Genomic DNA, 144179 nt, shown 5'->3' on the forward strand with positions numbered 1-144179 from the left:
AACCGTCTTTATTTCCATTCACAAGAATACTGGCTTTTGTCCTTCCAATTCTCTCCTCGATCCCACTGGTGGGAGTGACTTTGTGATGTTTGGTTGCTGGCTGGGGTTAGAGCACAACAGGACCTGAGATGGTGAGAGCTGAACTGTGCAGCCCAAAGGCTCAGAGAAAGCTTCTGGTAGCCAAAAACCCACACCACCTCCAGTTGTGGTCTGGAGCTGGGGTCATAAAATGTGTCTGGCACATTCTCGATGACAGATTGATTTCTCAGAACATATTGCCAGGCAGATTTGGAGAGAGGATATTTTAGATAAAAGAAGTATTCTGAGATGAACATCCAGGGGTGTTCTGTAGCTTGTTTTCCAACAGTTTATTGAAACACAAAGGATAATGGAAAAAAATTAAAACTTTTACTGCCGGTATGACATTGTATTTCCTGTTACGCTCAATGTTTTGATGAGATGTACTGCAACTGAATTTTAGCACACTCTTCAGCATGTTTTGGTAGGGACTAACTGATGCTGCTAGCTGAGGCTGCATGTGCCTGAGCTACCACTGCTTTCTGCTGGAGCTGCGGCCGCAGAGACCGGCAGGGGAGGAAATATTCCTCTGCTTGACAGACAGTTTATAAAAACTGGAAAAGTCCCCACTGTTTTAGAAGTCTTCCTCATTGTTCCTCTATCACCATTGTAAGAAATCACTTGAGCTCCTTGGGGAGGGGCATTTCAAGACCTTCCTGTAGTAACATAAGTTCACGGAAAAATTTTGGCTTTGGTTTCACCATAGGCATTTATTTCCTTTGCGTGTTTCAGTTTATGGAAAACTGGGAAGACAAATTTAGACCATCCATTTTATTCTTTCCTGGGGTTTATTAATCACCAGACAGCAAGCAATACTTCCTGTAGAGTGTGGTTATTACTGCTTTGTTCTTGCTTCTAATATAAATATTTTCGAGATGTACTTCTAACTGAATATGTTTGCGTTAAATCAGCAGTTCTGTTCTGTTTATTAAAACCAAACTTCTCCTTATTGAGTATTGTTGCAGAATTAATTACCAGCCTGTTACTGAGTTCCTTTCTTTTCCAACAAGGGAGGATTAAAGTGGCAGAGGCTGGGAATGCTTCAGCCACAGCAGTTTTCATAAAGCTTTCCCTGAGGACTTGAATTTGCTGTTCTGTTATGTACGTGTCTTGACCTGGAGATCAGATGAAGGCATTAGAGGATACCCCTCATATTTATACCCAAGAAGTCCCTATTAGGAGGGCCTGAAGACTGTGCAATATTCTGCAGGTGGGGCAATTTTCTCGCTGTCCTCTCTGATACAGTAAGAAATAGCCCAACCTTTTGCTTCATATTCTCTTTTCTGAATGCCCTACAAGCTCCAGGCGTGATGCAGACCTGCTAAGACCTGGCTGCCCAACTTCTCTGATCTGTACCTTGGAGCTACAAAGCACATGGAAACCCATTAGTAGTTCAGCTAAAGCCAATGGCTTCTGGTACGCCAGGGTAGGTTTTCTTGGATGAGAAACTTCTTGCAGAAATGGCAAAAAAAAAAAAAAAAATCCTGCAGTTGCTTTGGCAAAAGCTTCATGTTTTTTCAGATGCCCCCTGCCATGCAGATTTGTATTTTCCCGTTAGTTCTGAAGTTTTCTGTGTGTCTTTCAGTGAGCAGCCATTCGTAGCACTCGTTTTCCTATAGCAGCACTGGAGGAATTAATGATGTAAGTTAGTCTTGGAGGGGATGGCCAAGCCAGTGCCTCGAGCTGGGACATGGCACAGCGAAGGAGAGCCAGAGCCTCTCAGCCAAGCAGCCTGACAGTTTCTGGGTCTGGGCCAGACCATTCTTCTTGCTTGCAGACACATCCTTGGTATGTGCTCACATGCCCAGGGCGAGTGGCGGCTCCCTTTGATCCGAGGTGATCTCTGGATGTTTGACTTTGCCTGGGAAAGGAGCCTGGCTGAGGCATGAGGCTGCTGCTTGGGTATGTGCAAACAGGGGGGTTGGGGTTCCCTCTGGCTTAGGGGCTCACAGTAACCAGGCACACAGCTTGGCCTTCCTTCAGACCCTGCTATTTTTACCCTGCTCTGCTCCAAATTTATTTGTCGTTTGCCAGCTCCCCGAGGTTTGTCTCCTCAATTCACCTCAGCAGCAAAGCCAAAGCCCAACCCTGTGGTGCTAACTGGGCAGCACTGGGGCGGCAGAGTGTGGGTTTGAATCACAGATGCAAAGCTCACACTTAAAAGTGTTTTTAAAAACATCTTCCTTCCCTTAGGGCATGCAGATGTTCCTGGCTCCCTGGAAAACAGAGGGAAATGCCTCATTGCCTGGTGATGGAGTGAGGCAGAGAGTGGTGGGGCTGGAAAACCACACCTGCAACATGGGGAGACCTGGCAAAGGGAAGGGCAGTGTTCCAGGGATTGTGCCCTGGAGGAGAGGACAGCACGAGGGACTCTGGGTCAAACCTTGGGAAGTGGCCATGCAAAAGTCTGCCCACAGCATCAGGCTGCAAGTTTTACCCAGCTCTGACAGAGTCTTTTCAGAAACAAGGCTTGGTCCAGAGCACACCGGACCTCCAGCATGGGCTGGTGTTAGAAATGCATTTGAGAGCCTCTAGGGACTACACAGGTTTGGGCTGCAGCAGGGAATGGCATTTTGCAGCTGGTTAGGAAGGAGCAGAGTCCAGCCAAAATACTCTTTCTTTAAGCGCTGCAAAGGAGAAGTGAAACAGGAAACTTGATGTGCCCAAACTGTCCATTCCCGCCAGCAAGGAATGCTTGTCTCTGCAAAAGGTGGCTGGAAGCCTCAGTGCTTACAATCCTATGGTTGAGACGAAAGGAGATTTCTTAACACCAGTGGCTCTCCCATGGTCTTCTTTCCTGCTTTCTGAACACTGGAGATTGGGGGGAGGAGTTGAAAGCGTGTTCAAGCAGTCCAAGTATTCCCGTTTTCATTTCTGTCCTGACACAGTTCCACTTCTGGGCACTTCTTCTGGATGTTTGCGGTTCCTCTTTTGTCGGTGCAATGCTGAAGGACCTGAGGCAAAGGAGCAGGTGCCCAGCTGCCTGGCTGAGCACAGACACCTCCCTGCACAGACTGGGAGGGCCAAGGCCTTAGAAGGTGAAGCTGCTGGTCCTTGCAGGAAAGTCTTTGCTTGCTGAGGGCCGTGAGGCATGGCTGGGTCCCAGGGAGGGTGGGAGCACCTCCAGCAGTGCAAAGTGCTCCTTGTTTATGGGCAGGGTGGGGAGAAGATGTGAAAAGGAGGAATGATGAATGCAGTGCACAAACAGAAGTCATCTCCTGTGCCACTGAGCTACAGCCTAGAAATTCCACAAAAATGCGACTGTGGCTTAAGCAGTGCCTTTTATTTATGTGGCATTTCTGCGGGTAGTATAACAAAACAAAACCTGTGAGACTCACAGTACTGCATGATTTCTTTCCTTAGGGTTTGGGGCTTTTAAGGTTTTTTTTATTAGCTGAAAATTATTTCTTTAACAATCATCCATGCAGCTAGCAAAGGGGGAGAGGCTGTGAAATGTCTTTGAGCTCCTCTATCTGCATAATAATAGCAGATCCAGCAGAGGGATGCTGTGTCTCCATGCTAGATAAATTCCCAGCTGGCTTTTTCTGGTGGCTGCTGGGAGCACATTCACTCAGGGAAATAGGAGGTGGACTGTGTGGTTAAAATAATAATGGAGTTTATACAGCAAATCCCAGCTATCACTGCCCCACTGGAGGTGGCACTTCCTACTGCGCTCTCACTCACCATCCCAGCAGCATTTTGCAACATAAATCCTTCCAACAAAAGGCAGGCATACTTGAGGAAGGTGGCTTTGCAAGGAACAGTTTGATACTGCACAGTGGTAGTAAGTAATGATGCAGTATTTTAATTCTCAGGACAGCAAGTACTGGAGGGCAGAGGAAGCAGGCCTTATGCTGGGGAGCAAAAACCTTAAGGTAAAATGGAACACAGCCTTTCAGCTGTTTCAAAGTTTCAACTGTTTTCAGTAGCCCTACATGGAAAAATGGCATTTTTAAGCCACAACTATGAGGCAGTCAAAACAAACAAAAACCATGTAATGCACAAAAATGCCCTAAATTAAATCAAATCTGTGTAGCTGGCTAAGGGGAGAGTATTCCCTAATGTTAATGTTAATAGTCTCTAATGATCCAGCATTTTTGTTTGTATGTTGTCAAAGCCAAGGATTTAAACCTGATTGTCACTGCTAATTCTCACTACCACAAAGCAGCAGCAGTAGCTATTCATACCTAATGTATTGGTATGTTTCCACCTCATCCCCCCAGTAATGGTGTTTGGTTTTTTTTGTTGTTGTTGTTGTTGTTGCTGTTGTTTTTGTTTTTTTTTTTTTTTTTTTTTTTTTGTTTTTTTTTTTTTTTTTTTTTTTTTTGCAAATTAAATTAATTGTTGGGAATAGCTTGGGTGAGTGACAGAGCTTTGTTTTCTTGGAAATAAAAATCAAATCAGCTCTCTTTTCTCTCCTTGTCCTTCTGTCCATGTGAACAACCAGCAAATCAACAAAGTCTCTGCTTTCTAGTAAGAAAATCAGTTTAAAGGAACTGGCTGTGATGCTCCTGTTTGTTTTTGACTTGGTGATAATGTCAGCCTGTAAGACACTATCAACATCATCTATGGAAATTCCAGAGGTATTTAATTTGCTGCTTGGTACATAAAAGCTGTTCCTGCTGAGGAAAATGTGCTGAATATAATCCTTACTCAATTACTAGAAGCACACCATAAAAATTGTTGAAACTTGGTGAGGGAGCTGTAACACACCCAATCCATCGATTTACTTTGTCTTGTATATTTAACTGTTCTCACAATTGCAGGCACAGTTTGAGAAGGGGACTGGGTTGCAATTATTTGTAATTTTACAAATTTATGTATTTTTAAAGCTGCTTTTGTTCTCTTTCTTTCTGCAATACGTTCCATGAATTTTAGCACAGTGGAATGCAATTGTAGTCTCTTACAGTTGCAGAACACCTAAGAATGACTGAAGTGTTGCTTTAATGAAAATGATCCTTTTCTACTTTAGAGCTGATGTGCTCTGTTTTAGAAGCTCCAGAAATGCACTCTGGCACATGAAGTAAGTGACATTACAAAGGATTTCTCACCCTTCCTTTAAAATTTGTCTTTAAAAATCTGTTTTTGACTGTTTAGGTATATTCAGACAGTCACTAGTCTGAAGCTAGTGATCTGATGCTGAAGGATAATTTCTAATGTGAAAAGAATATATATAAAGAGTATATATTTACCTGCTGTGTATAAATGCCAGGACTTCAGTTGGATATCAAGGATTTGGGATGGACCAAAGAGGACAGCAAGTGCTGGACAGGAAAACAGCTGAAGGAAACTAAAGCTTGGGGGCAGCATGACAGAGCAAGAACTCTTTCTGTAAAAGGCAGCAATCCATCCTGAGAGGTAATGTCAAAAATACTCCCTTTTACTAATGGGAGAGTTGAAATTTCAGCTCAGTGTCCTCAGTATTTTGGGAACATTGGCAATGATGCCTCCTAAACAACAGGTGAAAAAGAGACTTGAGAGAGTGTTCAGAAAATCTAAACCTTTCTAGGGAAACCGTCCAGATCCTTCAGCCTGGAAGCAAAGAACAAACTAAGTCTCTTTTCCCTGAGAATTGTTGGTCCTGCCTTTTTGTACAGAGCAAACTAAACTGTGTTTGCCTCAGCTGGGGAGGTGAGCCATGTGGGACACAGTACTTCATGTGTGAAAGTCAAAATGTGGCTTTCTTTATGCTCAGTTTGCAGTTTGGCCTTCTCAGCTTGCCTTGAGTAGTGGAAAGATTATGTTTACTCCTTAGCAGTCTCTGTTCAGTGTCCCACACTTCCCTCTCAAATATCTGGAAATGTGATGCAGAATAAATGGAACATGTATTGATTTATGCAATGGCCTTAGTGGGGTTTTTTTTTGTGGTGTGGTTTGGCTTCTCTTCCCCCATCTCTAAATCCAGTTTTTGGGTTAAATACGCTCTCTTCATTTTACCATTGTACAGACTATGGAGTTCTGGGGATTTCCTGCAGATGGAAAGGAAGCCACGAATTTTGAAGCTGTTGAAAAACTCTGAAGCTCAAATCTCTACAGCTATTCCAGACAGCCTTTGGAACACCAAAGCAAGTTTTATTACAGAGATTGGTTTGCGTTACACTCATTTATTAAAACCTAAGGACATCTTTATAAAAACTACTGTATATAAAGACGAGAGCAGTGCAATAGCAGTGTAAAACACATTTTTGGTTTACTTGGCAATCACCGTAGAAAGACGACATGATTCATAATATGAAGTCAGAGAATGCTGCAAAAAATAGGACAGGATTAGACCAGAAACTAGATTAGCAAATCACTGGACACTGGCACGTATTGATTTCAAACATCAAGTGTTATGTAAACAGTATTATCATTGATGTATCAATAAAGAGAAATCACTGCAACCCTAGAATTTCTAGTTAGCTTAATTAGCCTAAAATAGTCTGCTGACTATCAAAATAGACTATTGTACTGTATATATATGATCTTCTTAGTAATTTACTACTTTTGTAAAAGGAGGACTAGAAGAAATGCCTGTCTTACAGAAGGGAAATTCTGAGGCTGAGAAAAGGTGTTTCCTCCCAGCCAGGGGCTGAGGTTTTGTTTTTGTTGCTTTACTCTCCATACACAATCACAGGCGGCAGAACAGAACTGACTTTAGAAAATCATTTTGACGTGTTGACTTCACCGCTTCTTGAGCAGACAGTCCTCATACAGAAATCACAGCTGTAGTAAAACTATAAAAAACAGGTGTCTAAAATAGCTGCTACAATATGCTGAATTATACATTAAGAGGCCAGATTATTTTCACTCTGTTTTTTGTAAAATCCATAACCAGGCACGAAAGATGGTTAAACTACAACACCAAGTCCTGCACAAACTTTACAACTTATCTTTTGATGTCCTACGTTATACACAGCAATTACTAAGGAGTTGGACACGGTTCTCAGTGAAACAGAAGAGAGGAAATTATTTGGACAGAGGAAGAGGCTTCTGGAGCAGGAAGGTCACTAATAGCCACTGAGATAGCTGCCATTGTCACATAGGGGGTATAAAGTATTCACTCTTGTGAGTGTTTATTTCAGATCCCTTATTTTTCCAAACATATCAGGATGGACATAGAGGAAAATACAATTATTTTAGTCCAGATCATTTCTTTTTAGAGAAGGATTGCATTTGAACCAGTCTCTCTGCAGAAAAAACTGAAAAACTCATTGCAGTTTATCTGGGCCATCGTAATTTTGATCAAGTAAATGCAGGGGGATATCAGAGCAGAGCTACAGAGGTGGCTGAGATGTTCAGGTGGCTGTTTGTGTAGCCAGTGCTCTTCTCCAGTGTCCCAACACCAAGGAAGAAGGGCTGATAGAAATGGTTGTAGGGAAATATGTAGTACACTATTTCCCTTAAATTTAAGGCCCAGCTAGAATTAGTCTTATTCAGGATCTTTTATTCTGCCCAAGTAGAGAGACTATCAGGTGATTATAACAACACAAGTGATGAAAAATTCCTCACCAGCTACGACATGGATTTATCCATAAATTAATTGGTAGGCAAATTCAGAATTTCAGCCAGAGAGTATCTACCTTATATTAACTGGCTCTGTATAGAGAATAAAAGAAAACAAACAAACAAAAAGCACATCCATTACAAGGTATACGTGTACTAGAAGTAAAGCATAAAACTGCTCATTAATAACGCACAATTCCCAAAGGGAAAAAAACCCTTACAAAATACAGTAAGTCACACAAACCAGTATCTAATACAAATTCCTTTATGAACATAAGCTTTTTCCAAAGCTCTCTGTGGCAGTCATCACCTCACAATGAAAGCAGGTGCTGGGAGAAGGTAAAAGGACCAAGCAGTTACTGCACAGCGCCACACTGGTGACTGTGGATACTTTTTTGGGGTGTCTGCAGGTGTTATAGATCTTGGAGCCAACGAGGAAGTGTGGAGGAGGCAAGATGCTGGCATGGGTGTCATCACCTCCAGCTACTCGGTTTCCTTTGCTTTTCTTGGAGAGTTCTTAAGGTGTGACACAGGTGTAACACCCCAGCTGCACTGCGGCAGCTCCCTACAGGCTGGCAGGGTGTGCAGGAGCTTCTGTGATGAGTGAGAGTGGGCCAGGTTCAAGCTTTCAGGATGGAATTTAATGCCTGCAGGGCGGCACTCCTGCCTGTGAGTTCGTTCTTTTAGGCACTGCCTGCCCTTACTCAGTGTTACCCAGCACGTTTAGTTGTTCGTTTACAGAGAAAAGGGGGACGTGCATGTTGGTATGCTGCTCATATTGAGATTTATTTGAAGACTGGGCTTCCACTCCTGTGGTTTTCAGCCTCATTGGGTCCTCCAACACTATTTATTCCTTTATAGTTTTAGTTACATACCATCCTGAACTCCAGTAGCTGTGAGCTAACTCAAATCACTGAGAAGAGTGTCCCCTTTGAGTTCAACAGAAGACTAAAATTCATTCAGCCGAAGAGCTAAAAAGGGAACATTTTATTATTCATTAACGAGGTGTTCCTCATGTTGTGGTTATGGGGTAAAATGTATGGTTATTTTAAAGTTACTGAGATTTGCAGGACAAAATATTAGACATGAAGGATTAAATTGGCATTATCATGGCCTTGTGTTATGATTTCCAGATGAACTCCTCTGTCTGGCTGTCATTGCCAGGTTCTCCATGCAAATATCTTAAATAACCAAATTTCACAGGATTTGTCTACGTGGTTGATACTGTATGATTTTAAAACAACCCCATCCTGTGGAAAGTTACATCAACCTATTGCAACCCAGTGATCAAGTGCTCCACATACTGGTGTGGCAGTCATTGCCTTTCTGGCTTACAAATGGATTCTGAGACTTGTATGGGGTAAACTCTGCAGCCAGTCATTGGCAAGGGGACAGTGGCATTATTGCTTTTGAAATACAGTTTGTTTTTTGTTCTGTTTTTTTTTTCCTGTTTCTCTTTCAGCTTCAAAGAGTATGGGGGTGGGATGGTGTTGCATCCTAATAAAGTTCTTCAAGAACCTGAATTTAAGATGGACTCGGATGTCTTAGCAGAATCATTGCCAGTGATCTAAAAATGTGCATTATGGTTGAAGTGATTGCTACCCTGCAGTCTGACTCACTGAAAGGGCTCTGCTGACCTTTGCAATGCATAGGACAGTATGGTTAACAGGGATATGGATTGCCAGCATCTACCCTGCTGTGACAAAATGTTCACCAGAGAACTTTGGGAAAACTCACATTCAGGATTCTGACACTTAGGCTGAGATTAGGCTCAAATGGCAATTGATGGATGGGGAGGCAAAGAAAAGTTATCTACCAAAGGTTTGTCTTGTGGTCATTTTTCAGCTTTGTGTGGATTTGCCAGAGCAACTTAATTTTCTTCCTATTGAGCATTTTCACAAACATGATGCTTCCTTTCAGAGATAATAGTGTCAGTCTAGAATTAAAATATTGCTTACAGACTACTTTCTCCTGGAGACTCTTTCTATATCATTTGCCTGTAGAAGTTGTTTGAATGGTGTCCGTCTTCAAGTGACTTGCTCAGTCTTCCTCTCATAGTCCTTCTCTCTCCTGCTTATCCATAATTTTTTCAGCTCTTGTAATTTCGTTGATTTTCTTGAAAGCTGCTCCTTGAAGTCTGGTCTTACCTCTCCCATCTTGAGGCACATCAATATAATTTTCTGGAAGACACAAAGCACAAATGGTTTCCATAATGTTTCAGGAGCACCCAATGCCGAAGTATTTCCTGTAATGAAAAGCTTTTAGTGTTCTCAGCTGCAGATTTAATTTGTGGAGGCAAGACAGAAGAAGGAAAAGCATAAGGAAGAAAGAGGAGGTGTTAAGAGGTCTCTGCCTTCCCTTGTTAGTTCTGTTTGGTCTGGTATGACCCTGTGTGTGCTTTGGATGGCGGAATTCTCCTTTTCATTTCTGATTCTGCATATCCAGAGTGGGAGGTTAAGCTTGTTTCTCCCTGTTCAAATCAAACTGGACCTGGCTGCTTACTCTGACCCCTATTACTATGAGAAAAATGTGCTTTTATTTCCACACATATATGTGGGGAAATAATATATTTATGTGCTTTCCTCACAGAAGTGTTGCAAGTATTACTAAGCTTTCTGCTCGCAGAGCCTTCTGGACATTACAGCTGCTTTAAATCTGCAGCTTTAAATCTTGTGCAGAGTGTGCAGCTGGCTGTGTGAGCCATCCACAGACAGCTACAGCAGGGTGCAGGGCACTGAGCTGAAGGTCCAGCTAGGGAATGTTTTGAGGCAGAGTTAAGATCACTAATCATAGTAACAAATTAGAGAAATACATCTGTCCACCAGGGAGGACCTCCAGACAGAAATATGTGATATTCTTAAAACTCTGAGTGTTTAAGCGTTCACCCAAAACTCAGCCACATGACACCTGCCAAGGTTTGACAGCTAATTTCTTTCTAATAATAAAATAGCCTACACAGCCTTATTCATGTTAGAGTTACAAAAAAAAAGTGTTGTTTTGTTCTGTCACTGTCCTTTTTTGATACTGGTAGAAATGCGTATTTACACCTTGTAAGGTCTGCACACAGATGAAGTTTAAAATGAGTTGTTCATATCTAGTAGAGAGTCTCAGGAGGCTTAGCTGTAACTAATTTTAAAAATGCCTGGGGAGAGAGAAGCTGAAGACTATGAGTGCATGTCATGGCTTGCAGGCACCTCTGTCCTTCACAGCACCTTCAGTTGTTTCTTTTCACTCTTTTGTAGATTTCCACGTGTGCTTCCCCTCCTGTGAAATGCTTTACTAATCTGTTATCTCCGTAATTTACATCACTAGGCTGTTTGACAGGATGCAGTTTATTTATCTATCTTTGCTTTTAAAGAAACATTTAGAGATGAAGCAGATAGAGCAGGCATTGGTGTGTCCCAGGACAGTGTGCAATTTTAAATGTGTCTGACCTATCAGCCAGTTACTCTTTACCTGGGTGTCCCAAAGTTGCTGCTGGCCAGGTCCTTCAGGTTAGTGTAAAATCAAGAGTGTCATCAAGGTGGTGTAAAGTGAGAGTTACTGGAGCTCCTGGACCCAAAGACCACGGCAAAGTTCATGAATATTTGTATGCAGCACAGAAGCTAAAACATTACTCCTGTGAGTAGCCTGGATTTCCTGCCAATTCCTCTCATCTGTCTAAAGCTATGGGAGAATGAGTGGGAGGATGTGGACAGCAGAGCCAGCAACATACTCAGCTCTGAAAGCCTCTCACAGCAAGTAGGAAACCCTGCATTTTCCAAGCTGGATGAGTCTGAGCCAAATCCACAGCTTGTCCCTGAAACCAAACCCTGACAGGACAGTTGCTAGGTTAAAAGGTCCTCTTCCCCTACGAAAAACGAGATGGGGTGTGTGATTGATTGATTGATTGATTGACTGGGGGCTGGACCAGTAAGGTTGAGAGGCCCTGCTTCATATCATTTTGGAATAGCGGGACTCTGTAAAAATACCCGCCTTTTCCTAAGAAAGGCAAATGCTTACTTCCACGTGCAGGAGTGTTATATTCCAGTCTCCTGACATGGCATGCTCGGCAACAGAAACACTGCGTTTGTCACTTCTGTCAGAGGTTTTAATGCACTTAGAGCTGAAGCCTGTGCTCTGCAGGTGGCTCAGGTTGCTCCTTTTCCCTGGCAGAGGCTGTTGTCACTGTACAACACCCCAGGCTGCTGCTCTACCTGGCTGCTCAATGAACAGCACCCAGCCAAGCCACATCAACAGGGGGGAACCGTCGCTAGAGGACACAGAGAAAATGATACTCACACTCCAACTCCAGAACAAAAGAAGGCTCACTTTATTTTGATTACCTTGTTTATATAGATTCTGGACAATGACTAGGGATAGGAGAACAAGGTTACCGCCTCTCCATCACTCTGGCCAGGCTAGAAGTCAATCAATTATCCCTCATCAGAGAGGAATGTGAAAAATAACCACTTGTTTATGTTACAAGCATGAGAAGACTCTACTACAAAAACGTAAACATTCACAGAAGGCTAACAGAATACCGCAACAGGGAATGATGAGATGAGATACTGGGAAGAAATTCTTTACCATGAGGGTGGGGAGGCCCTGGCACAAACTGCCCAGAGAAGCTGCGGCTGCCCCATCCCTGGAGTGTCCAAGGTCAGGTTGGACAGGGTTTGGAGCAGCCTAGGATAGTAGAAGGTGTCCCTGCCCATGCAGGGGGTGTGACTGGATAATCTCTAAGGTCCTTTCCAACCCAAGTCACTCTGTGATTCTGTGACTTTCGTTGCCTGACAGCCAACTAAAACACTGCCTCTCTTTGACAGCAATAATTGCTTGGTGGCTCCGTTCTGCTGGAATGAAGTGCCACCCGTTATTAATGAAGGAATGATTCAGAGCCTCTGGAGACCAAGTTTTTCCAGAGATTTCTGACATATTTCCAACAAATGAGGTAGAGTTGCCACATTCATCATTACAAGGCCGCTGGTTAAGTTGGTGTTTTCATAAAAGCTCCACTGATCAGCACGGTCCCTTCAAGCCTCAGATCCACCCTGGATCCATGACTTACACAAGGTGTGGCTCACAGCTCACATGAAAGAAACCACTGTCTGCATCTGCTCAGGTTTTACTCTGGCATAAAACGGCACTACACTGATCTGAGCAGGCCTGCTGTGGTCTGCATCTGTCGAGGTTCTGCTGCAGTGCCTTCCACTCTGGTCAGTGGGATTGGGAGAAAAGCTTTTGCTCTCTCTGGTCCCAGGCAGAGCTGGGATGCCAGGCTAACAAACAGCCTTCTGCAGTAAGAAGCCCTTGGTGGCTACACCGATTGTTACAGGAAACAGGAATGTGCCCTCCTCTCCCAGAACGGGAAGAATGAGGGAGAACAAAGCACAATGCACCAGACTTCGTAAAAGCCCCACCAGTTTGAAAGGAAAGACATGAGAAATTAATTGCAGGACTAGCACTAAATGAAAAGCCATTCAGTTGCCTAAATATATTGCAAACAAACAAACGAACAAAGAAAAATAGAATATAATCTAATCCCTCTGCCCATGAAGTCTGCCAAAGAGCAGGGAAATAATTTTCATAGTTTGGCATCTGTTGACTCCTATGGCTGTGTTATACAGAGCACGTAACATTATATCCAAAATATATACTGAAAGGTTGCTTGGGTTACCAATACTAATTCTTACAAGTTACAAAATAAGGAATGCTGCTGGTTCCATCTCAATTTGACCATCTTGTTTGCGTGAAAGAAAGTGGAAAGTCTCAGACTTTTTAGGTGGGGGTCCTCTTTTTTTTTTTTTTTTTTTTTTTTTTTTTTGGGAGAACATCAAAATAGCTGCATGATTCAGGTTTTTCCAATGCAGAAGAAACTTCAACAACAAGAAAAATTTGTTTCAGGCCCGCTCAGTACTGAAGAGATTGAATGTTCAGGGTTTTTTAAATTGACAAGGAGCAACTCAGCATTATGCAGTGGCCCTGGGTGCTGCCATCTTACCATAAAGGAGCATTGGAATTGCCTCTATTTTCATCCCCAGGCAGAACTACCTCACTTTTGATGGATCACAAATTCTCCTCTGGTCTAGCTGGGAAATGCATCCCAGCACCTGCACGAGGTTCAGATGAGAGGAGGACCTTAAGTGGTGGCAAATCGGTTCTGTCACAGCCACTGCATAAAATGACCATCACTGATAGCCACTGCCAATATTTCTAAATAATAGCTGGCTCAGGGAAGATAGACATCTGGTGCTTAAGAGTTTAAACAAAAGTCAGGCACTGGAAATGTTCAACTTGAAAAACAGACTGAAATTCCAACTCAAGTACTGTTTCCTACCACAGCTGACAGTTCCACAAAAATTGAGAGAAATGCCAAAATGTTTGAAAGCAAATACCTCAGGACGGTGTTAAGGTTTAAACGGAATAAACGTGCAGTACATGCCTGATTCACCAGAGTTAAACAATGTCGCTTTGCAGGTGGGAAGAAAGCATTTGGATTATTTAAATTTCCCATGCGTTATGCTTACAGCAGCCTATCAGCTCACGCTGCAACGAGCTAACACCAGCACAGTGTCTGTGAGGCCAGACACAAGGTGCGAATGTCACCTGTCAGGCTGTTCTCCTTTCCACCGAGGAAATGCAGGTGGGAAATGGGCATGTGCTTACTTCAGCTTACTCCTTCACAGCTGGATCGCTTGTCCGTGTAATGGGAGCTAATGATCACCTAAGGGCATCATGTGTTAAATAGGCGATCGCTGTCAGCTGTCTCAGACATCGCAGCACTGACCGTTTACAATGCATTACTAGAAATGCTTATTAGAAATAAAACACCTTGTGAAGCAGCACAATTTTAAAGAGGTTTCCATCTGAAGAGTTTGCTATGAGTGCTGGTAAGTCTGCTTTTTAAATTGCTCACCACATTTCTTAAGAATCTCATCTCTTACAGACCAGTTTAAGCTTGTGCAACTCCTGTAAGGGCTCAGGGGATGTAACCCGAACTGCACACAGCATCACATCACTTCTGAGAGCTGCTCCCTGGGTTTGGAGGAACTTTAGACGCTTTGGGAGGATCACGTGTTCCCAAGGGTCAGGCTGGTTCAGGCAGAGAGCTGCTGGCAGGTGTCAGGCAGGTACCCACCAGCCAGGTCGTGCTGCTGTCCTGCAGAGGAAGGTTGGTGGGTCAGGGGAGGTGCAGGGCTGCTCTCCGTGTCAGAGGGACAGACAAGAACTTGAAAGATTTAAACTCCAATGCTGCTTTTTTGCCAGGTAAATCTGAAACCAATGCTAAGGCCTTGTAATTAACAACAGCTGTGTACCCACCACTGGTGTGCACTCACCCATGAGACTGGGTTATCACAGCAGTGGATGGGCTTTGTTTGCCTCTCTGAATTACTTTTAAATTTGATTCTGTGACTTTTTGTTGCTACTACTGAGCTCAGAGATGGTTTTCAGAGGAACACTTTGCTAGTAGGATATGTTTGGGCTTCACACTGGTAGGCTCACTGGTTTGGACTTGTGTCTAGGGCACTGCTGTGATCTGGAAGGCAGAGAGCTGGGAAATAAATTGCAACCAGTCAGGAATAGGTTCTGTTACAGCACTATGGTCACACTATCAAAGATCTGGCTGCTCTTTTGGTAGGTGAGGCTTAGGATCTGCTTGGATCCAAGGCTTATGCCCTACCAATGGGTGCAGGAGATTTGGCACTTGGAGTCAGCCTGGAGAGGTGCTGCAGGCAAGGACTGGCCTGTCCAGCTCCTTCCCCTGAACTGTGGGTGTTAAAGCAGCAGCTCCTTAACTTCTGCTGTTAATACAGCTGCCTGGCCAACAGACCAAAGCTAAGAGGGAAAACTGGTTTCCTGTAGAGTTTCTGGGATTTCTATAATTGTGCAAATTAAATACATCTTTTGTCCCATCGGCTGTGTTGGGTGGGAGAGGAATGAAACCACACAGCATACAATTTTTTTTTTTTTTTTTTTTTTTTTTTTTTTTTTTTTTTACTAATGGCCATATTTTACAATACTTGCTAAGAGCAAGTGAAACAATTGGGTTGCTAACATAAACAAACATTACTTACTGTAAATAATGGTTTCTGAAGTAATCCTACGCTCCTGAAAGTCAAGTATATTTCAATTAGTAGCAGTGTTTTTCATTTGGTAGTTCCTGAATTGGTTGATACTCCTGAACACTGCTCTGGAAAGTAAAAACATCCAGGAGAATTTCTGAGGTTTGTTTTTATGTTAAATGGAAATATGAAGCATTCAAAGTTTGATTTACAAGTTTTGAATGGAGGAACAGATGAAGGTTTGAGGACATAAACTGAAAGATGATCACTGAAAAGCTGTGTTTTTCCTCCCTGAAAAGCTGCAGTCTGACTTTTCTGAAATGATTTCTTTCTCCTCTGATTTCAGAGAAATACTCAAAACACCCCCGGCCTTCCAAAGTGTCTTAAAAGAGTGCATGGCCAATTACAAGTAAAACTGAAAATTAGTTGGACTTACTAATTCTGCAGATATTTATGAAACCCTCATATCACTACCAGGCTGCCTGAAATCAGATGTGTCGCCTGAGGCTGAAATTCATCCTGTTAATTGTTGAATAATTTTCCTGCTAATAAGTGACAGTCCCTAAACAGCTGATACACCTGAACTGAAATTTCTTTGTATGATTCACAAAAAAACACCCCAGCCCTGGTTTTGCTATGTAAACAGTTCGAGCTGCTTTTAAGTTTTTTCAAGACCCCAAGACATCAAAATGCCAAGCTGAATGTGGGCATCATGTGAGGAACTTATTATTCCACTTGAGACTGTGCTCATTTTCACATCTTTTTCATGTAACTGGAGTGACCAAATAGCTTTAATTGCACTCCTGTCATAAAGGAAGATATTTAAGAACAGAGGAACTATTGCTAGAGGCAAGAGAGTATTTTTTTGTCAGCTTCTTTAATGTCTAAGCATGTTGCTTTGGAAAAAATTATTACTGTGTGTAGTGTAATTTAATGGCATAGATACTCCAAGCGGGTTTCATCACATCTACCTGCAGACATCAGAATGGTAAAATGGGTTAATTTCTAGAAGAGTCACCTCAGGGTCCTCTATTGTCAACAGAAATCAACTCTGCAGAGCTCCTTCGCTCTTCCTCAGACAGGATCCAAAAGAAACTGATAGGCTTGGGACTCTGAGGTTCCTGCACTAATTTACAAAATGAAAAGCCCCACTGGCCCCAAAACTGAATTATAGAAATGTGCAGCACTAGTACAGATTTCTCTTAACATCATCTTCACTCTCACACAGCCACAGGCAAATACACAATTTCTTATTAAATATATGCAACTCTGCTTTACAGTCCAGGACCACAAAGTGGAAGGGTTTCTGTAACCTCCTTGTTCTGGTCTCCCTCACCTTTATTCATGACCAGATCTGATGGACACATATAACAGACCCGTAACATCCTAAAAGATTCTGATGGAAAACCCAGGGCCTGTAGGTATCTCCTCAAATACAGCTACCTCTGGAAAGAGAAGCAGATTCTTATCCTACATCTGCATGTGTAGTCCTAGATTCTTTCCCCCCATCTCACAAACTCAGTGGCAAAAAAGGTGAATCCCTGAGGCTTATGACATGCCAAGAGATGCTGCATGTTCCTGTGGGTGGGGTAATAGAAGGGCACTCTCTGGGGCTGATCTTGATCTTCAATTTGTTCTTGGTTCTGCTGTAAAAAACTCTTAAAAAAAAAATAAATCTGTGAACTTGAATTATTTCTGCATCAGTGGTAAGGACTCTGGTTTCAGCTCATCCCAATTTCCCAAAAGCTGATGTCACCAGCCTTCAGAATCTGCTCCTAGAGAGTGGCTCTGACATGCCTCAGACACTCAAATATTCTCCATGTGTGCTGAGCTCTTATACAGCAATGCCAAACCATTTGTCTTAGATCCAGGAGAGCACAGTGGAAAGTACGGGAGGCATTACAAAAGCGTGCCCTTCTGTGTTAAAATTCAGGTACACGATAGGAGAAAAAGGCCTCCTTTGTGCTGACTGACTATTTGAATTTAATAGATCCTCTAGAAATTGCAAGTGAGGTTTAAAAAAAAAAAAAAAAAGCAGTATAACTTGGCATGTGATTTATGATGTAGCTTATTAGGACACTGCCCTTCCCTGCTTACACAGTCTCCTAATGCACTGAAAATACTGACAGGGATATTTTAAAAACCCACAAACACCAAAACTTTGCTTGATTCAGATAGAAGAGCACTTACAGAGCATCCTGGTAACTTTCAATCTTTTTTAATCAATTTATTTGTAAATGAAGGACATAATTTAAAACGCTGGCTGTGCAAGCTATACTCAGTATAGCTCAGAGTATCTTTACTTATGGGGATGGTCAATTCTAAGTGTTGTAACAGGTCTTTGCAAGTTACAGCTGAGGGTAAATGCAGCTCACTTATACAAGACAATGTGGTTTGTACCTTGGCGTAAATTATACAGAAAAGTTAGTGAGTAGAGGAGAAACGTGGCCAGATGTAAGGAATGCATGTGTTTGTTTATGTAGCTATTCATCTGGCTCACAGTTCCTGTATATAATCTCTGACATTTTTTATATAGGTAGCTTAGTTTCTGTAAAATTCAAGAACAGTCTGCTGAGGTAAACAACAGCTCAGGCCAGCCTCCATCAGGCGAATATCCTGCTCTTTTTGCCCTAAAATCTTGGCATCAGCAAAATTCAATCTATTAAAATTGCTGCCTAGCATGTCCTGATGTCCGACAGAGGCTAATACCCAACCACTTTTGTGGAAATTGAACTGCTGAAACACACTGCAAGGGAAAAGGGGTCAGCCAAACATTAGATTGGAATGTTCTGGTACCATTTGCAGAGCTCTGAGGCGCTGACTTCTTTCAAGGCCCACAGAAGTCAAGAGAACTGAAAACCACTGAGATTTCAGGGGACTCACATTAGAAGCAGGACAAGAGTTTCTCTCAGATTCTCTCTGAAAGAAGGAGGCAATGTTGGTTTACAAAGCAGATCAAATGAGTGTATTGCTTGAACTGGATCCCAGCTGGATGAGGAAGAAACACTCCAGGATCTTGTTCCCCTGGTAGGAGGGTGGGTGCTGCAGGGACACGGGGGCAGAACAGTGGAGGAGGAGGAAGGTGCCCAATTCCTGTGCTGGCTTCCAACAGCCAGGCAGCCCCTCTGGGTGCTCTTCAGCTTCTGCACTTCATTTGACTCAGGAAGTTACCCCTCCCTTTCTTTCTTCCATTCCCATCTCTCTCTTTTGAGCATGAACAATCTTTGGAGGCAAGATGCATGTGCTGCTTCCCTCTGCCTCGCCAGAGGCTCAAATTGCTCCAGCTGCACAACCATCTATTTAGGAGGGAGGAATCCATTTCAGCACTTGAGTTTTGAGCACCAAACCTGTGGCTTAGCCCAGAGCTGCATATTTACTCCAAGTTAAATTAGCTTTTTTATTTAGTTCTGCACAATACAGGAGATTCTGTCATTTCTGGAAATAAAATGCCTATTAATGACATGTGAGAAAAAGTATTTTTTGAAAGAGTTATTCCTTTTACCAAGAGCTTTATTTTCTGCTCTCACTTTTCAGTATTAAGCGGGCTAGTCTTCTGAGTCAAAGCTCAAGAGAAAAGTATGTAGTAATTATTGTGTTGAGAGCTTTCATTGTAGGATGAAACCAGTCATGTTTCCTGCAACTGTTCTGTGTATGTTTTTCTCTTCACAACTGAATTTGTGTGGCTTTTCTAGCACCAGGAAAATTTCAACTATTTCTTTTAAAATACGTTTCTGAAGATACTTCAAAAAAACAACACAGAACAGCTTTTTAACATTAACAAAAGTATCAACAGCTAAAATCAATAGGAGTAAAGCCTTTGAAATTTAATCTAGCTCCTTTTTTGGCTTCCTGTTGTAGATACACTATATGTTTCCTTGCACATAACCATCCAAGCAATAAATAATTTTTAACTTTGGTTCTTTGTAGTTAGGAGCAGAAGGGCAACACCCACAACACCATCACTGGTAACAGCACTACATACTGGAAATGATGTTAGAAAGGCAATTTTATGCAGAAATGCTTCTTCCCTCTTTCCTCCCTGCCTTTCCCACATAAAAAAGTGATAGGAGAAACTGAAGTGTGCTGTGATGTGGAAAGAGAAGAGGCCAAGGACTGTGGGCAATTTTAGCAGAGTGCAAAAGGCAAGAAAACAATTTCTTTCCTGTGGTTATCTGAGCTGTGTGGCTGGTTTTACACAGAAACATGTTTTGACGCCAGTGCTGGAACTGTGACTGGTTTATTATTTTTAAATTGTCTCACAGCTGCATCTAGATATGGGTGTGCTGGGGCAGCAAATGTCCTTTGGCTGCAACAGGAACTTTGTGCATGGCTCAGTGACAGTGTATGACTCCTGCAGAGCAGCATTTCTTGGGTCACAGAGAAAGAAAAACAGTGCTTGGTTGGTGCCACAGGACTGAGGAATTCCACTTGGCATGGCATGGTTTGAATGATAATTTATGAAGTGGGGAAATTTTTTGTTGTGTACCATTACGGCTGCCAGCTGGTGGGTTATTCTTGTTTTGTTCTACGTTACTTTTCATTGTTTGCTCCTCCCCCCACCCCCTTTTTTTTTTTTTTTTCCATCTGTGTGCACATTTCACATTGTGGATCTGCTGCATGCTCATTTTTTAATGACAGAAGTTTAAGCTTCTTAGGGCTGCCCAGTGATAACTGCAGCTATCATGTGCGTGCCTTAACATTAGAGGAAAAGCAGAAAGGCTGTAAGAATTCAGGATGATTAATTCCACAACAGCTTTTACACGCACACACTGTAACAGACCCCACTGATTGATGCTCTCCTGTCCACTATAATCTCACAGCATTTCCACACAAAAAGTTGGAAGCCTGCTACGTACAAAAATAATTTTCACCTCTACAGTGCTGCTACCACCAGTGGCTCTCTGAGCCCCCAGGACCTGAGAGACGAGGACTGGGCAGGTGGTGCCAGGATGAGGCTTTGCCCAGAGATTCCCATTCTTTGGAGTGATTATGCAATCACTGCACAGCCCACTGGCATCAGCAGCGATTATGCAGCAGCTGCATAATCAGGCACTTATTGGAAGAGGTGGGGAAGGAAGAAGGTCACATCTTTGTCCCCGGCAGTCCTGAATTCCAGAGGGGGATACCACTGGAGAAGAGCGTTGTGTGAGTTGTGATGTGCAGCTGTTGGTTTGTTTTCTGACTGCTCAGGGAGCACGATGTGCTTGCCATGCTGGGAAAATCTGATGCTTGGGTCACACCAACCCCCTGCAGCTCCAGGCTGGGCAGAGGGGCTGGAAAGCCAGGAAAGGCCCTGGGGGTGCTGGGACAGCGGCTGGACAGGAGCCCAGGTGGGCAAGAGGCCAGTGGCACCTGGGCTGTGCCAGCCATGGTGTGGCAGCAGGGCCAGGACAGTGACTGTCCCCTGTGCTGGGCACTGCTGGGGCCACAACTCGAATCCTGTGTCCATTTCTGGACCCTCAGAAGACAGACATTGAGGAGCTGGAGCAGCAGGAGGGGCTGAAGGAGCTGGGAGGGCTCAGCCTGGAGTAAAAAAGGCTCATGGGGGACCTTGTTCTTTACCACTACCAGGAAGAAGGTGGAAGTTGATTTCTTCTCCCAGATAACAAGTGATAGGGTAAGAGGAAACAGCCTCAAATGGCACCAGGGGAGGTTTAGATTGGGTATCAGGAGAAATTTCTTCACTGAAAGAGCTGTCGAGTACTGGCAGAGGCTTCCCAGGGCAGTGGTGAAGTCCTCATACCTGGAGGGATTTCAAAGTTGTGTGGATGTGGCACCTGGGGACAGGGGTTGACAGTGCTGGTGGAATGGGTCGACTCAATGACCTTAAGGGACTTCTCCAGCCTAATGATTCTACGAAAACTGATGTTGGTGTGAATGTTCTGGGACTGCAGCCTCACCCGTTCCCCAGATAAATCAGATTTTTGAAGAGCTGTTCTCTTAGGGTCCTCAGCTTGGCCAGCTGTGCAGACCTAGCTTCCCATCCTTCCCACTTATGTTCCACAAGCTCCCTTGCCAATTTTAAAATCACAAGTAATGGGTGTTCTGCTGCATCTCAAGACATTTCCTTGATCAACTGCCAACTTTAAAAGAAATGCACATTTTGGAGGAGATGAATCCCACTGGAAAATTTCAGCTGGATAAATGACTTCTATAAACTCATCTTCCAGCATAATGTCAAAAAAAAGTTAATCAAGCCAGGCTTTCAAGCAGTTTCATCCATCTTCAGATCAGTGGAATGAATCACCCCCTGGAAATGCCTCTTTCACTGTGGTAGTGAGGATTACTAGTAGATACAGGGCTTTTAAATGGCTAAATTGACTGAGTTTAATCCTTCTCTTTATCACCAGTAAAGATTTGTATAATTAGATCTTCCAGGTATTGGATATTTTTTTCTGTCTTTGTACAGTCCTCTACTATCTGAAATCTCCTTGCCATGAAGAATTTACAGAACGAGCTCAAATTGCCTTTTAATGTTCTCTCAGCCTTGAGCTTCTTAAACTCCTTAGTCTGACAAACTTTCCAGAAGTCAGATAAGCTCTGCAGCTCTTCCTGAACGCTTCCCATCTGTCAGTAGGATTTTTCCTGCTGCAGGCCCTAGGGAAGGTGGTGTTTCCCTCTGGCAATCTCACGCTACTCATGAGACAGCAGTTCCCTACCTCTAATTGGCACCTACTCTCCCTGCACTCCGGAATTCCGTTTGCGTGTTTAGCCACCACACTGTGTGGGAAATTGATGGTGGGGGGTTACCTGTTGTACCACTGGGTATTTCAAATAGCTCTAGAATATTCTCTATCAGCAGTGCCTGAGACAGAGCACTGGAGAGGGAGCTGTACTGCTACCCAAACCAAAATTTTACATGAATTAGAGCAACGGCAGCATGGCCAAACAGTTCCTGCATGCCCTCAATGCCCAGACAAGTTTTCCATTTCCTCTGCCAGATGGAAGCACCAGGAGTTGACTGGCTCACCCAAGCACTGTGCAGATAAACACACCACAACCTGCTCAGGACTCACAGGCTCCTACAGTAACAACAGCGCTAATTCCAGCTACAGCCAGCAGCCTCAGAGAAAGATAAAGCCAGACAATCCCCCAGCTTATTTTTACTAATTTTTTTAAACATTCCTGACCATGTTTGCACTTATTTAACTAGAATAAAGGGGGAAAAAAAAATAACTGAGGCAGCTGTTGCCCCCACAGGTGAAATTTATTAGTGTAGTGAACACTGGAAGATTAGGACTCAGAATGGGAAGATGGGGATTACTCCTCACAATCCTAATGCTTAACAAGGTGGGGTTTTTTTCCTATTATCTCACTGGTCTCTAACTCCTTCAAAACCTGCCCCTTGCATCCAAGTATGATTGTTGAACTGCTTCAGGTATTTCTATTTTTGCTTTATGTATTTCCAAGGAAAAGACAGGAAGAGTTAACCTGAGGCAGAACCGACCTTCTTTTTTATTTTTCAATAGCATCCCAATTAGGGTAATATTTTTAACACATTCACAAAAATATATCCCCATTTTTGTCTTCTTTTTGTTGTTAATGCAAACACTGGGGCTCTTTTAAATTGGGATGCCTATTTTTGTTATGCTCTGGGAGGTTTCAGTGAATTAAAAAAAAAAAAAAAAAATGGAGTCAACTCTTAGTCCATCATGTAATTTTCTTTAAAATGCCTTAAAATGCAAATCAGGCAGGTGTTCTTCTGGCTGCTGTTAACTTCAGCAGCATGAGAGAAGTTTGGGAGGTTTTTGGTGAGTGAAGGGCTGATCTCTGGCTGCCTTCCAGTCACAATTTGTTCAGAACGTTTTTGGGGAAGCTTTGCTGGCTTTGAGCAGGTAACAGGTGCTGGGTTCTGCAGCTCCCTGTGACTCACCACTTCCCAAAGACTGTGAATGCAACAGAAAATTACTTTGCCTCCCTCCTCTCCGTGAGTGACTAAAATCTGTATCACTAATCAACACAGAATATAGTTAATGACTGTTTAATTAATTTTCTGTAATTCCTGGTGAAGCTCACTGCAGCTCCTTTTCCATGTGACAGCTGTGATTTCCAGCAGACAGGAGCCAGCCTGTGTGTTGTGTGCTCAGCAGAACTCAGCTCAGGGATATGATCAGCTCGTTAATACACACAATTTCCCTAACTAGGACAACTCCTTTGTGCGTAAACTCCTCTCAGAAGTACCAGAGCACCAGTTCTTCATGAAGGAAAATTGTGGGTGGAGCTTGTTCCCTTTCCAGATTTGAGTCCCCCGGTCATTTTTCTTTCCCAAACTGCTGTGCAAAAACCTTTCCATTGCTGCCTTTTACATTTACTGTCAATAATTCTGTCTCCCCAGTCATTCCAACTGTGAGTTTCTGAGGAGCCTAAGTAAATGATTCCACTACATAGAAACCCCAGAAAGCAGATAACCCTATTGGGAAGTGAAGTGAGGTAGCTTATTTCCACACATAAGCACTTTTTAGATTTTTTTTTTTTTTTTACCTTCTGTATATTCTGATGGGTGCTAAGTTCCAACTAATTATTCCTCTGCTGCTGCTCTGTGTGGGATATATGGTGTTGTGCTGATTAAACTCATTTCCAAGTTGTTTGAAGCAATGTGCCTCCCTTTTTCCTTTTGGGATCACGTTGTCTCCTGATGTGGACTAACTTTAATAGCGTTTCTAACTGTGTTCCACTGACATGTCATATTCCTGCCATTCCATGTCTTAAGCTGGTTTTATCTCCTCAGCATTGCAAATTTCCCAGAAACTTTCTGTGAGGATTTCAAACTCTCCTCAGAGGTACAGCTTTTTTTTCTGCAGTGAACTGTAGGTGTCTTTGCATATTTATTTATGACAGTGTTGATCATATAACTTCCCCAAAACCTTTCAAGTTCCTGAAAATTGTTTGCTGATTGACATCAGCCTTCTCTCACATCTCAATGAAGAGTTTAATGTCACAGATTTCAATGCTTCTTGATCTATTTTGCTTTTGAGACTTAAACAGCCACGATATGCCTGGTATCTTGCTAATAATGAAAATCTGTGTCTAATTTCTGGTTCTTTTCTTGAACTGTTCAGTGAAACATCATTATAAACCCGAGGTCATATAGACATGTTTTAGCACTTTTCTGCTGAAATGACTACTGTGGTTGTTTTCATCACGATCTCATTAGGGGACAGGGACAATGAAAGTAATGATGTGGTAGATTCCTGACCTCAGCTCTCACTGAAAATAATTGTCTGACACTGCTACCATTTATGGTCCTGCCTTCAGCATTATCACATAAGTTTCTCATGATTTCACTAACATCTGGTATCCCATAATATGCCATAATTTCACACAGAAATTTTAGCTTACTTAAAAGATCTTCTTCTACCCCATAGAAGGATTATTTATGACGTATGTCCTTTTGTTTAATAATACTGAGAATAAGAAATAGGTCAGCAAAAGGATCTTCAGCTCTATTACCTGCTCGTTCCTCCTCGACTTTAGGGAGTTACTTGTTCTTCAACATCCAAAATATACACTGGGAGTTCATTTTCCAAGGCGAAAGCAATGGCATCTTACTTCAGAGACTCTTCTCTTGTTTTATCTTCTTCTTCCTTCCCAGTTCTGTTAAAAGCACCAAGTGTACAGAGATAGGTGTTCTGCAGATATTTTAAGTAGTTCTCCGGGGCATAAACTACTGAAGATGGGCAATATCCTGTCTATATATATATATATATATTTTTTTTTTTTTTTTTTGAAAAGTGCTTTCTTTCAGTTCAAAAGAATGAATTACACTAAATCTCCTGCTTACAAATCCTGTTGCCACTTTTCATGAAAAAAGGATGGTCTGTTCAGAACATTACCTCCAGCTCCTCAACACCTTCCCTTTTATTCTTTCCAGCCCTGGAAATATCTTTGGCTGATGCTAAAGTTTGTACTGTTGTCCTTCAGAACTCAAGTGAGGATTTATTTTATTTTTTTCCCTGCATATTTAAAATGTGTAAAACATTACTCAATTATTCAATTACTCTTGAGCATCTCGCACCTAAGAGGATGCCAGGGGTAGGCCTTCTGTAACTACCAAAATATTTATGGAGTTTTTTAAAGTTTACTCCTTTCTATTGTGACAGAGGAGATGGAATTGGCTGGTACAGCTTGGGATGTCAGCTCCTTCCTGTGCGATGCTACAGTGTTGTGACATTATGCAGTGAAATTTTGGGCTTAATTGGAGTGTTCTGATTTCACACAGATTTTATGCTGCTATCTGCTGCTTCAGTAGTGTCATTCCATATCCATAAAATGGAGATGAGATAATGATCTCAGTGCAAAAAATTCTATCCTGAAAAAATGAGAAAATTTAAATATGGAAGATGTTCAGATCTGGTTTCCAGTAATTTTACTAGATTTCATTTCTCAGCATGGAGAGTTCATTCAGCAATAGTACTCAGATAACCTTTTAACCACTTGCTTTTTGCCTAATTACTATTTTCTCACAATTCGTGATCATATTTAAGTTAAACTGCTTCAACTGTACAGTCCCTTGAAAAGATTTTCTTGAAGTTGATGAATGCAATAGTCCCAACTCAATGAAAAGGCTGAGAAACAGCTGAAATAGGGAGTATCAATCACCCCACAGGCCATGAATCTGAAGTTAAGAATGCAGAGAAATCAATATGGGGTCTATAATTTACAGAGCCAAAGGAAAAGGAGAATATGGCATGAAATGAATGATGTGTACTACAAATGTATCAACAAAAGATGCAGTTTGTGCATATCAATGTACACAAAGATTTAGATTGAACTGGACAAGACCCTTGCATATTGGCTTAACTTCACATGATAACAGTGAATTTCCAAATGCAAGGAAGAAAGGAAGCAGGCACTCAGTAACTTGAATTATTTAAATGCAAATGATAGAACCAAAATCTCCCAATTCTTTGCATGTTGTATCAAGGCAAGCAAACAAGACTTGGAGCACTGCAGATTTCGAGGTGTTTCATTCCAAGCCTGCTGTGTGTTTGTGCTGTTGGTTTCCTGCCCTGATGTGCTAGTTTGGGCTGGGGTAGAGCTAATGTCTATTTTTACAGTTATGCAGTTCCCAACAAGCAAGGTAAGACTATCTAGAAGAAAATTCATTCAGCAGTATGGTGTTCTAACCCAATGTATTCCAAAGGCACTGGAGAGCCACTGGAGATAATGGTAGATACAGCCTCACACACCTAATCTTTATAACAAAACACATTTTTCAGGTGATGTCGCTTCCCAGGCAGTTTTTTCAAAAAAGCACAATGTAAGTATTCAGTTTTATTTCTTTTCATCTTTTTAAAAACCCCAAATGACTGGTGTTCTGACTCGCCATCTTTAGCCTAACATAAAAGTGTAGGTAGGGGGTCTAAATAAAAACTGTGCTTGGCCCTATGAAACAAAATCTTGCATTTTTAGAACAGCACTATTCTATTCCTTTTCAATGAAATAATCCTGCAAATGTGAAGTTGAGATCTTATTTACTTAAAATGTAAGAAGGCAGCATTTTTTTCCCTTGCTTGCTGTAGATGACTTGTATCAAGAGCAGCCTCTGCACAAACTCCGCTGTCACCACCATGGGTCATGATTTTGGTGGTCTGTGTGCACAGTGACCTGCTGCAGCACCAATGTCCCATGACACAGATTAAGACTGCCCCACTTAAAAGTCACTGAAGGAAGCGCTGCAGTGATTGTCTACATCCCGTTTCAAAATTTGGTATCAAAGCAAATTCTTTCACATGGTCATTCTAGCCACCAGCAAAATATTTATGTGGTTTTTGTACAGTTGCTGTGGACATGCTCAGTTACCTGCTGGCTCCTAAACTCTGCCAGTATTTTTGTAGGTTTTATTCTCTCTGGCGCTTTGGTAGTCATCTGAAGTGTCAAGTAGCAGGTGAATAGCAGCAGGCTAGAAACTATTCTATTTGTTGTCCAAAAGACAAAGTGCCCCAGAGAAATTCACAGCAAAAGCAGATTCCAGCCTTTAATAAGGGAAAATGAAATAGACTTGCCTCTGCCTAATCCATTCCAGCTGTGTAAAGGAAATAACACAGGCTAACCCTGCAGGGCTTCTCCCCTTCCTGATTCTAGAGGAGCAGCAGGTTCCTGAAACCGTGTGTGATCACAGACAGTGCCTCTGCCTGCTGTTGTGCAGAAAGGCAGGGAACACAGAAGCAAATGCTGGACTTCAAGACAGTATTCCCTGTGATTTGCATCCTTGATGGAGGTGAGTAATTTAACACGAGCAAAGCAAGGCTGGAGTTACCATGTCTCCCTCTCACACCCAGAAAACAACACAGCCACGGAGGACCTGGAGGAACTCTGCCAGGCTGCTCTGGCCCACTCTTCTTAATGTGATCTTCCTCTTTAGTCAGGCCACTTTAATTACAATTAATACTTAACAGTATTCCCACAGCTGTGAGAACAAGTCGTTTCAGCAGTCAGGATTTCGATTCCCCAACTGGCAACATTTCATTTTGCTGCCTCCCTGGCTTTTACTTTGCTGAGCAGTAGAAATCATTTGCCTGCTGCAGTTCCATTTCCAGCTGTGAAAGCTCTCTCGGGTAACCAGACTGCAGGTCCTCCCTCAGGCCAGGGGCTGTGGAAGGGCCCAGCTTGAGACCCGAAGGAAGCACCCCGAGAGAGACCGTGGCAGTGTCAGCCTTGGGCAGCCCTCAGATGGTTTCCATGCTGAAGAAGAAATCAGCATTAATTGGGCTGCAAAATCCACACGCTGCAGGATGAAACAATGTTAGTCCAAATGGGGTTGGATGCTCCTGAGATTAATGATTTTCCTTCCTATCCTGGCACAACGCTACAAAGAGCAGCCAGCAGCTTGCCTAATGGATCCCAGACCTCTTCACTTATAATAATATTATAGCTATACATGGTTCTCTGTGTCTCAAGTAAACAACGAAGGGATCCTCTGTGACAAAACATCACAGGGATGGTTCTACCCACTCTAAACTATCACTTGCTTGATGTTTCCCCCTGACATACTCAATTCATTGCCAATTCATAGCACTTAAACTAGGGCAAGGAAAGAAATGCTGAAAGAAAGAACAGTTTATATCATTTTTTTTAAATCCAGGAAAATCTGAAAACTGCTTTACAAACTATAGGTTAATCCTGACATCCTTCTTGGGACAGCTCCTTACACTGTCAGTTCTCTGCAGTACTTGAGGGATTTGCAAGAATCACTTTCCTATTATCATCATGTATCGTCTTCTAGAATGGGCGTATTTTTAGCTGTGCTCAGATGAATGTAGTACAGGAAGTTAACAACCTCAACAACATCTGTCATCATGAAAACTTGCAAACTGGTTTGGAAAATGTTTTTCATGTTATTTAAGTGTTTGTGCCTGGGGGTATATTCATATCTGTCAGGATTAAAAGATCTATTCTGCATTTTCAAAATGCTCAAATGCTCATCTGTACACAGGAACCATTCTTATGGTATGATATCACCTGTGTGTGTATATATATATACACACAGAGTGTGTTTGTGAGGTGCTGAAGAAAAATGCTTGTTTTCCATACAGACAGAAAAGCTGGGATAAGTTTAGGACACATTAAAATGGCAACATAAACTGAAGAGCTGAATTTTTTTTTAGACTGGAAACCTGGTGTGTTACCAAAGCAGATGTCATAATCTAGAATAATGGAAATTCAGGTAGAAAATTTAAAACCGGTCTTTTAATAGACTCAGTAATTTTAAAAATGGAGATGGAAGTTACAAATCCAGTAAGTGTTCACTTTTTCACTGAGAGTATGGTTACATTTTGAGAAGACATTACTGAGGTCATTCATCAAATATAGACTTCAGCAAAATGTCAGACCCTGAAACTAAGCTAAATTTCTGTAGGGCAAAATTATCATATTTTCATCTATATAACCTGCAGATTATCTAACAGAGAAATAAATAGCCAGGCAACCCACTCCCCACTGTTTTAGCAATTGCTGTAGTACACAAATCTGTCATTTTCTGAGGGAGCTGTTTACTCAAAATCCTCTTTTGAATGCTAAACATCTTGCCTGCGATCACCAGTGCCTATTGCTATTTTTTCTGTACCCAAATCAGACTGAATCATCTGTGCTCTTGGTTCATGGGCTCTGAGTCCAAAGAGCTGCAGGTTACAAGAATGAAAATATGGAAGCTCGTGTAGTGTTTTACAAGCTGAAATACAGGGGATAAATAGGGTTTTGATAAGGGAGCATCTACTTATTTCCTCCACTGAGCAGGGAAAGGACTAGGGGGGAAAAAAAGGAACAGTTTTATGGGAGCTGAGGGGAACACAAACAGCTCACTGGGGAAGAAGTGAGTGTTACTGGAGTGACTTATCAGTGGTCATCTCCTGCCAACACAGGACAAGGAGCATTTGGGACATGCTCACCTGATCCTAACATACATTGTCCACTTAACGCTTTGGGAAGAGCAAAGAAACAGAACAGTGTGAGTCAGCTGTGAGAGGTGACCAGGAATCAAGCCTTCAAGAATATTGAATAGATTCAATTTATAATGTTAGGGCAGACAAATAGTATATAAATTTGCAGATGCATCATTTTTGTACATGTACATACACATATTAAGTCAGGATGCCATTACTGCACTACAAATGTAGTTCTTAACACACAGTTTTAACTGGAGACTGGGAAACCAAGGTGCAAAAAACCTGGAAGAATTAGAGGAAGGAAGAAGGAAAGAGGAAGTGAAAAGAAGGGTGCTCAGAGCAAAGCACAAGCAATTCTCTCTCTTAAGTAGCAGCCTCAGACTCTTCTGTTTGAGCAAGCGCTGCTGGAACGGTCCTTAAGTCTGATCTGCACTGGATACATCCAGTATTGGCTCCAGTGCCAAGCAACCTCCTTTATCACTGAATTAACCATCACTTCTTTCCCTATTGCAACAAATCTTCAGCTCTATTTGCTCTAGATTTGCACTTAAAATTAAGGGGCAAATGATGAAATCGTAGGACCATCACTGATATCATCCCATCTGCGACACAGCAATACCCAAAGGTTTCAGACCGACTTCAGTGCTGAGGCTTCACGCGCTCCACAGCTCCAGGAACTGCTGTAGTCTTTTTCACCCTGCACCTTCTTAGATCACTTTTATTTTGCCAAAACTCAACACTCAGCTTTCTGGAACGCTTCTAAAATACACTGGTGACTAGGTACTCTCCCTGAATCCTTCCAAATCCTAAAGTTTTCTTGGCAGGAAAAAAAATCCCTGCCTTTCTTGACACCTTTTGCAGAGAAATATTTTACTCAGCTCTCTCCCTTTGCTTTCATTTTCTTTGCAAAACCAGTCCAAAATAATTCAACGTCATATTGTCCCATGATTATCTGTGTCAATTTTTTTCTATTGATACTGCAAATTCTGCTTGTTCCCATATATCTGTCTCCTTTTGGTCTGAGGGGTTTTTTTGGAGGTTTTGTCTCTGTTTCATAGCATTTAACCTTACAGCAGCCTACTTGTGTCACTCTGTCAAATGAGATCAAGCAAAGCTTTTTTGGCTGTGCATATAAAAAACTAACCTGGTTTTTACATTGTTTCTGTGTCTCATGCCACAAATAGAGAGGATTTGTGACATCTCACGTTGAAGCTATTCCAACATCACTATTTATCCAGTCTTTTAAAACCAGAGCAACAGATACACATAACAATTAGTCTTTGAGACCAGACTGAAACTACTTTTATAATGGTTGATGCAGATTTGTAGTTTATTTGCACGACACAGTAATAAAACTGTTCAGCACTGAAAGATGGCAGCACCTGTTTCTCCAAGAAAAGGATTAAAAGATGACTTAATATATTCCCAAGTAAGACATTAGTCCTAAGCAGTAATTCGATAAGACAGGTCATGATATAAATAATTATGTGCTAGAAATGGCGCTGTTCAGCCTGAATCCACAGGCACTTCCAAATACAGGTGATTGTTCACACTCCAAAACAGCAAAAGAATATATCTCAGTATGGCTTAGCTTACTTACCAGGCAGATGTACTCTGAAAAGACACCAGGGGTGGGCTTAAAGCATCTCCTTTTAAAGTGTGTACTGTCTGTGATGTCCGAGGCTGAGGCTGAGTTTGAGCCTGTGTCTCTGGCTGAGGCTGTGTCTGTCTTGGGTCCTGAGCAGGGTTAATCCATCGGCTCTGTCCCTGTGTCATCCACTTCCCCTGGATTCCCCAGCGGGCCAGGTAGAATTTGCAAATATCATAGTTCATTGAAGAGTAATATAAAAGGTCCAGTATCAGTAAGATCACCACAAAAAAGCCATAGATCCACACCCCCAACAGTGCGCTGTAGTTGCTGTAAAAGGAAGAAAACGGACAACAAAGAAAGTTACCTCTCAGCAGTGGTCACTGTGTTAGTTCGTCAAGGTTGTTTGTTTCATTAATTCTATATAGATGGCTGAAACCAAAAAAAGCCTGTTCCAAAGCACGTGTCTTTAAAAATGAGCTATTTTTTCAATATGAATACTGCTATAGGCACAACTTTTAGAAACTAAGGCCACCTCTCTTACAAAAATCCCTGTCCTTCTCATCTGTGCATAGACTTGCCAGAGCGGCTGCTAAAGACCTCTTAACGTGGCTGGTAATAAAATACAGGAGGGAAGAACATCAACAAAATCTTGTTAGACAATGCACTTCACAGGAGGGAAAATATGGACTACATTGAGATGTGTATGTTGGTATAGTTATGATGTGTATGTATAGATAAAGGCCATGGAAATTATATGGTGCAGAGAGCTGTAAAGCTGTGACAGATGACTAAAGATATTAAAAGAAAGGGGGGAAAAACAGGAGGAAAAAGTGTAAGGGGTCAAAAATTTGGAGATCAAAAAGGGGAAGAAGTGCTAATGCCCTGCTGGAGATGAAGTATTATTAAAAGAAAAATGACTGTCAGGTGTAAATGTGGTTTGGATTGGAAACTGTGTGAGTGGGGAAGATGAGATCAGAACTGAGATGGAAAGAAATGTATAAAAATGAGATTGTTAGGTAGAAAGCAAAAAAAAAAAAAAAAAAAAAAAGGCTGATCTAGATCCATGAGCTAATGTGGCAGTACATGTACTGGAGACTGTAAAACCAAGAGGAAGCTGAAGGGATGTTAGCAAAAAATGTCATTAGGAAGACAGTCTCAGGGAAAAACTGCATTGAAGTCATAGGAGGGTAACCCACATCTGCATGGAGCTGAACTCAAAACTGAACACATGCTCAACCATGCTCTCCTTTCACAGCCAGTCAGAAAAAGTTGGGGGAAATCATATTTTATCAGGACATTGATCAAAATGGAAGTGCTGCAAGAAGAAAAACAGGATGAGAAGACATATTATACATGCAACCCAGAAGGATATTTTGGTATTTTAAAAACATGTCCCCCAGCCTTTCTGGATCAAAAGATTTCAAGTCTCTGCTTTGAGCTTTCATTTCTATTTAAACTATTGTATGACTCTTCCATTTTATACTTTTAAAAAATCAGGATTTGAAACAAGAAGTCTAAATTTTACTTTCTGTGTTGCTGTTTATCAGCACTTCAAGAAACTGATTCTTCCCTTCAGGGAATGATTTTTCCTCTACACAGCTGTAATGCCCTTAGATTAAATGCGGTTCCATTTCAAATAACTAAGTAACAAGAGGAAGGTCCAAGCTGCTAATGGCTCCCTTCCTGTATAACTTTAGGACTACACAAGCCTAGAATTAAAATCAAAAAAGGAAAGAAATCAGAAAATTTCCAGGAGGATTGGAAGTAGGTGAAATTTAATGCTCTGAAATCCTTAACTCCAGAGTCTTTGCTTCTGCTAAAGACTTACACATGCAAGCCTAACTTCACTCAACAGAGGTAGACCTTAGTAAAGCACTAAAATCTGCAGTTCAAGCCCTTGAAAGTAGAACAGGATCTGGTTAATCCAGGCTTCTCAGCAGTGGTGTTCCTGACTTACAGCAGATTTAGTCCTATTGGGGGTAAATTCTTCTATTTTCTGTTAATATAAATAAAAGGCAAGCACAGACTGGAAAAATCAGGAAGAAATGCACTTGAACAAATCCCATTCTTGCTCATCATTAATGCCAACAGGACCCATTTTGCATACAGGTGAGCTGTATTTGACCCACACTAAGAAAACATATTTGTTTTGGCAACAATGTAGGAGGCAAAAACATTCCTTATATTTAACTCAAAAGAATTTGTCTGAATTTTAAGTATTTCAGTTCATCCACCAAAATTTTGATTAGTGAAAATTAGAGGTATTTTCAGTGTTCCAATTTAAAGCAGCACTTTATTAATCCTGCCAATATGTGAGTTACTCATCTGTTCCTCCTAAAAAACATCTGTTTCTCACAAGTACAAAAAATGAAAGGCTGCTTTATTTCAATTAACAGACAATGGGACAACAGCACTATCAAAAATACTAAGTAGTGTGTTTAGCACACACAAAGATATTCCATACGTTGATGTCTTCTGCTTCTCCAAATATTATGGTGGTAGAAAATGTTAATTTTCCTGATGGCTACTAATTAAAATTTGCCCTGCAAATCAAGAAGATGTCCTCATTAGAAAATAAACAGTCTTATTTACACAGAGTAACAGTAAGGCCAGAAACACAGAAGAGAACTCTGAATCCAAAAACTTCTAGGACATGTTCTCATTTCACTGACCTGAATGATTTGATTGTCAAAATTTATTCTTGCAATCTGGTTTTCCTGTTCTTTTGGGCAGAAGTTCAATTTCTACTAAAACTAAAGTGTGAACAGATTCCAAATTTGCCAGAATTCAAATTACAGGGTTTGTTCCATTACAGGGTGTATCAAGTTGCATCCATCTCATTCATTCACTTTTTGAGACAGATAACAAGCTGGTTATGACTATCCTATATCTTTTTAGTAGATTTTCTTGGCCTTTATGTGCAGCACATGAACAAAAAATAGCTCATTTGGGAATTCAGGTTTGAAAAAAACAACAGATCTAAACAATTGTGGGCTGAATTCTACAGTTGCAGAGTTTAAATGTGGGCAGATGGTCACAGAACTGGTTCTACTTAAAAGGGGCTGCTCCTTGGAGTAGTAACCCTAAGGGTTGCCCCTAGGAAACTCAAGGTTACATCCTTGACACTGAGGAAACCAGTGCAGTTTTTGCATCTATACTTTAAATGAGATTTTTTTCCCCTCTTATTTTTCTTTTATATTATCTCCAAGTCTTTGTCCAATTCTGAGTTTTCCTGAGGAATCTGTTACTGCCATACCTGAGAGATCTTCCCTGTCAAATTACGTATTTTTGCAACCGCTGGTAGTGGGATTGACGATTTTTTTTTTTTTTTTCCCCTTGTAAAGACGACTCTCTGAGTACTGTTTAAGCAAACACCACTTCTGCAGGGGACACTCAGTACCTGGAGAAAGATGGTGCTGTTCTCTTCTCACATTGCTTTGGGTGCCAGTGTCAAAATAAGGTATGCAAAAGCAATTCCACTCTGACAAACTGGACTAAGAGATAAGGAAAAACCTGGATACACTACAGACTGCCAGAACATCGCTCCAGTATCAGATTAAGGACCCCTATCATAGCAGTACTACTGATAACCCACCAAAATATGTGCAACGGAAAACCTTACTAAGGAAACTACACAAACTAGATTCAAGTGGATACTATTTTTAATAATAGTTAAACAATTTCTTAGCTGGTTCTAAGGGAAAATACTTTGGATTACAGAGCTTTTCCCATCTGTTAGGCATCATTTGTATTTCTATATTTAACACTAAATGAATTATTCACATTCAAAAAATATAATAGACTGATTAATCCGCATGGTTGCAAAGATATAATACTCCCATATTTTGCTCTTATAAAGACATATAAGTTTTGTGGTACAGTAATGGAAAAATGTAAATAAACATGGCTGTAGTTGCATTGTGGGACTGGTGAAGACAAATGTGCCTTTTGAGCTGTGCCATATCAAAGAAGTCACAAGACACTTCATTAACTTTTTCCCTCAACTGTATTATAAAACAAGAACTTTGTTTTGGTGATCACAAAAATGACTAAGGGGAAAAATAAACCAAACAATAATATTGAAATAAACCAAGCAATAATATTGAATCACTCTTCCCTGAAAACTATAATCCACTTTTTTTTTCAGTTCATTGCTATTCCCATATCTTAAATTATTCTCCCCTGCCACAGTACAGTAGGTTTCATCAGATTTTTTTTTTTTTTTTTCAGTGGTGTGTGAAATTAGATCTAAACAAAGAGCTGGCTTTGTCACTGTAAACTGAAGCCTGGATGCATTAGAATCCAAATTATCGGGTACGATAAATAAAGTCAGAGTATGAAGTAAGAAGCTTTTTGCAATGTTTTTAATGTAGGCATGTAGGGTTCACTTTTTTCTGCTCCTTCTAAAAATACCAGGAATTTTTCTACAAATGTCACTTAGCTCAGGGTGAGGAGATCTCTCTCCTGCCCGTCTCGCTCCATGGGTGGAGTTTTACATAGGAAGCAGCATCTCTTCCTTTTCCTGGTTTTGACAGATTTATCAGAAGTGATGTTTGAGGAACAAGGCAATGCCAGCTCCATTCCTGCACTTCTCTACACCACACCTCCAGAGGCTTTCACTGTATCCAGTATGATGCCACATACCTTTGCAAAACTTCACAAACATGAGCAAAAAATAACAAAAATCCCTAGGAAATCTTGGACTGGATGGTAAATAGTCTGCAGGGGGTTCTCAACCACAAACCTTACCAACAAAAAATACACAGGTACCTCTTGCTCCATCACAATCAAGTGACTTCTAAAAAACAGTTCTATGCAAAAACTAATATAATACCTTTTTCTCTAAATATTTTTATCAAAATAAACGCTGTAGTTCACAGAATACCAAACTCTTTTTTTTTTTTTTTTTCCAAACTGCTCACACACACAACAGCCCTGTGATATGAAGATCCCTGGATTTATTTTCCTAGGGGTGTGTGCACATGTGTGAGTGGGCAAACAACGCTGGAGGCAGAGAAATGCTCTGTGTCCCAGAGCATCTTTTGCCATCAGCCTGGACCTGTTCCTCTGCCTTGGAAAGGGGCTGGCTGCCCTCTACATTCCAGGTTGCTGGTGAAGGAAGAGCAGAAGAGACTTGCCTGAGTGGACTCTGGCCATGACTACACAGATTAGCTGCTGAGACATGGGGAAAAGCCTGAAGCATTGGCTCTGTGCTTGTCTGAACTGCCTTTGATGGTAAACATCCCAACCTCTGTGAGACAGAGTGGTCAGCAGCGCTGGTGCAGCGTTTACAGAAAAGCAGAGCAAGAAATAAAACAAATTTGCTGCGTGCAGGACAAAGATCTGGAAAAGTGTGGGGGCAACAGCCCCACGAGCCCGTTCTTGAGGCTCATTTTACCTCTCTAAGTGTGCAGCAGATTATGGCTTTGTGACTATCTGCAGAGCCCTTCTGTTCTGAGAGTCCTGTGAGGATCTCTCTGACATCCAGGGCTGCTGAGGGAGCAGGGCCACCCCAGTACACAAAGGGGCAGCACACCCTGGTTTTTCAGCATGTGTAGAGTACACACTGTGTGGGAGCACTGGGGCTATAAACTCTATCAGGTTGCCTGGAACAATTTATGCTGCCAGATTTGGGGAACCCCAGGTGAAAGCTGCTGGATTGTCTGGGCTGCACAAAAGGTGGAGAAAGTGGATGGTCTTTAACGGGCTTGGTACTACAGTATCTTCCCAGTGTTCTCATGATCCCAGATGCACTACAAAGCCAAGGCAAGGAAATTTCACCTGAAGGACGTAACCGCACATAAAGCAACACAACAGTATAGATCCAAATTGATTTAAAGATATCCTATATGGGTAGAGTCTATTTTTGTCTGTCTTGGCAGGTGATTGACACTTTAACAACCAGTAAACTTAGAGAATGCAACTTCTATGTCTTTGCAAGACTGAAATTTCTCTGGGCAGGTCTGTGTGAGGAGTGGTTGCTAAGGGAGGCAATGCTTTGCTGACTCTGTGAGCTGAGCACAGCTGCACGCAGAGAGTTAGACCAGCCAGCACCAGTATTCCAGCACCATCATCTCCTAACAGCCCTGCACCTGCTCCCACAGGGATGAATACAACACACCAACTGACTGGGATCACAGAAAACACCAAGATCCTGTTGTGAACAGAATTCCATACGCTGCAATTCCACCTTTCTTTAACCTGCCCCTTCCTTGTCCTGGAGGGGCTGAATACCAGAATAAAATGGCAGGGAAAGCAGACTGGTCAGAATTCTATCTTGGGGATCACACCAAAGGAAATCACAGCAGATTACTGTGGCCAGAACATCAGCACTAAATAGGAAACTGACCACGAGGGAAGATTTTGTTCCTGTAAATAGGTATTCAGTAACAAAGAGCTACTTGCTGCTTCCTACTTCTTTATAAATAAAAAACTTACTGTCATTTATTCTGGGGGATAGCCCTCAGCAGAACACGGAAGTATCCCAGGTAACAGGCAAGGAGACCACACAATGTTGGTATAAAAGTAAATACGTTCTGTTCCCCAAGGCTAGTGGTTTGTTACAAGAGATTAAGATTCAAAACCATCAGGGGCATTTGGGTTGATATGGAAAATGTCAGCACACTCCCTCTCCCACCTAGAAACAGCTTTGGGGTTTATCTTTACTGATGCACATTTAAACATAGTTTGGATCAAACTAGGGTCAGGGAAAAGACTGTTCTAACTTTTATATGTAACTTTTTATTTTTCACATTTATACGCAACTTTTTACTCTCCTTGCAATGTTTACAGCCCACATCAAAGCAAAGAAAGCAAAGCTGAAATATTCTTTCTTTTAGGAACTCTGCAACAACAAAAAAAAACCTTTTAGCAATGGTTTTCTGTATATGCAATTATTCTAATTGCTTCCATCATTAAGTGCACCTCAGACTCTGTTATTAGACCAGGAACAGTTTGGTGAAGAGTACTTTAAAACTCATTTACTCACTTATGCATATATCCATCTGCATTCCCTGTTAAGTTCATCTGCATGACAGTCTGAAATTCTGTCTCATTGCAGCAATATTTAAACACTGTGTTGTTATGGTGACAGCAAAAGATGTAAGATTTATTGTCGGAAAGACGGGGGCAGTGGAAACCAAAGTGGTAGCGACCTTTGTAGTCCGTGTACGGCTCGCAGACCCGGAAATGCGCGGACAACACTGGAAAACAAAAACAACATTGGCTTGGTCAGTCACCTCTGCATGTTCTCAACTCTCATTTTTCAAGGCTAAACAACTGTTGGTTGATTTCTAAAAAACATGAATTAGTAGTTCAGAACTTTCAATGTTTTAACATTTAGTACTTAAAGGTAACCATGTTCAGACTTCTGTTGTATTTTGAATTTTGTTGCTTCTGTGTTTCTGATTACCATTGTTTGTTTTAATGGAAGGGAAGAAATGCCCTCTACGTTAAGAGGCACAAAAGTATTTAGGGAAATGTTTTCACACCACTATACTAAATAAAGGGATATCCCTAACACACAACAATGTACATGTTTGATTCTTCTGGGATGACTTAAGAAAAACAAAAAGTCTATGTAGAAACTGCAATAAAAGTTTGATGGCACTTGGTTTCCTATTCCTGATTTGTTTTCATCTTCTCTAAAGCCCAATCTTTGATACGGAATATTCTATCACAAAAAGCCATTACAAACAGTATAACAAATCCGAACTTGCAAACAGACAGAACTAATAAAATACAGGTGTTCCTGGGAGTTCTTACATTTCTTCTTTAACAAGTTCTCATGTAGAGTGTTTATTACAGCTCTGAGAATATTTTTCCTTTTTACAGTCATGTGTCACACTGATTTCACCATCGCTTTTACTGCGGGGGAAAAAAGAAGCTGTCCACAGATACCCTTTTAGCATTTCAGTTTCCCTGAGCTTTTCAATTGAGCTGAGGGGCAGGAGAGAGATCCCGTCCAAAATGGTCGTGAGCAACCATATGCAGCATCCTGAAAGACTTTTAGGAGCCAATATTTGGTTCCTCATTCACAGTTTATGTTACAGTAGGCCTTACAGCATCATTTTAGAGTACATGTACCCCCCCGACACCTCAAAGGGCTTAAGCCCTGAGGAAAAGTCAAATGTGGAAGCCAAGTCTGAATCCTCTTAGCAGAGAAATGTTTTTCCTTTGGAGAACTGAGGCTCAGCAGCACTGTGGGCAGCTGCAGTTCCTAAGGTTAGACCAATAAATAAATGATATACTCACTTTGGACTGACAGAATTAACCCTTGTAATCTGGTGCATAAGTTTTCTGTCAGTTTACCAGTACAAGAGGTTACACTTAATGACTTGTATGGATTTAGCTGAACTGCACTGTACCCCTCTGCACAGAACCCCTGTTGATCTGCAACTGCACCTTATCTGTCTAATCCTCATTTTTTAATACCTTGCTTAAAAAAAAAAAAAATCTATTCCTAACACTTTTGTTTGTCAATTTTAGAAAATATATTAATTTCAAGACAAATTTTAGGGGTTGTGACAGTGGAGATAATTTTACTTTTTTGTAGAGAGGGAGAGCCTAGAACAAAAAACAGAGTACTAAATTGACAACAAGGTAATCTTGTACTGCAGTCTCAGTCAAGAAAGCCCACTCTAAATATTTATGTATGCGCACACATACCTGGAATCATTACCTGCACGAAGGAAGAAATCATTTTTGTAGATTAATTCAGTCAGGAACTGAAAATGCTGGAAGAAAGCCATTTCTAAAGGAATACAGATATTGAGAAAACTGATTACCTACCTGTTCCTGCCCTACCTGGGAAAACACGTGTTCCAAACGTGAGGATGCTATCACCAATAAAGAAACTTTCTTTAGACTTAGATTTTCAACACCCTCTGTAACTCTTGTAACAAATCTGCACGTTCAAATTCTGTCACAGAATCCACACAGCATGTAATTGCACAGGAGCGAGTTTGTTTGAACAAGTACTTTGCTGCACCCCTCCTTAATTAACACAGCAATAATAAAAGTGTGCCAGGATAGATTATGTTTTGAAAAACCTTCATGTTTGCAGCTGGAAGGTACCTCTGGAGGTCATCTCATGCAAATCCTCTGCTGGGGCAGAGCCACCTGTTGCCCAGAACCGTGTCCAAATGGCTTTTGAGTATCTCCAAGGATGGAGACTCCACATCCTCCACAGTCAACCTGTGGCAGTGCTCAGTCCCCCTCACAGTGAAAAACCATTTCTTGATGTTTGGAGGGAACCTTCAGGGTTGCACTTTGTGCCCATGGCCTCTGGCCCTGTCACTACCACTCAGAGGTTAAGCTGCTCGTCACTGCCAAGTGTTTTGTTTAAATGCACATGTGGAAATGTCCCCTGACCCCTACATGGCTCCTCTGAATGTTTTAGAAAGAAAACAGTCCCCAAACTTCTCTGAGAATGAAAACTAAGGGAAGCACGATTACAGAAAGAAGGGAGAATTAAGATAACATCAGGTTCTAGGAGGAGGGACATCTGCAATAAAACAGTTCTAAGCAAATCCTTAAACAGCAAAATGTGTCGGTGGTTAAATAAATGCATGATGTGAGGACTGAATCCCATTCTGAACTCAACAGTCAGTGTGTGGTGGGTCAGCCCTGCTGGGCAGCTGAACACCACACAGCTGCTTGATTGCTTCCCCCTCCCAGTGGGATGGGCCAGGAAATCAAAACGGCAAAGAGAAAATTCATGGCTTGAGGTAAAAACTGTATAATAAATATGAAAAAAACCCACAACACCATCAACAACAACAACAGAAAAACAAAGCACAAGTGATGCTAAAGCAATCACTCACTACCAGCAGACTGATGTCCAGCCAGTCCCTGAGCAATTTTTGGATAAACTCCCACCCCAATTTTATTGCTGAGCATCCATACCGCAGTTATAGAAACCACCTTGGCCAGTCTGGGGCAGCAGTGCCAGCCTGCCACCAGCCACAACAGTGCTGTGATACTGTTTACCAGGCTAAAACACAGCCTTGGCCCCATCCCAGCCAGACCTAGCACACAGAGAAAACACTTTCCCAATTTACTGTGATCTGCGAAATTTCAGTTGCTGTCTTTGCTTGTCTGTGGATCAGAGAGCCAATAAACAAAGCGGGATTTATTTTCTTCCAAGTATTTTTTTTTCCCCCTGAAAATAACTTTGCTTAAATACCCAGGTTTAAAGGACCTTATTTCTATAGAAATGCTTCAGATAAAAGTATTGTACTTATAAAGACCTTAAGTTGCCTCTTGCAAAGGTGCAGCTGTGTTTGAAGTGGAATTGCAAGTGAAAATTCTCATGCTGTTTTTGAAAACAGTTATTGAACAGTTGATACAGAAGCTCCTCTCCCTGTTCCAACTGATTTCAAGAGAATAGTCTGTCATGCCTCATCATTACAAGACTTACCTACTTCACCTTAAAAACTACACAGCCAGCAAACAACAAACTTACTTCTCCATCTGGTCCCAGCTAGAGATCTGCCTAATGTACATTTTTAATTTAGATACTAAATTTTTAAAGCCCCAAGACTCTCAGAACGGCTGGTGTTTGTAAGTTTTCCATATGGAACCACAGAAATATTCATATGTATGCATTTTACCACATGTTAACTTGCTGTGTGGATGCTCATTTCCTACTTCAAAGAAAAATGCTGCAATGTGCAAATAATCTGATGATTTTTGCCTGTTAATATAAGCCTTGCTGTCAGCACTGATTTTATAAAATGTGCTGCTGCAATCCTTTAAATGAGTAGGCATCAACATTTGCAAAGCCAATCTAAGAGTCAGTGGTCAGAAAGTCGCTCTTCCAGCATGACTGCATGGTGCTCCTCCCTCTTTTATGCACTCCTTGAGTGCCCAGTAAAACCAGTAAGTGTTCACAACCCCTAGAACATCACTGTGATCTTTCAGTGCTTGAACAGCACTGAAATAAAATACCTCCAGTTTCAGTATTCTCAACCCAGAAACCAATTCCTAAGACTGTTAAACTTAGTACTCCGAAGACTTGGAAGTAAAGCAAGATCTTACAGATGGAAGTCTGTAAATCTAGGGCACTCAAAAGGAGTCTTGCCTTTAGATTTTCATTTCAGCTCAGGTTAAAAAAGAGTTTCGTATCATTCCAGTGAGAGTAGCATCCTTTCCCCCCATGCCCATCACTCACTGCATAAAGCCAGTAGTTTTCAGTTTTCCTTTATGGAAATTGATCTATCTTGGGAAAAAAAAAAAAAAAAAAAAATTACATTGGCTGGCTGAAAAATAATAATAAATTTCCTCCTGTAAAACGTGTTGTGAGTTACCAATAACCTAAACCCCTTCCTACAGATGACAGTGGCAAAATTCCACAAGGAGGGAGCAGAGTTTGGCTGGCATGAGCGACCTGTGATAATTTCAAATTAGGCCTGGACTCTACATGCTAATAGAGGACACCAGATAATAAAACAGCAATAGCCGAAGAGCAACAAAATTATAAGAAACACATTTACAAAGCCAATAGTTATCAAGGATAATAGATAAATTATGTAAGAAGTAAAAGCTGTGTGTAATCGGTTTCAAATAAAAACATTGCACTTCACGGGAAGTACTTCTAAGAGAGGAAAAAAAAAAAAAAAAAATTGTGTCTGAGGGAATACACTGGTGGCTGAATATAGCCATTTGCATACACAGTGCAATCACAGCGTCCCACTCAACTCCAACACAGGTATTTGCATCATCTTGAGGAAGAGGGTTGGAGGAGCGGGATCTCAGGACAACTCAAGTAGAAGTCCCCTATAAAGAGTGGCAAAGGTATAAAAACCTTAAAAATCGACAGAAGGGACTGGAGCAGCTGTAATACTCTTGGGAAGTTTGATCCCTTCATTGAAGACTTCTTGATAACCGAGTTTATTGCTAGGCCAGGGGGGAAGATTTTTGAAATTTCTTTAGCCTAGAGGAGGACAAAAAGCAGCTCCAGCCCTGTGCCTGATCCCAGTCCATCAGAGGAGGACAGTTTCAAAATTAGGAATGCAGCACCACACACGGGGATTTCAGGGGAAGGGCTCAAAAGAAAACAACGATTTAATGCAAGCAGAGGAGTGCTCTAATTGATAATATTATATCATTGTTAGCAAAAGGGCTGTGTCAGATCTAAATAATGAACTATCATTAGCAAGAATCAACTTGAACGCTGCAAACAAGCAATGAGACTGTGGGCAACAAAACACATGCTTGAACTGACTGGCACAGATATGAATATTAATATTTTATGAATATTAAAGACACAGACTCAGTAGTAGCAATTTTGACCGGAGCAGAAGGATATTTTATGAAACATGGTGCCTGGTAAAGTTTTAACTCTGGTGGTTGGGCATGTGATATACTACAAGATAATAAGGAGCAGTGATTGAAAAAAAAAAAACGTCTCTTTGCATTAAAAACTGCCTCAAGAGTAGAGGATACAAGATACTGAACTAAGAACCTGTAAGACCAAATCTATTTGGACTGCAAACATTTTAAAATTTTATTTTAAATATTCACTCATGATTACAAAAAACCCTAATACCATAAATGACTTCTGACAAAAAAAATACTACCAATCATCAGAGCACTCCACTAATTCTCAGTCTACACATCTGGCACATTTCCACACAAACCCTTTCTGTGTGGTAAACACAAGCAAACATCTAGAGCAGAACTACCAAGCACCAGGAGAAACATCTCTGGTCCAGTCAATTATTTAGATTCAGGAAAATTACATAGATTCCAAGTTCAATCCTTCAGGAGCTTTACATTCTCTGGTGTACACACAGAAAAACATAAAACTGGAACCTGACTTGCTCTGCTCCCAGTGGATGGTTATTTAGCAAAATGGATGTGGTTTATGGTGGTAGAGAAATTATTCTTTTCCTTTAGGTGAGCTGAAAAAATAGCATATCCAAAGAAATTAAGCTACTCCTTCAACTTTCCAGACTGCTTTGTTCTTAAAGTGAATTTTCCACTCCATTTCAAATTCCAGTTTCCAGCTCTTAAATATAAGGAGGCTTCATTTATATTGGAACTAGATGATCTTGAAGGCCCTTTCCAGCCCTAACTATTCTATGATTCTGCGACTTACTTATTATGAAAATAACAATCATTTGGTCTTTTTTATTTTGTAGGAACCCAGTATTAAATTGCAATTTGTTTTTGTGTTTTGTGTTTTTTTTTTTTTGCTTTGGCACACATGAGTAAAAGATAAATTATAAAAGTTACCTGCTGACAAGAGTAATGAGAGCAGAACCATCAGCACATTCAAGGACTGTTGACCACAACTTGTCATCGTTGGCTTTCATTGGTCCATTAGAGAATTACCTGTTGGACAAGATGCAACACCATGATCAAGTGTCTGTTTCATCTCCTTGCACTGTTCAAATGCTCACTTCCCCACAAAGCTTTGGTAAAATGAGACAGCTTCGCACATTAGGGGAAAAAAAAAAAAATCAGATTTTGTTTTCTGGACTTAAAAGTGAAATAAATTCTCCTTTCTATGATTAAAATTCCTTTCTGATTTCACCATGGATATATACAGCTGTTTACATACTTTTCATTAAGAGAGCAGAGATCAATCTATATATAAAGTCTTGACTGAATATTCATATGTCCCCTGTAATCTACAGCCAGCAGAACTGTGTTTGTTTTACTTCACAAAACCAGGCTTACACATACATACAGTACATATATTGTATTACACGTGTAAGGGCTAGAAAAGAATAAACAACAGAGAAATAAATTGGCTGCTTTGAAAGTCAATCTGTTTTACCCCATTAGAGGGTGCAGTCGCTCAGAAAGTGGGTCAAACAACGGAGGTGGTTAGAAAACGCTTCAAAAAATGTCTTTTCGTTAGCACCGGAGCCTTTCATGGGATCGTTATTGTTGTTTTCCGAGGACAGGGAGTGAGAAGTGATGCGGTTTGACCTGACTGGCAGCCCTGCAGCAAAGGCTCTGCTTGGTGTTTCCCAGACAGGGTGAGTCCCTTCTCCTTCACTTCAGCTGATCCAACACCAGCAGCTGCAGCAGGGACTGTCCCAGGTGTGGGTGGCACCAGGTCCTGCCATCACGGACAAACCCAACTCACTCTGGGTCCGGGAGGTTCCCAGCATCCTGGACTCACGCTGCCACCAGGGCACAACAGAAAGGTCATTTCTGCCTTTCTACACAAACACTCTGTGCACTTGGGCCACAGGCAGGGGGGCCCAGGGGGTGCTGCAGCAAGCTGGTGTGGTGAATCCAACTCCTGCGCTGCTAAAATTGTTCTAAGATGTTTACAAGGGAGCAGCTTGGGGAAAGAAGAAAGGGAAATGGCAATTTCCATAAAAAGTACAATGCTCCCGACACCTCGAGAGACACATTTGCCAAATGCTTATGAAATAAATGCTGCATCCTATAAATACTACATGGTTTACTAGCTAGTGTCTGCTACAACCTGCTGAATCAAAATCCCCAAACAATTGCACCTGCACGTAACAAAAGGGGGAGGGGGTGCAAATTAACACACCACGAGTAGCTGAATTCCGAGTCACAGACGTGGACACTGGAGGGGAGACACAGTGCTGCCCACAAAGCGTTGAGAGGCAAAAGATTTCTCACTAACACAAAATGCTGTGAGCGGCACAAGCAGATTCACCAAGAACTATCTCAGCACATAGAGCACAAACCTAAAAACCACCGGACCTTTTGTACAAGAAATCATAACAGTTTGCTATAAGCATGACTAACACCCCAACCACTGTATTTCTAGCTTTAAAATAAGCCAGACCCTCCAGAGGAAAACAATTTGAAACTGTAACACTGTAAAAAGAAAATAAAAAGTGCAGTAAACTAAGAATGCTAAGTAAGAATATTTCTCATGAATACTGTTTGAAAAAAACTCCCTTTTTTTCAGAAGGAATATATTAATTAGAAAACTAAGCAGACTTAAAGTTGGAATTGTAAACAAAACAAACCAACAAAAAAACCCCGTAGACCAGAGGTTGAGAGTGTAGGTATTTAATCATGAAAAACAGCTACAAAGAATTGGCTGTTGCCAATATTGACAGGAATAAAAGGAATTTGATATTTTCCTGAGTAAACCAAAGCTGCAGGAATTCTGGTAGTGATTCATTACTAAGGGAAATCTTGGCCTTCAGAACAGTTAATTAAAAAGAGATCAATAAGCACTCCTGTTGTGTATCTGGAATGACAAAAGATGTTTGGTATAGCTGAGACTACCAAATATTTCCATATCAAGAATAATTCAGGATGACATTAATGAGTTGATACTAAGGTTTGTCATTTGATATTTGCAATTCTGTCTAATTTGTACCTAATTATTTCAGCAGAGATGGCTGGGGGACATATATATAATTTTTTTCAGTTTGCTGGGAAACAACGGCAACTTTCAGAGGACCTGAAGAAACATAAGAACATTTATAGAAGTAAATGAGAAAATCCAGGTTATCACAAGATTGTCCGTGTGATGTCAATCCAGACAAAATTAATGGCATAGTTAATATGCATTCCAACTAATTAATAATTAAGGAGATAGATATAATTAATGTGATCACTATGGGCTTATGGCAAAGTTAAATCTCAGGGCTGTTGACCAAAGTAGCTTAAAGATAGTTAACATGTAGGAGACCCCTGTAGCATGAAATTTGAGCAGGCAGTGAGAATGATGAAAAAAGGCTTTTTATCAGTTGTGGAAGAATAATACAGCCTGGAAACCAGATGCATGTCTTGGAAGGTACAATCCTGTTAGTAACTGAGTACAGCCTCACTGCTAATTTCTTAAACAGCACTAAAGGTACTATTCTAGAAGCTTTTCAGGGAGGGAAAATGTATTCAACTATATCCAAGAGAACAGGCAACAATGAAATTGGCATTTTAATCCAAAACATGCAATGCTAGTATTTTATTAAGTGCCAGCTGGGAGGATCAGTGTGGGGGACTAGACAGTGAGAGCTGCACATCAAGAGCCAGCAGAGTGACAGAACCTGTGTAAATGAATACATACACACACCCAGGTATATATTTGTGACAGTAGGGAAGTGCTCCAGTTTTGTAACTTAATGAACAGTAATTTTGTTGCTTTGGTGATCATTACACGGAATAAGACCACTTTTCCGAGGTCAGAAATACAAGTAACTGTTCACTCCTTGACTATTTTGAGTTTATTACACGCTGCTGTCTGCCTAAAGCCATCATACTTCATGCAGTACCATGGTGACACCTCTGACCTCTTAGAGCCCAATCAGCCACTGGAAGAAATGTGCAGGACAAGAGGTGATATGCTACAACGAGCAGCCAAAATTATACACAGCATTTCCTGATGTCAGGCCACAGAACAGAGAGGGTGGAAACATGGTAATTAGCAGTGATCTAGATAAATAAATTATCCTTTATTATTGTTATTAATTAAAGACTGATGGCACTTTCAAATATGAGAATTGCATCTGAAGGACAGAGGAAAGGGAGATTTCGTTGTAGTCTCTTTTTTGTTTTTTGAATAGAATTTGAGGGCCTGGAGGCTGTGTGATCATGTTTTCCTTCTAGTTCAGAAAACCGGCAATTAGAAGGGTGGTCTAACACACCAGTTTTCATTTTTAATGCACCATTCTAAGCTTATTTGTGGTCACTATGGAGGAAAGGATGATGCCCATCCTTTTTCTCCTCCCTTAAGATTCATACCCTTACACCACCTCCTCCCTTCTGCTGGCAATCACAAGTATCTCTGCAGCTACCCCAGAAAGCAGACTAAAGAAATGGCTGAGGGATCACATTTTTAGAGGCTTTTTTCCACTCTTTTTCCACATCTTGTCCTTATTCCCCACTCTATTTATTACTACTACTACTATTATTATTATTATTGTTATTATTATGCTGCAAGCAGCTGCATGGCACTTAGTTGCAGGCTGGGGTTAAACCATGACATGTGTCTAATCTAGAATAGAAGAAATGGTCCTCACTCAAGATTTTTGCTATCTTCTCTTGAGTAAGCATTCTGTCCAGAGTATTGCTTTCCCTCGCAGAGGATGGAGCCACACACGACCCAAAGAGAGCAACATTCAAAGGAAAGGTGCTGTAATGTTATGATCAAGGGGAACATAGAAATGTATGAGCTCATTATGCCAGATTCTACTTTTCTGTGACATTTTAGCTCTCACTCTGGTCCTACCTACACTGCTTTGGTTATCCTCATAGTTTTATCTAGCTGTCTTTTCTTGAAGGGAATCAGTGAATCACTGGAAAGAAAAGCTGCCAAGAGAAATAACCATTTCATGAGGGAAGATTCTGATGAAGGTATTATTTTCCCCTGGCTTTGAAGGAAAGGAAAAGTTATGTTTAGTCTGAAAAACAATGCACATTTTGTATTCTTTCGGTTAGTAGGAAGAACAAAATAAACTCGAGCAAGAGAATTTATTAAACACATCAGCACTGCCTCACAAGTTTTCTCTCTGCCTAGAACAGAAAATAGAGCAATTCAGGAGATCATTTATTTCCTTCTTCCTGCCATAGGATTACGAACATCTAAACCATTCTTAGCAGAAGTTCACAGGATTCCCACCACCAGTGGTTTTCCAGCATTTTCAGGCAATTCCCTAGAGTGTTTCTCTACCCTAGAAAGGTTTCCCTATGCCCACCTTGCAGCTCCTTTGCTTTGCTTTAAGCCTTCTATCAGCAGTGGAGCTGCAGAATGATTTACCTACAGACACACTGGTTACACCTCTTTGCATCAATCTTTTAATTAATACACACATGAAGTGCTATCCTATCTTCACTCAGCCTTTTCTTAGGCTAACAGCTTACACTTCTTGCCATTTTTCCTTAAAAAACACCCTAATTACACCTTCTATGCCCCCTCTTTTATCTGCTTCAATCCTTTATAGCAAGGTTGTGAAAGTAACTTGAGCATCATTTTGTTTTCAGTGGTTTGTATTTTCCTAGTGCCCTTAAAAATCCTAATAAACATCCCAACAGCTGCCAGTTCTTCCAAGAGGAACAAAAACCACAGCATTACCAAAGTGCAGAGAGCCATGGAGCCAATGCTAATTCCCAGTTACTCAAAGGACACGCAGGGAAATCCCTGTTAAACAAAGGGAGGCACATCTACTCACAGACAAAGCTACACGGGTCAAAATGCACCAGGGCTACATGAGAGACAATGCTGGTGCATCGCGGCAGAAGTGAGGGGATGAGTAACACAGCCAGAGCACGACAGTGGTTGAGAAAGCTGTTTAAAATTAGATGGAAAAGGAAAGGCTGTGATCCAAATCTAACTCCTCGTTCTGCCCTGCTCACTTCTCACATTAAAGTGGGCTTAAAAATGCATCCAGTATGTTCTCATGAATCCCATTACAACGAAATTACAGGCTTATTACAAAGGAAGCAGTATAACTGGCATGAAAGAAAACCTGATTATTAAGAAAACATGTGGTTTCACACTGCAGCAACCCCAACAAAATGTTTATGAAAAACAGACCCTAGCTTCAATTGACAGTCTTCTTACTTGAAACCACCTATGAAAAGGAGCTGCTGGTAGAAAACCTTCTGGATTATGATGCAGCACTAACAGTACTCAGTGCCTCTTCCCTAAAAACATCTCACCACACGTATGCTGGAAGCAAAGCATGTGTGAGTCTCTACTCAACTGCAGATAAAGCCTTTGCACTCAGAGCTTTAGTACTGCTAAAGGTGAAAATGCATATTATGCTACCTAGGCCACAAAATTCTTCCCCGTTAAGAATTTTTTAACTGAAAATATAAACTGTTTTGTTTTATTTCACCCTCCCATGCTTATTATTTCCCACAGCTGTTCTCCAAACAGTTATGAAGAGAACATGCATGAATCCTAACAAATAAAGCTCTGCAGTACAGCCTGAAGACCATCCTGTGAACTCCAAGTTGTTATTAACAGGATGGAGCCAAGAAACCTGCACAGGCCACGAGTGTCAGCTGTCAAAGCCACTCATTCCTCTCCTTTTATCTCTCTTTTACCCCTTCCCCTTTTCACCAACACATTTAGTTGATCACTGGGAGCTGTCCCACAGCCGCATCCTGGGAGACATCTTAAACATCCAAGCTGGAAATGTTAGCAGTTCCCACCCTAAGCACAGCGCACAGCGGAGTCTGATACAGAAGTTAAAAGATCCCTTTATTACAAGAGAATTAATTTTAGAGAGTCAACGGTGCATTCAGACCTTATAATCACAAAATTTAATTGATGAGAAAGTTCCACAAGAGAGCACAAACTACTTATTTACAGCCAAATTCTAAACTGTCTCCCTAGCACATCTAAAGATATTAAAGATAACGCCATAATGCAGCTGTAGTGCAAATAAGTTATTCACTACATACTTGCATTTGGTAGAATAAATGTTCCATTGCCTAGATTTATTGCTGATAAAAGAAAATTTAAGAGCGTTTTCTGTGTTGTCTGTCCTACAACTGGCCTTACACTGTATACAATAGACCTCATTTTGGGGAAAAATACGTAAATTACTTTGTGAAGACAGCTTTGTAAAAATACCGGCTGCAGTTGCGATGATTTACTGACACTGATAACCAACTTCAACTACAAGTTAGTGGCAACTTTCTCACTTGTCATTAAGCAAGATTCATTCTGCAGCCAAGAGCTGCAACCTTCCCTAATGCTCTGAAACCACTGAGACCAAAAATATTTGTATTTCCTCGTTTGCGTATACTTTATCAGCCTGAGCACAGGCAGCTGATAGAGATTTTTTGTAGTCATCCAGAACCCTTATTTTTAGTGAAGTAAACTCAGTTCAGGTGTACACCTGGATTACTGAGTCAGCTGAGGGGATTTTGTACAACCCAACATCTACAACCTGTGGGAGCTCAACTGAGTGCTTTGTTAATAAATCTCCCAGGGTGAGACTATCAAGCTGTGCTATCAATCTGAGAAAACTGAATTTTCACTCTGAAATTACGAATGGTCTTGGTCTCCCATGAGGTAAGAATGATAAGGAAATATACACTGTTTTGTAATAATATTTTATTGTGTTTAAGTCTAAGAAAGGGATAGGGTACATTTTTAAGTGATTACAAATGTCTACTGTCAATCAAGTTTCAGTTTTTGAAGAAATGCAAGGCTCTTTTCCAGGGAAACTTCTGCTTGTGTTTTTTGAGTTCCTTTCAATATGGAACCAGAGCAAATGTGCTTTAATTTAAAACATTACCGAGTCTTAAATGAATAACACAATTGCTACTAGTTTATGTGAAACAGTTTTACCAAGCAATTTTAAGGATGTTACTAAGAAATTAATTTTGATGGTAAGATTAGAAGTTTTATAACAGCCGGGTTTTATAAAACTCCCGGATCTAATCCCTCATTCTGTTTTACAGTATAGCTCTAAAACTTGGCAATGTGTGTACCTCTAAAAAGGGCAGTAAACCTGGCTAGTGTATTTTTAATATCCATCTGAGAAAAAAGCAACATATCAGCAGTTTATCTAGTGAAAAAGGTGAGCACATTTTTGGTTTCCCCAATATGCTGTCAGCTATGTATCTACAGAAGGCAAAAAATACCTATAGTCTCTCTGGAAACATTTTTGACATGTTTTCCTTTCAAAATGGACTCTTCTGAAAAATAAACCTTCCAGTGCAAATTCTATAACATCTAAATTTTATTTAATTCTCACATTCTTCAACATCAATTATCAAACATCTGTATCTAATCAGATGAGTTTCTAACCTTCTGTCACTCTGGGCCTGTAGACATTTTCAAATGTTATTTTGTGCAAAAGGGAAAAAAAAAAAGAGGAGCAACTTAAACAAAAAATGAAGTCAACTCAGAAAAGCATTAATTTGATCACATCAAAGGAAATCAGAATTCTCATAAATACTTGCTCTTCCCATCAGCTTGTGAAAGGATGTTTCCTTTTATGAATACAAATTACTACTCCATTCCTTTACAATCTAATAAAGCATTTCAAAATGCAAAAAAAAAAAAAAAAACCAAAAAACCAAAACCCAAAAAACCCTCACAACTTATTTTTTTTCCCCTCATCAGGATCATTTCACAATGCCAACACAGTGGAGCTTATCTGACATGGATGGATCTGCACTACAAGTATTCTGGCAGCATTAGGCCAGCATTATTCCAACTTTCCTAACCATAACACCTCAATGTGCAAAAGGCAGGACTTCATTCTTAAAACCTGAAACTAGTCCCTCAAGAGGAAAATAACTCTGAATTCCTGCAAACATTTTGGTCAAGTCTTCCTCACCCTCTTGTTAAAGAAAATGATGAAAAATACCCAGTGGAGTAAACTGAGAAATCAGAGAATCAAGATGAAAGGGACCCACAAGCATCAGCAAGTTCAACTCCAAAAGAATTTGCCTCTCCTCTTAAAACATCTGCAAATGTTTCACACACTGAAATGTTTCACAGTAACATCAAAAACAAAGGTTGCTCCTAAAGCAGACTCTAACAGGAAGAGGAGCTCTCACTGTACCAGATAAGGAAAAAGGAAACTGTGGGGGAGCCTTAACCAAGGATTGCTGGAAAGAAAAAAAAAAAAATGCACAGTAAAAGGGTGGGAGTAACTTCCTTTTTACCTGTTCTTTTGCCTCATTCTGACTGAACAACCAGCCTCACACTGCAGGAGAAAATGGCATTTTTCACTGCTGCACACATAAATACACTAAAAAGCTAGTTTTAAGGGCAGTACACGGCTGTACAACTGCAACCATCCTAGCTCGCAGGTATTCTAATTAAAACCCCTGAATTTTCAACCCAAAGAACACTGGGTTGTTAACAAAAGCTTAATTTTGAAAGTAACAGGGCAGAGAAACCAAGGGAAATGCTAGTGACACCTTTGTCCTCTCCTCTTAAGCAGAAATACCTGCAGGACAAAAGAAAGGATAATTTTTAGTAGTCGGAACAGCAGGTGTGGAGGTTGCCAAGCAGAAGGAGATAAAGCATGCAGAGCAACAGAAAAGTGGCTTTCAACAATTTAGCTTTTTCTTTTTTTAAGCATGCAATTTTTGGACCTGAAAAACCAGGTGAAACAAAGCTGTGCTGCTGGTGGTGACATCACACGGCCCCAAGCTCTGTTTCTCACTCTCTGTTTTACGAGAGGCAAAAGCTGCTCATTTTATGCCTAGCTTGGGGTGTCTGCAGATTTTATGCTGTGCACAGAGGCGGGTGTGAGAGGAGCTGCATCCAAAGGCTTGCACAGAACTCCACAGAAATTCTGATTCTTGGCCTCCCATGGATCAAGCATCAAACACCCCTCTCCTCACTAAGCCAAATGGAATGTACCAGAAACATCAGATTGAAGCCACAGCTGTTTAATATTTATTGAATAGGGTGTTCCAGCTACTACAATCAACACCACATTTTGGCTCCAAACAGCCCCATCCCTCAAAGAGGTCTCCATCTGAAACGCTTCCCATTAACAGGTACATAACTACAGCAATACACAGAGAACAATTTGCCAAAACTTTCTGAAATGGTTCTTGTGAAAGTGAAAAGTGCCATGCATTTCCCATTTTCCTCAGAGACCAAGATATAGAACACCACCAAGAGAACTTCTGAAGTCCAAATATTTGGTAAGTAAGGATGAAAGTACAGCATTCATCACACACATAACCCAGCAAAGCTATTTACCACCAAGCACTACTGCAGTCATGCAGTCTGTTCCGATATTTTGGAGTCCAGTGGAGGAAAAAAGAAAAGATGAGTGGAGGGGCGGCACTATTTCTAGTTTACAGAAAGGCTGCTGATGCTCAGAGCAGTTACAGTCATAAAGGAGGAATACAACAGACTTGGGGACTGTACATCAAGTTTGTAGACCTAATGCTTTAAAAAGGAAACACTGATTTTAAAAGCCTTATGGAAAATGATCAGGGTAGGAGGGAAGAAATTCGCCTAGGAGAGTACAAACTCACTTGGAGTTAGAAAAATTTTCATGAAATCTATGTACAGAAGAGAGCATGGCTTGGGAATTCTGCTGTACCTAATTTAGTAATGGCCAACTCTCCAGTCAATGTGAAGTGCAGTGATGGCTTCTGGACTGGGAAAGCTGAGGTGTGGTGATCACAGGTGCATTCCAACTTTCTGATAGGAACGAGATGCCAGCCATTGCATCTTTGAGATGCACTTAAAAAGCTTCTGACCCAAAGAACTGAAAATTTATTTATGCCTCTGTATAATTAAATACCTCAGCTTAATGAAAGATTGTGGTGAAAAGATACAGGGATACGAACATCACTTTAAACCACCCTTGCTGATAACAAGCTGTGTTAGTTTTGTATTAGCTTAGATATCCCTAAAGGATCACACTTAATCGCCACATTCAGATAGTGAGGAACAGTTCAAAATTGGGTAAAGAAGCAAAATAATAATGTAGAGTTTTAAATAACAAGAACGATTTTTAAGAATTAGATGTTCTATTTCTGGAAATTTTAGCTGAACAACTGTTTTTCGTCTCTGCAATAATACTACTTTACATGCATTACCTCATCAAAGTCAACATAAAAAAGCCCTTACACAGGGAACAGTTTCGCACATTCTCCTAATGACCCACACTTTGGGGTATTTTAGCAACATGAAATCATTTACATTTGGTAAGCAGCAATTTAGCAATTTTATTACCATATAACACATATAGTTTTAGCCATTTCCTGTCAATGGGGAACACAGAAAGCTGATCATAAAAACAACAAAACAAAAAACAAAACAAAACCCAAAAAAACCACAACAAAAAACCAAAAAAAAACCCCAACCCAAACAAACAAACACAACAAGCAAAGCTGGAACTACAGCATCCAAGGCAGGGAGGGACCAATATGCTTGCAGATTTCATAAGCAGGGTGTTATTTTAACCCTGGTATCTCAAGGCATTTTCAAGGTCTGTTGCCAAAATGTTAAGCCTATTGTAACAACACTTCTTTTAGCCTCTTGTCTAATAAAAAGCTAATCCTCCTGGCAGTTGCCACAGATGGTCATTCTACAATAGTTTTCTTTTCACCAACCATAATGCCTTTGATGCCCATTTTGTAATATACTTATCAGTATGGATGAAATCACATGGCCCAGACAATCAATTCTGTGTCTTGGCACAGTAAACTACATCCAAAACATATTGAATGGTGAAATCCTTAGACCTTCAATGTAACTGAACTGAATCTAATGGAGTCTGTGAAGAGCAGAGAGGCTTTTTATATTTAAAATTAACCTATTTCAGTTACAGGTAACAAACCAGAATTCCCCACACAGAGAAGCCTGATATGGAGAAAGAAGGACTGAAACCTGCCTTCCTCATTTTACTTGGAATGACAACTCACAGAGATATCTCTGGACAACTCTGGGGAAAGGACAGCTATTATTTTAAGAGGCAAATTATAGAAATATTTAATTTCTTTCTCATATAAATGAAAAAGAAACTGAATGACAGCATAATGGGAAACAGAGTTGTCCAAGAAAGTGAATGGTAGCCAGATAACCTGATTCTATTCCTTGCCATCTCTACTTCTTTCAGCTGCTTAAATGATTAATTAGTCCCTTCAGCAAAAATGTGAATAGAAATGATCAGATCTGAAAATACCTTTCCGTTCTTGAATTTTACTTTGAATAATTATTTTACTAAAAATCAAAGTCAGCAGTCCATTCTTCAGCTTCTTTGGTAATCAACTGTCTTCTACACTAATAAACATATTGCTCTGGTTTGTGGCATTTCAGCAAAGGTCCTATGTCACTCTCTTTTCTCCTTGTCTTTTTTCTTTTTTTTTCCCTCTTCAAACAAATCCTTATACTGAATAAACCACTTATCCATGAATCCTCGTGTTTTAATATCTGGGCTTCAACATCAGTTAACAGCGTAGGCACAGACTGCAGCATGGTTTGGAGTAATTTCTATCATGTAATCACCATCTAGGATTACTGTCCTTTTCAGGAACCTTAACACTGGCAAAGGAGTCTTTTCCAAGGGCTTGTGAAGAGCCAGTGCCTCAGCTGTTGGAGCTACTGCAGATCCTAAGTGTAACCTCAAGTCAAACAGACTTCTGAATAAACTGTCAGTAAATTCTACTTTAGGAACATAATCTGGATTTGTAGTTACAGCAAAATGTAGACCAATCCAAGGTGTTTTGTGCAAAGACATAATTAATTTTGATTTAGCATCTTATCCGTTCTGCACTAATACAATGCAGAAATTTGATTGTCCTAACCACAACAGTGAAAGCTTAGGAAAAAAACTTACCAATTAAAAGAAAAGTCATCTGCCCAAAACATCCTTTACATAGTTTACAAAGGCCAGGATAACATCTTATCCCATGTGCATGTGACTCAAAGCATTAGACTAACCATTGGAACTTCAACAAGGCTTTTTAGCTGGCAGAATTACACCTTACAACTACTAGAACTTTGGTTTATCATCCTAGTTTTCTGCTGACTGGTAGAACTATCAGAGGCTGTACTCTAGTTCAGTAGGTTAGAAGAGCATATCAGTCCCTCTTCCTCCTGCAGAACTGACTTCCAGGTATGTGGGCATGAAGAGCAGTTTGTCTTAGAGATAAACTTCTTCTATATTCCTCTAACGAGGCTAAAAATGTAAAATTATCGGCATGGATATCTTTTGCTTCTATGATTCCTATTAATCAGCTGTAAATAAATAGTAAATGCTACTGGACCAGATTAAAATTCTCTTATTCTTGCTTTACAAAAGGGCTGATTTGCCCTTGCTGTATCACTGCTTTTGCATCCCACTTACCAAAAAATTTCTCAGTATCCTCCTCTTTGGGACAAGTCTTGTATCACTCGTCCTGCGAGAAATGTGGGGAAAAACTCAAGTCTCTGATAAGGAAAGTAAGCCTGGATCATAACCCTTATTTCAAAGAAACACTTAGAAAATGAAATACTGAAACATCAATTAATTTGAAAAAGCAAGAAAAAATATTTTACTTTAGACTGATATTTACACAGAGGTTAAAAATAGTGTTTTCTTTGAGAAGGTACATCACACTAGGTCAGAAACCTTATAAACTAGAAACACCATCCAGTGAGTAAGAAAGTAAATTAAGAGGAGGCCTTGTTCTTAACCTGATATATTTCTAGCTAAAAAATCTTGCACAATGCTTCTGGTCCTACCTTTTTTCCCCTCCCTGCTGCTGTCTTTGCCTCAATTGTGTACTGAAAATGCCAAACCAAAGGGCAAACCTGCAATTTCACCATTCTCGCAAGCTCTAAGCACAGCAGCTTCTGAAGGCCATTTTGAACAATGAATTTCCAAAGCAAGTCATGCAATTAATCATCCTCCTTGTATTACAAGGTAATGAACAGTAATTGAGAAGGCCATTCTAAACTACAGAAATATCTCTCAGTCTAAGAAGAAAACTACTCACCTTGAAGCACAGCACTGATTAAAAAAAAAATTCAAGAAAAAGATCACACTTAGGGAAACACTTCTCACTTAATCAAGCCTTTAGCTTGAAACTGCAACATTGGGAGCACCAAATTCCAGGTCACCCCTCCCAGCAAGGTTCATACCCAGGCTGCGCCGTGCCTGCCTTCCAAACTCCCTCGTCAAAAAGGGGCTCTTCAAATGAAGAGGGCTGTAAAATATGCTCAGAGAGGGGAGCAAGATTCATCTGCAGAAGTGGTAACCTTCCTCAGGGAAGTCAAGAGGTGGCAACCAGAGCTTAAATATCACCGTGTGCTTAGAATCCTGCGATATACGAAAGAGCGACCCTGTTTCTTTCTCTAGCATGAAAACACCTGCAATCTTCAAACAGATGAAGCACGCCATCAAGAAATCCAGAAGGCCTTGTTTCTTAAAGCAAGCAGAAAGGAAAACCGGCCAGGAATGAAGACAAATAAGACATTTAAAGGACTTGGTTGGTGCTGCTGGGCAGGACTGGCACAGCATCCAACACTCCCCTATAGCAGTGAGCTGGGGGTGGGCAAGGTCCCACCAGGGGACACAGCCAGGCCAGTGACCCAAACTGACCAAAGGGATATTCCACACCATGTGGCATTGATTCATACAAAACCTAGGAGGAGGAGGAAGCGGGGGGAGCATTGATTATTTACTGTCAACAACACCGGAGTCCTGCTTCTGCTGGATGCTGCTTGCTGATGGGAAAATAGAGAATAAAACCTTTGGGCTTCTTCCTTTGCTTGTGCATACCCAATGTCGGCTTGTGCGTTAATAAACTGCTTTATCTCATCCTGCTTTTTTTCCATCACATTTTCTCTACACTGCCCAGCTGAGGAGTGAGAGAGCAGCTTGGTGAGCATCCACGATCCAGATAGCGGTTTTGCCTGACAGAGTTCTAGTGGGGGTCTACAGGGGTGGCTTCTGTGAGAAGCTTCAGAAGCCACCCCCATGTCCAGCTGAGCCAATGCCAGCTCAGGCTCCAGGACAGACCTGCCACTGGTCAAGGCCAAACTTAGAAAAGATGGTGGCAATGCCTCAGAGATAATGGATTTAAGAACAAAAGAATAGTTCTTTTGCAGCTGTAATTGGGTACAGAGAAGAATGGGCTGAGATGTGATGAACTGCCCTTAACTCCCATTCCCACCACCATGTAATGCTGGGAGGGGAGGAGGGAGAGAATCAGGATTAACCCTGGAAAGGAGGGAGGAGTGGGGTGCTTTCAAGATTGACTTTACTTCTCATTATCTTGTACTCTGTTCATAAATTCAATCCATTTCCCCAAGTTGAGTCTGGTTGTGACAGTGATGGGGGAGGGATCTATCCCTGCCCCTATCTGAACTCCAGAGCCTTATCTCTCCTCCCTCCAGCTAAGAGAGGCAGTGATAGAGAGGCTTCGATGGGTGCCTGGCATCCAGATAGGTAAAACCACACAACACCATGACAGCAATACCTTGCCTTTTGAAGGTCTCCGACTGGCTGATAAATGCCTGAAAAACAAGACAAAGAGATGCACTTAAGAAGAGACCTTGGGGATATCAGCCCAATGAAGTAGAAACAAGCAGTTTCAATTGAACCATCTCAATTGCAACTGTGTAATGCAGTCAGTTCAGGAGAATGTCCACATGAAGGACAAACAAAACATTTGCAACCAAAAAAGTAACTTCAAAAATTCAGGGTAGTCGTATTGGTCTGACCACCCACAGACAACTTCAAACTTTCTGTAGGAAGACAGTGATCAGCATGCTTTAGAAAGCAAATATTGCTATTAAAAAGGGAGATCTCCCATAGAAGGAGAGGTTTCAGAGCATATCAGTGCTTGAAAGTGGTGCCACCTAACCTGAGACAAGTGTTTATTTTGTTGTTTGTCTTAGAGGTGGAAGGTTGGGAAGACCCAACTGGGTTCAGCCTTCCCCCAAATAGGAGCACATCAGTGGCTCTCTGAGGCTACTCACACGGAGCAAACACCAGAACCACTCAGTGGAAACTTCCATTTTTGGTCTCACAGCCAGGGAAAAGCGTCTAGATTACCCAGCTTTTCTCCAGTGAGGAAAACAGTTGCACTGTATTTCAATTTGCCTTTGCATTTAGAGCATGAAAAACATTCTGGAGAGGTTTGTTGTGCCCAAAGAGGAAGAAATAATTATGAGCATTAAGTATTTATATTGCACCATATATATATTAATGTCACCTATTTTTACCGCTAAAAGCCAGACTAAAGCTTTTTTGCTTTTAATAAGATTTGTTATTGAAAATAAAAACTCTTCGTGCACTCTGTATAATTCATATTGTTCTATCATGCAAACATATGGCTGAGATTGCTCATTCGTATGAAGATAAATATGTTTATTCTCCCACTGACTCAGTGCTATGAGAAACTTAATTCACTCAAAAGTTACCCATAATATAACTCAAAAAATGAGTATTTAAATCCTTCAGAGCCTTCTTACTGGGAAGAGGTAATCCAATAATTAAAGAGAGCTGCTTTTCATCAGGAAAATCAGCAGTTTTACAACAAAAAATAACTACTGATGCAAACATTAGTGTTTTCTTCACTGTTGCAAATATGATTCAATTTTAACATGTGCATACAGGTAATTTCCATATATTTAAGCCCAGACTGTAGACAGCACCCAACAGCCTGGAGTGGTACTTTTATTATTCAGCTGCACACTGCCTAAAAATTCTATCCAGTTGCTCAGCACTCCAAAAGCAACCAGCAATTTGGGTCTGAAGTGTGCTAATCAGTGTAACAGATTTATCTAATAACCACCACAGTACTGACACGCCACTGCAGGCACACCCTCCTCCCCTGTACAAGCACAGCTCTGGCACAGGATTGCAATCCTTGAGCATCAGCACAATGCCCTCTGTTCTTTGCAGAGTAAGAGCCAGAATGCAAAAAAAATCAGAGATCCTCCTTCTCTTAATGGACTTGGACCTATTTGATGCCTCACTCTTATAAGGTAAAGCTTTTTAAAGATAAAAATTACTCTGTTAATAATTACAAGCAGTATGACTTATGCTCAAACACAAGTTTTACTTCTGGAGAACAAGTGATGTGAAAGTGATTTCCTTCATTATTTGAAAGATTTCTGTAGCGTTTCCAGATAATGTATTTTCAGGCATCCATCTTAAACAACAAGAAGTATTCTTGGCTATTCGTTTTCCTTGGAAGTATTTCTGAAGGGTTTTAAAAACTGACAGGTAAATTCAGAGCGCCTTAACCAAAAAACTCCGTGTGTACAGCAGCTTGACTTTCACCCTTTGGATTTGGCAAAGTTATTGCTGTGTTAGTCCTTTTGGTCAACCCAGAAGGATTTTGTATTGGACAAAGGTGGAACATTCATGGAAACAACACCTGGGAACAGAAACTTATTCCAAAGATTTTGAAACATTCCTTGGTTTAACTGAATTACAGAAAACTTGCCTCAGAAAATTTCTTCCTCCACTGCACCTCACACTAAAACGGAAATGGCATTTTAGACTTTTCTGCTTCAACAGTCCTCACTTGTTTGCGCAAAAATGATTGAAAAGGATGTGATATATGTGATAAATGTGGCATGATACATTGGATTTGATACCTGCGGCACGTATCACAGGACACATATAACACCATATCATGGCACATGACATCTTAGATATAACAATATATTATACAATTATTCATGGCAAATACAATGTGCTACATATACAATTTATGTAATAAATACGAAACATTATTATTAATGGCACATATATATATATGATATATGGCATATGTACATGAGATATATGAGATATAACAGGATGGGGGTGGTTTTTGAGAGATCCTCATAAGAGCAGACTAAGCTCACCTGTTTTCTGGATTTTTTTATGTATTTGAAGAAGGAGCGGGTTTAGAAAAAAAATAAAAATAAGTCACAACCTTGTGCAGTCCTGGAACCTGAAGGACCAGGAAAGCAATGATTTTCATTGCCACAACACCCACTTCATGTTCAGTGAAAACTTTAAATATCACGTAAATTCTCCACTTAATAGCTGGATTTTCTGCAATCTGCCTGGATTGAGCTACATTGTCTCAAGACACTAAATGTGACAAATCTCATTTTCAAACCTACTACAGTATGTTTTAAAAGCTATTCCAAAAGCCCTTTCACTGCCTTTCAGTAAAAATCACCTATTAACTATGCTGAATCACGGCACACTATATAAATGGAAGCAAGACTCTAATAAAAGATAGGCTATTAATAAAAATGAGGAGTGGGAAGATGGATCAACAACTGAGAAAGCCGCTTAGCAACCATAAGGGTGCAGGCATGAAAAGGATGCTGCACACAGGAAGCAAATTTATGCAAAACACAGGCTGGAGTACAATTGAACAAGTACCTGCCTTTGAGTAATAAAAGAACATTTCTTTCACATGTTTAAGAAAATGTACTTAGGTAAAAAGCATTAGCACTTATTACTGGTAACTGGACTACCAGGTATGGGGCAGGTATTTTTGTACAGTGACACGGCTAAAAAGAGTCTTCTGTCCTAAATGCACTTTGAAATTGAAACCAGTCATGCAGAATGAAAATTCATAGCCTGTTCCCATTATTTGAAGACTCAATGTAGCTAAGGAAGAACGTAACTGAAAACAGGAGGAAGGGTGGTATTTTTTATTTCCGTAGTAATCATCATATAATTCTTCATTACTCAGAAAAAGTTTTAAGTTGCTTTACAAATGGCCTGGAAAGAATTCCTTGAGCACTTGTAACAGAGTCAGTTTTGCTGCCCAGACTCTCAGATGCAAACAACTGATGTCTGCTTTGTTTTAGCCCACATCTGTTCAATAGGTACCACACAGCAGGCACCTGTGTGATTTTTACCTATATATCCCCTCTCCCCAGTCTCTCATCTCCAGAAAACTCAAAGGTTAAACAACCAAGACCAATCAAAGGCAACAAGTTTCAAATTTTAAGAAACTTAAAATAAAGAAACAAACTATTAATATATTAAAAGAATTACTAATTAAACAATGCTGCACATACCCGGAAAGGGCCTTATTTGAAATGTCAGCCTTGCTATTGCTAGGCAGTAGTGAATACACAAGGCTTGAGTTTTCTGAGCACTAGAGCTCCATTGTCTCATTTTCTTTCCCTGTCTAAGACTGACTTCATCAAAAGGATGGGCTGACTATTCATCCGATAATTGACAGTAATAAGAGAGGGATGGCGGGAACAAGACTTCTGGGTAAGCTCACATTACCTAAAGCAGGAGCTGCCTGCTGGCCCATGCTGATGGATTGATCACACATGGTCACTCTTGCTTCCCATCTCCAGACACAGTCCTGTGAAGGGCCCAGCTGTGGGGAACAGACTGCTGTGTCCTGTGTTTCACTTCCAAAATCAAGGACAGAATTGTATTCTAGGAAGAGAAACAAAGCTAACTAAACCACACCAAAATTACACCAGGACAAGAAATCTGGTATCCACTCAACGCTCTTGTAGAAGAGGGGTGAGTTAAGCACAACTCCTCAGGCAGATATCCAGACATGCCTGAGACACCTCTCATATATCTTTAGACACTTCCTGTAGCACACAGATCTGTATCTCCCCTCAGTTCAGTGGAGAGGGGCTTTCCACAGGAAAATCAGTATGAACATCACTATTTGGAAGACGAAGAAGTGCTGACTTCACTGGGTGGAGAGAACTCCATTGTGCATGAAAACATCAAGTCCAAAGAGTCACATCTGATCTACTAGTAATGGGCACCAGCTAAAGGTGAGACAGTTTTAGGAAACCTTATTTCTGGCAGCAGTTGATTGTCTTTTAGTCAAATGTGACTGAGGGGGCCAACTATGGGTTGGCCTCATGCTAAGAGATAAATAAGGAATACTGCACTGACAAGAGACCAGGGAAACACAGGAGGACCACTGGAAGATGCAGCCTTGAACCGTCTTGAGGAAATGAGGATGTGCCAAGTGAAGAAAATCCAACTATATGCAGTGGACAGCAACTATGCAAACAGCAAAGAACCCAGACTGTTACAAGCAAAAGAAGTCTGACGCTGAAAGTTGCCCATGGACCTCTGGCAAACTGAGAGCACAGTAACCTCCTGCCACGCGAAGGACAGATGCAGGGACTAGAAGAGGATTACTTGACTCAACAAGAGCACCTCAGAACCAGAGCTTACATAACATCACTGAGAACCATGTTGTTAGGAGAATTAATTCAAAAGTATTCGACTTCAGAGTTACGTACAAGGTTTTAGGAGAAGATAAGCAAGACTATCAGCCTGAAATTAAACAGGCTGCTTATTACATTTGTGTTTGGCATACCCAAGTCAGCATAGTTAGCCAAACCATGATCTCCAAATTTAAAGGCAAAGCACTTCACAGAAAGAAGTTAAACTGAGGTTCAAGAGCACTCTGCTTTTACCATGGCAGAATACAGAATAAAATACTTCAGTAAATGAACTGAGAAAGGTGTAGCACATAATGGAGGAGGAATAACTCATTGCTGAGATTACTGGTTGCTCACTAGTCAAGCTATTCATGCATACATCAAATTGCTAACCCAGGACCCAAGGACAATATTAACATGGTAACAGAACAGATCTCAAAAATTCAAGCACTCAGCAGTCAGTGCCTTAAAGGCAGAACAGATTTTTTGATTTTTTTTTTTTTTTTTTGTCATACAGCCATTGGAATTACCTGTACAACAGAAGGTGAATGCCCCCACAGCACAAAAGGAGGTAGAACTTAGACACTGACTGAAATGAACCAATCAAATATGTAAAAAGAGAACGAGGGGGGAAAACCTGGAGAGATACATGACTCCATGTATTCCCTGTATCTTAAGGCAGCACAAGGTTATGTATAAAGCTGTTGGAAACTCAGAATATCCTTATGGTACCCATTAAGGAAATGTATTCTGTAGATTACCTTACCAGCAAAGAAGGCAAATAAAGGAAAAGAACAGATATTTTGATTATATAAAAGGTTAATGCTAGGACAAAAAAGAAACAGCATAATTAAACATGAGTCTAAGCAGCTTTAGAAAGAACTAGAATAAAGAAGAGTAAATCAAAGAAAGAAGGTGAATTCCCTAAAATTAAAACCAACAGTAATACCACAATTGCAAATGGAGGCACCTCCAAGCGTTCAAGTCTCCACAAAAATGCTACAACAAAGAGCTATTGCAAAATCAACTCGATTTCCTTCAATATCTGATCTGAGTTGCTATTGTTCATTGTTTATAATGTTCAGTGATTGTTCTGTCTTCTCAAGAAAAACTCATATGAAAACTATCTAGACAGCAGCCTTCATAAGTACTTTGGCTAAGCACAATTTGTGACTCCACAACAAACCAAACTCTTCTACTACACCATTAACTGAAATTTGCTTTTCCAAGGAGTGCTGATTACCTGTCCTCCAGCCAAGGTAATGACACTAGGAGGGAAAATCCCTCAGCATCTGGTGGCTCACTGAAAGCATGGCTGGTTTGCACATGGACAAAACTTATGGTTTATAGGGGAAGGAAGATCTGACAGCCTCAAAGGTTTTTCTTCTTGTTTGGTGAGGAGACACATCTTAAGAATCCTTTATATGAGGAACTCAGCTACTGCTTCCCTGAGAACACATAGTTTTAAAGCAGTCTGAATAAACATTGGGAATCTGATCATATTGAAGATCCCTTCTCTCATCACCAAGGAGCCAATTCCAACTGCTGGCACAAACACTGCACAGGCAGCAAAATCCAAGAGTCATTTCTGTCACAGAAACTTTAAATCTGTACAAGAAACACAGCACAATGCCATAGTGGAAAAGAGCTTTAGTGCAGCCACCTGAGAAAAGCCAAACATCTACAGAACCCTGACGATCAGAGTGCATGTAAGGTATCAGTGTCCCTGCTGTCAGTGGATCACGTACCACAGCTGTCATCCTGCCATCAAGATGCTCTTTGTGAGTTAAGAGATTTCTGGTGAAGACCAAGAGACTCTGTCACTTTTTTTGTGATTCCAGGTCTCTTTTCCTGTTCCACGGATGCCCTTGATGCCGAGAACCAGTAAAGCAGAGCTTCCCACTGTTAGTCTGCCAAGCTTTGCCCATTCAGTCCTTCAAAGACTCTGAGCCAGAAGGCAAAGAACTGCACAAGCTTAACAGAATTTCTTGACCAAATTAATTTCAGAGAATTTAGGAGTTCCAATTCCTCAAAACTACAGCAAGTCCCAAGACACACTTTTCCCTTACTCTGAGCTGCCTCCCTCCTCAATGCATCCACAGCTTGGAGAACGCTTCCTTGCCTTCACCCAGAAATCATTCTAGCAGGATCCATCACTCCCTGAGGAACTGGGGGATAAAATGGTAAATGAAACTCATGCTGGCAAATGCAAAGTAATGCAGGGAAATCCCTTTCCCTCAGCACTGGTTGGGCTACTGCATCTTGGGGAGATAGAAAAGCTAAAATGGAATTATGCACATCAATTCCATGCAGATAGTGATTTAGAACTCAGTAGCAGATAGAATTTTAGAAACTGATAAGAAAAAAAAAAAGAAGGGCAGGAAAGAAAAGCTCATTATATCATGGTGGGATTTTTCTACATCTCTAGAGCGGGAAAGGGATCAGGAATGACAAGGATAGTAAGAGCTGTGAAATGTTTTCTGTATGCAAAGCGTTTGAACAGACTAGGAAGATTCAGCTGGGAAGGAATTTGATAAAAGTCTACAAAAATTTACAAGCAGCATTGACAAACTGAACAGACAGCAATCCCGCATCACTTCTCATGACACAGGAATTATCAGATAGCACTTTGAAAAACAACAAAAGGAGGTGGTTTTCCCACACAGCACGTAGTTTAACTGTCCTCTTTATGACAGAAGCTTGCTTATCTTTCAAGAACAATTAGGCAAAGTCTATGGATAAGAACTCCCACCAGCAGCTATTAAACACAAAATTGTGACTCTGCTGCCAGACAGAACATACCTGTGAGGCAGCCAGCCAGAAGTTGAGAGGGTATATCTGGAGAAATACAATTTCCCTATACTTAGATAATAAAATTCCTAGCCCAGTCAATAGTAACAAGCTAGAAGGATGCTTAACCTGATGCAAATATCCACTCTTACACCCTTCTGTGTCATGTGCCCAATCCCAGAGTCACACCAGTCATTAAATTGTTTCTAAGAAGCCGCCACTCCTTTTGCTGTCACAATGAAACACAAATGAGATCTCACTTTTCCTTTCTTTTAAAAGAACCTAATATTGTATAGATATTTATGCTTTACTGCATCCTGCTGATCACTTGTGTTTTGATAGCTTTACTTTCTGTTGTATTGTGCTTTATATGGTGCAAAGCAATGAAGGGTTTGTCACCGTGACACACAAAGCAATCACACTCAGACAAGAGATTTTCACAGAGGTTCTGATCCAGCTCCCAGATGAAAGAGCGGAGAGAAGAAGAGCCCCTTTGTTTATTTTTTTACTTTTTATACATTTGTTGGTCTAGCAGAAGATTGGCTTTTTGGGGTTTCCACCCCTCAGCCTCAGTGGCCAGACGAGTTGTCAGTTACAATTGTTTTCAGGTTAGAAATATGCAAACAAAGGACAGAGAATGAAAAACAAAGGATTTGTTTATATTACTTCTGTGGGAAAGGTTGAAAACTGCTCCAATATTCTACAGTAACTAAAAGATCTGACTCCATTTATGAAAATCAAAAGGCTAATAAAGAAACCCAGAAAAACCAGGGTAACAAGGGTGTGTGTTCTGGTGACCTTCAGCTTCGACCAAAAGCAGCCACATCACACCACTAAAAAAGCCAGACCATGCAGAAGAATTTATTTTTTAAAGAATTTTAATTTATTTTATATATTTTAATTTATTTTTAGAAGAATCTAGTTTTTAAATTTTAAGTGGCACTTTACTATTTCTGTTTTAAAACAATATGTTATTCAGACATTATTTCATCCTTCTGATGTGCCAGAACTGCTCCTCACTACTAATTACTTTTGCAGAAATCATTCATTCCTGTGACAGGACAAATTTCATGTTTAGGCGCTGGTTTATGTGTTTTAAGGTATTGGCGCCTTTCTGCTTAGCCTTGTTGGAAATTCTGGATCCCATCCAGAGGGGAAGGAAGGCCAGAGAAACTGCCATCCCAATTAATTCCCATTGCACCCACTGTCATTTAGTACCTCAAAATTCAGGCTCTGAATTTTTGAGCTCTTGGTCTGAATACTTGCTGGTCACTGTGTTTGTTTTTGGTGTATCATTGCATTTGTTAGCAGTAGAACACACGGCTTGCTTTACTGGGTCTGCTTTGCTACTCATAGCTAGAAAACTCAATTTTGGTTACATTCTTCTTCCTGCTCCCCCACATGAATAAACCCATCATTCTGATGGATTGCACTCAGCCTGGATGCAGAAACAACCTGCGAGATAATTCCACCTTACAACCCAAGAGGTATTTATCACAAAATACTCTTTACACTTACTGAAAGAGGATTAAAAAAAATTGTGATTCTATCATAAGTGGAGCCATTATGGGCTTAAGAACTGAAAACACCAGATTCCTTGAGGACCATGTCATAGTTTTGTTTTCAAGAAAAGGACGTAGGTAATCTACTCTTTTCAACAAAGACTTGGACTTTTTAAGTGGTTTCATAAACTCTTCAAACTCTAAGTCTCTGGCTGTTCCATCATGGAAAATGCTCTTGTGCAAGAAGATAGGATTTCTGAGGGCTTGCAATGATGATGGCTCTGGAAACAAAGTGGTCATATCTGTGCTCAGCATCTCAATTCACACAAAAAACCACGTTCTTGTGGAGGGCCACTCTGCGCCAGATACAAATTCTCCATACGGGCTACGCAACTGACAGGCGTTTTTTGTTGTTTTGGCAGCTGAATTGGAAGAAAGTTAGAAAAGAAATTAATGCTTAAATGGGCTAAACATTTGTTTGGTTTTGATGCTTGAAACTAAAACACCAGAATATTTACTTCATACCAGGCAGAAAGGAAGAGGAAAAAAAGAAGCAAAGGAAAGAGGAATCAGGCTTATGAAACAGGAAAATGATTTTCCAAGTTCTGATCAGTACTGCCTGAAACAGAACCATTGCTACTCGCCCCAGAACCATCTTCCATGGACGACATGAAGAGGAAGAAGAACCCAACACTTTTGAAATAGAAGGTTGGCTCATTTTGGAAGTTTGTTGGCAGCTGCTGGGCAGCCAGCCCATGCCAGCAGTAAACTGCAAAACACAGTCAATCCCAACCATGGTCACTAAAGCAAATAACAAAGATTGCCCGCCTAAGCCCACCTGAAAAAGGATACAGGGCTGATAACACAGAACAGCAAAGGCAGAGCAAATTCAGAAACAAAGGAGAAGTCTTAGCTTTGATCATGGTGAGTTATCACACTTCAGTTTGATTTACATTATTTATCTCATAGAGGGTTTTTAACTGTTTGTTGCAATATGCAGGAAGTAGCAAAAACAATGCTTGCTTTCTGTGCTTAATTTTCAAAAGACAGTAACATAAATGTTGGAGTCCAGGGCATTCCTTTGGCTGCCCTGGAGGGTCAGGGACCTGGGCAGGGGGGTCTGGGACCCCAGCCCAGAGCTCAGAGAGACACTGGCTTTGATTTCAGTCCATGGGAAAAACTTCCTACACTGAGAGAAGGTTTACATGCCACAAGAATGTGAGAAATAGTAGTTTAGCTTATCACAGAATGAGAAAATAATAGTTTTAGGTTCCTAGCATTGAAGTGAATGGGAACAAGATGGAGAATTTGGGGCGTTGTCTCCTTCTTCTTCTCCTTCCCTTACTCCATTGCTGCACTGATGTGGCACAAAGTAGTTAGTGAGGATTGGGTCAAAGTAAAGATGACCTTTTTAGTAATAGTGAGGACAGCCCAGCTTGGGGGGAGACGTGAGGAATCCATGCAGCTGCGAACATCTTGTCGGACTCCGAGAAAATTGTAAGATAAGAAACAATAAACGAAGTATGCAACCTTGAGAAATCTAAACCTGAGAACTCCGTCTCTTCCTTCGGCTCGGAGCTGTGCAGGGGAGCAAGGACCCTGAAACCACCTCAATGTTGGGGTAAGCCCCCGACACATAAACACATCCTGCTTAGGAAAAGTGTTGACTTCCTTGAGAATATTGCTCCTCTTTTACCTTTTCTTGAAAAACAACTGGCACCAAGAGATGTGACTGGGGCTTTGTATGACAGAGGCACAGTACAGGGTGTTCCTGAAAACCACGGTGGGAGATCTGCTTTGAGGCTTTAAGGTTGCTCTATAATTACCATAGGTTTAAGACTACTGGATTAAATTTCAGTGATCAAAAGAGAAAAGCAATGCACTAAAAGAGAAAAATAGTGTCCATTTCAAACTGTGAAGCCTTGTGAACATGTTTATTGTGTACTTCATTTCTATCACTGCAGTAAGTTTGGAGCAATGTTACTTATGTTCAACACAAAGGAATAAATTGTATTCTTAATAGTTCTCAGTCACTTGAACTTATCCTCATGCTACTGAAAATTTCCCACTGCAGTCTAAACTCAGAAGGTTTAGGGAGAAGCTGGGTAGAGATAGGGAACAGTAATGAAGGTTAAAAACTGAACCGAAAGGGAAAAAAGAAAACAGCAAACTTCAGATTCTGGCCTTAGGGCTTAAATGACTATTGATGGATAGAACTTTCCCTGCTATTAACATTACTAAGAGAAAGAAGACTGAATTAATGGACTGGATGACACAAAAGTGTGGAAATCTAATTACACTGAGTGGAAGGGGCTGGCAGGGACCTCTGGAGATCATCCAGCCCAACACCTCTGCTCAAGGGTCACCTGGAGCAACTTCCACAGGACTGCATCCAGGTGGGTTTGGAATCTCTCCAGAAAAGGAGACTGCACACCTCACTGTGAAGCTAGTTCCAGTGCTCTGACACCCTCACACACCCATAAGCTCTTGACTTGTTCTTCACCCACTCTTTGGCAGAGCTCAACAAATCCCAGTTGCTCTCTCACCTAAACAGCAGCTCCACCAACCACCTTGCCTTGCTGGCTTTCCTAGAAGGAATGTCGCCATCCATGACTGTATTCCCACCATGAATGGGCTGCAATGAAATTGTGGCCCCAGTGATAAAGAGCAGAAAGGCAAAAGTAGCACCATTGCTGCCAACTCCCTTCCTCATTAATCTCTCGTTGTTATATTTAGCTTACTGCCCAGGACTGCATCCTGATTCCAGCAGCAGGGACTCAGCAAGGGTTTACTTTCACAACAGCAGCCCTCAGGCACATGGGGCTTGACCCTGCTCCCATTCAAATAATCAGGATTTTGCCCACAGACTTGTAAAAGTAGGATACCTGTCTTGAAAACAGTTATTTCATATTAAAGGAATATTAGAGCCCTGTTCAGTAGCTCTTCACTTGTGCCCTTCTACTCTGAAATAAAGGTGAATTGTTGCAAGACAAGCTTGTAATTTATCAATATAGTTCTGTGTATGAGGCTCCTAAGAAGCAATTATCACCAGCAATGTACAATATGAGCTGGTTTCTTATGTAAATTTTGGTTCTGGAGTAATCCCTCTGGAGTTTCAAGGAGCTGCCTCTGACCGACCCCAGCTGGAAGATGAACAGTGAAAAGGAAGAAGGGAAATGGGAAGAGTGACAGAGCCTGATCTTTGCAGCAGAGGTGAGCACAGTGATTTGTGCTCTTCCAGCAGTGGAAATACTTTGTCAAAAACCACAGGGTAGAAGCCGAACAGCACCAAGGCCATGGGACCCTTTCCATTTGCCACCTGCCCTGAAGGGACTGCGGGACAGGATGTGGCTCAGTGCCAGTGTCCTGGCCAATGTCCCTGCATTACAGCAAATCCCTCTGCCATTCATTCCCACAAGAATTCACAGACTTGCCCAAACAGGGACGAGAGCGGCTGCAACACAAAGTAACAATTAACAGATCTCCAACGTGTATGTGTGTGTAGAATCTCCTCGCAGAGCTGGCTCCAGTAATTGTTCACTTCTTGGCTGGAGTCCGGGTTTCTAAATCCCTGCCAACAGTATTTCTAAAAATGAATTTCCAGCAATATCTTAATCAAAATGTTGCTGCATCACAACACTTCACAGCAGAATCACAATGAATTACTTTTAAAACTCCACACAATTAAAAAGGGTAATGAGCATCACACTAAACTTGCCTCTGAGAAATGTTTTCAGAAGTGAGATCAGCCACTCACTGATTTCTGCTGGGACTTTTGCATTCCAGCCCTATCTATCAGAGGTAGAATCTGTCTCCCAAGAAGCCAGATACTGAACCAGTATTTTATTCAGGCCAGGGGTCCTTCACCACTCATCTATAAGTGGAATTTAACTGACAATATGAATGTTAGAAGAATGAATGTCTTGTTTTCATGACAAAATAGAAATTAAAGCCATCCAGTGAAGATGTTGTTCAGTTTCTGTTCATTTCCATTCACACACACTTGACAACTCCCTGCTTTGGGATAAAAAGTTCTACAGGATGAAATTTCTATGAAATTTTGCGCTACAGCTTTCAGATAAACCATTTGAGCACTCTCACTCGTTCAAGCTCTGTATTTTGGGATATTTGTACCTTTAGAAATAGAAATGTTTTGTATCTTGAGGATAGGAAGCTTGGTCTGTTATCTTGGCAGCTTTTTGTCCAACGATATGCAATGGTCATACTGAAAAAAACAAGACACAAACAAAGAACCCAAGCTTGACTCTGGATTTCATTGCATATTGAACACTTATATTTGCCATTCAAGATAAAGTGTCGGAAGTGAAGGCAATTTCCTTGGAAAAGGTTATCTCTCTAGGCTTTTGTCTATATTTTCAAATGTTAAAATAGCAATTACCTGAAATGTGACATAAGGTTGAAGCATGTATGCAACATGCTTTAGAAGACAAAACTTTTTTTGATTTTAGTAAGTATACTATTAGACACCAGAGTAAGAAAAGATGAATTTAATAAACGTTGATGCTGTTAAGACACCACAGTGGGAAAAACGCATTTTCCCAAACGATCACCACGAAAACAAACTAGTCCAAGATGGGAAGTAACCAGAGAAAATGACACAGACTATCACAAGCTGAAAATTGTGTGAAAAAGCAGCTCCGAGGCTCTCATGTATGGGAATGCAAAACAAATGGCAAAAGCATTAATCTATATCTTCCCACCACTTCCTTGCACCCTGACAGCTCTATTTGGACAGAACAGTGCCTTTCTAGTGGCAAAATTAATGGAATAGATGGATTGGGGAAAGGAAGGAATCACAGACATCTGTGGGTTACATTTGGAAACCCTTACTTCCAATGGGCTTTAGGTGATTCATTTTAACCCCTCTTAAAGAAAAAGCCTGTGACTGGAAAGGATTCAATGCTGTGAAACAACAGCACAGGAGTGTCAGTAAAAAGAGGGCTGGAACATCTCCACCTTAAAAAAAATAACATCCAAATAAAGAAGAAACAAAAGTTTTAGTTAGGAACCAGTCTGGCTGGAGTACAAGACAGAGCAGCAGAATTGCATTCCAGAGTTTTCCTTGGTAACTTCCAAGAGTCTCCCACATCAGTGTGGGAGAGGGCACTTTGCTTCTTCAGGTAAACTAAAATCTTTTCTGCTTGATGTAGCAAATCCTTTGTGCAACAGCTACTACATCATACCTCACTGCTCCTCCAGTTCCACTCCTGATATGACCTAAGGGGCTCAAATGGCATCTGCGAGAATAAATAAGATTTTATCAGTAACATGCTGAAGCCTCAGTTGTTCCTCTGGGCAGAAGGAGAGAGGATAATCCTTGACAGTGCTGCCAGGAATGCCCTGAGATTTGCTGCTTGCAGTGCTTGGTCTGCAGATACTGCTAAGAGCTCTGAAGTGAGGCTCAGAACAATGGTTCATGTCCTGTGTTATGTGAGTCTGGTTCTTTATTAGGAAGTTTCTTTCTAGCTACTGAAGTATGTTTAGGAATACATCTTGTTCCTATGGAAATCAGTGAGAATTCAGCCCTTGCCTCCAAATAGAGCAGGAACAGACTCCCTGTCTGCAACATCAGACATCTTGGCACAAAGTGAGAAAATTGGGAGGGCCTGCTAAGCTTCACTGGTGTGGAAAGGTCAGCCTACAAATCAAGAGACTCCCACAGGAGAAGCAGGAGGGCTGCAGCACATGCAGAGGGGAGGCCTCTCCCTGTCTTATGCCCAGGGAAAATCCCAAATCCACTCCTTGGCTCCTTCCCCCTGCCAGCCCGTCCCGGCAGCTGAAGGGAAAAGGCAGAGCAGCAGCAGCATCTCAAGGCTGAAATGCTGCTGAACCCCATCACTCCTCTGAGGAATACAGGTATTGAATTTTGAAGTAATTTGAGCTGACACCTCTATTTTACATGTAGAAAACACACCCAGGTCCAAAACATCCAGAATCACTTGGGAGTTTGAGCATGTGAATTTGCATGTGTGTAATCAGGCATCTCAGAGACGGGGGAGAGGCATCCCTCCAGAACACATTTTTTAAAACACAGTCTTCTTTGGTTTGTTTCAAATTTGTGCCTTAAAAGCCTAAGTAGTTTTGAAATTATTATACACGGTTCATTAAAAATATGGCGAGTAAGTGAAAGGTCAGAAAGGAGCTTTCCTGTATCTTCACCTTAGGTTTCATTTTTTAAAAGAACAGGAACAGAAGAGTTTTACATTACCACTGGTATGTAAAAATATATTTTTATGTTAAGTTTGGCCAGTAAATTCTGATGAAAAGCAGAAGTAGGTCTGCCATATATAAGAGATATCACTTTAAAAGTCAGTTTCTCATCTGCAAATCTTTCATACAAAACAATCGTGCCTCAATCAAAGACTGGTTTATCAGCAGTATTATCATTAGGCTGATTTTGAAATGAAGACCAAACTAAAAACCCCATAGCTAAATCAAGTACACTACCATTTGAAGTATAAACACTTTACAGTAGCTTATAAAGAACATAATTGAGCTTCCAGCTGGAATAACAGAAACATCCCTCAAACCTTCCCAACACCATTACTGGCACCTGTCAAAGGAAGTTGTGTGTTTTATGAGCTCAAAAAGTATACCTGGAAACTCCCCTGCCCAATCCTCTCCTAAAAACACAGAATAAAATGAAAAAATTCAACTTTGGACATTTAGTGCTGCTCTCTGCCCTTCACGAGCCCCTTGCTGCCAATACACCTATTTTAAATTCATAATGGCCTTATTTTCCCATCCAGAAAACCAGTACATTCAACCTGACAGCAAACAGGAAAAGCAGTGATGAGCCATTCTTTATTTTCAGCTCCTCAGAGTATAGATCATTGAACTTCTTCTCTGAAATCTGTTTCGTTCAAATGTATTCAGCAAGATAAATGCTGAGGAACTAGCACTGGAAGTAACTCCTCCACAACATCTTCACACTGATCTCCAACAATCTCACTGGTGTACAGATGCCAGTGACCAAGGACTGAGACATGAAAAATGTTGGCTGCCATTTGTTACTGTGCTGCACTAACATTTTGCTGCTTCCCTGGAGATCTCTCTAGGGACAATTCATGCACACAGGAAAACTCTGCACCCCAAACAAGCAACACTGAATGATGATGATGATGAATGGGGGTAGGGAAAAGTTAAAATAGAGGGGTAAAGTGGTGTGTCCAGCATAGATCAGTTACAGAGAAAGGAGCTCAACCACCTCCTCTAAATACTGGTCCAGTCTCTTATTCATCCCAGGTGTGGGACTTCCAACACCAGAGAAACAAAGAATATTAAGTCTATTGCCACATGGCAGTAAAGTCTGAGCAACAGGCTGGTTGAGCAGTTTGAGGTATCTGGAATATGAACACCATTAGAAGCTTTTTTGTTTTTAAAACCAGTGGACATTTTACCCAAGTTACTTTGGTATAATGTTGAGTAAAACACAATGCAAACCAATATCATTATCCATATTTACAGACTTAGCCTTCATTTCTATGTGCTTTTTTCCCACTCCCTCAAACAAAACCCCTTTATCAGTGAGAGCTTTATGTACTCAGATAAGGTCTTCTCACAACCTTAAGTGATTATTGTTCTGGAAATATCTATAAAAGTGATAAGGGCTTGTTACAAATTATCTTTCTTGCTGCCTGTTATCAGTCTTAAAAAATAAAACTAAGACCTTTTTTTTTACCCCCTAGGGTCTGAAAATGAACTGGAATATCTGTTGCTCTTACAACTACCACTAATAAAAGGCTGAGCTTTACAGAGGATGTAAAGCACAGAGTAAAACCTGTCTCACTTTCTCTCTACTTGCACTGACAGCGTAGCCCTAAGTAGTAAAAAATTATTCAGCACGGAAATGTAAGTCAATGACATCCAAGGGAGACAAGATGACAACTCAGACTTCTTTTCTTTCTATTCATGGGATTGTCATAAGGTTACTTCACTGGTAACTAGGGGCAGGTGATGGTCCCCAGCTCAAAGAAATATTTTCAGACAGGTAGTTGACTACTAAGTTGCTAAAAAACAGAATACAAAAGTCAAGGTCACAGGCCTTAGGGGTATTTCAGTAAAAACACCTTGTTTCTGTAAAAGCGTGAAGTGTGATTTGCCTACTCGAATGCATTTGGAATGAGGCAGATGTTTTAGCACTTTGTTGGACTGAGCTGAGGATAGACTCTTTCTCACAACACGAAAAAGACAATTATTTTATAACAGTTTGTTCGCTCAGAAGGAGTGTTTCAAGAAAGAAAAAAAGAACATATGCTTCATACATAAGTTCCCCTACTATTGTAACTGTAATCTATTCCCTCTACTACTATAACTAGTATTATAACTACTCCTGTAATCTGAAACAGTCACAACTGAATGTCTCTCAGGCAGTATTTCAGAACTGAATATTCTAAAATATTCCTTACACCCTCCCAATGCTTCTCAGCATAACCCTACATATTAAACTGTCTCTTGCAAAACCATGATAATTTGCAGGAGAGTTTCAGATGTTAAACCTAACATAGTTAAGTTAAAAGCATGTGTTTGCTCATTCTCTCAAAAAAAAGCTTTTAAGTCCCTCTCAGGTTGCAACGCTAAGGCAAGCGATCGAGACTGTCATTCAGTTTCACAGCATTTTATTTCCATACTAGCATCTTCTCACTGGAGGTGTACTCTTTCTAACAGTGGATATTCCTACAAATTTCAGAATGCTAAAGACTCTTGTTTTTACCTGATTCCGACAAAGTTAACCCAGGAAAGCAGTTAAAAATGGTATTAGAACCACTGTTGGCAGCTGTATGGTAGCAGTTTGCATCTTCTGAAGACGAGCTGAACTGTGCCATGTTAAGTAAAGACTGGAGTCAAAAAGGAGGAATTTTACCTCTAGCATTAGGGAAAAGGAACGTATAACATATGTTCACTCCTCGTGACAGAGGACAATACACTCATATACTCGGTTTTGAGAGTGCTCCATCTTAGATAAAGTGTTTTGCTTGATTAGCTCAGAGCACAGGTGCAGGTGAGTGACACTTCCTTTTGTTGAGCAGAGTGGGGCAGGAAGAAGTTAAAGAGACCTGTCAAGGTCACACCACAGCACGATGACAAAGTTACAGAGAAGTCACCACTGATTCCCAGCTCAGCTGTGGCAGACTGCAACAGAAGCTCCTCAAAGGGTTCTGTGCTGCCAAATGACACACAAGCAAAAAGATAAGTAACATCACAGTTTTAAGCACTAACACGTCCTTCGGAATACTTTGAACACGAGACGAGTCAGGCCACGCCTTAGTTTGAGCTTTACAGCGAAACGAGGTAATGCAGCCGAACAAGTACTCAGAAACCTTGTGTAACTCTCACACTTGCTTAATCACATCCACGTATCGTTAATTAAGTCTGGGGAAATCGTTCAGCGTCGGAGGAAAAAGCGAAGAGGGGCAACAGGATCACGCAGAGTTTATTCGCTTGTTTATATCCCCGGTAACACGGTACTAGCACGAATACGAAAAGAGAGAAAATCGGGCAAATAAATAACCCCGAAGGCTCCGAGGGGTCCCGTTGTCATGGAAACAAGTCGCCGCTAATGAGCTTTCCATGGCATGAGTGATTAACACCCGAGCCCTGTAAATAAACATCGATTCCGAGCCCAAACAGACACACGGGCAGGCTCCGGATCGGGGCGAGCAGCGGCGCAGCGCGCACACGCCGCGGTTCCCTGCGCACAAAGGGACCGCACAAAGTTTCCCGAGCGCTGCTGCCACCGCGCTGCGCGGGGGAGCGACGGCGGCCACAACGCGGGCCGGGCCGGGCGCTCTGCCCCGCTCCTGGAGCCGGGCACGGTGCCCGCAGGTCTCCGGCAGCGCACGGAGCAGCGCAGTCCGCGACCGACAGCCGCCCGGCCCCGCAGAGACACACAGACAGACAGACAGACACGCCAGCCCTCACCTTGCGCTAAGTCGCTGCCCGCGCACAGCCACTTTTCCCGATAGTTGCACGGCGAATCCACGAAGGAGAGCGCGGCTCCGGCGTGCGGCCGGGGACGGCAGCGGTGGCACCTCCGACCCCGGGGAGCAGAGCACCGCGCTTCAGCCGGCGAGCGCGGGGACGAGGCACCACCGATGCACAGAAGCTGCTGCCACCTCCTTCCCCGGCTCCCCCATCCCCTCCTGTCCCCGCCCGCTTCTCCACCTTCTCTCTTCCTCCCCCCGCCCCCGCTCCAACCAGCTGCTCTCACTCCACCTGGGCCGCCTCTCCAGGTGCCTTCCTACTCCCACACGCGTTCCCTACAGCAGCTGGAGCTCCGCGGCGGCTGCTCCGCCTCTCGCCGCGCCGGCTCAGCTGTCCCGCACGGAAACTTCCCCGCTGCTCCTGTCCTGTACGGAGCGGGCTGCTCGCCTCGGCCGGGGACATCGCAGCGAGGAGCCCTGTCCCGGCTCGGGGACGGGCAGAGCCGCCCGGAGGTGGCCGCTCACCTTAGGAAAGCCCGGCGGCGCCCTCCGGGAATGGGGGTGGGCGCGGCGCTGGCAGCATCACCGATGGAGGTGAAACCTGGCGGGGGCGCGGGGCGCTCTCCCTGCCCTCTCCTTGTCCTGCTCCTCCTGCGGGGCTCCCCGGGGAGGGACGCGCTGCCGGCACTGCCGGGCCGCCTCTGCGGTGGCCGCCGCCCGCCCTCCTGAGCTGGGGGGAGGATGGATGAGGGAGGGAGGGGGCGCTGGCAGCGCGGGTGCGGCCGGAGCGGAGCGGAGCCGTGCGGTGCCACTCTGCGATGCACAAGGATCGGCTTCCCCTGGGCGGGCTGGGCCAGGAGACGAGAGTGCGGCTGCTTCCCCAGGGCTCCCAGCCAGGCGCTGGTCCCTGAGCCGGGCCCGCTCCCCTCTTCCTCCTCTTCTTCTTCTTCCCCCTTCCCGCACACCGCCCTCCCCTCCCAGCCATTACGAGGGCTCCGGGGATTAAGTGTACGTTCAGTTTTAAGAGCATTATATTAATAAACAGCGATTCGGTGAATTTCAATTACTCTGCGAGCATCCATCCGGCGGCCTGTTAAGAAGCAATCCCCTCCAGGCACGGTTTAATCGGAGGGATCAGAGCGCGGGCGCCGCGTCCTCCGGTGCCTCCGGCGGGGCTTGCCCGGGGACCCGCGGCCGAACGCCCGCTTGCTGTGGGGTTCCTTAGGAGAATTCCTTACGGGAGAGCCCGGCCCGGCCCGGCCAGGGAAGGCGGTGCGCGCACAGCGGCCGGCGGGAGGGACGGAGGGAGCCCCGGGAGAACCCCGGCCTGCGCCTGGGAACAGCCCCAGGGTTTGTCCCACGTCTCACTAGAGACTGAACCAGGCCAGTGCAGGTCTCTAGAGCAGTGGAAATCTGGCTTTCACACGGCGTGAGGCCGGCGGACACACGGACAGGCAGCGCGATGCGAGGAGCCCTCCTGGCCCCTCAGGCCGTCCCCGAGCTCACCTGCGCGCCCGGCGGACCCTCGCTGCTGCGACTGCAGACCCGCGCTCCGAGACAAAGGCCACAGCAACTCCGAGGTGGGAAGAGGAGGAGAGACACTGACTTGAGGGCTCAGCCCTCAAAAAATGGCTAAAGCTTCCCTTTCTCCCCCTCCTTCCCTTTGCATCACACCTCCAGAGCCCAACAGGTGGTTGTGACCTCAGAGAAGTTCTGAGCTAATCTAAGTAATGTCTATAAAAGACCTCTCTCGTGAATACACATTTTAAGAAAGATTTTTCATTTACATTTTAATGCATAAATCATGCAAAGTAGGGAGCTCCAGACACTGTTGCAAGAGTGATGACTCATGCCCACCACATGTACATTGTTTATTGTCTGACGATGGGACCGTGTTTAAATTAGGCTGGCTGATAACCTAATCTGGATGTTCTGAACTGCTTCCCTACATTTATGTTCTGGGGAAAGTAAAGCATCGTTTCTTAACCCTAGTCTCTCCCTGACACATTTTTATTCAGAGTCTTGTGTGGAACTACATGTTTTGAATTTTCTAGCAGGTGGAGTGCTCTTTCTGCACAGGCACTGTATGTGGAAAGGAACGCTCACAGATGTACTTCTCAGCTCAGGCAGGAATGTAAACTATGGCTTTCTGCACATTAGCAGATAAAAAGTGTAAGTTCAACAATTTTGAACAGAAATGGAGATACCCTGTCAGCTCATGCCAGTTTCTCATACTGGGATGTCTCATTACGCGGCTGTGTTAAACTAGGCTTCACCATCCCATCGGGACTAATTCTGTTCCAGACACCAAAAAACCACTTCCTTATGGCTAGGTGGGCTGCTGCTATTTTTTTAATAAAATAATTACAGAGCAAAGAAATGGTGGACCACCAGTTTTCATCTGTTTATTTCCTTCTTACAGTCCTGTGCCATTGCTGATTCCTCCATTTTACTAAACCTTGAGGGTAAAGGGCAATAAGCTGTTCTGTTCCCTGTTCTTCATTTGTTTTTTCTTTTTCTTTTCAAGCAGATGGTATCAAGGAAGCTCTTCCCACACATACACAAAGATTCAAAGCCATTCCTGTGAGGAACTCAGGCTTCAGCTACCCCTTTTGTTCTGTGCTTCTCTTTCTATGAGACTGGCACTCTCACCCTCACCCATTTCACTGTTGTGAGTGATCCAAGGAAAAGCTATGACCAGAGTTTCCTCTAAATATGACACAAACAATTCTGTGGTACTCGTGCCTATTTTGTGAGGAACAGACATTTTCCAGTGGATAAGTATGTGAGGGGAAAGATCAGGATGGAGGGTGTTTATTTTTGCTTGGTATTTTGGAGGAAAGAGAGAAATACAGGACTTTTAATGGTTTGAACTTTCAATTGGCTTTTGGTCAGATCCCAAACCCACAGGGCTGAAATGCAGCAAACAGTAATAGCGAAATGCAAATTAACACAAGAAATTAAAATTAAATCCCAATCAACGATTCTGTCATCCCATGCTAGTGCCAGATGCAGCAACCAAATGCTTGTGTCCCAACAGCCTCATCATGATCTGCTTGATATTGTGTGGCTCTTTTTGCAGTAAATTGCAAAATAAAATAAAACAAATCTTATATTTTAGCAAGCTAGTAGACACTTTCTATTTTTTTAAATATCTACAAGTCTTCCTGCTCTAGCAGTCCTGTCTCATAAAATAAAAGCTGTTTAAAATCACGACTTCTGCCATGGTGTAAACTTCAAGTACCTGTATTGCTGTGGAGGGTGACACCAAACAGAAGATGGGTGATTTGACTATCAGTCTCGCCCAAACCAGTGCTGGAATTGGTGTTCGGATTCAATACCACTGTGTGTGGTGGTGTTCCCAGTCAAGCCTGTACTGCTTCAAGGTTTTGAAGTTAAAGCTCTATATCAAAACACAAAAGATGGTTAGAATCCAAGAAGTGATCATTTGCTTGATGTGATATAAAAGAAACCTTAAAAGGGAACATCATTTGGACCTTGGGACAACACCACAGTAAATAGTAAAACAATGAAAAGTAGCATAAAGCTCTTACTCTGCTTTGTTTGTTGTTTTTTTTTCTCTCTCTCTTCTAAAGTTAGAGAAAGGCACTATTTTAAAGTTCACAACATCTGAGCAGCTAATTTGCTATTTCACCCCTTACAGGCCAGCTCTGCTTCCTGACACAAATTAACTTTACTCTCAGGGAACATCCCACTGACTGCAGTCAAGGACAAGTTCACACCCCAGGCTTTACAGTACAGATTCTCTACTGAAATAACTGTGTCAGGAGCCACATGCTGCAATGACCTGCAAGCATGAGTTACACATGAAGACAACCATGTGTCTAAGCCTTTGTGGGTCTGACCCCAGATTTCTCAGGTATTCATTACCAAAGATGAAAAACCAAAAGCCTGATTGTTCCATCCTGGGAATTGCATGCACTTTCATCCTCTGTATGGGGATGAAAAACTTCATGTTTAACATAAAGTTTTTCCTTGGCAACATCGGGAAATCTTGATAATGCATTATAGGCACAGAAGTACAGCATGTCTGTGTCAGATTCATTTTTGAAAAGGCTAATTCACCTTCTAACATTCTTAATAGTTTTCCTTGGACTATTGTGATATGAAACACACTGTTTCCACACAGTGTTTGTGGAAAATACTATGAGTAAGACAGTGTTTCAAATATTGTTTCAGTCATCTTTCATAACTCATCTTTAAAGATCACCTAGGGGGAACCTGTATGGGTTTTCTTTTGTGAGGGACTTGCATGCTGACAAGGTGTGTTAGATCCTTCCAGATGAGAAGTGTTGGCATCTGGAGTGAATTAAAAATCAAAGTGCTGACTGCAAAAAGGGCAGTCCAAACTCAGGTGGTTTGGACATGGCCCTGGCTACGTCATGGCCATTGAAGATTGCCAAAGATGGTTTTTCAAAGCTAAATGTCAAAAAAATTACTCGGGGACAGGCCTTACTGTTGCTGTCCAGGCTGTATATATGTATATAAATGTATATATGTTTCATTTTCAGGAAAAGAATTATATTTAAAAAGTGGATCAGAACCAAGAACCCTGGCATATACTTCTATAAACATTCCTGAAGCTGTGAGGTTGAAAAGGACTACCTTTTACATAAATACTTGGGTATTGTTTCAATTAGCTGGGGTTTCCAAAAAGGGAAAATAACACAGGCAAAACAATAGTTAATTGTAATAGTGTAAGGACATTTTTCTGTGTGATTTGTGCACACATATAGACACATATACATAAATATACATTTTCAAGCCCGCATCCAGGGGCGTAGAGTGGAACACACACTGCAGATGCCACTCCGTGCTAGCTGGTGGCAGGGGCTTGTACTGGCAGATCCACCCCACAACACACAAAATGTGTGGGACTGGCATTAATCCTGTTATCCCAGAGGGTAGGACATTCATCCCTCCTCCCACAGAGCAGCCTACCGTGAATTCACAATGCTCTTTCCTCCACTTGATTCCTGAGCAAGCCAGACTGCAGCACCTCTCTCCCCCTCAAATACACTCCAGACAGCTGCTGCTCAGAAGAGCAAGAGGGGAAGGGAGCTGGTTTTGTGTCAGCAAATCAAAAATGCTTGTTGCTTCTGTGTGTAGACAGTGGCTTCTGCCACAGTGGCTGTTTAATGACATTTAAAACGCATTCACACTTGTCACAGAAATATTGCACAGCGTGTGGATTGTCCCTCCCTAGCTCAGCAGGGCCATCCCTCTCCACTCTCATTTAGACGCTTTTTTGCTCTTTCTCTGTGTCTGATTGCCAAGGAGAAAATGTGTGATTGCTCCCAAAAGGTTAACAGACCTGTGCTGTTAGGCCGTGTGACCATGCACTTGTAAAGCAGAGAGGGGAGAGCTGGAGTGTCCTTCCAGTCTGACATTAAAAGCAAAGGTGCCTCCACAGCTCTCTGTAAAAAGACAAACCATCCTTCTGAGTCATTCTGAGCACAGCAGAGGAGCTATCAGTTCCAAATGAGTCTGAGTTGGATGGGACTGGATAACTTCATATTGATGAAGAGAGGAGGGAGGAAGTGAAAAGAAAGAAGGAACAAAAGAGGATTTGGCTCTACAAAATGCAAGTAGATCTTTGTGGCCATGGTGCTCAGCCAAAGCCTCCAGTTATGAAAGAAAGAGATGCAGCTCGATGCAGTATCTGGACTTGGATGTGGAATCCTTAAGAGAAAAAAGTGGTGGAAGAACAATTGCAATGTAAGTAGATTTATGGAAACCAAATGGGAAGTGTAAAGAGAAAAGAGAGCAAATTCTGGGGCAAGTTTTATGTTCTCCACAATTTACGGTTTAAATTATTGTACAATACATATCAGCTAATAGTTTTTCCACAAGTTCAATTTTGTTACTGTTCACTTTCTGTTAAGAGATCATTACACAGGCTTGGATTATTGAACAGTGGCTACATTTCATTCCAAATATGGCTGCACTTCAGGGGAGGGATTGTTATTGCTGAATTGTGTCAATTTTTAAAGTAGTCTGAGATCCTTGACATGGAAAACACTATGCAGACGTGCAATGACCATATTTTACTGGAAGATATTAACCAAAGAAGGAAAGAGAGCCAGCAGGGTGAGCTTACATGTACTTACAGCACAAGGTTCTTGGGATTTTTTTTTTTTTTTTTTCCCCTTCCTGGGTCTTTGACAAGTGGAACATGTTTTAGTTTAGCTACCCACAACATAAACACGAAAATATCTGGTCTCCCAGATGTGCTGCAGAACACATTGTTTGTCAAGTATTTTAAGGTTCTCCAAATGAGCAGGAATTTGTATTGTTGTGTTTTGCTTATTAGAAATCAACGGGAACTTTTCCAGGGCCGACTCCATCACCACCAGCTCACACTGGGGGGTTTTTGCAGGGTGGTACACGAGACACACATGGGACTGACTCATGTTCATGTTTGTCAGCATAAATGACCTTTTCAGGACAGATTGGTTGGAAGTTTGCTGGGAATATAAGTTACCTTTGGGTTCCCTGGTCTCTTTTCAGTCCTCTTACAGGATATTTAAGGATCTGGTGCAATGTGGGAGGAAAGAAAGGCTGGTTTTCAGTGAGTTGGAAAAGGTTTTATTTTGATGGGTGCACGAAATGAGATTTCTCTCTAATCCTCTGTGTAATTCATTGGAGTAATCTCTTTGTAGGCACATCATATTAATCCTTGCTATTACAGAGAGGACCTCAAACAAGGAAAGATTCAAAACATGCTGCTGTATGGAAAAGGCCAAGATGTTGGATCTCCCAACTCTTTCTACTATAATAAAGATTTGCATCACTTATGCCCTAACAGTTCACTGGAAATAGTCCTTAAAGTTAGTATGCACAGAAAAGAAAAAAAAAAAAGGAAAAAGGAATAAAAATGAGAGAAAATATTTGAGCCATACCAGCAAAGGAATTTTTCTCCTTTGTAGGAATGAACAGCAAAAGTTCAGTGAAGGGGATTTTAATGTCAGTGGAACCCAGAGACTGAAGCACAGTTTGCAGAGTTGCTTATGATTTCCATTATATTCAACTCCATGGGTTCTGTCAGTGCAGAACAGACACACAAGAGAAAATAACCTATAAAACCTAATGTAAATAGGTTTCTCTTGCACAATATTCTGTGGTCACAGATTTTAGATCGCCTTCCTTGGGCAAGGATTTGCAGACAGTAAATGTGACTTTATTGTTGTATGGGCATTGCTTATAATCAAAATCCCCTCTATATTAATAAACTATTACATCCAGAGCAGTATTCCACCCTCCTGCTTAGAATTTCTTCCTGATGGACTGGGAAAGGAAATTTGTAACTCCACTGGCAAATTCTTCTCCTGCCTGAAGTGGGAGCTGGGATAGCCACTTCCCCCATGATGACACATTCCTCCCTCACTATGCTGCTGTATCCTCCCTTCTGCACTTCACTTGTGTATTTTCTCCTTTGCAAAAACTGACACCCAGCCACGGGCAGATCGGAGGACACAAATTTACATGTCCTCCTAAACCATCTCTGTCCACTCCCATGAAATTATTTAAGCATCAGAGTAACATTGCTCCATATCCTTGAGCATCTGGGTCAGAGATGTATTAGAAAATTGTATCTTCACTTTGAAATCCAACTTCAATACAAATCTGCTTGCTTCCTGCTGCTCCTCCTCTTCCTGTTTATTTATATCAGAAACCTTTTTGCTAGTGAAAGAAACAGAAATAGGTTACTTGATATCTCAGTCCCTTAACCACAAATTTTTGGGCCGTTCTGTATCCTGGGGAAAATACCTTTTTAGGGATGGCACACCTATGTTAAGATACCACAAATCACTGACAGAAAATGAAGGGATTGTAAGTGAGACTGGTAAAACGAAGGTGTTTTTCTGTTCAACACAAACCTAATAGGGTGTTGTGGTTCTGCTGTGCCTTGCTAAAGGATGGTTGCAAACCTGTGGTGCTCTGTGAGCCAGGGCTGGTGAAATTCCTTTTCAGGATGAAATACATTAAACAACATCACTGTCTGCAAGTAGTAAGCACCAGCCATTTGATATCATAACCTTAAGCTTGCAATTCCATAATCTTCCTAAAAAATAGAGAACTGTTCTGCATGCTGCTTCTTCGGGAAATTTTGCTTTCTCTTGGATAAAGTACTTCTTTTTCCTTTTCAACAAAGAGCACGCATGGAATTGTAAGGGATGAAATGGAAACCAGTGGTTCATGGAATCACAGGATCATTTAAGTTGGAAAAGACTTCAGATATCATTGGGTCCAACTTTGAGCCATCACCCCCTTGTGTCATGTGAAAAGGGGATATTTCCTCGATCTTTCGTGTTTAATTTAATGTCTGTCAGCGCCCAGAAAAGCCAAGATGCTATGTGCCTGACCAGTCCTGTCCCATTTTCGGGACCTTTTCCTGCTGGACAGTCCTGCTGGATCAGAGGATGCTTGGACTGACTGATATACACCATCCCCTTCAGCCGGTGCTGCGGATGCAGTTTGTGGCTGTGGGAATCATCTTGGAATAGTTTCAAGTATTCCAACCACATTCCATCCAGGAAACAGCAGCTGTATTTTACTCTATAATTTCTGTACTCTTACAGGCTATGTTAAGATGTGAACAGAGTTTCTCAGCTTCCTCTGCCATCTTTTCCCACCTCATCAACCAGCCCAGAGCACTCAGTGCCATGTCCGGTCTTTCCCGGAACACCTCTGGGGATGAGGTCCCAAACACCTCCCTGGGCAGCCCCTGCCCGTGCTTGACAATCTTTTCAGTGAAGAAATTCCCCCTGATGTCCAACCTGAACCTCCCCTGGCACAGCTTGAGGCCATGTCCTCCTGTCCTGTCCTAGTTATTAGGATCTCAGGGCTCCTGTGTAGTGTATGTGCACCATTAGAGGACTGGAAGTCTTTTATGCCAATCACGCTGACAGTGATCATGGTTGACCAAATGCTTGGTGGCATTTACATGTCAGGCCTTCCAAATCCTGTTGTACAGACTCTCACACTGAAGCCCTTTCAGGGCAGCCAGGGAATGCTGCCAGCCTTACTGGCCAATCCCGCAGGAATTCTGGACATTTCTCTTGGGACAAAAACATTTACAAATAAAAGGAGTGAATAAAAAGAAGTCACGATTATTTTCATGGCTTTTTCTCAGTTTCGAAGGTGATGCTCAAGAATATCTCCTCTCCCCCTTTCCCACATGTCAGGGCCTTGTCCCAGCCTCCTGAGGATCAGAAATTAAAGTGGGAGGGATTGAAGAGAGTCTAGGTAGAACATAATATTAATATTATTATTGAATACTACTATTACTTATTGTTATTATTAGCATCATCATTATTATTGTCTTTATTTTACACAGTTCTCAGTAGTTGTTCTGACTCCTGTATTTTTCTAGTACTCCTGTATTTAAAAGAATATTGTTTAATCAGAAACTGTCACTGCTTTCATTATAATAGCAATATATGCTCTACAAAGCTGTGTACATAAGGCACACTCACATTCTAATCTAGTGTTTCCACATCCCATTTGTTTGCAGTATTCAGAAGAATCTTGTAAGAGCTGTTTAAACTGTCTCTGGTCTGCTCTGCAGAAGAATCACCTTTGGCTGGATTTCTGCTGCAGTGGCCAGCCTGGCCACCTTCTCCTGGGCTCTTCTCTTCGTTTAGAGGTGGCAACTGCATCTACCTGTTTATTTTTGCTTCACAGTGGCAGGTTAAAAAATTATCACACATAATTTTGTGCTTTTTCCTTCATGGCCGAGACTTGCCCAAGGTCTGAACGGAGTGGGCAGAGCTGCTAACAGAAACACAGACTCACTTGGCAATGCCTGCTGTGGTTGGAATCGGCCAGGGAAGGGCCTGAATTTGTTCAAGTGGCAAATAAGAAGTCTTAGTAGCAGATTCTAAGAAACCTGCACATGACCAGAAACCATATCCAGCTCTTGCCACCTTTTAAGCACATAAATCATGGCAAGTCTTGCGGTCTTCACACGGAGAAAATTCCCACTAGAATTAACAGGAATCTGTGTGAACAAGGATTGAATAAGGGCAGGCTCTCAGCCCAGCCCGACAAGTCTTTTTTCATGACAGCATCCAATTAAAATTAATGAAGTAACTTGTTCAAGGATCACCCAGGGAAATGATGGGAGAGGCAGGGGTAGAACACAGATTACATGAGTCACTGCCTAGTTCCCTGATGTTAAAAAGTCAAAAATACTTAGAAGACAGAAATGCTGAAGAATACTGAGAAATGAGAACCATTAGTTGAAGTGGCTTCCAGGCAATGTCTGGGGTGATCAATTTACATATTTATTCCTACTAAGATATAAACCCTGCAATATTTCTCACCTCTCTCCCATCTAATTGGGTATTATAGTCAAAATGGGAGAGTATCTTATCTTTTGTAAGAAAATAATTATGACCTAATATCCCCATTGGACTTCATCTCTGTTTTCTTCAACTACTCAAATTTCAGCTCACCCCTGACTTTTCAGAACAGCCCAGACATTTTAAATGCGGCTGGCTGTGTCTGATTTTGCCCCTTACCCAGCTCAAACCAGAAAATTATATTCTGTCTGTGACTACTCCTCCTCTTTTCTCTAGCCTACCCTCTTCACTGGAAGCAGCTGAAGGGAGGTAACATCCCTTTGCAGGCCGGCTGAGAAAGCCTCTCTTAAATCAATTTATCATCACCTGTGACGTTAGATTGGCATGAGGGGAACGGGAGGGGTGTAAGGATTTGGCCTGCTGCTCATAAAATAAACAAGTTTGCTTGCTTGTGTTTCAAGTGCCACATGGGAGTCTGTAGAAACAGGAAGAATTTCAGAAATCTAATTTGCTTTTCATTGTGTATGCTGTTTGATTACCTTGTACCTTTCTTTCTGTTTCCAATAAAAGCAGTGACTTCCCAGTCATTTTCATTTTAGGGCTCTCTTTGGCACTCACACACCCATATAACATTTGAATTGCAAATACTGGAAGAATTTATTAAAGGTAGTCACTTCCTCTGGATTTTATGTGTATATGTGTCTGTATCTTCCTAATATTTTCAGTTGCTGAGGGGGCTTATTCTGTTTCTCAGGTGCCTTTTAACTAGCTTTGTGTCCGTGAGTGAGGAAGAAAGGAGGGAGCAGTACATTTAATGTACTCCTCTGGAAAACTGTTCAATCAAAGTTTTTGGAAGAAACATCTGAATACTGTGGAAGAACTCCAGTGTGTTCTCAAAGATAGTTCCCCTTGACTGGGCACTCTGAGCAACCTTGTCTGACACCCATGCAGTTTAAATTATTAAATGAATTCAAGAGGAAGATCCTATAATGAAATTGCATCCTCTCCTATTTTTCCAGCTGCCTGCCCTTCTCCCAGCGTGCCTAACTCAAAAAGAGGAGATTGCCTGCTGTGGTCCATTACACTCCAAAAAGAACAAGAAAGAGTGTCTGAATGAAAAGTATAAACCATGTCAACACAAGTCCACAAACACCATGCAAGTCCCTGAACCACAGAATGCAATATCCTTTCTCCAGCATTCAGCTGCTCATGGGAACGGTACAAAAGGAACAAAAGAACCCAAAAACCTCCCCAACACTCCGAGAACAAATTCACACAGGCCACTGTTAAAGGTGTAAAACGGGTAGGTCCCACACGGGGAAAACAGTTTTCCCAAGCTTCTTCCAGGGAGAGTGTGAATCATTTTCCCACTGGTGCAAGCACTGGTAATCTTTCTGGAAAAGGAACAATGGCCACATTGGGATTTCAGTCCCTTGAGCTGAAGTTGCAGAAGCCTGGGTCACTGTACAGGTTGTAAAGATGGAAAAGGAACCCTGAATCATATTGAAACCTCATGTTACAGAAATAAAATGTAAAAGTCTTAGCTTTCTGCTCAGCTTTCTGACCAGCATTTCAAAACAACCTGATACCAACACAAATAGTATGGGAATAATGTCCTTTAATTGCTTTGCATTTCTGTATTTTCCCTCTACTCCTCTGATGAAAAAGAAGGTTCCAGCTATGTTTTTTCCTTAAGTTAGCTGATAGAATATTGGTACCTTCTGTTTGGTGAGCTGTAAACTTAAGACAGAAGGCGTCAAAGATCCAGATTTTGTGTGAATATGTTTAGACCTGTATGTCTGAGTGATATAATATGACCAGAGCTGCAGATTAAAGTGAGCAGATTATGCTGCTGTCATAAAGTCGATGCACGCAGCACATGCTGCACTGCCACTTTTGATTGCCTCTGGCTGTATTTAGGGGATGTGTCATTGCAGTGCGTGGCTCATGAAGCCACACCAAATTTCAGGTTCCTCAATTTCCTGACAAGTGGTATTTTAGCAGTAGGATTCCCCCATTCTCCCACTCCCTCCCGCACTGCATTTGTAAACTGAAGTCAGTATTTTGATTTCAGACTAAATTATGACAGATGTTTTAATTTTGAAGTTTCTGTATTCAATTGAATAATAAGTAGGATTTCCTCTGTTCTTTGTCTTCTCTAAATGATGTTCCTATTTTCCCTTCATGATAAGTTCTCCTAACTACATTTTTAATAATACCAGAAAGAAGGAAGTTTCTATCCTTTATTACAGCATTTATTTTTAAGGTTCATTTCTTTCCTTTTTATAGACAATACACATACAAAGCTGTTTCAGAGCAGCACCAGTTGAAATACTATTTGAGTTTGGAAAGATCCAATTACTAATGTAGAAGCAGCAGGAAGACCTAGAGGCTATACAAAATCATTATTTTTTATAAGTCATACTCATAGTTCAGTGAGTCTGGTGTTTATCTCTAGGAGAGACTTACACCATGTGCTTCATCTAGAGACAAATCTTGTTACTGATCTCATTCCTTTTGCTCTTGGCAGTAGCTTAAACTGGCATTACAATGAAAACTGAGATGGGAATTCAACAAAAAGCCATGGCTAGTGCTGAACCTTTCATTCTCTGGAGAAAGTCCATGTTGTTCATGCTAAATTCAAGTTTGTGGTTCACTTGGACTACCCATGACAAAAAGCTGCTATGGTGTCCAGTTCCTTCTTTCATTGGGAAAAAAATAGTTGCTTTGCCAAAATATCAAACCTAGCACAAACTGGGAGAAAAGTGCTGGCAGGCAAACAGAAACCTCAGTGGCAGTCAAGGGAGAGGGAATGGAGAGATGTGGGGGTTTTTGAGACCACAAGGTGGGCAGGCACTATTTGAAATAACTCCATTTTAATTGTCCCACGTTTCGCCGCTCAGCAAGGAGAGGGACAGTGGTAGGCTGGGTTGGTGATGCTTCAGTGTGAATGGAGTGGCTTCCTTCCTCTTACAGAGGCAAAATAACCTAATTCCTTTTCATTTATGTAAGATGCAGGTGCACAGTTGCTCAGACTCTGTCAGCAACAGGATGAGTTATGCCGAGAGAGAATCTTTGGTGTGTCCTTGTCACAGCATGGTGGGGGCATTACCTTAAGGCACACAAAATGAGACCTTCGTGCTTGCCTGGGAAATAAGGCACCAGAAATGTGTCCTGGGAGAATCATCCTTCTGGCCTTCATCCCTTCTCTACAACCTTCCTGCAATTTCTGCTGAGCAGCACTCAGTCCTGTCTCCTACCTGAGGATCAGTACAAGCCATTGAAATGTGTGGGATATGTTTGGCAGCAGAAATGCTTCACTTCTGGCAAAAGTGAGATGAGTCTGCTAATTTCGCCTCTATGACCTGAAACACCAGGCACTGTCAGAAATAAATAATGACTCAGAAAGAGAAGTACTAAATAAAATAGGATCGTGAAAATATCCTGTTATTACCACATTGTCTTTTATTAGGAACAAGACACCATGATAAATGATAATCCAATTCATCTTTGATACAAAAGAAAATAAGTAAGTTGAAATCCTCCACTGAGTTAAAAATCTAGACAGTAACGCGGCTCCTTATACATCTTGAAACACTCTGTTGTTTATTTGAGAAAATTGACTCTGTTCTTGACATTTGCTCTTGTATTCATGGCACTAAAGCCCTGGAAATCTGGAGAGGCAGTTTCTTAGTAGTTTGGCTTATGAAAAAATATGGACATCCAGCCAGCTGTAGAGTCCAACCAAGAAAAAATGCCAAATTTATTGTTAATTGCCTGGTCTAAGCCAGACGAGCTCAATATCTGCTACCTCACATTTCACTGGGCTAAATGCAACTTTTTTTTTTTTTTTTTTTTTTAATTTCAGTAGCAGAGGTTGTAAAAGGAATAATTTGGAATTACTGAATGTTTTTGCTGACCAGAAGTGCTATCTTTAATTCTTGAATCCCCTCTGCTTTCTAAAAAAAAAAAAAAAAAAAAAAAAAAAAAAAATATTGTTTGAATTCAGCATATTTGTATTCAGCATATTTGTATTTATAATGTTGTTTCCATTTTTAAACCATCAGCCAAATCAGTAAAGAATTCTGACTGTCCAACAAATGTGTTTTTGGTAAATAAGTAATTAGTAAAATTTATGAGACTGATTCACTCCATTTTAGATATTGTTTGTCACAATTTTCTAAGATCATTCTTTGTTTAGAAATATGGTTGACTTTCATCTGTTAGTAAAAGGGCATAGCTAACCTTGAATTACATAAGCAATTGCTGAATAGTCACTAAAATTTCCGTAAGTTCTGCTACTGTACATTCCCACTGATATGAAGCTCCTACTGGATTAAATTTTGGGCAAATAAAGTTAATCTCTCTGTCTAGAATCCTTCATAATAGGAGTGCTTATTATAAGAGTAAAAGAAGATGAGAGTAAAAGAAGGAAACATCAAAACCTGCTTTGTCAGAAGTTTAGTGCTAAAACAAAGGCAGAGCGAATAATTTTCTCACATTTTGCAAGAAATATGTAAAGACCAGAAACTGAACCAGCAGCTCCCAAAGTCCTCTGCAGTGCCTTTCTAAAAGGACAATCCTTCCTGGCAAGGAAAGGCAAACTACACTTGTTTTTCCATCCTTTCCCAGCTCCCAGGGTGGGGAAGCTGCTGAGCCAAGGATCACCTCTGTCTCCACAGGTGCTGATTTTGGAGGCTGCTGCAGGACAGGGCAGAACAGCCCAAAGGAAACAGCCCTTTGAGGAAACACTTCATGATTTAGGCACTGCTGGTACCTCCCTGGAGTGCTTAAATTGCAGTTGAAATCAGGAGTGTATAGCAATGACGCATCATTATTTTTATAAATAATGACAGGCTCAGAGGCATATGAGGATCTGAGTTATAATATTCTGATGAAAGGGTCTGAATTTATATTCTCATAAAAAAAAAGAAATATCTTTGGAAGATATTTATCATAATTTTTTTTTCCTTTTTTTTTTTTTCTTTCTTATTTGGAATGTTGTGTTCTTTGGCAGATTTCAAGTATTGATGTACAATAAAATTCCCAGGAAGAAAGTCACTAAGGGAGAGAAAAAAAAAATCTTGGGGAAAAAAAAAAAAAAAGAGAGGGAACTTCTAAAGAATAAAAGAGAAATTAAATAGAAACATTAGAGAAAGTTAATTTGTTTTTCTTCTACCTGACATGCAAACAGAATGGGTATCATTGTTTTTAAGAATACTTATTTGATAAAAGTAATCCAGCTGTTTATGAGAACAGAAAAAATAAGAGATCATGAGTAAAAAAGTAAGGGAAGGAGATTTAGCCAAACTGTTACTTTTCATTTTAATTAACAACAACAACAAAAAATCTGGTGAGATAATGGTCTTTGGCTTGCAGATCCATGAACTGTGCCCCCTCCCTCCAAAATGTATCTGAAGTTTCTGATGTCTGCACAGATTGCGCATAAATAAATTTTCACTACAACATGTTTCTCTCTTCTTAAGCAAGCTTTTACTCTCTATACTAGCTTTTACTCTCTATTTATGGTCTTTGGTTGATGGTAACGAGCTGAGCCATATCACATAGAGAGTGACAGAGAGAGAGAGTGTGAAAAACTGTTTCAAGGAGGCAGATACTGCTCTTTTAGGCAGCATCTCATGCCTTATGCAGCAACTTACTCATGCACCTCACTAACAAAACCAGACCTGCAGTATGAGACACATTTCAGTCACCAAGAGCCTTTTCCCAGGAAGAAGCAGGAGTTTGGTCTGGTTAATTAATATTTGACACTACTGATCAATTTTGCTTCCAGTATTTTCAACACTTTGTGCAAAGTTTTGTACTCATTGAGTATTACAGTGGCAGTAGAACCTTAGGAAATGGTCAGGAAACCCCCCCTTCCCTTCCCTTCCCTTCCCTTCCCTTCCCTTCCCTTCCCTTCCCTTCCCTTCCCTTCCCTTCCCTTCCCTTCCCTTCCCTTCCCTTCCCTTCCCTTCCCTTCCCTTCCCTTCCCTTCCCTTCCCTTCCCTTCCCTTCCCTTCCCTTCCCTTCCCTTCCCTTCCCTTCCCTTCCCTTCCCTTCCCTTCCCTTCCCTTCCCTTCCCTTCCCTTCCCTTCCCTTCCCTTCCCTTCCCTTCCCTTCCCTTCCCTTCCCTTCCTCAAAGACTGGTTCTTTTCCCATGGAATTTTTCCCTAGGTGTTTGCAACAGAGCACAAGGGTTTCTGAAGAAGAGAACAAGGCTGGGTGAGAGAGGAGCTTAGAACAGCCAGGATCTGAAAGAGTTTTAAAGATCCTTCCAGCTTCTGGTAAAACCCCTGATTTTGGTCATTCTAAAACATAAACATGTGGCCACCGGTGTTTGTAGGTGGTGCTGGTTGGTGTTTTGTGACCATCTCAAGAGAAAGGGGCAATAACTGGTGAAGAAACAGGGATGAGCCTCAATGTGTACATTTGAGGATGCTCAGACAGGAATCTTCTCCTCTGCAAAATTATAGTACTTGAACCTTCCAGACAAAGGAAGCATGAAAGCCTCACTCAGAAAAATCCCTTTTGGGGATTTTTCCCTCTGAAAACACAAAAGTATATGTGAATCATCCCTTCATCAAATGAAAGCTGAACTGTAAAATCTTGAGAGACGACATTTAACTCTCACACTGTTTGTGTGGATACTGCCAAAACTGAAGTCTCAAAGCTGCTCTTGCTCATCTAATGAAATTCTTGAGGAGAAAACTAAAAATCATAGCAATGTTTTGTGGAGTTTGCTGCCTGTGGTGGAATAATTTCATAAGTTCTTGCATGCTTCCAGAAGGAAAGCTGAGGTAACCATAGTGGTACTCTATTACAAATAAGAATTATTACGTGTCATTTTTAAGAATCCCATTCCATTAGTTTTCTTACAGAAAACCTCTTTTATGCATCTGCTTTATTTTTTTTTTCCCTAGGAAAATGCAAAATTAAGTCATCATGACAACATTTTATTGTGTGCAAAATTAGCTCGATTACCAAATCAGACAAGAATTCCAATAGAAACAGATATAACAATAGTTTGGCAAATAAAATCCTGATGGCTCCTTCTTTCCTTACTTAGAAAATGAAGATTGGCCACATGTTGTGGCAGGTCCTGCATTGTTGGCTGTAGAGTACAAAATTGTGAATTTTAAGGGGAATTAAATCTCTTCATTCTGCCTATTAAACTTGTTCTCTTTTAACCCTGGTAATGTTCTTTGTATATAAAAAGTGTCTGGAAATGGAGGATCCCAAGCATCTATTTTTATTTATCATAGATTCTGATTTTATGCCCATGTCACAACAGCTGTGCCGTGGTATCTATGGATTAGAAACTGGAAAGAGCTGATAACTTTCAGGACAAATGAGAATAATAAATCTCTGAAAGGACAGAAGGTACAAGGGCAGTAAATTCTGTTCCTACCTAACTTGAGGCCATGACAAGTCAGACACTTAACTGATGCGCTTAAATTAGAAACAAGGTCAGGTTAGGTTTCCCACATAGTTAATTCATGTTTCCTGAGGGAGGTGCAGCCCACCTCAGAAATGAATCACCCACTGGAGGTTCACTGACTGTGAAGGCACCCTCCAAGTGACCTCGATCCAGATATAGGTTCTCCAGCCAGGTACTTGAAGTTAGTTTAAAGGGATCCAGGACTCTCTAGGTAGATAGATAAGTTTAGATTAGAGGGAAAAAAGGCAAGATGAAATGGGAAGCCATGCTGTGTTCAAAGGATCCAGGTACACTCACTGTTTGAAGTTTTGATAAGAAGAGGAACCAAACACCGCAAAGAAGAACTTCAGTCCCTCATCCTTTGTGTCCCATTTTGGCCTCTGACCTTCCATTCTAGAAAAGAACCCAAGCCAAAAGTAACCTCGCCCTGCTCCTGCTCTGCTTAGAGTGGTTACCTGTCCTGGGTCAGACCAAAGGTCTTCAACAACAGCGAGAATTACTTCCCTGTGAGGGAGCAAAAGTTTGTAAAATTCTTCAATATTCTTCGATGTCTAACAGTCGGTGGCTCATGAACACCCTTTGTAGTTAACAACCTGCAACTGTATTTCTCTTACACTGATCTTCCAAACGCCCTCTTTAATCTCTGTCCACTCTTGTCACCCACACTTTCCTGGGCCGAGGAACTGCACTGCTGAGCTGCACATTTGGCCTTCCCTTTGCTTCTGATTTTGTGGTGTTTTCTGTCCCTGATCCTTCTGCAGCCAGTGCCAGGAAGCCTTGATGTCCCTTCCCTCCTTTGAAACATCTGAAGAGTGTGGAGGTAACTCTCTGGTGCAAATTCCCAAGTGACTGAAAGGCTTTGGGAATGGTGCCACATTTTTCTCTCATTCCAGGCTCAAGAGGACACAATTGCCTGGCTTGAAGAAGCTGCTAAAACACAAAAGGCTCACAAACACTATTACCAGGGAAGAACGACATGGAAAGGAGAACACTGACGATGGATTAAGGGCAAGATCTCTGTAGGCAGCTGAAAATTTAACATAGATTTCTTAAGTACAACATACTTCAAAAGAACTTCAAAAGAGGTCATTCTGCAGCTGCCAGAGTTCCTGAGAGGGCAGATAAAAGCAACTTCCCAAACTATGTCTCTCCCCACTGCCTGAGGAAGTTTTTACACCGTTTGATAAAAATAGAAGTGATTTTGATGGATTACTGTCTTCTAAACCAACAGTGAACTGTAAACCTCTGGAACTGATTGGAGCATTCTTCAAATTCTCCTTAAAAAAAAAAAAAAAAAAGAGAGAGAGAGAGAGAGAGAGAGAATGCAGTTAGTCTGTGTTAAAAAAAGAAATTTTGTTAGGGAACACAGTGTATTAAGACAATTATTTTTAAAAAATTAGGCACAAGGCAAGCAAGAAGACAGCTCAGATTTTCCAGGAGGTATGCTAAGCAGGAAAAACAATGTTTATCAATGAACTTTTCAGCTCAGCTGCAGTTCCAGCTCAGTTACAAAGTGCATCCTTTCCTTGCAGAAACCAGAAAAAAAGCTTTAATATTTTTACTGGTTTGTTTATTTATTTGTTCGTTTGTTTCCCACCAAGCTCCTTTTAGTTGTTACAAGTTATTACTTGTATATAAAAGATTAACCAGTGGCTGTGACTAACGCATCTAAAAACCTACCCCGCTCCAAGCACACACTCCATTGTCTCCTGGAATAGGTATGGCAAGCTGGGATGTGCAATGGTCCAGCAAGAGAGAAAAGGCCAGTTCCACAGGGTTCTCCTTGAGGGAATGAAATCGCGGCAAGGAGGATGCATTTAAACCGTGCTATCAGGTTTCAGGTTCCTCCAGCCCCGGCAGGGAGTTAATGACATGTTGGCAGGTTCACCTAACGGGGCAGATCAATAGAGATAATTTGTTTGCAGATAGTGCGCTGTTATCTCCGCACTGAAGTGCACCAAAGAGATGGTTTCCCTGCAGGAAAGCACTCACTTTGCTTCAGAAGAGGAGTGCCCGCAGAAAACCCTGTCTGCTTTCTCGGAGTCCACAGGGGCAGATGAATCCACACCTTGGACTCATCAAAGCAAGCTGCTCTTGCAGAATGACACCGGGTGATGCATGAATAATCTGAGTGATGCACTGATGGCTGAAAGGAAATAAAGATAAGAAAGGCTACTGAGCTATGGGAGACTGTGATTCTACCCATCTGCAGCTCTTCTTTTTCTTTACTTTACTACCTTTAGCTTTCATTTTAGTCTCAGATGCTCCTGTTTTGCTCCTGCCCATCCCCTCTTTTTCACAGGCCCAGTCCCTTCCCCTGTTTTCCCACTTCCTCTCACCTAGAATCTGAGGTTCCCTGTCCCTATTTTGTAGTCAGAGCTCCCCAAAACCAATCAGACTTTGAGTATAGCAACATGGCACGAGACAGGAGTCTTAATAGGAAAGTTCACGATTCATGGCAATAGGCTTATTTAAATTCTGTTATTTCTCTCTGTCTTTCTGATGGGAAAGGAAATAATCTCTGCATATAAATTCTCTTAGTGAGGATACAGATCTCCCGCAGTGTCAAATGCCTCAGTTGAAGCCTAAGTCTCTGTTACCAGCAAAATGCTGCTGGCAAACTTACTAAAGAAATAGTAGATAGGAATAATTTGACATCAGCTAAATCACACCAAACTTTCTAAGTTTCCATTTCCCAGGTCCCTTCTAAGTACTTGCTCTCCTAGGTGTAATACCAAATGATCAGGGAAGATACTGAGTATTGGAAAAGCTCCTGACCGGGTCATCACATCTGCTCACCATATGCCAGCCCTGCCTCCATCTCAAATAATGAGTTAAAAAAAAAAATATATATATATATACATTTTATATATATACACGCATTCATAATGTATGGGCCTTTGCAGGGTTTTCCTTTTTTGACTGTTTTTTCTAATATCGATACCTTAAATCACATACATGGCTATTGTGATTGCTTTAGTGCTTTGATTCCTTTTTGAGTACGTCTGACCTCAAAGTCATAAACCAGCTAAAACTACGCCTGTGCTGGAATTATGTTGCAAGATGTACAGGTAAATAATACCTGGAAATTCCTATATCCAGTAGATTTGTATGTAGATTTTATTTCTTTTTTCCATTTTCTGGGTTCTGTATTGGTGCACATTTCCTTCTGCTTTGCAGTGCCTTGTTATTTGTCTCTTGTGTTGCCAGGACTGTTTCCTGTGATTGAGCATCTGTAACCCTCTGAATGGAAACACGTGCAAGGAACAGACTCTGGAGATTTTATATTTCTGCTAGAGAAAACTTCAAAAATTTTACGGAGGAGAAAGACCTTGCCAGTGAAAACTAAACCCTTCCCCCCGCAACCTATATAACACAGAAACTACCAGATATATCCTAGTAAAAAGTTAAATTAGCATGGAGAAATTTTAGGAGTCCTTCAGAAATAAAAGCTAATTATTCTGTTCTATCTGGCATTGCAGACTCTATTTCCAGATATGTAGCAAGCTCTGGCTAATAGCAATATGATTTCAAAAAGTGCATTCATGTCAGGCTCAATCCCTCCTTTATGGACAGGCATTATTTCTGGGAATTAGCTGGAAAAGCAGGCATTTCTCATCTGATTATGGTTGAAAGGCTTGACTAAGCAGCCCTTTTGGGTAGAACAGTAGCCCTCTATAATACGACATGGTAAATTATTAACATCATCTAAAGATTTCTGAGGAAATGAAAGAATTTTTTCCAATTCTCAGAACACAGAGACCTGCTGGGTAGGAGCATGCTGCCATGGGGAGTTATTTATTCAGAAATTGCCAGGAGCTTTTGTAGCATACCACAAATTGTGGTAGCACAGCACAGGCACTTTCATCATCAGATGAGAAGGTAGTTAAGAATTGGAAAGCAGGGGAAACCTGGAGGACATTTCCTGTCCCAGGAATCCACATAGCATTCCTTAAACTTATTTTTTTAAGAGGTTCTTGGAGTTATTTTGGAGAGTGAGGAAAGAGCTGAGGAAAGCCCTGGGTGGAGCAGTGATGCTGTACTGTGACTGCAGACTGGGATCTCTTCTCAGCAGTGCTGGCAGGCAGCTGCTTAGGAACTGGTATGCACACCATGCGTCTGAAAATGCCTTTGAGCTTCATTTTGCCTCCAAGTCCAATTGGATTTGTTCAAAACTTACACAACCATTGAAACTTATTTGTGCCACTGCAAGCAATCCAATGATCTGTGTGGCTTACATGGAGAAAAGGAGTTTTATCCTCCACTATCTACAAACTTTAGGGTTTCAGCCTCTGCTCAATTCCAGCATTCAGGTCCTATACTCTCTCACCAGCTTCTCTCATCATGAGCTAAAGAGTCTCTGACACTTCCATTATCTTCAGAGGCATTAAGCCATCATCACATTACTCTTTTTGATTTGCTGCTGAAGCGCAGACTTTGAAAGTTCCCCTAGACAGCAGACATTTCAGTCATTCAATGGGCCATGAATTAATAGTGTATACTATACCCCAGGACATGTACATCCAGCTCTACAAATCAGAAATTCAGTCTTATTGTCGCTTCAGTCCCAAAACGAGTCAATATTTGAGTCTGAAATTAATGGGGAAAAACGTGAATTGCTGGAAATCTTCCAGCAGCCATGTGATGAAGAATCTCTGTCAAAGGAATCTCCACAGGGGAATGAATGTAATTAAGGACCAAGGTAATAAACTGCCAAGAAATTTTAACTAGTTAAAGAAGCCTTATTTAAACCCTGAGTTCTCCCAATGAGGTGAGCAGGGAGTGTCATCTGCCTCGGAGCTGCTGCGTGTGGCTGTGCCTTCCCGCGCCGGGCGGACGCGGGCCCCTGGCTGGCTCAGATCTGCACAGCGGCCAAAGCGTTTTCGGTCCGGGTATGCAAACAGGTTATCTTCACCTGCTGGGCTCGGCTTCTCAGCGGCAGCTGGCCCAAATTGTGTTGTGACTGCGGCGGCAGATAAAAGGATGGCTCTTGGCTAAGCAGGTTTAAAGATGGTTTATTCAGATGGTCATCTAGACTGCCGGCCAGAGAGAGCTTTTGAATTTCCCTCCCCGATCTTATAAGCGGGGGAGGGTTCAGGGGAGGTCACAACAGGACAGCAAATCAGGGAATTCAGGGGGTAACAGGGGGTGTCCACTTCTAAGCCTCTGACCACTGACAAAAAGGGAAAAGGGGATTTCCCTGGGCACCAGCCTATCACTCGACTCCTCTATGGGAATTTCCCAAGCCTGGGGAGGGGTCCCGAAGTGCCCCAGAGCAGGGGGGAGAGGGGATTGACAAGGATAGGTGGGGGGTGGGATGATTGACATGGAACAACTCAAAGGGGGTGGACTGTTACAGAACTGGGGGCACAGTGAAATGAACCATAACATAAAACTTCTTATAAAAACTTGATAAAACAATTCTTGCACCGCCACAGCTGCAGGAAGAATTTTAAATACAAAAATTAATATTCTGCATAAATACTTCTGTACTTTCTGTTGCCTCTCCATATATACTATCCTACCATATTAAAAACAAATTAATACCATTTGTAGATGTCTCCTGTGCAGTTCTGGTTAGCACCCTGTCTATCATTCAAAGAAATCCAAATTGTTACAGGCAAAGTGGAATGTGTTCTCCTTCCCCCAGTGCTAAACACTGCTCTGAATTGCTGCCTTCACTCCTGCAGCAACAATTAAAATGAAGAAATTAGATCAGACACCCCAGGGCAGTCACAGGGCCCAGAAGGCCCTACAACATTTTGCTAATGAAGAAGTGCATCAGCCTGAGGCTCTTTGAGGGAGGAGGTCATCCCACGAAAGGGTCCTGGTGGCAGAGCATGCTGTAATAAGAGGTGTTTTTGTGGCTCCCTGATGGCTTTGCACAAAAATATAAATATCAGTTTTATCAGACACGATAAGGAGTTTGAGCTGGCAGAGTCCTTTTTCTCCAGTGCCTGAGAGTGCCATAATAAAGGAAATAGGGCAGTGGTTAAGTGCTTCCTGGGACTGTCCAGCAGTCAGGCAGCTGAAGGAGCAGAGAGAGGCACAAGAATTAAAATGGTCTTTAGGAGAGAAAGGTCTGTGAACAAATCCTATTTGCTTTAGGTTTTTTTCTGAACTGTATTACATCAGGTCACCACGACTCTGGATTTTAAGAGCTGCAGGGATCACGCCTGCATGAAGAGTTACAGGAAACAAAGAAATAAGCTCAAGCCCAGAATAGAAAAAAGGGTGTTTGGGGAGGGAATAGGACAGAAGGAGCAACTTTCCACCCTGGAGAGTAATGAGACAAATTCAAACCCACTTGGAGCCTGCAGCTCCATCCAATTGCTTAAGAACCACTGAGGCTGAGGGAGGAATTTGAGCCCTTCAGTTCCCCCTCTGCCCTCGTTCACTCCTTTCCCTATTATGCACAACTTGTCTTATTTTATAACTGGAACACTCACTCTAATGTGTTATGTCTATGCTGCATTGTCTGGCCTCGTGCTGTCTGCAGCCTTGACAAGTTTTAAAATTGCCTAATTGCAAAGTTCTAGCTGAGATCCTGGGAATCAGGCAGCATTTGGGAATGTGGAGAAGGGGAAAATGGTACTATTTGCCATTCTGAAACAATTTAAAAGGCTTCCCCAGATATACTAGAATAGAAGTTCTTCAAAGAGAATGGCATAAGCCTTGTTTATCAGTAAACCCCAAACAGTGTAGGATTTTACTCTGTCATCACATAGGAATTCTTTGCTTCTGCTGAAAGCAATGGGGAACAGCAGCATAAAAAAAACAAGGGCTGGGGCAGGAGCAGAGAGAGGAGCCCAGCTTGGATTCAGCAGGAAAACCTGTTCCAAGAGGGAGCTGGGTTTGCAGGGATAAGAGGAGGAATACTCTGAAAAGGAAAAGACAAGGAAAGATGTATGTGCCTGGAAGCAGTGGGATAAGTGCCTGGTAGAGACTAAAGACAATAGTAGGAACTGAGAAGCTGCTAGCTTGGAAATAGGGCCATGGGAAACAGGAATTTTTGGGAAGACAATGCTCTGGAAAATGTGGGACTGGATGAAGGCTGGGATTGTGGCAGCCAGGACCATGCAGAGAGCAGCACACAAAGCTCCCACGTAAAAATAGATGGGTTTGGGGAACAGAAATAGAATTGATGCTTTGCATGAAAGATGAAGTCGGGCCGGAATGCACAGTTAAGGAATTCATAAAAGATTTTGCCAACCCAATGTGTTGTAAATCTGAGGCTGAAAAAAGGCCTTTCTACATACTCAAAAGTCACATATGTGGCAAGAAAAAGTTTATTGTCAAATTAACCGTGGAAATGGTTTCTGGAGCAGGAGTTCCTAAGTCTGATGCTCAGTAAAGCCTCTCAACCATCTGAATTCCTTCTGGGTCACCATCTGAATAAAAAAACATACTGCATCTGAAAATTAAATTATTTCCTAGATTATTTACCATTGCCTCATGGACCAGTAGCTTGAGAATCAAAACATTTTTGGAGATATTTTTAGAGGGCACAAGACTGAAGGAAAAGGTGGCATCCGAAGCTGGGCAGGAACTTCTTTATCTTGGGGGTTCTGCCAGATGTCCCTGTGGTCCATAAATTCTGTCTTCTCTGTGTCCATTATCACTGGATATCCTTCTTCCCAAGCTTTATCAGCCTCCCCCTGTGCTGACATCATTGAAGCATGTCCAGCCTAAAACATTAACAAGGCAGTTCTACCCACAAGTAATTTATTTTTTAACACCTGAGCATCACTTGAAGCTTGTTGGCTGCTCTCTGTTTCACCAATTGAATCTCCACTCTTGTTGATTAGGCTTGAAAGTCTCAAACGACAAAGAACATCCTTTCTTAAGAAAATTTTACATGTTCAGCGCTGTCAGAAGAGAAGTAAAATCTGTGACAAAAGACACAGGGAAGGAAGATGAAAAGAGGACAATGTTTTGATTTGAGAGACTGAACTGATGGGACAACAATGTGTACAAAAGACAGAATAAAGGATGGGGAAGGCTGAGTCTAGGTGAGAAAGAGGCAGAAAAACATCAAAAAAAGGGAGGGCTGTCTCCAGAGGTTAGAGTGGTCTGAATCTCCCTGCTGATGCCAACAAACTTTTGAACTTCCACATGTTCAGTCTGACTATTCATTCTCCTGGTTGCCTTCCTTCAGTATATGGCTATTTTACTGAAGATAACTGTACTAATACAGGTTTTAAGTACTTGCAGAAAATGCAAGGTGGCTTTCTAAATTTTCCCCCTTAAAAATCTCCAAGCATTTGGATGTTTGGAGTAGTGTTATACTGAGAACAGTGTGCTCACACTGTGCTGGGAATAACAGCTCTGAGATGGGTTTGTCCTTGGTACATTTTCAGTGGTTTTCTTTCCATATCTGTGTTTTTATTGAAGTTCCCTTCAGACTGCCTACAGAAAACCACAACTCAGAAAAACAAAGAGGACTCCACTACAGGCAAATAATTCCTTCTGTACCACAGATAATATTCATTAGGCTCCGGCACTGGGAAATCTGGTATTGCCCTGAAGTGCAGGTAGGAAATAATGAGCATGTACAAAATTAATGCTGTTAGAGGTATACATTATTCCAGGTCAAATGTGTATGAAAAGCCATACCACTACTAATTTCTCATGTTCCTCCTGAATTTCTGAGTGCTGTGCAGGACATGTGATGGGGATGAGCACAACACCCACAGAAGTGTGACTATCTGGAATTGCCTTTGCCTATTGGCCAGGGAAAGTCTGCAGGCAGCAGCAATAGCTTTTGTCAGAATAACAGCCATATCTGTGGGGAAGTAAAATTCTAGACAAAGCCATAGAGACCCATTTGGCTTTTTTATGTATATGTTTCTCACGGCAGTAGATTTGTGATTTTCAGATAAGACATTGGGAATTGGGGTTGTGCAAGTCTGAACTTTTTCTTTCCTGCTGTCTTTTGAAGGTATTCACCAAAAATGAGTCACTTGTAGAAGAAATACCATGAGTTCTGGATAGGAAAACAAATATCAGCTCACTAAGGGATAGATACATGCACAAGGATGATTATTCTTTACATAGTTTCCAGAAGTACTAAAAGTGGGAGCTTTAATTAGAACTAATGTTTTTTAATGAGGAACAAACTGAAGATCACTGTTGTTAGAAGATAAAAATTCATGGAAGCATCAATTTCCTAGATAAAAAGGAAACTCTACCAGAACATCCCAGCTAGACAATACATGGACATTTTTTTCTGACTGAATTTAATCCTTCCTTGCTTGTATTCATAAATCAAACTGAAAGGCCAGGTTATTTCATTAAGAATGTAACTGCTGATGTGAGGAATCTGTGCAACTACTGACAGCACAAAAACATAGTGTGAAATCCTGTTTGGATTAAGTTAATCAGCTTGCTCTAGAACAAAAAATCCCAACCCATTTGGGAAGACAAATACATGGGTTAAATCTCACTGAGGGAGAAACATGGCTTAATGGAAAAAAAAAAAAAAAAAAAATTAGTCAAATCAATAATAATAAGACCAAGAATTCAGGTTGATGTTTAGCACTTCAGCTGTGGAGTTCTGCTGGTCATTCAATACATTTGCCAGAGGAGTTCTAGTTCCAAATGAATTTACATAATATGGGTTTTGCCTGCAAAGGAAAGGGACAGTGGTTTCAGTTGGATTCTTTCTTTAAATGAATTTCATGAAATATCAAGCAAATCCACATGTGGACACAGTTAAATGGGTTTACAACTCTCTTATGTTGACCTAGCTTACTTCAAAGGGTGGAGTTTTATATGGCAGCTATACATTAATTGAAGTGCATCTACACAAGACTGCAATTATTGATTTAAACAGACTGAAAATAAGGCTTCAGTTAGGCCACTTTTGCAATGCTTTAAATAGGAGATTAGCTTTTATTAAGTAGATGCTCACTGAGGAAGTTGACAGCCCTTTTCAGAAAACAGGAGGTTCAAGTCTATTAGAGTTCAGTTTTAAGGAACAGACACGAGGCTTTCTATTTGTACAAAACCACCAAGGATTGACTCAAGCGCTAACCTGAAAATGTTATTTTTTGACTTATGACTGTATTATAAAACTGACCCTACTTTTAAAAGGATTTTATGAATTTAATCTTCCATGAATCTTTTTTTTTTGTCTTTATCAACTTAATTTTTACATGTACTTTCAACACTCTCCCACTGACACAATGACTTCTCATACTTAGAAAAGATGTATTAAGTATTCCAGCAGTATTGATCATCTGGGCATGTGAAGGACACTTAAAACCCACGAGTGTTGATCATCAGGATGCTTTCCTATGGTGCACAGAAGAGAAAAAAAAGAGATTTTGCTAAGATACTGAATAATTTCCCTTGTAGGGATGTTCAAGTCATGCTCCAAGGTCCAGTAGTTCCAGAGGGACCAGGATTTCACCCTGTGCCTTCTCTGCTTGGCTTAATGTTCAATGTGCCATCAGTGATGAATTTGATTTGTTTGGTGAAAGCAGAACCATGGCGACAACGATTTCTCTGTTTATTAGCTTCAATAATAGAAAGTAGTTGTCACCTCCCTGTCACAAACAGTGAAGAAAAGGTCACCAATCTGCAGTCATTTTATGGGTGAAAATGGTCTTCATGTTGATGGTGTTCTTCACTATTCCATTTGGGGCTTTAGACATGAAGGGTGGGGGAATTTATCTGGGAATCTGGAATGTTAATATTTTTAGGTAATATTGGTTTCCTTTTGCTGGTAATTTTACAGTGTCATATAATCTCATTTTTCTTGTTCTTTTTTTTTTTTTTTTAAACACAAAACATTATAATGAAATGTACGTCCAGAGGCAAAACATTTTTATAGCCTCAGAGATAAGTCATCTCTCATAGTCATGATTAAATGATACGTGAAAAGGGGCTGACCTTTGAGGCAAAGCAATTTCCACTTATAAAAGGGGAATTTTAACAAGATGCTCTTGTGAGGCCCCTTCCAGCGTGTTTGTGGAGATGGCTCCTCATGTCATTACCAGTCCCCCAAGGCAGACCACTTGTGCACTAAAGAGGCTGATGCAGAACAGTTTTTTAGCTGCCAGCCATGGCACAGTGCTATTGCTGCCCCTTCATGGATCCTGGATGACCTCCGGGGTGCTCAGACTCCACATCCAAACAGAAAAAAACCCCAACATATTTGCCGTCTGCTCAACAGAAAAAGGTCTGTGAACAGTAAAGTGGTGCATGGAATCTGCCTAATACAGATAAGAAACTAAAGGCTAGCTGAGAAAGTTACAGTGAATTTTAAAAAACACTGAGGAAAAAAAAGAGGGAAAGCAAAACTAACAAGAGCAGAGTATGTGGGATTTCTGTCAATCTTTCATGGAGTATAATGATGTAAGTGTATTAAACCCCAAAATAATAAAATGTAAATCCTGATTCCACTGAACTTGATGATAAGACTCCCGCTAACCTAAACAAAATTGGACTTTCAGTGTACTTGTCACTGTGCAATGTGCTGGTCACTATTATACTTGGCTGTAATCACCAATAAAATGTGATTGACCCTGGGATTATTTTTCTGTTACCCTTCTTACTTCCACTGGTTTCCAGAGGCTTCCACTTCCCAGAGCAGCACACATATTTAATCTCTTTCAGACTAAGGCGATACAGATATGCTTGAAAAATCAAAAGACACAAAAAAAAATCTGGCTTAACATTATAGAATGTTGTCCAGACTTACCTGAGAGTAGTTTCAGGATGAGGCTGACTATAAACACAATAAAACCAAATTAAATGAAAGGGTAACTTTAGAGTAGCCATTTCTACCTATGGCCTACAAACTGCTATAGCACTATAAATTATTCCTAAAAGCCTAGAAAAGGCAATGAAATAAAGCATTTATATTGCCAGTCAACAAAATTCACTCTGCCAATGCCTGCAGTGACCATGGGAGTTTTTGAGGATCCAAAAATTCGAAGAAATGGAAAAATCAAATGTATTAAAACAGTGATACTGCTAAACTTCATAAGAAGGTGTCATAAGTGGATGTAGAAAATGAGAATGATGAATATTTATGCAAAATACTACTTATAACAAAACCAAAGAAATAGTAACAAACCATTTTAACAACAGTCTTGGATTTAGATGAAAACCTATTCATTCAAGGTCCCTTCTTCAGGCTGAAATCCATGTACTTTTGATAGCCTGGAAATGTGTACAAGAATGGATTCTTTGGAGTCACTAAGACTGGCTACTAAGGCAGATTCCCTAAGGAAAAGAAGCTTCTTTAATCATAGCTTTTGAGGGCTAGTCTATCTTATCTTTTCACCAGTAGCTTCTGAGGGGTCCAAGTTCAGCCAAATTTGACCAATAATTAAGTTCCTACGAGTTTTTAAGCACAGTGAGGCAAAAAGAACCAGAGAATATTAGCCCCTTGGCAAGGGAGAGAAGCTCTGGTGTGACTTTGCTCGATGACAGAGAATTGACACAGAAGGCAAACCCACTAAGTGCCATTGTCTTCAGTCAGACCTCAAAATCACTGCAGGACACTAACCCATAAAAATGTCCCTTTTATTACCTCTGGCAGCCCTAGAATTATTTGTTCTGAGAATAGATATAACAATGGATTGCATTACTGATTAGGAGTTTTGCTGCTGTCTCAAGGGTATTCAGGACTTGAACCTTCCTCACAGAGGCCAAACTCTGCAGGGCACACGCTCCATTAAGAGCAGATGATGTAGCTCAGAATTCATGATCTGTAATCAGGCTGGGGTGACAAGAGTACACAGCCTTGTGTTTTTAATGATTGTAAGACTTGTTGATTTACCCAAAGGTTCCAAGTTCCCCAATAGCCTTGGCTTTGGTTGGGATGCCAGGCTGAAAAAATCTGTGATAACATTGGAAAATCTCAGGCTCAGTTCTGGGAAGCATAACTGCAGTGACTGAATAGGTGTTCACCCTGCTTCAGCCTCGTGGAATGTCAGGACTTAGGTCCACTCACTGCAATAATACTTTAAAATCATAAAGGCAATCAGTTTATCACGAGTAGGAGCAATTGGTTTAAACATCTGAAATGGTTGGCTGTTAACTGAATGAACTGGTCTAACGATATAAATTTTAGGCTGGGGATAATTTTTAAGCAGATGGAGTTAAGTTACAAAAATGAAATGACTAAATTATTTTCGTTAGGTGAGCTCGACTGGGCTGTGGGATCTGAGGAGGTGGGCTAGGTTTTCTGAGCATTTCCCTGCTGGGCTGCAGAATCATCTGCTGAACCAGAGGCATCCTGTGGCAGCCGAAGAGCCTGGTGGCAGAGCCGGTGCCGGGCCCCAGTGATGTTGCTTAGCAACTTCCCAGGGATGGCTGTGACGATTAACTCTCTTGTGTGTCGGGTGTGTGCTGGGAACAGGGAAAAGCAGAGCAAACAGCCTTCCAGAAGAGACCCCAGGAAAACTGGGTGCGCCCATCTGCAGCAGACTCCGGCCAAAGAACCCTTTGTGCTGTAGCTGTCTCTTATGCAGCAGCTCTTCTGGATACCCTCATCCTTTCCACATAAAATGTAGCATATTTTCCAGGAGGATTAATCAATACCAAAATGTGCACACCTGTTACAGAACAAGAACACCTGCTTGGGCGTTGCTTTGAAAAATGATCTTTTCCATTGGTGTTCACACTTGAATCTGAAATTACTTTCAAGTATGGAAAGCCCCCCTTTAAGCTGAGCCTTTGGCCCAATCACAAACCCGTTTCATTTTGTGCACCATACACTATTCTTGCTCTTCTGAAACCACGCTAAGCTGTGCCTTAGTCTGAGTCGAGGTGTCCCAAGACACTGAGAAAGAATGAAGAAAATGATGAGCTCTCATCTTCAGGATGGTGTTACCCTGGTTTTTCTGAGTTTTTCTGAGCCTTTTGATTTTCTTAAATGGAGTCAGATCTTTTTAGTTATTGTACAATATTAAGAGCAGTTTTCTACCTTTTCCCACAGATGTAACATAAACAAATCCTTTGTTTTTCATTCTCTGTCCTTTTTTTGCATATTTCTAACCTGAAAAAAATTGTAACTGACAATTGGTCTGGCCACTGAGGCTGAGGGGTGGAAACCCCAAAAAGCCAATCTTCTGCTAGACCCACAAAGGTATAAAAAGTAAGAAATAAACAAAGGGGTCTTCTTCTCTCCACTCTCTCAGCTGGGAGCTGGATCGGAAGAACCTCTGCGAAAATCTCTTGTCTGCGTGTGATTGCTTTGTGTGTCTCGGTGACAGGATGGCACAGGTTTGATCCAGAGCTGAGCCACAGTCACGATACTCTTCCTGGCTTCCCCCTCTCTCACTTCTCAGCGAAAACCACCTGTGTCCCAGTCTGTTAAAAAAGACCCCAAAGCAATCACAGATCTTTTATAAGCAAGAAAAGCAGCATTTCCTGTGTGCTTTGCAATGTGGTTTCTTAATAACCGAAAGCCAACATTTTGCTGGAAATTGCAGCAAAGAGAAACTTGGAAGTAAATTTACATTTTTGTAGTTTTAGAAAAGAATCTCTGAAGGACAGCCTTTCTTCCTGCAATAATTAAAAAGAAGCTACAGCTCCCTTTCAATCAGGAGGCAACAGTTTTAATACACTTTAGACATGAACTGTGGGAAGAATTTGATAATACACCTGAAAAAAATCAACTGGTTTGTTTTGTAGCAGTCAAAAATAGCTTTTCTGCAATTCAAAATTCAATAATTTAAAACATTACAGAGCTCTTGTCTTCTGATTTTCCAATCAGCTCTTGCACAGGAATGGTGCCTTATTATTGCAAATACGTCTTATGTCTGTTGAGTCATGTCATTTAAAAAATGATTTCTTGGTGGAAAAATTGCCCTAATGACAATGAATATAATTATGAAACCTATTTCATTGCATGAAGGATTTGACATAGTTTATACACTGACTGATTTTTAACACGCCAGTGATTTATCATCTACCAAAGAAAACACCCAGCAAATGAAAACGCTCCGCGAGGCCTGTGCATTTACATAATGAATTTACATTTAATCCGGAGCTGAATATGCATGAGCACAGGCTGTTTCACAGGCTGAGCTGTGCCCACGTGTGTCAGCTGTCATGGCACGCCAGACTCGCCATTTCCATGCCAACTCTCCAGGGGTTCCATGACTCCCAGGCCATGGGCACTGCTGGAAAACAGCAGAAAGCAGCACTGCCCAGGACCCCAGGAACACACCCAGAAGTCCTTTTAGTTTGGGTTTGGCACCACTGCTCTCTTTATCATCATGTATAGGCAGAGAGAAAGAGAGAGAGAGGAGAAAATACTACAAAACTACTTGATCTGATTATTAGTTGGTCTGACTATTAGTATCAGGAAAGAAGAATCTGACAGAGAGGTGAGGTATAAGCTGGAATTGTCCTACCTGTGTGGAGCTTCCCACTACCAGCACCAGGCTGAGAGAATTCCCACTGTCTTAATTTCCTTACTTTTTTAATGGTTATTTCCTTGGTAAACATAACTGGGGTTTTCTTCATTGTCTTTGACAGTGAGATTTGGTCCTCTATCAGAAATAAATTGACCAAAAAATGTGCAATCTCTCCTGTGGAATTTTCAGCTGTTGAGGAAGAGTTGAGTGCCAAGAAGCAGATCCCTCTGTGGATGCACTCGGAATATTCACTTTCAGTTTCCAGGCTGTGACATCAAAGACACAAACTCCCACCAGCTTTGGGCTGCAGATATTAGAATCAAGCTATGTTGAACAAAATTGATTCTGAAGTTAGTTTTTCAAGCTGTTATTAATGTTCTTGTTTTCTAAAATATTACTTGAAACAGATATGAAAACCTGTGTCATTGCCACATATCCATCCTCCCACTCACACACTGTCTATCGAGGTATGTTGTCTGGCTGAAAATTGAGTTAATTCCCAGCTGAATGAAGTTCATAAAACTTTCAGCAAAACTGGGCTGGATTTTATGAGCATGAAGCCACGTTACCGCTAGGGAACGAGATCAGGGCAAGCTCAGTTCCACTGGACATGCTGCACATTCTTCTGACTCTTGCTTTGAATTTATGAATTTCCTCAACTTCTACATTAAATATAAGGTGGGAACTTGCTTGGATTCTGTGGGAGAGCAGCACACCCATGAGATATTCCCCAGTCTTTCGTAGCCCAATGGGCACTCGAGATCCGACTGAGATTTTATCTCAGGCTGTTGATTTCAATTAAAAAAACCCTCCAGATATCTTAAAGAGTTCTCTTCACCTTTACTGATCAGAGTAGGAGGTGTGTAATCAGGCTGAGTTCTTACTAAGATGGAAGATTGAAGACCTCTTCTCAAGCATTAATGGAATAAGGAGCTGAAAAACTGTTTTCTTTAAATGTATTTGGTGGAAGGGAGAAAAAGGATGTTTTTTCAGGGAACATGCAACACCACATGGAAAGAAGGTAACCCAGGCACATGCCATTTAAAATCTGTTGTGAAATGAGTGTTTTAGTCACTTTGAGATCATAGTGCAGACCAAGCAGGAGGGGGATGCACCGCCACGAAACCTAACAAAGGATCACGCTAAGGGAAAGAGCAAACTCTTTTTCTAGGCTTCTCAAACAGTAAAAATACTCAGGACTGCAGTTAGGATATGTGCAAAATATTTACTCTCCCAGCAAATGATGCCCTTTGGGTGTGAAATGCAGTGCATTAGCAAGAGAAGGAAGAGCTCCTACTGTCTCTACTTGTGCATAATATTACTGCTACGTGAAAGGGAGAGTTTGGTTTGCACAGCCATCAGTCTGGCAGGTTCCTCACACAGAAAACCCTGCTGTAGTGCCTGCAGAAGAGAATCTTTTTTATTGCTTTCAATAGCTACCAGGCCCAATTCTCGCAAAATGAACCCAGGAATCAATAGAGTCTCTGAAGCAGCTTTCACCTCTGACTGCTTCTTGATCTGTCAGGGGCTCTCAAACTGTGGCATACAAGCATTTCCGAGTGCTGTGCCTGTGTGATGTTGCAGCTGTGGTAGCTGCAATTGAATCCCAATTCATTTAACAGCACAAAGTGAAAAGCATGAAACAGGCTCAGGCAGCTTGGTGAGGCTGCACATCCCTGCAAGAGGTGTCCTAGAAAGAGCAAGGTGTGCTGTGAACCAGGGGTGGGCTGGGTCTCAGCTCCCTGTTATGCCCAAACACAGACCTCAGGATGAAAATGTTCCCTCTGTTCATCTCGTGCAGCTGCTGCCACTGCTGACAGTGGTGCCTGTCACTGCCAGGCAGGACAAAGTCCAGTAACAGAAAGTTTGGTCAGGATTACTTCTGACCACAGATACGAAATGGAGGCAGCAGGGAAGAGTGGAAAATTAATGGTGAGTCTTAATGAATTCCCACTAAGCACCCTTCATCTCATACATCACATGTTAATGAAGTGTTTAAAATTTTATTTCTTTAAGTCAGTAATAGAAATATTAAACTATGCATTATTAATAAAGTAGCTTGCAGAGAGACTTCCAAAAAGGTGAACAGAGTTTCCAGAGGAGACATGAAGAAGTTGAGATGGCGATGCTAAATGAGGAGAAAAGTATTTGGGACCCTTTCAAAAGTGTTTCTGACACTCTCAGGATTTACAGCTGGGATGGCAATTGTGAAAGCTGGTGATAGAATAAAACCTGGGACAAAGTTGGCTTTGCTGTCCGGAACTGGTCAATGATCACCCCGCAGTCACGGTGTGTGTTAGGAAGAGACGTGGCTTATCTGTCAACTTTTAGGTGAAAGGGACTTCTGTGGGATTCATCAGTGTAAAGAGAATTAAACCTCATAAAAAAACACACTGATCACAGGCTGCTATTATAGCCACGGAGACCTATAATAGTTCCACCAGCACAATACTGCTAAAACATCTCTAGACCTCTGGTCACATAATCCAGAACAAATCCTCATAAATTTATGTTACTGCACATCGCCTGGGTACCGTGATAATTCGTAGCCCTTTTTTACTTGATCTGAGAACCTAATTTCTTGAAGTTGATTTTTCTTCTTGGGTGGATTAAAAAGTTAATGAATGCAGGTGCAAATAGAATTTTGCAAAGCTGTGGTAATTTAGCAATTGCAAGTCATAAAGCAAAATCCCACTTTTCTTGTCCTGTCAGGGCTGGGGTGCGGTGCTGTTGGTGCCAAGGAAAGAAGATTGTTTTTGTAGCTTTTCTGGGGCAGGGACAGGGCCTTGCAGTGAGGTATACATCAAGTCAAACAAAGTCAAGCCTCCTGCTTTACTGCAGTAATAAAAAATAGTTGAATTAAAACAGAGAAGGGCAATTACCCAGGATCTTGAGAAAGATTATTTTAATATGGAACAGAGTACTGTTAAAGCAATTAAATAGCTTGTAAAAGACCCCAAAACTCAGCAGGATTTTAGCATCTGCAGGCAGGCAAATCTATCAACACTACTTTTTCTGCCACACTTAAATACTCCTTCCCCCACAGATCTGTTTGTGCCCTGCCTACCACAGCAAAAGTTTGTTCTTGATTGCTGCTGCTCAGGTCCCTTCACACCCTGCCACACACACTAAACTCTGCTCCAGCTCAGAGATGGTTCTTTTTGAACAGGAATGGAGGAGAAGAATAGAAGTGTGTGGCAGAGGTTTGGGAGAAAGGGAAACTTCTCTGTAAATCATGAAATGGGAAATATAAAAATTATTTCAAAGTGGCAAACCAAGAATCCAACTCAACCGGTGTCAAAATCCTAAAAAAAAAGCATTGTACAGTCTGAATGCAACAAAGCAACAAAAATATACCTTGATTTTGCGCTAGCAAAGTCTTAACTCACTAATTAAGGTTAGAAGCTTCTGATACTGACCTGAATTTCCTTTACTGCATGGAATACACATCCTCTTATATGAGCTACATAATGGAAAACATTTGTGCACAGTTTTCAGTATATATTGTGTGAAACTTTGATTTTTTTCTCCCCAAATGTGCAATATTTGTGGGATAACGAGAGATAACATCCAGACCTGCATAATTCTTTATAGCTTCCCAAACACAGGAGCCAGAGAAGATGTTCTGTTCCATTAAAAAAAAAAAAAAAAAAAAAAAAAAAAAAAAAAAAAAAAAAGTAAAAAAAAAGTTTAAAAAAAAAAAAAGTAAAAAAAAAGTTAAAAAAAAAAAAGTATATATATATGTTTTACCTATTTGTAGCAGAGGCATCTTTCTAAGGGTCAGTTAATAATCCAGCCTGGGTAAATCAGATATTTCCAAAGAAGTGACAAGAGAGGTGAACTCCCCTCAGGTGGATTTGCTACCCATGTTCCATTCATACAGGGACACACAGGTTCTACAGGTGATTTGAGATTATCAGCATCCTCTGAACTAAATTTGTAAAGCTTTGAAAGGCAACTGCTGCTTACAAGATTCACTTCTAAACCCTGGATGTTTGCTCTGCTTAGCTCTCTTCTCTATCATACATCCTTTAGCGAATTACACTACTAATGATGGGATTAATATTAAGTCATTTCACTATAAATGGGTTGGATGTTCTGCTTCTATCTTGAATTAATCTGCATTTGGCAAGAACATCTCAGCTCTTGTACTTCTGGAAAGAAATTTAGAATGACAGAAATAAAGTGTTTTCAAGGTAAACTTGTGAGGTAGGACTGGATGCCTTTTCTAGGAGGCAGAGCTAAGCAGACTTCCCAGGAAACACAGGAATTGGACAAAGCTACAGGGGTTTTCTGTTTCCTTGTTTGTTTGGTTTTTTTCCAGTAACTTCAGCAGTTGCTTTAATTCTGAGAGTTCAGTAAAAGGGCAAAGTCTCACGTATTTTGGGCTTATCAAATCCTGTGAGTTTGGTTTGTGAAGGTATTGGCTGTTGGCCCCTGGTCCAGCTCGGACCCCGGTGACCCGGTGACCCTTCTGGATACATTCCCACCTCTCAGCCGGCCACTGCACATGCAGCAGAGCTCAGTCTGACCCAAATTTGTGTTTTGCTTTCGGTGAAGTGGTTAGGGAATTGGGCAGCACCAGAATGAGGGGGGGGGAAGGACTTCTGGAATCATCCACCCCTTTGCCACAGGGCCAGTGAAAGGCAATCCTCAGAGTTCTGCTTGGTCTGGAGGCATCTGGAGGGGAATCCTGTGTTACGTGAGAGAGCAGATGGAGATGCTGAAGGGATGAAACCTGCTTCTTCTGAGGAAGAAACTCACCCTCTGAGGGCAGATCAGGGACAGGATGGTTCCCATGACTCACCTTTTGATAATGGTTCAAAAGCCGTGTTTGGGGAGTTGTTGTGGACTGTGTTATTGGCCACATAAATCAAGAAGGGTTCCTAGAACAGCTGAGGGCCTGACCTACTGCAGCAGGCATTACGCTGCCTGAACAGGAGCACAGGAATAGAGGGACATTACTTCAAACTTCTGCTTAGCTTTGAAGTGAACTGTGGCAGAAAAGGAAAAAAAAAAAGAAAGTGAGAAAATAAAAAAAAAGATTGATTTTACTTTTGGCAAATATTTGGCCAGCAGGATCTACTCACCTGTCATTTGTCTTGCCTCGAGAATTGGCCTTTGCAGAGTGAAACAAACAAGCACTGCTACACCGTGTGGCATTTTGCAGTGACACATAAGCCTCGCTGAGGATAACAGACATTTATAGAGCAATTCATATGACTTTAAAATCATCCACCTTAGCTTTCTCATTGTTTAATCTACTCGTTTGCATTTGTCATTTGAAATGTACACAGAGAGGTTGTGCTGCTCATAGCTACATGGAAAGCCTGCTGTGTGTTAAGACTCATTACTTTTGTGTGCTCTAGCATCCTCCCCAGAGGACAGGCTTTCACATGGACAATTAAAAGCAGACTGTCTTCCTCCCCTCTTCCTTAGAAGGTGCAGAGAATAGCTGCAACCACAGAGATTCCCCGAAAGATGCAAATAATTCCCCAAAATAACCATATACACGACAGTGCAATCTTCCACTGCATGGGGTAAGCTGGAAATAGAAAATATAATCTGCTCTGATTATACCCACCTTGCTCCTCTTCCCTTGAGGCCTCACTGCCAGTTGCCAAAGGTTGGCATAATGCTGCAGCATCAAATAAAGCTGCTATGTGGACAGACAAAATTCAGGGACATGAAGTCAGCCTACTCACACCAAACTCCTTGACAGCTCATCCTTCACATTTCCTGCCACCCACTCACACACAACACTCCCTGCCTTGCCAGCACAAACATGGTGAGACAGAGAATTGGGCTTTAATTGCCAGAAGTCTTATCCTGTGGTACCTTCTGGGAGATAGCAACTTCACAGCCAACACCTGTGAAGCACAGCAAGGATTTGGTCACCATAAAGACACAGAAAAATTCCTGTGTTCCGTTGAAATAATTCAATTCTTGGTGAGTTTTCAGCAGAAGTCTATTATTCTTCAGGAAGAGTGAATTTAGAAAATTAATGTCTGTATTCTCATCTTCACCATCCCATGTCTTGCCTTGCTTCAGTATCACAAAACAAATAAATGGATAATTTGATTTCCCAGCTGACAACACGCAGAAGAAAACTCCGGGAATAGAGAGTTATTTATGCCTGAATGTAGGGCTCGCATTCATATTTATGTAGTTGGATAAGCATTCTGACTATCAGGGTTATTATCACATCAAGATTTTTAAAGGCAGCTGATCCAAATAGCTTCTACAGGGATGTCACTCAATCCCAGCTCTCTTCTCCTGGGGATGTCACTCAATCCCAGCTCTCTTCTCCTGGGGTCCAGGAAGCCTTCAGCAAGATGATGTACACCTTTGTGTGAGCTAAATCCTGAGAAATTTAGTTTGACACCGAAGCAACGTTTTACTGACAACCACAGATTCACAAAGACAAATTACTATTTCCACACGAGTTGGAGGCTTATCTCTGGCTTCTGAAGTGCATTAAAACTCTGTGCAAATATGGGAACATGCTGACAATAAGACCTCATGACCCTACCCCACAATTCTATTGTTACATTGCTCTCCCTTGGTCTTCAGTATTCCAGAAAGAAGACCTTGAGTGCTGGTGTGAGAACAAACCCGGGTTTACAGTCAGGAGTTTGTGAAAGCTGCACAGGTCCCTGCTGCCGGGTTGGTTTCTTGTGGGAGTCTGTGGTGACCCCCACCCTCTGTGGGGAGCTGAAAACACGACCCAGCAAACCCACACTGAAAATGGAAACAGGGCTCTTTGGCTTCCACTAGCCCTTTTCAGGAGACAGAACTGTTGTTTTAGTTAAATGATGACAGGGTGGGGTGGTTTTTTAGTGGGTTTTTTGGTTTGTTTGTTCGTTTGTTTGTTTTTTGTTTTTTTTTTATATATAAGAAATATTTAAATTTCTTATATGAAAATTTATATAAAAGTATTTATATTTTTACTTTTGGTAAATGTACAGATAGCTCTAACTCTACTTTAAGAGCAATTTAGGTTTTTTCTTTAGGGTGTGAGGGCCTTCTATTTCAGGGCACAGCCATGATTGCTGCAAGGACAGGAGAAGGAGGAAGGGGATGTCTTTCAGGGAATGTCTTGGTCTTCCTTGGAAGCATCTGATAGCAGCAGTGCCAGAGATGAGATACCCAACTAAGTGGGCCAGAGGTTTGATGAGAAGCAGCAAAGCTGAGATCAGGAATTGTACCTGAGGATTTCTCCCAGGCAGTCAGTGACAGGATGAGGGGAAATGGCCTCAAGCTGTACCAGGGGATTTTCAGGTTGGACACTGGGGAGAATTTCCTCATGGAAAGGGTGCTCAGGCATGGGAAGGGGCTGCCCAGGGAGGTTTGGAGTCCCCATCCCTGCAGGTGTCCAAGGAATGACTGGATGTGGCACTCAGTGCTCTGGGTTGGGTGACACGGTGGTGTTCGGTCACAGGTGGGACTCGATGACCTGCGAGGTCTTTTCCAACCTCAGTGATTCTGTGGTTCTGTGAGAATTTTGTTTTCAGGCTATTTTAGATGGATTCCACCCTGTGGAAACACCAGCCCCAACAAGGGGCACAAAAACTAGACAAGCTTTTGAGCACAAAACTCAGAGGCGGAAGGCATGAGCTTTAAAGCTGGACACAACTGAGCACAAAGCGAGCGAGCAGACCCTGGTGCGCTGGGCTGGACATGTTAATTGTTTAGACAGTGAAATAAAAGGCAGTTGGTGCCTGAGCAGTGACACGAAGAGGGAGAGACACGTTGAGCTGGGTAAGGCTGCCCAGGGAGGCAGTGAGACCACCAGTGACAACTCACGGCCCTCCCGTGCCACTCTTTGAGCAGCGACGCTTCCTTTCCTGTGCCGTGACGCTGTGGATGCTGGAGGCTGAAGGATTAAAGCGTGTGACATTTTCACAGCTTGAGCTTCGAGGCTGCAGGCTCTGAAATCACCAAGTGTCCAGTTTTCATCCATTCCCCGCTAAGCGAGAGCGGCGAGGGGAAGAAGCGGCCCCCACATGTGGAACGAGAATAGCAGAGCACCTGCTGGGGCAGGAGCTGCATTCATGAGGCACATAAATGAGGTGACAACAGGAGGACCTCGCAGCTGCTCCTGCAGCGCAAACTCTGCTAACACGGCTAAGGGAGCTCTCCCCGGATCAATGAGGTTCACGGGCAGAAGCCTGGCCATTACAGAGGGAAGCAACATACGTTGTTCACAAGGTGTACAAAATGCTGGAAAAGTGGCCCTTATCTCAGGGAGGACCAGTAGAAAAGATGAAAGCAACAATTTGAGAGTAACCAGAAGGCCTAGGATGACGCCTTGCAGATGTCCATCTATAGGAGATATAAAAAGTGTCCGAACCTGTGGAGAGCAGCCAGTGCCAGCTTTTCCCAGCCGAGGTCCAGCAATGTGTTTTACCCATTTGTGTGGGGCTGGTTACCAGGAGGAGACACTGCAGGGTCAGGTGTGCCGAGCAGTGTCTCCACCAGCACCCCCCTGGAGTTCCTCTTCCCAGCTGCTGGAATTAGAAAATGAGGGAGAGAGAGGATGAGATGCCTCACCCAGCTCTGAATCAGGAGCAGTAGAGCCACATTAACAAAATACTCCTTTTCAGGGCTGATTCAGCTCCCACCCCGTGGGTTAGATTGATCCTTGCCTCATCCTTTTTCCTGTCAAAATGTGCCCTGAGATCTGCTGACCCTGGGCAGGAGGCTGGCTGCAGACCTCCTGAATTTCTCCAGTATACTGTCAAACAACCTGCTTTGAAACTTGGTAATGACATTGCAAAGTTTCTTCCCACCAGTAAAAAGTGTGTGCCTGATTTCTGCTGCGTTTTTTACCCTGAAGAGTACATGTCTTGTCACAGGTTCAGGGCGATGCAAAACCTTCTTGTCTAGAAGTCAGATTTTTTAATAGAGTCATTTTGGTGGGATTACTGAAGGAAAGAATATTTATCCAAAGGAAGTGAGCATGGTTTTGACCATTAGTTTCAAAATGACTAAATGAAAAAAATTGAGTGATGGATCATATCAGCAAGTGACTAGATCCAAGATACATATCAACAAAATGCTACAGGTTTTTAATTGCCAGAAGTAATTTTTCATTCCAGTCAACTTTCTTCCTGTCTTCTTTCATTGCAATTTTTTTTTTTGGAATGTGAACTGGTATATTTATAATCAAAAGTGTCATTAGTCCTTTCCTAGGACATTCTTCAATTAAACTAAATAGAGCCATAAAGTCCTCTGTTAGGTAAGATAATAGAGCACTGCAGCAACTCTTAACGAGATCTGTTAACTCCTTGAGAGCATCAGAGGGGCTGGGACCTTTAAACCCTTCAAGGACAGTAAAATATATGTGGCCCCAATTAAAAAAGAGGCAAGAGTAATATAAAAGTATATGGTGCAACACCTGCATGAGCATCTAAATGCCAATATAGCTCAGGTGTGGCTTTTGAAAGCATAACACTGATGAACAAATTTGTTTTGTTACTGTTTGAATAATGCTGAAATTATTTTTGTTTATGTTTGTAAATTCCTGAGTTGGGTTAAATGTCTGATTTAGATCATGGGAGAGGCTGATTGTTTGCCTTTTGGAAAGGGTGAACATAACTGATAAAACATTTTTTCTCTGGGGAATAGACCCAGATGTGGTGGTGGAGCAGAGGGAGTGGGTAAACTCCCAGCTCTCAGGCTGTTATTACAGCCTTGTCTGCTCAGCCAATGTTTCCTGTTGAACATTATAATCACACTGTTGTCATTGCAGGGGATGATGTAGTGTGTGAACAAAATAGCCTGCACACAGCCTAATCATGCAGTCACAAGCACAGCATGAAAATGACAAAAGGAAAGAAAAAGAAAAAAGAGGAAAAGAAAGGGGAAAAAAAGGAAAGAAACAGAAAAGGAAGAGGAAGGGGAGAGGAATGTTCCAGCACAATGAGGATTACAGAGGTAGGTGGCTACTGTCTGTGTGTTTCTGAGCAGGCAAGAGTGAAAGCAGGTGTAGTTTAGGAGGGGCATGGATCAGTCCTGGATCACTCAGCTGGACAGGGAAACACAATCCCTCCCTTGCACCCCAGCCTGCTCCTGCCACACTAAGTCACTGCAATTACAGCAGTATTTTAAGTCCCCAGCCTGCTTTGTCACAGGGTAGCTTCCTCCAGACCAGTCCTGAACTGACAAATTCTGTCACTGGGATGAATTTGGGTAGGAAGCTTCTAACCCAGTAGGCAGAGCAGGCAAAATATTCAACACTGAGAACATCAAATCCTCCATCTTTTGAAAAGATGCCAGCTGACTATGCAGCATTTCTTCCTCCAGCACTGAAGTGTTTGGTTTGGTGGCTGCCACTGCCATACGTGGATGAACTTTTGAGTCAGAATGGTCAGAATCTGACATTCCAGACACACAGTATCGTGGGAGAAGATGGGAATGCTGCAGAGTCCAGCAGAGAAATTTCTGGAGACTCTTACACAACCTGAGTGCGTAGGATATTTGCCAGCAGATATAATGGATCTGTGTGGATGGGTGTAGGAACAGAGAATGGATTGTGTGGTGCTTAGCTTGGAAAAAAACTCTACAAACCTACAATTACTCCAACTTTTCTTTTTTTATTTGGATTGTTTCACTTATCTGGGCTGCCAAACAGGTAAATCTACATGTGAACAGGAAGAAGAGTAGTAGGATTTGTCTACAGAAGAAACTAGGAAAAGGTGGTGTACCTGGTTATAAATGGGATGAGCCAGTACAACAATTTGTGTAGCTGTGCTCTGCTATGCCGATAGATAAATTAGAGGCTTCAGCCTACTCACATTCACTGCTATTATAGAAGATGCCACTTGCAAGGTGGCCTTTCTTTCATTTGGAAATTTGGAAATTCAGCTGTGATCCCTCCCTTCATGGGGAGAGTGGGATGAAGCAAAGTGGGAGTGTTGGGTGTGCAACAAGTGATTTATTTGGTCGCACTTCAATGTTTGCTGGCACAAACTTATTCTGAGATGGGACTGCAAGCTGAACAAGCTGGGATACTCCTCTGGAGTGCATGGATCAATTGTATCACCCTTGATTTATAGTCCATAGGGCCAGCACCTGCATTGGCCCTGTATCCCAGGGGTCATATCTGGCCACATCTGCACAGTGCAGGCACAGAGCACCCCAGTCCCACAGATGTGTCAGGATAGGAGGCAAGAGAGCTCTCAAGGAATCACATCTTTAAAACTCTTTAAGCAATGAGGTGGCTTTTTTTTTTTTTTTTTTTCCTAAAAAGGGTAATGTGTAAGGATGAAATATGGGTGTGTCAGAGAGATGTTCAATTGTCTTGGCTGAAATGTCTCTTCATTTATTTGAATTTTGAGAAACCATGCTTAGACACATTCTATTCCTGGCTTTAAACAGCCCTTGCAACACTTTGGATAGAAATTGCAATGAAACAGTTCTCAATTGTTATGTCATTGTCATTAAAAATAACAATGACAACTTATGAATGCACTAAATGGCTATAATGAGAGATGTGTACCATTTACAAAGCATCTTTGTAGCTGTCTGATAGTTCAAGATACTAAAACACTTGAGAATCCCTGGGATGTAAAATTTAATTCAGTTTCTTGGCACGTGCAATTAGTTGGTTGCCTTAGCTACTCCACAGATGAATCTGTTACATCCAAATTAAGATTAAGTCAGCTCATCAGTGTTGACTTGTTGGTTAAAAAGGAGATGGAGAGGCCTGCACAAGCATGCAAGACAAAAAAATTCCAATAATTTTACTTACTTTGTTTGTGTTAGTCAGAGGTTTGTAATTGTGTTCAATACATTCAGCAGTATGAAGACTTCACACTTTAGTGTTATTTGCATTCAGGGGTATCAGCTTTTTTTTTTTTTTTTTTTTTTTAATGCTCTATTGCAAATGGATTTTTAAATTCGGGATATATTGGACACATCAGCTTTGGACAGATTCAGGGATGCCTGTTCACCCCATCCAAAGCAGTTTGAAGCTTATAGTGGAGATAAGAATGTGAGATTAGGCATTTAAAATTCCATCTAATATTGAAATTCTCCAAATATAGAAAGTTCAACGCAATGAAGTTCTTGGATTGCCCTCAGACCACCTGCCTGGGCACCAGCTGCCACCCCAGGAGGGTTCCTGCCACTATGATGTCCCAGGCAGCCTAGGGCATCACAAGAGCGCCATGGGATTGGGATGACACATGCCTTATTCCCTTTTTTATATGTATCTGGGGCTTTACAGATTTTAATTTATAGCTGAATAGCTTCTAACTCTTTGTCATTTGAGCACAGCAGGTGCACTTTCTCACAAGTTATGCCACCTTCTTGGAATTCTGTGTAATTTTGCTTTTTAGCCAGCAAAGACATTTTATTTTCCACCATAAATCATAGACATAATAAAATGTAGGGCTAAAATGTAAGGGGGGGGGGGGCTCCAAAGGGGCAGAAATTACTTAACCAACTGCTCTTCTAACCAGACAATATTTGTCAGATATACTAAATAATTGACACTATAAAACCTGTATGAATCTGAGACTGTCCTCAGAAGTGTGGGTGACCCTCCCCAGTTTAGTGCAGGTCCTGTGTTCTCAATTTTAACACGTGCATGGCGTGGCTGCTCTGCTGGAGGACAGGTGTGAGCAGGATTTCTCCCCTGACTCACATCCCCAGAAATCTGCAGGTCCTTGCCCACACTGCTGGCAGTGCCTGTGCTCTCAGCTGGCTTCAGCTATGGACAGAGACCTGTCTGTAACTGAGGATGAAGCTCAGATTTCTGCTGGTAATATGACAAAAAATGTACAATTTATATGTGGGCCCTTGTACACCTTCAGTTATCACAATTTATAAACTATATGTAATATATATATTTATGAATACTTGTGTGTACAAGGGCAGATAAAACAGCAGGAAAATATTAGGGCTTCAACTGACACTACTTATTTAGGTACAGCCATTATTATTTTTTTTTCAATGTAAGTGCATTCATTTTAAAATGCTGAGTAAATTTCTTGAATTATATGCTAGGAAAAGAAATATATTTAAAGTGACTGAAAAATTGCACATAATTTTGGTCTAAAACAAGACAGGATTCAAATGAGTCTCGATAGCAGAACTCTTCAGTCAGATCATGACTTTTCCCAAAGTCACCTCTCAGAATATAATTGTACTTTAAGTACTGTTCAACCCACTTATGTCTCACAGTTGTAAACTCTCTCTTGTGTGGTTTTTTTGTTTTGTTTTGTTTTTTAATTGCATGACATTTTATGGCTTCCAGCTTAAATTTCTCCTTACAGACTAAACTTAAATGAAAAAAAAAGAAAAAAAAAAAAAAAAAAATAAAAATAAAAAAAAAAAAAAAAAAAACCAAGCAAGCTTTTTTTTTTTTTTTCTTCTGTGAGCATCTTAGCTTTAACCTGTGCTTGGTTCTTAAGCTCTGTCCCTGACAACTACTGATAAACAAAACCAGGAAAATGTTGACTAAAGTTCCTTTTCAAAACCACTGTTTGCAGTCAAGAGGTAATTAACTCCCTCTATGGATTCAGAGCTCCTGGGTAGAGGATGGGAAATTAAGTTATTAGCAAGGCTGTTAATGTAAATTTCTAATTTACCCACACCGCTTCCTAAGAAGGACTGCATACTATTAGGGATCTGAAAAATATTTTACCTATAAATTTGAAATATTTTCATTTAGCTTTGGCTTTAATGGCTCCTTACATCTCAGCCTTGTTATGAATATGCAAATAGGAAAGCAAGCTTATATAAGCATTGACCATGATTTATACTACCAGGAACATTTTCCAGTAGAAACAATAGGATTTTTTAGAATTTAAAAATAAAGTAAGTGGAGGTAAAGAAAGGAAGCCAGCAGGAAGAGGATATAGTACAGTGTTTTGAATAGGTGGGGTTGAATATTCTGTAGTGATGATGAACAGCATAAAAGCTTTTTAAGAAACCACCCTGGAAGTTTCTCAGCTTAGGATTCTCCATCTGGATCTTTTTGCTGTCTGGTGGACAGAGGCCTGTTCAGAAACAAAAATTCAGATTTACATGTTCCTTCTTATTGAGTGGCCTGTGACCTCTTTACTTGACCACGAGTTTCTAGAACATCATTTTGGTGAATACCTGAATCCTTAGGAAAGGCAAGGTCTTGCAGAAACATATGTAAGTATAGTCACTGGAATCAGTGTCACTCATTCTGGTGAAACTGTTTTCTTTTCTTTATTAGACTATATGACTTTACGTAGCAAGGCTAAATTGGTATAACACATATCAGATAACAGAGACTGAAAGAAGCATTTCTTTACCTCTCTAACCCCTTTTTAGTATAAAAACAAACCCTGGATAAAAACAAGAAACCTCAAGAATTAATTAGTTAGAGTGTGTCTGAACACTAGACTGAAACAACACTTAGAGCTTTGAGGAACAAAATACTTCCCAGATTTGGGATAACTCAAAAAGAGCTCCTTTGAAAAAGCTGGAGCTGAAATTTTTGTTCCTTTTTGGTATCAAGATCCTCATTACTGTGCTGGGACCTTGTGGGTGGCTCACTGCATATTTGAGTGTCCCCATTTAATTAAGCACTGCACGGTGTTGGTACAACAGAGATGTAATCTGGGGCCCAAGGTTCTGACTCAGAGCACATTACTGTCAGTGCAAAGGCTCCCATCAGCCCTGATGGGTTTAGGTTGGGCCATAAATTAGTTGGAAAACATGAAAAAACCTTCCCAAAATTGTCACAGAATTTCCAAGTCATGAGACAGAGGGATATTTGCTCTTTAAAACACAGAAGTGGCTTTTCATTGAAAAGAAATCCTTTATTCTGCTTCTAATATGTCTCAACACTATCCAGTTTCCTTTATTCTGAATAACTACTGATATAAGAAAAATATGGAGGGGCAATATCTCTACAAGGAATAGAAAGCAGTTATGAATGGTCATGTGTTAAAATGGTATGCAAGATTCTACATCATCTTAAAAAGCTTTTTTTTCACTGAAGTACCACACTAAAAAAAAAAAAAAAAAAAAAAAAAAAAAAAAGTGGCGAAATAACCCAAATAAAAAGATGGACTGAGCCTCTCACATGTATGTTTCTGCTCATTCCCATCACATTCTTTTGTCCCTTTGACTTATCTGATGCATCCCAGCCTTTATCTTCTGTTCTGCCTTCCCAGAAGCATCATTCTTCCGTGCCATAGTATTTGAGAAACTTCTTGATCCTTGTGGCCTGAGTCTCTGGAGAGGGAAGGGAGATCCCCCGGAGCACAGACAAGCCCTTGGGAAGAGGAGCCACCAGGAGAGGAGCAGGTCACAGGGGCACCTCGGTGGGGAGATGTTTCCCCGGCGATCCATGGAGGGATTTGCTGAGCTAAGGAGCCACAGAAAGCTGCTGGGCACTGAGCAGGGCTGGAGAAAAGCACCTGACCTGCAGAACCCAGGAGGAGGATGCTTGGTCACAACATGGGGTTTGTTTCATCTACTGCACTTTGAATTTTCTCCCTTCAGTTCTTTTGTTAATGGTCTAAGAGCTTTAGCTGGTTTGAGGTCTCATAACTTCTCCTAACATTTTTTTTTTTTTCCTAAAGTCATATACAACAAATGAATAATTTATTACATACTTTTGCCAAGAATGACCCACCAAGGATTTTGCATTTTTATGTTTCTTCCTCCTTTCCCTCAACCTTCTCCCTTTTTTAAGTGCAGAAAATAGAGGGAGGGAAGGAAGAAAATTGGAAAGCAAAGCACTGAAAGCCAGACAAGGAAAAGAATTTTTGTCACTTGTGTAGGAAAGTGAAATATGGTGACAAGGTTCCATTGAATGACATTGAATGCTTCAGTTAAAATGCAGTTACCATTTGTCAAAAGCTCTGGCTTAAGAACATTTTTCTGATGTATGAACTGCAAAGATATTAATTTAAATAATATGCAAATTTCTAAGCAATCACAACAGAAGAGTGAGTAAAAATTTAGAGTTTAAAATCCATCATTTTGCTGAATGTCATTTACTCAGCTGGTAGCTCACTTTGGATTTTGTCCAGTGACCACTAGTGCCTTGCTTTTACAGATTCTCTGGTGACAAGAGAAGAAGCAAACAGGATCCCCAGGCTCTGGTGACACTACTGCAGCTATTGATTGCCTCCAGTTATCACCAAGCTGCACTGATCAGAAACAGGGTGTGCAAAAATGTTCTCTGTGCTGAGCTGGCCAGAGAGGGAACGGGTACAAACCTCCCTGTAAAGAATACAGTGATTTATTTGGTGAAGTATTGGCTTCTTCTGCTGACACCAAACGCCTCAGGGACCGCAAGCACGGGGAGAAAACATTAATCATCAGGACAAGGAGGTGCAGGCGTTTGCAGCTCTTGTGTACACAAAGCCAGAAGTCTTTGGCCTGGTACTGATTGGAGAAAATGCTCAGTTGTAGTTCTTGGCCTCCTGTCTTTTGCTTCAACTGACATTCATGACAAAATCTAAAAGAAAAAAAAAAAAAAAAAAAAGGTCAAGTTTGGCCACTGTTTCGGGAAGTTCTGTGCCATGAAGTTTCAGCTCATTCATATAGTTAATATAAATGAGATGCTGAGATACAAATCCATCAGGAAAAAGTCATTAAGTTGTTCTGCCCTGCTGATGGCCATTTCACATATTTTGATCTCTCCAACTTGCTTCAGTTCCTCAGAGCATAAGCCAGAGGCTTGTCTGTCTTTCCTCTGGGGCTCCTTAACTGCATAAGATGGATCGACAGCACCAAATGTGATCATAGAATCATCAAGGTAGGAAGAGACCTCCAAGATTATCAAGTGCAGCCTTTGAACAAACACCACCGTGCTCACTATATAATGTAGAGAGAAGAGGCTCTCTGTAGGGTGTCAGTCACAGATAATGCAAAGATTTACATGTAAGCAGAAACACTGCCACCGGAGACTCAATCCCAGCCCCTCAAAGGAAGTCACTGTGAAGTACTGATGGGGAAGTGACAAAAAGATGAGAAGCTTTGGGAGTGAAATGTATGGTTAATGTAAACATGCTTGTTATTTAACCCTCCTCGTGGTAAACACCATTAAGTAAATATACAAGAGTTATCTGTTGCAGGTAAGCCAAGCCTACTGTTCCTAGAGTGTTCTGTAGAGGAGGAACACATGAATGTTTCTATTTTACAGATGGGAATGGGCACCTGGTGAGATGTAGTTGTGCATCAAGCTGTGCAGCAGACAACCTCAGCACAAGGAATTAGAGTTCATGCTTCTTAAGGCAAATTCGACTTTCGATCCACAAGGTATTTTATTCTCCATTAAAGTACATTTCTTTGTAAAGCAGACATTATAGAGAAAAATCTGTATTAGGTCAGAATACTGAACTGAGGGAAAACACTGTTTGGGGTGATATTGCTTCTTCTGTCACTTAATATGCTGGAACTGCAATAAGCTTGTGAGGCACGGCAATTTCTTGGTACATATAAATGCTAATGGCTTTCATTAAACACTGGCTCTGAGAGACAGAGCCACAGCCCACTGAAATGTGTAGAAAGGAAACCCTTGATTTTCACGAGCTTCTGAGAGGGTCTGGTCGGGCACAATCTCCTTTCTTTGACTGGTGCACAGAGAGAGCTGAGCTAAGGGGAGCCACCAACATTGAAAAGTCGCATCAGGAAAAGCATCATAAGGATCCAGGCAGAGCATCATAAGGATCCAGGAAGAGCAGCAGCATCTGCTACAACTATGAACCTTGTATCACCTGTGGAACTCGCTATTTGCCTGTAAAGAAAAATTATTCTACAGCAGAGAAACAGCAAAGAGCTGGTGTGGCTTATGAGAAACCAACCCCAAGTTCATGTGTCTGATGGGATGAACTTTGCCTTAGGGGTTTGAAAATGCCCCGCTGCCGCTGCTGCTGTGGCTCAGCCGTGTAACCCGTGTCCTGCTCTGCCGGGTTATTGTGCCGAGAGGCAGATGAATCCATACGAGGCCATTCTGCAAAAGGCTCCTTGCCTCCGCACAGAGCAAAACTCCGTCCTCAGCAGTTCACTATTCATAGCTCCTGCCCTCCTCGGGAGGAGTCGAGGGCGCAGGAAGAGCAGCGGCTGGCTCAGGTTATCCTGGCACAGTCCATCAGGGCAGCGCTCCTCAGTGGGGTTTGACAGACCGCTTTCTGTTTCACAGGAAACAGGGATTTCCCCCCTCCTTTTGAGGGTTAACAGGTGGTTATGCATCAAAAGTACCCTAAGTCTGCTTACTGCTGAATGCCTTCAAAACAAGCCAAGCTGACATCCTGGCTGTAGCAATGTGGTGACACTGTAAAAGGCTGTAGGTATTTATGAACAAAAGAAAAAAGGGAGGCGGTTGCTGCACGGCAGACAGGTGACAATTAACTGGTTTTAACACCGGCTTGATGTGCTGGGGGAAGGCTAGAAGGCATTTACCGTGCTATTCCTACCATGCTAAACACTAATTAAAGACTGGCATCTCGTATGGTTCTCTCATCCTACAGCACTTCGGTGTTTTCAGTTTTTCAATAACAATTTAACACCCTCATGCCAAGCTGCGGAAAATTATCTTGCACTGCAGCATCTGCTCCCAAGCTCGCTCTGTGTTTGTGGTATTAAAGCTGTGCCTTTGTACTCTGCTTTGTTAGGCAGCTGAAGGACTGTAGAGTCTCTCCTTTCCTCACTAGTTTTCAAACGAGAGTGTTCAATGCGTGTTTGCATTATTTTAATGAAAATCCCCAGGGTTTCATTAAACCCCTCACTTGGCCTCCTACAGGGAACACCATCCTTTGCTGCGTGGAGGAGAATGAAAGCATGCCCTCATTCTGAGAGGGAGAAACTTCAGGAAAAGAAGAGCAGTGATGTCCTTTTGCTTGTGGTTCCAGTTTATTGTGTATGATATTCACACTGACGTGTGAACATTTTGCTGAGGGTGCTTTTCAGTTTCAAAGAGCTTTGAAAACAGGGCTATATGCTCCTCCTTAAATCGGTTTTGAGCCTGGAATATCATTTTCCCAAAGTAACTAATATTGTTAGGCATCCATCTGTTAGTGCCTTGAAAGAACATATTTTTCCAAGACTAAAAAGTTGGACTACACTGGGTTGACGGAGTTCCTAATCAGCTGTTTTTTTCTGAGAGCAAACAAACCAGAGGAGGCTGCACATGTGGCTCCTGACAAGCAAAACACACAGGAGTGCTGTCAGAACATCTATTTATCCTTGGATAAGGAGTCTCACACAGACAAAATGCTGAGCTGTGCCTTTCAGGTGAGATTAAAGACCTTTTGTGTCCCCAGGGTGCACTCCAGGCCACATTAGCTGTCACAGGCTCTCTTTAATAATTCATTGTTTCTTCTGATCATAGAGGTCTTCTAATCAGAGAGACCTCTTTTTGAAAGAAAGCCTACCTTGACATATTTTGCTGTTAATTTCTGTAAATTTTACTATTTATGACCTCCTAAAAGAAAACTGTTATGTGTTAGGGAGATGTTTAATTGGGAATGAATTACCTTTACTGTGCTAACCAAGAAGTGCCCTAGCCAAGAGCAATGGCAAGAGTCAAAGCTTTTATATCAGATTGCATCTGGATGTTGTGACTAAGAGGTGGGATGGCCTCTACAGCAGCTGCGGGGTTATGGTCAACATTCCACAGATTTTAGCTTTTAAGCCTTTCTTAAACAAGGATGGCAAAAAAAAAAAAAAAAACAAAAAAACCAAAAAAAACCCCACAAAACCCACAAACCCCAAACCTAATCTTCACAGTATGTTTTCTATTAAATTTATATAAAATAGCTTACAGAGATCCTGTTCCTTCAAGAGAATTTCATGTGTAGATGATCTTGTAATAAATTATGTCCCATTATGAAGCGATTTTCTTTATCTCTGGTCATTAGTAAAACACAGCTCTAAACAGGTGTAAAAAAATAGAGCTGTTTGTGCAAGCCTGAATGCTTCAATGAGAGAATTTTAATTTTGCAAAAGAGAGATAAATATCTTTAAATATTTAAAATCAAAATGCGTCGGTGAGTAGTGAGCAGTTGGTGAACTGAAAATAAAATTTCTGGGAACTCTGTCACCTAGAAAAAAAAATCTCTTTGTGGCCTTTCTTTCATCAGCCCAGGAAGCTGATAATTTGTTTCTTTCTCAAAGGCTTGCATTTTTGTTCAAGATGTAATTCCAGAATTTTAAATCGCCTTCTGTTTCAAGAGACCTCTTATGATTGGATGATTTTCTTTACTCAGGATTTTAAATAGTACTATTCAAAAAAACCAAACCCCACCCCCCCCAAAAAAAAAAAAAAAAAAACCACCCAAAAAACCCAACTGGAAGCTGTTCCCAAAAAAATCATTCTTCCCAAGATTTAGGGAGGTTTAAAATATTCTCTACTTTCAAGTTCACTTTCAAGGTCATATATCTGGCCAATTATACTAATTTCATTTACATTATAGCTTTGTTCCTACATTACGAAAACCTATTATTATATTTCATGATCTCATTTTAAAACTATTACATTTACCTTTGCAGTTCTGCGTTACTACCATGAATACACTGCAGCCACAGCATGTGATTAGTTCTTTTATATTCCTCATCATATTTAGAAGACAATATAGAAATTTATATCACAGGAAACCTGCTGCCTCTAACATACATTTTGTTTTTATTTTTATGTTTATACACGTTTTTTATTTCGTGCATTTGAATGTTTTGTGGTGACAAATTTCCCCTTGTTTTTTGGGGAATCCCACTAAGCTACACAAAGTACTGAGTCTTTTGAGTCTGGTTTCCAAGTGCACGTTGGCAGTAAGGTTCCATAAAGCATCCAGAGCACACAGGGTGGGTGAAGGTGTTGATGATCAGAAGACATGGCACCTATGGGAGAGCTGCAGTTCTCCCTGTACTCTGCTCAGGTGGTTTTCCCAACAGGAATTTTGGGAATACTGGAGGCACCCATGGGTAGCATTGGCCATGCAAGTGCAGTTTGTGTTCACCTGCTCATGGAGAGCGGTGGAGCTCTGCACATCCCAGGCACAAAATTCCACAGCAAAGAGAGGTTGCGTTCAAAGGACAGCAAGTGAAATATATTCCTTATCTTCTTTTGTATTCCTCGTGGCTATATATTTTCTTTGGCAAGGGCCTGTCTTATTGCTTATTAAACAGCCTTCTTTTATATTGAAATCTCCCTCCCCTCTCAATTGCCCTAAGCACTAAGTTTTTAAAGGACTCAGCCTGGCATCAGCATGTTATTATTTTTAAACTGTTTCTTCTGTGTGGCTTAGGATTTTGCAAGACAATGTGCTTGAGGGAGCTCATCTAAGCTGGACATTTCCATTTTTCTCTCATGCAATAACACCTTAGGAATGATTTTGCTCCATCTGACCTGGCATCTCAAATTCACCATTTTTCAGGCAGCCACTCAGCTCATATGGGTAGAAACCACACTGCTGGTGGCCAGCTCCTCCTGTGCCTGGGGAAAAGGCTCCCCTTGATTCACAGATCAGGAGACTTTCCAGCTGGCCTGCAGGGGAACTTTTCCTCCTGGAAAGCAGCGTTGCTTTGTCTCATCTGCAGCAATAGGTGTGTGTTGGTGACAGCAGCTACAAAACAGTCTAAGTACCCTGTTTATTTCATACTGAAGCGTAAAGATAACAAGACATGTTATCTTTATCAACCCAGCCATGCAGCAAATGCAATGAAGGAATCTGTAGCAAGCCAGAGCATTTAACTATTGAAATGCCGCCAGGATTTTTTTTCCTTGGAATAGAAATTGATACAGACACTTGAAACGTTAAAGATGCCCATAGCAATGACATTTTGACAGGACTTGTATCTGAATTATCAGTAATTCAAATGGTGGTCTGCTTAGAGAGGCAAGCCTGATGAGAGTGGCAACTAGAAAACTAATTAAGGCACTAATTAGGAAGAGGGTTGAGGATGTCCTTAGTATTGGATATTGTTGCATGTCTACATGACAACAGCATCATGACAATTTTTTTATTCCTTAAACAGTGATAGGAGGCCCTGGCTGGCAGCAGAGTCCCCTGAGCTCAGTCCTGCCTGGAAAGGGCCTCATGGAAGAACTCCCACCCAAGGATTTGGAATTCAGCAGTGGAGGGACTCTCCCAGTATTGTCTTCAATTTCCTGGGAAGTGAGGCACACGGGAAGGAGGTGCCCAATTTCATCTGGGAGTTGGTTCCAGGGCAGTCAAATGCCAAAATGGATGCTGCTGTTCTAAGGCTTGGGCCAAAGTGGGTGACTGCAGATCTCTGCAGCAGAGGCCAGGACTGAGTGACACCTGCTGGGCCCCAATCTGGTGCACCAATGTGGCAATCATTTAGCCATTATTGCATGTTTGCTGCCAAGAGTGAGGTTATTTCCCCCCGCTGTATTTTTCTCTTCTCAGATGTTTGCATCACATTATATCCCCTTCACATTGTTTTCCCATTTACAGTAAACAAATGTAAATCTGACAGATTCATCTCATAAATCTGAGTTGAACATTTCTACTGTCAAGCACTAATGCAAGTTCCCTTTGAGAGACAATTCTCCAGGCTATAAGCAGAAAGAGAGGTGGTGGAGGTTTCTCCTTTTAGTACACTATCATTATTCTGACAACTTAGTTTAGTTTCTTATCATTTGTGTCTCTCTGTAGCACCAGCTCCTATATGCACAACTCATTTTTCTCCAGTAGACACCACTGTGGGGATCATAATTTCCTTTATCCTGCACCCTGGGGCACAGTCGTAACCCTGCTGTTGTCAGCCCTAGGCTCTGTTCTCCCAATCTCTCCAACAGCCCCAGGTGGGAAAAGCACAGCACTTGGCCCCAGCACTCAAAACCTTTTTAATTGTGTCCCTCAACTGCTCTGCTCATGATGAATAGATAGATAAATGAGCAGCCAGGCATATTTCTTTTACATCCTTAAATCCCTGCAGACAGGATTCTGGGCTCAGAGAGGCTCCCAAGATGCTGTCCATCCTCCAGCTGAGTTAACTTGGGCTGCTCCTCAGCCAGCACCTGAGCTGAGGCTGGTTTCAACTGCTGGTATGATAAACTGGAATGAAAATACACCGTGGTGAGTTTGGAACTTGGTGGTTCTTCCTGCCACAGCTCTGTCAAAACTTCCCTCACATGAAGACAATGTGTAGTAACCACAGGGAACCGTAACTGCATTTATTTCTATTTATTTCTATTTCACACGAAGCACAGTCTTACAATCATGGCTTCTTAACCAACCACACAGATATGGATTTTGTCAAATTAAAAGTATGCGGATCTGTAAATATGTGATCCACCAGTACTCCTGACCGACCTCATATCTACAACTCAAACTTTACAGCACCGAGGTGATATGGGGGGAAGGCATTGCCAAATGTGATTTCTAACAAGTCAGACCATGTTTATTTCGTACATCTGCTGTTTCCTTGCTGTTTGGGGCCACCAGAAGAGCTGTCCCAGAACTACCTAGCAAACAGGAAATGCAGACATTCTTTGTCGTGCCCCTCTGAAACAGAACCTCCCAACCCAGCAGCACTCAGCTCCCTATCCCCCTCCCACCTCCATTATCAGTTTATTCTCATTTATAGGCACTCTCAGCAGACCCTTTATTAATTTACTAGATTACTTAACTGATTTTTGTACATTGTCATGGAATTCCACTTTGTGCTAGAGGCCCAGTTCCCAGAAGGCACATTTCCAGGGTAGGGCTGTTAGTCCAGGCACCCCCCACTCTTTGGATCAAAGTTGCTTGCTCTTTTTAATTCTGTTTTTACAAAGTACAAATGTTCCCAGGTCTTACTTAAGGGAGCATTCCCTTGGTGTGTCTGTGGTCTTTAATTCCTTCACTCCACGCACAGCAGCTTTAGGGACGTGCAGCAAATGAAAATGTGCAGATACAACATATCAAAAGGCAGAGATCTTTTCAAAATAAATAGAGAGCTCCGTTTAGAGGATTGAGGTGCTAAATTCAACGTATGCACTGCAATATTACCTTCATGCTTAAAGATCCTTCCGTTCATTCCTGCAAGTGTTTGGGGCAGGATGTTTTGCAGCTGTATAAAAACATGCCAGATATGCGTTCAGCTCTTCTTTTAGGGCAGAAAAAGGGGAATTCCTGGCACATCCTGCATGCATTTCATGCCACTTACAGCTGCTGCGCAGCAGAGGGAAGGTAGGTACGGAAAGATGGGCCGTAATTAGGTCCTACACTGCCGGACAGTGACAGCACTAAGCAACCTACAGGAGGTATTTCAGTCTCAAAAGGCTCTTAGACTGAAACTATTACCTCTGCTAGGATGAGTAGTCTAGGAAATAATGCCCTGAAGGAGTGTGTCGAGATGATACTGCACAAGAGGTTGTAAAAGGTTCGCTTTAACATTGAGACAAAACTTTCACAAAAAGGATGGCTTCTCAGAAAAAGCTGCTTAATAGTAACTCTCTCTTCTGCCACAAATCAATTTACAGGGCTTTTAAAGAAAGCTTGTAGTTTATCACTCCCAGGCATGCTATTTATGTCAGCAGTGGGCAGATACAGCCAGTCCTCTATGTGCAGCTTGTTAAAAGCTTTTAAAAATACATGAAGAGCCAGGCGGAATAAAGGTCAAGTAAATAACAGGAGTGTATAAAATACTTTGCATTAAACATTTAAACTAATGGTCTTCCTAGTTTCTTCATTTTGTGCTGTTCCCTCAAGATACTTTAGGAGCAAATTTGCCTGGTGTTCTTCTGGGCAACACATTGCAGATGAACCAAGAGTGCCTAAGTAGAATGGGCGCAGTGGAAACCCTGGTGGTCTGTCAGCTCACATCCCTCTCTTATCCAGAATTTGTCATCTCCTGGTAACACAGCACTGCCACACACAGAGGCTGACACTTTTATTATCTCATTAAATGACCAAAAAACCCCACAAAACAATAACAAACAACAACAACAACAAAACAAAAAACAACAACAAAAACAAACAAACAAAAAAACCCCAACAGCAACCACTAAAGGAAAACAGGTGCTTTGCAACCAGAAAGGGAATTTCCAGAGGCCAAGGCTAAAAGACAGTTTGATTTCTCTACATTTCTGGTTTTATTGTATTGTTTACATTTTACAATTCCCATTAAAACATTGAATGGCAAATAAGGAAATCTTGAGCAAATAGGACTTTGAGTTCAATTATGGGGTTTATTATTGTTTACTCTTGTCACTATGTAACACCACTGAGTCATGGTGACAATCTTGCCAGTTATTTCACAAAAATCTGAATATTTTCAAGATAAAAAATATTTCCATTCAAATTCTATTAGGAAAAAAGCCAGTTGTAATCTGAAATTTTTGACTGTCACCTCATATCATCACCTTAATATCATCACCTCATGATCTGGATATCACAAATTTTGGTCATTTCTTGTGTGTATCAAATTCAAGCTCACAGTACCCAGCATGGTCAGAAATCTAACACTGCACCAGGAAAACAGGTTTAAAACAAGGAGAATCTATCAGCTTGTGGCTCCATGGTTTAACTTCATTCATGGCAATGTGCATTTGGGGATCAGACATTACGTTTAAATGGATGCTTCAATATGTTAGTTGGATGGGAAGGAAAATTGTGTAAACACTACATAACAAAATTTTTGAGAAGTCTGTCATAAAATATACCCTGTCTTTAGCCTGTCATCATCATTTTCAGGTAGGTTATTTTGCTTTTCCAGATCTATATTTCCATATAGGAATCCTGACATCTAAGTTTAATTACCTCAGCCAAAGGCTTATGCCACGAGATAATCAGGTACAGCTGTATTCAATCTAACTTCCTTGTTGGTTTTGAAGTTATAAATATTACTGTCAAAAAAAAGGGAAAATGTCCAAAATCTACCATACAGATTTTGGCCTCAAATGTTCAATATCCATGAGTTTCCCAAAATTATCTTTCTTACAAATAGCAAAACCAGAAAATATAATTTAATTGAGTCCTGACTGAGCCCTCCCAAAATGACTAAAATTACCCAGTTTGTGGCCAAGCTCTTGAAATGCAGTTAGTTATACTTCTGGCATACCTTAAAAAAAGTATTTGAATAATATTAGGTATATTTATACCAGGATTACAAAACTTCAGCAGATAATAATTGCGGTACTGAAGAACAAAGTGGTCAGGTTAAATCCTTCCGTAAGTGGGCATGGAAGCAGGGCCCCCAATCCTATTTCATGATTTGTTTGGTCATTCAGGTGACTGAGTCTCACTGAAAATTAGGTGGGACCCAGATTCCTTACAGTGTCCAAATATGCAGCAGCTGCTTCTGGGAAGAATGAAGTAAGAAAATTATTGTAAATATTATTGAAGAAGTTAGAAACAAAACAAACCAACCAATCAAACAAACAAAAATACTCCTGATGCCTTAAGCATTACCTTTCATATTTTCAGGTTCTGTGCTGCCTAGGGATGTAGCTCTGAGCCTCATATTAAATGTTAGTCAGCTTTCTTCACAGAGTAGGGAGACAAAACAAATCCTTTTCCTGCTGGACACCAAGAACAACTTTCAGCCCAAAAGCACAAACAACGGTGGGCTGAAGGGAGGAACAAGAAGGATGGGACCTCACAGCCTGAAGCTGTAATTGGACAATCAAACCCCAATATACAAACAGACCAAAACTTATAAAAATGTAAGAGCTTGTGACCCTGAAGCCATATTTTCTTTTGTGACCACCCTGGGTGCAGCCTTGGTCACGTTCCTGTCTTGCCCAAGGTGGATCCTGGAGGCCTTTCAATATCTACTTTATTCTCTAGCTCTGTCCAGTCTCTGTTTCGGGTCAGCCTTCCTAAGACATCAGTTTCTGGTGACCCAGATGGGTCAGTGAGGCCTCTGAAAAACATCCCTAGACCAGAGGAACACCCAGCTCCTGCCGGCACTCCGAGAGAGAGGCAGCTCCAGCTATGGCCCAGGAGGTATCAGAGGTATCTGCTACCTCCAGGAGGTACCAGAGCCCAGGAATCCAGAGCTCTCTTCACCAGAGAAACTACAGTAAAACCAAGGAAAGTAAATTGCTTGAAATAATTATGGGTTATATCTCATGATTCTGTCATGGATAACACACTGGGTTTGTCCTCACTGTGTGTGATGACTGCTTCCAGATCTGCTGACATCAGTTGCTCAACTGAATTTCATAAAGGGGCCAATTTTTTTCTCTTTGTGAAGACAAACTGCCTTTAATTTTCAATCTGAAAGGTCACAGGGATCACAGTTATGGATACATTAAATTTCTTAGCTCACGCAAGCCACCCTGAGTTTCTGTCAAGACTGTAATTAGAACTGAAACTTCTGCTAGATGTTTAACCTTGGTTTTCCTTTTCTACCCCTTTTCTTCTGTTCTGTTTCTTCATGGTGGCAAAGCCTGTGGGTGTGCAAGAGAAAAGCAAGATGCTGCCTCATGGCACACACACAGCTTGGACAGGGACTTGTTCAGGTTACCGCTAAACTGTCCCAGCTCCCTGCCCAGCCCTCTTGGTGGAAGTTGCTTCAAGATAAAGCCAGCAGAAAGGAACCAGTTTCTTCTGTAAAGAGCTTGGTATCCTCACATCTGGTACTGGCTTCTGACAAAATATTGAAATCTGTCCAGAATCTGCCTTGCTAAAGGTGCAGGTTCCTTTACTGGAAGGCTGGTAACCTCTGGAGATGAGACTGGAGATAAAGCAGGGTCACATCTTAAACCTCAACACTAAGATTTACCAGGGCTCATCAGTCATTTTCCTTTCTTTTCCTCTTTTTTTCCGCACTGCATTGGAGGTTGGGAATAAGGGGATTGCAAGTTTTATGCCAATAAATCCTATGTTCAGTGTGGGATGAAGGATTCCCTGTAGGCAAGTGCCAGTCAAAGGTATCCAAAATTCAAGCGGAACAGAAGCAGCTCAGCACACACTGACCTAGCAGCCCTCTCCCCATACACCTTCATTTGTTTTTCACCTCACGGGGAATTCAAGGTTTTGCCCAAACTGGGGCCTTGCTGAGGGCAAAGGCCAAGGCCAGGATAGGGCTCTCATTTGTGCTGCCAGTGCCATGGAAGGCTCTGGGGCAAAAGGGCATTTCTTGGCTGCAGGGATCCCATCGCCACAGCGCGGCCTTGCAGGTTAGCCAAATGCACAGGGACGTCCTGGCACATGGGGAGAGGGTTTGAAGTGAAAGTCAGTGAATGGAGTTAAATGGAAATGAAAATGAGCAGGGCAGAAGTGTTGATCTGCCTGAGGGTAGGAAGGCTCTCCTCAGGGATCTGGAGTAGTGTAATTGATGGCTCAAGTCCACCTGTATGGGATAGGAGAAGGAAGAAGGCTGGCTGCTGCACTTTGGCCTCTCCCACCCCATGCAGTGCTACGGGCTGGGGGAAGAGGGGTTGGAAATTGTCAAGAAGCCAACGGCATGCCAGCTTCTGTCAGAAGCAGTGTGGCCAGCAGGAGCTGAGCAGTGACTGTTCTCCCACACAGGGCACCGGTGAGGCTGTGCGTCAAATGCTGCATTCAGTTTTGGTCCCCTCACAACGAGAAAGAGACGCAGGTGCTTGAGTGTGTGCACAGAAGGGGAATGGAACTGGCAAAGGGTCTGGAGCACAAGTCTGATGAAGAAGGCCTGAGGGAGTTGTGAGTGTTTACGAAAGTGGAAAAGCACCTCACAGGGGACCTTATCGTTCTCCAGAGCTTCCTGAAGGGAGGCTGTGGCCAGGTCAGTGGCATTATATTCGCCCATGGAACAGACAATATAACCAGAGGAAATTGCCACAAGTTGTGCCACGGGAGCTTTAGATTGATTGGACTCTTTCAAGAAAAAGCATATCAGTCCTGGGAATGGGCTGCCCAGGGAATTTGCACCACCCCAGAGAGATTTCCAAGTCATGTGGGTGTGGCATTTGGGGACACCATTGATTGGTGGAGTAGGCAGCGTAAAGTTTGCAGGTGGACTGTGTGATCTTCAGGGTCTTTTCCAAGCTCGACGACTCCGAGATTGAACTGTAGCTCAGCATGGAGTCAGGGCTTAGATGCAATGATCCTCAAGGCTGCCTTCCAGCCTGGATATCGATGAGATTGCCAATAGAGGGCAGCTGATAAGAAAGACAAAGGAAAGACCAAGAGAAGTAGTTGGAAGAAGATTCACTCCAAGGCTGCCTTAACCCGTGCACCAGGGCCACTCTGACTGGCTGAGCTGGGGTGGGGGCAAAGGGCGGGGCTGGCCTGGCTGTGGTGTCCTGTGACACCTGTGACATCACGGGGCACATGTCACAATGGGGGCAGCTATTCAAAGGCCCCAGCATGTAAGGCTGGCCGTGCATTGCTTGGGCAAGTGGTGAGTGCACACGCAGTGGGGAGGCCGGGCTGGGGACAAGGGCTGGGGTAAAGAGGTTGCACCCGGGCTTGGGCTCTCCCCCTGCATGCAGGGACAGCCCCTTATGACAGAGCCTTGGGCAGGGAACACTGCTGCTGCTGCTGCTGCTGCTTGGGCAGCGGGACAGGCCTCGCTGCTTGCCTGCCGTCTGGGGCCCTGTCCTTCCTGTGCCCAGATCCCTGGCAACGCTGTCCCTGCTGTCCCCACTGCCAGCTGCCTCCCTCGCAGCCCTTCTCAAAGCCTTCTCTCCCTCCTCCTGCAGACCATGGATACCTGGGTATTGTGGTTCTTGCTCTTGCAAAGCGTCCTCCAGTACCCACAGCCCGTGGGTGATGGCTTGGACGAGGTGACACGTCTGCGAATGGAGGCACGTGCCAAGTTCCAGGAAGAGGAGAAAATTCGTCTGGAGCGGGAGGTGGAGCAGCTGGCCCTGAAGCAGGGTGTCTGGGCCTGGGGAGACGTGCTGTGGTCTGCCTTGCAGCACAGGCAGGTGTTGGCTGTTGCTGGGCTCGTGTTCTTTTACTCGGCCCTGTGGTACATCTGGTGGAAACAGAGCCTGAGGAGAGAGGAGCATGAAGAAGAAAATGATGGTGCAAACGAAGAGGAAGGCAGAAATGTGGGTGCAAACGAAGAAGATGGTGGAAATGAAGAAGAACAAGACAATGATGTGAACAGGGAAGAAAACGACCGTGATGGCAATGCCCAGGAAGTGGACAATGCTGCCGCAAATGAAGAAGGTGATGTTGGAAATGAAGCTGGCAACGAGGCTGCAAATGCAGCCAACAATGATGTTGGAAATGAAGTCGATAATCGTGATCTTGACGATGACATTGGAAGAAGGGTAATGGAGCGCATCCAGTGGCCTGTGCAGGACCTGAAGAAAGGATGCAGGTGGACTAGCACCTTGATGAAAAATTTTGCAATTTACTTTCAACACGCCTTGGCCAACAGTTTCTACCCAGTCCTGCATCGAGCCATTGGGGTGGGCAGTGCCTTTGAAGGTTGGAGTCCCCGTGAGCAGGATGTTGTGTACCAGGTGCTCGTACCCATGACTCCTCCCCAAGGGCACAGCTTCCACATGGAGCTGGAGACTGCAGGGCAGAGGCACACGAGGAACTTCCGCATCCGCGTGCAGCAGGAGTGCACCTGTATGAAGGAGCAGCAGGGCAACAACATGCTGTGCTTCTTGCACCATCCCAAGGAGGAGCTGAAGACGTATCAGGATCCCAGCCTCCTCCACACCCTGTGCAAGGACTCCTACCTGGATGTGGAGAAAACTGCCCGCTGGTTCTGCCAACTGGTGAGAGCAATCTGGCCGGCTTTGCCTCAGGCACACAGCTGGCATTTAGTGCTGCTGCCCTCCAGACGCTCCTGCCAGTTCAAGGTGAGCAATGGCATAGAAAGCTACCGGATTGAGATGCTGTTTGGGGTGCGGGAAGAAGCCTCCGATGTCTTTGTAAGCAGCCAGCCTAGGCATGGCCACACCTCAAGCACTACCTGGCCAGAGTCTTTTGCCGTGGCAGAGGTGAAATTCTTCGAGTACATAGCCATGCAGGCCCCTCCTGACAGCTTGTACCTGAAAAGCCTGCAGTTCTTCACCTGTCTTCAGCTGGGCTTAGGTTTTTCTACCTACACCACAAAGACGATTGTCATGCACCTCCTGAGCATCTTACCCCCACCATGGTGGCGCAGGAGACATTTTGTGAGGCGACTGATGGATATCAGCGAGAGCCTGCGCACGTGTGTAGAAGTGAGGCGCCTCAACCACTTCATTGTGGGCAACCAGAGGCTTCCTCCGTGGATCAGTTTGCCCCCAGATGTCCTAATGGCTGGGAGCTCCAATCTCTTCCATGACCTGGCGATGGATCCAGTTGCCCACTCCAAGGCCATGAGTCAGTACGTGGATCTACGCCAGTTGCTCATGCGAATCATTAACGATGAAGAGTGAAAGAGGTGCTCCTGCACAGAGCTGTGCTTGTGAGGCTTGCCCGTGGTGGCAGACAACCACCTCACAGCGCATGGGAAAAGAGGACAGAATGTGGGATACAGTGAGGGAAGGGAAAACGCTGCCTAGCCACACTAAGCCATCAGCAGCAGCAGTGTCGTCTCAACAGTCTCCCCAGCACTGGTTGGCTCCAGAGATCCAGGACCACACAAGACGAAATCCTGTTCTTCCTGGTTTTGCTCTCAGGGGTCTGTGCGGAGAATCTAGAGCCTGAGGAGAGGCTGACACAGACCTGAGTGTGCAGGACATGGAGAAAGCACTGCTCCATCGGCGGTGGCAGTTGCTGCCACGCCTTTTCTCTAGAGCAAAAGCACTCAGATGGGTGTGGATTATCACTGGTGTGGGAGACTCCAAGATCTCTGGGCAATGCCTGGGGACAAGGAGAATCTCCGTGCATTGAGTGATCCCGGGATCAGTCAATGGAAAGTGTTTCTCCTTGCCCCCGGAAGGGAAACCTTTGGGTCAGCATTGCAGCAACTGTGTTGCAGCTAACCTGACATTTTGTATATATAAGAATCTAGATTTTTATGTCATATATATATATATATGTATAATATAGAATATACTCTAAAGCTTATGAATCATCATATCAAAAAGTAAAATATCAAATGCAAGACCAGTAATAGAAGTAAGATCCAAGCTATGAAATCTGTAATTATTTTATCATTGTAAAAATTATTCTGAAGAGTTGAACCTGTCATTTTCTTTAAACAATACAATAGAGCAGGTATTTAGTGTCACTGTCTGTTGTGACACAATTATTGCTCTTAATGCATTTATATCTGGAAAGATTTTTATGAAATAGGTCTATTTCTACCATATAGTAGATATTTATTACGTATTTATTACGTATATAACCTATAGCTATAAAATAGCAATATTTCTACTATGATATTCTTTTTTTATATACAAATAAAGCCGTAGATGGTGTCTCTGTGTGTTGAGGACACACGATTCTGTTCTATAGTTAGTGCATTTCGAAGCGGCAAGCCGGAAGCTGCTTTGCTCTTGCTTCAATAAACTAGTATATTGCAGAATCTGGATCGTGCTAGACTTTATTGATCTCAAGCAGACCTAGAGTACGCAGAGTTGTGAATCCGGGCTTGTGAACTGTGTCCTTGTCATCAGCCAGACTCAGAGGGCTGAATTGGTTCTAGTGAGAAATTAAGCCCAGCTGGCGCCGGCCCCTGTGATCACAGAATCACAGAAGAGCTTGGCTTGCGAGGGTCCTTAGAAACGCTCTTGTTGCAGCCCTGCTGCCAAGGGCAGGGACTGCTTCCACTAGGCCGGGTTGTTCCAAGGCCCGTCCAAGCCCCGCCTGGAAGACTGCCAGGGATCC

The 144179-nt window shown here is 41.8% G+C and overlaps 1 protein-coding gene and 2 long non-coding RNA genes across 11 annotated transcripts; 1 reads left to right on the plus strand and 2 right to left on the minus strand.

Annotated features, from left to right (window-relative positions):
- Positions 1-6129: 6129 nt before the first annotated feature.
- SHISAL1 (shisa like 1) lies at positions 6130-79067 on the minus strand. 9 transcript variants are annotated; one of them, XR_005700659.2, is made up of 7 exons: positions 78369-78567; positions 59439-59475; positions 44823-44921; positions 38572-38785; positions 31593-31910; positions 25059-25202; positions 6130-9743 (listed from the first exon to the last, which is right to left on the minus strand). XR_005700659.2 is itself a non-coding variant. In XM_058420404.1 (7 exons), exons 4-7 carry the CDS (start codon positions 44887-44889, stop codon positions 28277-28279), a joined length of 615 nt encoding a protein of 204 aa, XP_058276387.1. In that variant the 5' UTR covers positions 44890-44921; positions 57323-57374; positions 59439-59475; positions 78369-78567; the 3' UTR covers positions 26513-28276. The 9 variants fall into 9 exon arrangements, 8 of the variants coding, with proteins under 8 accessions (XP_039919061.1, XP_039919064.1, XP_039919063.1 ...); XM_058420404.1 differs by lacking the exons at positions 6130-9743; positions 25059-25202 and adding exons at positions 26513-28292; positions 57323-57374; XM_058420403.1 differs by lacking the exons at positions 6130-9743; positions 25059-25202 and adding exons at positions 26513-28292; positions 72561-72651.
- Positions 79068-115451: 36384 nt separating this feature from the next.
- On the minus strand, positions 115452-117262 carry LOC120751981 (uncharacterized). Its single transcript, XR_005700565.2, has 4 exons — positions 117104-117262; positions 116610-116705; positions 116327-116513; positions 115452-116212 (listed from the first exon to the last, which is right to left on the minus strand). It is a non-coding gene; the product is annotated as an uncharacterized LOC120751981 (long non-coding RNA).
- A 4077-nt stretch (positions 117263-121339) lies between these two features.
- On the plus strand, positions 121340-131035 carry LOC120751982 (uncharacterized). Its single transcript, XR_005700566.2, has 3 exons — positions 121340-121458; positions 126681-126971; positions 127571-131035. It is a non-coding gene; the product is annotated as an uncharacterized LOC120751982 (long non-coding RNA).
- The last annotated feature ends 13144 nt before the right edge of the window (positions 131036-144179 follow it).

Source organism: Hirundo rustica, chromosome 4, assembly GCF_015227805.2.
Source record: "Hirundo rustica isolate bHirRus1 chromosome 4, bHirRus1.pri.v3, whole genome shotgun sequence".
Lineage (NCBI taxonomy): Eukaryota > Metazoa > Chordata > Aves > Passeriformes > Hirundinidae > Hirundo > Hirundo rustica.

What these genes read in the sequence shown, in the direction of transcription:
- SHISAL1 (XM_058420405.1), bottom strand. Translation starts at nt 44,889, where the DNA reads ATGACAAGTTGTGGTCAACAGTCCTTGAATGTGCTGATGGTTCTGCTC. An exon ending in CTCATTACTCTTGTCAGCAG is followed by an intron (nt 38,786 to 44,822) that starts GTAACTTTTATA and finishes TTTGTTTTCCAG; the next exon opens with TGTTGTCCGCGCATTTCCGG. An exon ending in GCAGATGGATATATGCATAA is followed by an intron (nt 31,911 to 38,571) that starts GTGAGTAAATGA and finishes TTCCTTTTACAG; the next exon opens with CAACTACAGCGCACTGTTGG.